Source organism: Camelus dromedarius, chromosome 14 (assembly GCF_036321535.1).
Source record: "Camelus dromedarius isolate mCamDro1 chromosome 14, mCamDro1.pat, whole genome shotgun sequence".
In the NCBI taxonomy this organism is placed as follows: Eukaryota; Metazoa; Chordata; class Mammalia; order Artiodactyla; family Camelidae; genus Camelus; species Camelus dromedarius.
The window spans coordinates 26,868,948-26,976,800 of record NC_087449.1 but is presented as its reverse complement, the minus strand read 5'-3'; the positions used below and the strand labels follow the sequence as shown (position 1 = coordinate 26,976,800).

At 42.0% G+C, this 107,853-nt stretch overlaps 1 protein-coding gene across 1 annotated transcript; it reads right to left on the bottom strand.

The window, feature by feature from the left end:
* Window positions 1–34,638: 34,638 nt before the first annotated feature.
* Window positions 34,639–98,335, bottom strand: C14H1orf87 (chromosome 14 C1orf87 homolog). Its single transcript, XM_064493527.1, has 11 exons — window positions 98,208–98,335; window positions 87,074–87,295; window positions 78,002–78,137; window positions 77,181–77,444; window positions 74,658–74,773; window positions 71,314–71,479; window positions 64,366–64,463; window positions 51,586–51,659; window positions 44,294–44,364; window positions 41,158–41,365; window positions 34,639–35,030 (listed from the first exon to the last, which is right to left on the bottom strand). Exons 1-11 carry the CDS (start codon window positions 98,312–98,314, stop codon window positions 34,870–34,872), a joined length of 1,623 nt encoding a protein of 540 aa, XP_064349597.1. The 5' UTR covers window positions 98,315–98,335; the 3' UTR covers window positions 34,639–34,869.
* Window positions 98,336–107,853: the final 9,518 nt, after the last annotated feature.

Genomic DNA, 107,853 nt, shown 5'->3' with positions numbered 1-107,853 from the left:
GGACAGTGAAACCCACTAGCAAACTGGTAGGTACTCCTTGCTTCCAAGTATTCTTTTTTTACAAACTGAAATATAGTTGATTTACAATGTTGTGTTAGTTTCGGGTGTACAGCATAGAGATTACATTATATACATATATATTCTTTTTCAGATTCTTTTCCATGATAGGTTATTACAAGATATTGAATATAGTTCTCTGTGCTATACAGTAGGTCCTTGTTTTCAAATATTCTTAATTGCATTTTATCTGAACAGTTTTAAACAGCAGAAAAGAACCAGTTCAGTCATCTTTATTTCCCACCCTGACTATTGAAGCATCCTCTTAAATGGCTTCCTTGCCTGCCTCCATTCTTCTTCTCCTCCAGTCATTCTCCAAACAGTTGGTAGAGCAAAATGCCCAAAAAATCGTTTGTTGCCCAAGATCACTCAACTGCTAAGTGTCAGAGCCAATCAGATTGACTGATCAATTTGACTCCCGTGTTCATGTCCTTTACCACCACACTACCCTGCCTTACGACTTCTTTATTTATTTATCGCATGCTTTTCCTGACTACATGTTCATAAGCCCCGCTTCCATGTAGCTTTCAAGATCCAGAAAAAGTGTCACCTTTCCTAATTTTCTAAGCTTGAAATAAACAGTCCTTTAACTTAAACTTCTATAGCATTTCTCTTAAGGTCCTTCACATTAAAAAAATAAAGCAAAACACAAAACGGTGTCTATTTCAGAAGCTTCTCTTAATAACTTAGTTAGCATGCGTTTTTATCTTTCATATAAGCCAGAACCCATAACTGGGCTTACGTCTTTATTTCTCTCTCTACCTCTTGGATCATATGACATAAGGTCTAGCATATAGTAGTTGGTTAACAAATACTGAACAAATGAACACATGAATGAGCTCCACCCTACTTCTTAGGAACCATCTGATCTCTCAGTGCACCAGGAAACGTATGGCCATTAAAAGTAAGCTCTAAGAGCCTCAGCCCTACTTTTGTCAGCCACTCAGGACCCTCTTGGCTTCCCTCCCGACTTTGCTCTCCTCGTTCTGTGTCCCGTTAACTTCTGGTCCTTGGCTTGGGCTCAGCTTTTAAGTGCTGGTTTTGACAGTCTTGGCTTTGACCCTGTTGACCTCTGAGAACTGCTTTGGATTGAATCACGTCCCTTGCATCCCATCCTTGTCATCCCAACCATGGCTCTAACTACTCTGTTATAATCTCCATAGGAACAGGAACAGGGTTTTGCTCCCCATGGACTGACTGCTCAATAGAAAGTTCAAAAACTATTGTATAGATGGAATGAACTGGTGCCCTTTGCTGGGCCCACCCCAGTCCCTAAGGAGACTGTGGTTCGGATGGAATGAATGGCTGACGTGCATGATGAAGTGCTGTGAGGCTGCTTTTGCATTAGGGAGGCGCGTGAGGGCAGCTGTATCAGAAGGGCTTCCCATGAGCTGATAATCTCTGGTGAGGGATGCTTAACACAGCCACGACGAGCCTGGTGTGAGAGGGGCCAACTGGTTGCCAATTTTCTATGCATATGGTGATCTTTTTTGTTAAACTTCCCTGGAGCGCCTCTGCTTATTTAACTTTCCTTAATAACCAGCAGATGGCTTCTGTCTGGGCCATCATCAGCTGGTGCTTAGCAATGGCAGCTTCAAGAGGAGGCATGGGACTTGTTAGGGGTGGGGGAGTCCAGATGCCAACATGCAGAATGCCAGGGGACATTACCAGGCGTTGTCTAATTGGTATTGGAGATGGGGAGGGCCGCTGAGAGGGGTATTAGAAAGAATCCTTCCTGGGAGGGGGGAGCCTGCTGCCCAGAGAGCCAGGCAGAACCAGGGAAGACAATGGCGATGGAAATCGGGAACATCTCCAGAAGAGAGACTAGCTCCTTTCTGAGTGCTCATCATAGCTGCCTGTATTACACATGTAGGCGTGCAATCAACGGACAGGGAATATGAACTGGGACCCACCATTTAGTCACATACTCATTCATCCAACAAATACGTGCTGAGGTCCTAAGTGTGCGCTCAGTCCCATCCAGTGCACCCGGACACTAGAGATAAAGCAGTGGACAAGACATGGTCCCCCTTATAGCTGTCATTGGTTTGCATGACAATGAGTAAGTGCATCCATGCAGGACAATAAGCAAACAAACGGTCCACTTTGCTTTAAAGGAAGAGGCTCACGCAGATAGTACAATGGTGTGGAAAGGAAATTCAACAACTGGAAGAGACTCAAACGTTGTATAGTCAGAGGAGTGAGAGAAATAAGCACGCTCATAGAATTGGAGAAAACCTAACAAAGTCCAGGAAAAGCTCTCCACTGGTTGGTCCTAGCTGATCTTCCTGGATGTGACAGTAGAAATGAGTAGGTCATATGTGACCAAGTCAAACCGCTTACAGTCGTGGGTGGCTGTCTTTCATGTCAATCCAGGTACCTTCTCCACTTGGATGCTCTCTGAGCCCCCAGGCCTGTCTGCAGGAGGTTTTTTGTCTGGTGGTGGGTGTGGGAAGCATTCTGTCATGCATTCAGCAACTGTTGACTGAGCACCTTATCTCAGTTGTGCTGGACACTGTTCTAGGCCCTGGGGCTGCACTGATGAATTATATAGATATAATGAAAACAGGCTGCCTTTGTTCTAGAGGGAAAAAAAGTAACAAATAAATATATGATGCTATTTCTGGCAGTGATAATTGCTGTCAAAGAAAATGAAGTTGAGTCAATGGATACAGTGTGTGGAGGGGGTACTTAAGCAAGGATGGCCTCATTGAAAAGGTGATGTTTGAATGGAGACCTACATGGACTGAAGCAGTAGGCCATGTGCCATTTGCAGGGAAAGCATTCCAAAGGTGGAGGGGGGAAGCATGCAGAGTGTTTCTGATGTGGTAAAAATTTGGTAAGTTTGAAAGCTAGCAAGGAGACTAGTTTGGCCAGGGCAGAATCCAAGGGAGAGAGTGGTTGGAGCTGAGCTTGGAGCAAAAGTCAAGGTCATACCATGTAGAGATTTGCAGGCCAGAGGAAGGGGCATAGATTTTGTTCTAGGAGTGTCAGGAAGATGTTGGAGGGTTTCACGTAAGAAGTATTGCAGTGTCAGTAGTTCTGTTCACAAATATTCTGGCCGTCTTCCTATGGTCACATGGCAGGAGTACACTTTCCAGACCACTTTTAAGTTAGACATGGCCAATAAGACGTGAGCAGAATGATATATGCCACTTTTGAGTAAAAGCTGTAAGGGAGGATCAGGGCCTGATTTAGCACATCCCCTTTCCCCTATCTTGGTATCTGTGGAAGTGTGTGTCACACTGGCTCCTCCATCAGCCTGAATCCCTGAGTGCCTATGGTAACCGAGCTGACCCACACAGTACATGTGCAGTGGATGAGAAATAAAATCTGCGTAAAGATGGAAATTTGGGGAATGTTTGTTACTGCAGCACAACAAAGCCTTTTCTGACGAATATAATTTAATTCATATGTTTCAAAATCACTTTGATTCAGTTAACAGAGTGGATTACACCTGCCTATCTATGCCCCTAAAACTCCACTAAAATGAGAGCAGAGTCATTAAAAAGAAAGAACATGAATGGCAGAGAAGACAAAAGTAAACAACAGATAACAAAACAAAGAAAGAATGAAGAGCAAACAAATGAATAAAACATGTTGAAAGTGGAAAATAATGAATCTAAGTAATGTAAGGATGTAATATTCAACTACATACCCCTCAGTCTTGGGTGGAAAATGCCCACACATCCTAAATTCTCATTCGTGGTTTTGTTTTTTGCAGTGGTCTGGACTATTGCAATTCTTGAAATTTTAATTGCATTATAAGATTAAACCAATGAGTAAATATGTCGATGTTCTTGGGGGGGGGGGGGGGGGACCAAGAGTCTCACTGTGAAAGAAGAGGCAGACAAATGTGGAGCGGAGGAAAGGCACGAAAGAATTCTGCATATGGATTAGAATGAGAGGTAGCAATTTGGCCTCACAGTTTCTAATATGTGTACACACACACACACACAAGTATATTATCTGTATAATGTATAAATATATGTGTTTTATATTTCTAGTGTGTATAATATAGTACGTACATCTAGCACATATAATACGTATAATGTGTGTATGGAGGGGCATGATGGGGAGGAGGAAGAGCTCTTGCTTCCAGTAGAAGGTTAAGTGTCAACTGGCAGATGTAAGGGGGTTCCAGGGCTGGGAATCCTTATATTGCAACATTGTCATCATAAAGGATGGTTCAGGCAAGAATAAGCAACAGTGCTAAATATAAGGGGGTATTTTCATGAAGAGCAGGATATTTTTGTGATCTTAAAGCATCTCCCCACCAATTGCTTCTTACTTGCAAGGAAAAAAATAGCAAGAATATAGTGGAGATATTGGACAACACTTCAACCAGGTCATAAAGGTGGATATCACCGATGAGGGACAGATGGATGGCCTAAGCCTCTGATCTGTCAGCCAGACAAACACACAACATCACCCATGTTGTATTCAGGGCTGGGGCACATAAACTTCATCTGCACATGAGGAAAGCTCAGATAAACTCAAAATGATGAATGTTCTGTTAAAAAAGTAAAGGGGGATGCTGGTTGTATCCTTCAAAATGTCCATGCTTTAAAAGAAAAAGAAAGTCTAGAGAAGTGTTCTAGTTTGAAGGAAACTAAAGAGATGTCACGTGGAAAAAAAAATGCTATGGAGGACATCACGTGGGTCTATTTGTCTGAAGCAATTGAGGGTAGAGTTGCATCCATTATGACCCTATATAAGTTTACTCTCACATGGCTTAGAAAAAATTTATATACAGAGAGAGGTTTATATGCATATAGACATACATAGGGCTGTCTTGTTTTATTGGACTTCAATTTACTGTGCTTCATAGATACTGCTTTTTTTTTTTTTTTTACAAACTGAAGGTTTGTGGCAATGCTGCATTGTCAGATAATGGTTAGCATTTTTTTAGCAATAAAGGATTTTTAAATTAAGGTATGTACATTTTTCAGACATAATGCTATGACATGCTTAATAGACTACAGCACAGTGTAAACATAACTTTTATATGCCTGCGGAAACCAAAAAAACTCGTGTGACTCGCTTTATGGCGATGTTCAGTTTATTGCAGTGGTCTGGAACTGAACCCACAATGTCTCCAAGTTATACCTGAATATCAACGCATATACACACACACACATAAGGCCTGGGAGAGAGAGGGGAGGATGGAGGGAGAGAGCGAAGAGAAGACAAAGAGTTCCTATGATATAATAAAATGAGAAATGGGGCAAATGTTAACAGTAGAAAAAATAAGTCGAATATATGGCTGTTTTATGTATGTACTGTCCTTATTCTTACAACTTTTCTGTAGGTTTGAAATTACTTCCAAATAAAAAGCAAAAAGGAAAAGAAAAAAAAATTCCTGCAAAGCCATTGTGTGGATCAGAAGAGGACGTGGTCATGTGAAATTTTATATTAAACGTCCCACATGAATTTGAACTTGTCATGTGCTCCTGAATGCAGTAATATAGGCATGTTTTCACCTATGAATTTACACATATGAGTATCACACTTTAGAAAGAGCAGGGGACTGTTTTATTGAATGTTCAGACTTCGGCTATGTTTTTGCTTTTTATCCAAACTAATTTTAATAGGTAAAATAATTTGCAAGGAACAGCATGCCTTTCCTTTGCATTGGTGTGACGCACTGCGCAGGTTTTCAAAATGTTAATTAATTCCAACTTCACTTTACCTGCTGTTTTCAGGGCTGGCAGCTTGTAGGCATCATCTGAATGACAGCTGTTCCTAATCTCTTCCTCTTGAACAGGAATAAAATAAAGATAATAATTTTAAAAGGGATGTAGCAGTTCAAAATGTGACTACAAATTCTCCAATCTCCCTCCATTGAGTGGTGCAGTCTCTCTGTCCCCCACTCTTGGATCTGGTAACTGGTGGAACCATGGAAGAAGCTGGAGAAGTCACCTGGTGACTTCTGAAGCCAGGTCTTGAGAGGCGATGCAGCTTCTGTGTGGCTCTCAGAATATTTGTCCTTTGGCCTTGAGCCCCTAGGTGAGAAGTCCCATCACATCCAGGCCACCAGAGTCACCTTGTGGAGAGACCAGAGGGAGAGGCCCTCAGACCACATGTGGAGAGATGCCCGGCCGGCCCACAGCCCCTCTGGACCCCCCGTCGTTCCTGCTCAAGTGCTGTTTGACTCAAACTGTGGGAGTGACCCTAAGCCAGAAGCCTCCAGCCTGGGTGCTTCCAGAATTCTTGGCCCATAGAAAAGAAATGATTGTTTTTGTTCTACTCCACTAAGGGAAAGAAGATGGAGGTGTTAGCAGAGAGATGCGACCTGAACACCTAGGCGATGATGGCAAAAAGCAAATTCAATTCGCACTGCAGAATCTAGGAAAGATCTAGAAACTGAAGGGCCAGGTACCAAGGAAGGTGGAGGTAACACACAAGGCTAGAAAGCGTATTGTATTCTTTCTATGTTTGTATTGTCATAAAGTCCTTCTTTTCTCCCTTGCAGCCAGACATTTTCCCCTTCCTTAACCTGGCAAGATGCAAGGTGTTTACTCTGTGGAGAAATTGAGCCAGAAATGCTCCAAACTTGGCAACACCAGGCATAGCAGACCATGGAGAGGCTCAACGCTGAAACCTGCAGGATTTAGTAAAGTCTGTGGAGAAATCCTGAGTCCCTTCTCCCCTTGCACACAGATCTTGCAATCAATTTTCAAATGCATCCTTCTTAATTCTGATGAACAAATAAGGAAAACCCCATTGTGAGAGAGATTAGAACACACACACACACACACACACACACACTTTCCCAGATTCTAGGACATTAGTCTCCAGGATAAAAAGTCTTACTGAGTAAGATCCAACCACATGATCGCATCATGTTATCTTAAAATTTCAGAGCACCAGGTAAAGAGATGAGCCTAAAGTGTTTCGCAAGATGGGAATTAGGTAGTATTCAAAGAATCAAACAGAATAATGGCATTGGTCTTCCAGAAACCAGAAAACAACAGAGGAATACCACGAACCTTGCCTTGGCACACTTCTCAGCAGGATTTAGAGTGACAGTAGGGGCCACAGATCTCTGCGCTCTGTGATGAGACAATGAGATCCCCCTACTCTGAATGTTTCTCTCTTTACTACTAAAAAGTGCTTAAAATAACAGTTCTACGAAGGAGGCTAAAATTGGAATTGATTACTCAGTCTTTCCCAGCAGACCATCAGGACCACTTCCACCCTATCCATCTACGTGAGCCCATGTCACCAGAGCCAGCAATCTCGGATATGCCCTCACCACCTGGACCTGTCTCCCTGCACTTTTCTGTATTTCCACTTTGACAAACCCTCCGCTTCTACTCAATGCCCCAACCTTCCACTGTGTTCTCTGGAACCCGCCCTTTATTATTAACAAAACCCTTCATATCCTTAACCGCTTATAGGAGTATTCCCTTCACTGTCTTGCTCTAACTGAAACCAGGCTCTTCCCTGGAACACTGCCCTCCTGTAGTCATTTGGCTGCATCCTGTTAGCTGTTTATTCCTTTCATGCCCAATGTGTCACTGGAACTAAGGCTGGATGATGGTCCTGTGGTTCCTCCCTGCGCCTTGCTCTCTCCTGTCTAGAACCTCACAGCTCTCCTGACTCACCAGACCCCTCTGCACCCCACAGGGTGGCAGCTGCCCACAGTTAGGCTGGCTGTGGCTCATGGTCCTTGAAGGGCTTGCCGTCAGCTGCCTCTATTGGCTCCTACAACTCCTCTTTTCATCATTCTTGGTGATTTCTGTATCTATAAAGATGATCCATTCTCTAACACTGTGGTCACCCAATTCCTTAATTACTTCATTTTCAGTGATTTTCTGTTCACTTTAACCATGCTTGTTCATGCTGATGCCCTAGACTGCACTGTTTCCTGGGCATGTACAGCCTCCCCCAAGTCTCAGTCTCCTATATCCCATTCTCCTATCTCTCCAGTTCCCTGGCTTTTTTCTTCAAACCTCACCATATGTTGCCTCTACCCTATGTGCCTCTCCAGTCCATTCACCTACCCCACATGCTCACTTCCTTGGTACCCAGCTTGGACTCCACGCCCTGTCATTATAAGGAATGTCTTTCTTTCCTTCTGTTTAACTGGCCCTGCTCCAAAGATGATTGCTTCTGTGTGTGCACAGATCTCTTCTACCTTCTTAAGGACTTCCCTCCTCCAACTAGACCCCTTCTCCTTTGCATCATTAACTTCTCTCTAGATATTAGACGATTTCCTTTAAACATTATTAAACATAGAAAAGAATGTCTCAACTCTATCCCTCTCCAACCACTATTCTTTTGCTACACTCCTCATGTAACAAAACTCCTTAAAAGAATGTTTAATGTTTTTCTGGCTCCAACTTCTCCATTAGAATGTAAGAGTCTCAAAGTCAGAAGTATCTTAATTGGGGTTTTCCCAAAGGCAAATTCTGAGGTAAGGATTTGAATACAGATTACTTGGAAAGTATAGAGAATAATGGCAAGGAAGTGAAAAACACCAATAAGGGATGCGTTATTAAGCCAGCTTTCTTCACGAGTGCCTGGACCTAATTTTCATGGAGAAACTCTGGAAAATGGTATTGAAAAAAAAAAATCTCCAGGATTACTCTACTGAAGAGAAGAATTCTTCTAAGAAGAAACAACTAAACAAACAGACAGAGAGGCAATTATGAATCCTGGAAGGACAAAAAGTTGAGTAAGAAATGTAACCAGAGTAAATGACGAGGCTCAGCAGTGAGTAACATTTACATGGTCATGCTGTTGTAACTGAATATTGATACCATTGGTGTTGCCCAGTTGTCAACAGACAACACAACACATCGAGAAAATGGTAGAGGTGGGGGTGAATTTGGGTAGCTCTGAGTTCAGTGTCTGCACGAACACCATACTGACATTGTGTTGCACAAGTTTAGAACTGAATTTGGCTTCACTCTAGTGTGTTTGAACAGACCAATTACCCCAACAATCTCTGAGAAGAGCCGATTCCAGCTTTTTGCAACTATTCAGCTTTTCAATACTTTGTTTTTCCCAGTGAACTCAAAAAGTGGCTACAACAGGTGAGAACTGATGAGACGCTATTTGTTTTTTAAATGTTTCAATAATTTTTAAAATTGCTGTTTTATCCAGGACATTTTGGTTTTTAAGCAACTCTGTTGAGATGTAATTAACCTACCTATATGTGTGTGATCTCATATTAGGATATCCAATTCCCCATTTAAAGCATAAAATTCAATGATTTTTGTTATTACATTACCACATTTTTAAAGTCATGGTAAAATGTATATACATAAAACTTGCTATTTTAACTATTTTTAAGAATACAATTCAGTGGCATTAATTACTTTCACAGTGTTGTGCCACCATCACCACAATCTAGACCTGCAATTTTTCATCACCTCAAACAGAAACTCTGTTGGCCTGATTTGGCTTACACTTTAAAAGAGTAACTCTTCATGCTATGAGATAAAAAGATATTGCAAGGGGGCACGACTGAAGAATGGAACCTGTTAAAGATTCTATTGTGATAATCTAGGTGAGAGATGGTGGGAGTTTTGGCCAGAATAATGTTTGAAAGGTCACAAGAATAGGTCAGATTGAGGATATATGTTGAGATGAGAAATTATATGATTTGCTGATATCATAACAGGAATATGGAGTATATGAAACATAGAGGCATCAAGAATGATTCCAAGGTTTTGGCCTGATCACCTGAGCTGTCATCCTCTGAAAGAGGGCAGAGCAGGTTTGGAGTTGTGTTGGTGGTGGGGAATGAGAAGCTTATTTTTGGAGCAATTAGACTTGAGATAGGTAGCGATTTAGATGCCTGTAATCCAGAGGAGAGAGCCAGGCTGGAAATGGAAATTAGAAATATTGGATGTAGGTGGTACATAAAGCCATAGATTAGATGGAATCAACTAGAGAAGGTGCGTAGACGGAAAAGAGCAGAGTTCAGAGGGCTGAGACCCGGGCGACTCCAACTCCACGCCACTAACACAGGAAGAGGTTTATCACGCTTTCAGGAAAAGCCAGTATAAGAGTAACTGTGAGAGGTCACCCACTGAGAGGGTGGTCCAATTTCAGTCTGCTTGGCCACAGGGGCTCGTAAATACCCTTTTCCTGTGCCTGTGCCTGCTGTGTGATTGTCCTGGGATCAGCGCCTCAGGGGAATGATGCTGGTGAGCTTGGGTCGTAGTGAGACGGGAAGGGGGCAGGGCACAGCCATCCAAGGAATGATACAGCAATTAGCATCAAAATGGTAAAAGATTCAACCCCCATTAGGCCTTGAGGCTCAAGAGGTGGGAGATTTGACTTCTAGTAGAACTTGGGCTTCATTATACACATAATATATTAACATGGTGAATAACTTGCCCACAGGCGCCATGGCAGCCCCCAGGCTAGCCACAAAAGGTCAGAGTGGGAAATGGCCAACTTCCTGGGAATCCCAGCCCCTTCCCCAGGCTAGTTAGCCTGGTCCTTCCACTTAGTAGCATTTGAAGCCACTGAGCCCATAAAAACTGGCAACAGGGCACCTCACAGCAGCTACCCCCTCTCTCTCCCTCTTTGGAGATGGTCCACACTCTGTCTATGGAATGTGTACCTACTTTTACTCTAATCTGAGCACCCAACCCCCCACACCTCATGGCCTTTCTCTTGCCTTTCGATGTATCTCTCTAAATAGATCTATCCTTACTCAACTGTGGCTCACTCTTGAATTCTTTCCTGCACGAAGCCAAGGACCCAGACTTGGCAGGGCACGTCCCAGGGGCTCAGCTGAAGCCTGGGGCATGGCCCTCCTTACCCGCCACATCCGTTTTTCCTGCATCAATAGTGCCACTCTGATGATCACAGAGATTTAAGCTTTGGCATTAGTTTGGTGTTAGATGGGTAAGTTGTAGTCATGGGTAATCTCCCATACCTTTGGAGGGTGGTAAGATTATTTGGAAGAGCTGTGGTGTTCAAAATCTGATGCAACCTTCTGACGTGTATTATGGATCCCTACTTTCCTTGTCATTAGTTGGCCCCAAAGGAGGATGGTGGCAGATAGAAGTAACGATGATTAAGCTTGCCCCTCAGCCAGGTAGTAATGTAAGCTCAGCCCAGTCTTCTTATGATGGTGCCTCAACCTTTCACAACAGTGCTCTTCCTCATCTTTACCTGCCTCCAGAGCCTTCCAGGACAGGCTTTACTTATAATCCATCATGGAGACATTTATGAAAAGCCTGGGACCTTACAGCTATTTTTTGTTTCACTTAATTGAATCATCATAGCAACCCTACGATGTAGATTAGATCTTTTTTTTATTCCTACCATCCCAGTTTACAGACGAAGAAACTGAGGCTCAGGTAGATCACGTAACTGGTAATCGGCAGAACTGAGACTCCCAAGCCCATGTTCTTCTGGCTTTATCACACTAATGACATATCAAATGCATGAAACAAAAACAACAGAACTGCTCGTGGTTGCTGGTGAGGACTAAGCAGATTTTCCTAAGGGGGCAAAAGATAATGCAGGTGGGGCTGATAAAAAACCAAAACAGCAATTGAATTTCATCAGTAGGAACATCTTTGCAAAACGGTGAGTAGCAATGAAAGCAGGTGAAGGCTTCAGTTGTGACTTCACATACGGACTAAGCTGGCTGAATTTCCTTTAGAGGAAATAGGTAAACTGTATACATTTTCATCCATATCACCAAAGCTAACACCTCTGGCTGAATTTTTTACTTTCTGGGTGACTGTTTATGCATCATGAAGTAAAAGCGTTGATGTCTCACATAGTGTTGATGGTGGGTGGTTGAAAGGGACGAGGTCTTCAGATCAAGGAAATCTAAGTTCTTCAGGCAACACTACTCCCCAAACCAATCATTTTTGCATTTACAATGTATATCCAAGCTTCCTCCTTTTTTTCCTTCCCACTGAAATGTGACCTTGGCCTCTGTCTCTGAACCAGCCAGCCTTTGAGCAGATGTCGTTTTATGGTTTAAGGTGAAAACTCCAGATACAAAAGCTTACACAAGTTTTAAGAATGAGCTGAGATAACTGCTAAAGAAAGCTCTTGCTGGAGGAACCACAAAGCCGGGAACAAATCTCCAGGCCATGTAATCACAAGGAGTTTATGCAAACCTCTTAAAGGAGGTTTATACAAATATACATCCGATTTCCTCTTTAGAAAGGGCTGTTCCTTTCCAATGAGTCAGTGTTTAACAGAGCTTGGCAAAGCATGAGCCTGTGGGCTGGAAGAAGATGGGGTTTTAAAATTCGACCTATTCTTTAAAGGAGAAAATAACCCTTAAGCTGCATTAGCATAGCCTACCACGAGCAGCCGGTGTGGGGATTCTGTTATCAAGGCGTCCTCTGGGCTAGCGTTTCCTTTCCAGACTGCAACAGCCTCTGCTTGCCTGCACCTGCCCTCTTATCTGCCTCCTGCAGACGAGACTTGCCTTTGTGTGTGCCGTCTCTGAGCACATATCTGTGAGCGAGGCTCAGGTTTCTGGGCTTTAATTTTGAATGAGATGGAAAGCACACTCAGCACAGCCCCTGCCTCCTGTGTTTAAGTCTTGGGGCAAAGTTCATTTCATCTTCCCATCTCATGAGAAGAAACAGGCTGCGGTGGGTGTAGACGTGCTGGATCGTGCTGTAACATGCTATTTTTAAGTACAGCTATGCTGACCTTTTTGGGGTAGTATAAAACTGTGTTATTAGTAGTTTTTATAAATCTGGAGTCTGAATCATCTGTGTCTTGAGACCAAGATCAAAGACTCAACTTTTTAACCTACTTGAAAAGACAAACTGTCAGGTAGTCTCCCAGCCTGGCCAAAGCTGCAGGTCTCACATTCCCAGTAAGCTCCTACCTCACAAAGCTTCTGTGGCAAGAATAATTCTTCTCTGCTCTTCTGAAGGAGTAGATGGGAACCGGAAGTGATGCTGGTAACTCTGCACTCGACGGGGTGGCGGGGGGGGGGGGGTGTCTCCACCTGTAGATGATAACATTCAAGGAAACAGAGACACATCAGAAATGGCTTATTTGAAACCAGTATTATTGCTGATAATATAGCTCTCAATAAAAACCTTGTGGTCCCATCCTTCCCCCCAAAAATGTGTGTTTAAAAAGAAAACATATTCAAGTGGTTACATATAGTTTCCTGTGCTCTGCAGTAGCTTATTGTAGAATCTGAAAAGAAAATATATAGATTTGTATGTATAGGTATATTTGAATCACTTTTGCTGTACACTTGACACTAACATTGCAAATCAACCACATGTCAATAAATTTTTTTTTAAAAAGAAAACATAGATTTGCTCACACTATTCTTATTCTCTTTTTAGTCTCTTTCTCTGTGGTTGTATCTCCTTTTTCATGAATGACAACTTCTGCTTTCTTCATGTTTATAGCAAGCAGTCTCACCAGAAGATTACCCATTTTACTAGTTTTCTTGGGGAGGCAAGTTTTGGTTTCCTTGATTCTCTGTATTGAATATTTGTTTTATTTTATTAAGATACCTACCCCACCATCTCTTTTGTGTGGTAAAAATTTAAGAATCGAATCACCGAAATACTGCTCTGTTGAACCCTGCAAGTGTTAATGTGTATTTTCGTTATTGTTGGTGTGAAGTTTTGTGAGGGTTTTTTGTTTTGCTTTGTTCTTTTACTTCTATTGTGTTTTTATAAATTATGTACAAGTGCCCTATGGGGCAGAGGTGGAAGCGTCGCTCCACTCCAGGTGCTTGGGCCCAGGCACGGCTCCATGTCCTTTTCCTCACGTCCTTATTAAAGCTGAAAGGACGCTGGGGGCGGGGGGGGGGGGGAACGGGACACGCTTGCCTCTTTCCTGATACACGGACATCCTCAGAGGACTCAGGCTCGCCTGCGGGGTAATCCCCCACCTCACAACTTGGTGTGACATTCAAGCCGGAGAGGCAGACTTACAGCAGCTGCGGGGACGGGCTGCGTGGGCATGTTTTGTTGTTGTTTCGTTTGTTTAATGGAGACAATCAGCTCTCCCCTCCTCAGGTGCTCTTCCACCCTGCTCCTGTGTTCACTTCCCGCGGATTTCTCTCCCTTTACACAAGAGGGCGCTGGAGCCCACGGTACCGCGCTCCTGGCTTGGTACTAGAATCCAGAGAAAGGCAGAACAGCCCTCGGGGTGTGTTCCAGGCGATGGCACTAGCTCTGCCGGCTGGAGGTTCAGGTACTGTGCGCGTACCCCTAGATGCAGTGACTCGTAGCGCTGGAGGAGGGGTATAAACCCCACCCCAGGCATCGCAAGGGCCCTGGGAACACCTCTGAGAGAGGCACTGGCTAGCTTGGAGAGTATCCTGCAGAAAGGGACTATGAGAATCAGGTTCAGGACCTTTTAGTCCAGAGAAAAGGACATTGAGGGGTGGGGGTGATAGGGAGCTGGCTCTGCATTTCTAAAAAGCTTTTGTTTCGGAGAGAAATTAGGCTGATTTTATGTGACACTAGCAGCAGAACTGGGACCTATGAATACCATTTACCAATAAAGAGATTTCAGTTCAACATCGGAAGAATTTTGCATGTGTGGAAGCCAGCTTGGTTTAAAGCAGCAAGAGAGTGGGCTGCGGGGGAAGCCCTGAGTTCACCTTCCGACCTGCCTGACCAGCTGTATGACAGGCCACCTAACCACCCTTAGCCTCAGGCCTCTAATCTGCAAAGTGGGGATAATGTCTACTGTAAACGGTGGTTGTGGAGAGTCAGTAGTTTGAATACAATGCTCAGTGTAGTGCCTTTGCATTTTTGTTTGTTTTTGAGAGCTCAATTTAAAAGACCATACTAGCAGAGCTTGAATGCTTATTCTGTGAAAGTCACTGTGCCACCCCCCATCCATTACTCTAAGACCCCAAGTAACCCAATGAAGTAAGTGTTACTACTTGTGTTTTGCAAAAGAGGTAACTGGGGTTCAGAGAGGGTAAAAGATTTGCCCAAGGTCTCAAGCCCACGAACTTGCAGCGCTGAAATCCTCAGAGCAGCACTCCCGCCAGGACACGGCGCTGCCTGCCTGTCAGTATGGGGTCTTCACCCAGAGGGCCCCTGGGTCTGGGAGCTGTTGGCGGGTTTATATCTGTCACACAGTGGTGCAGGGGCACATATGTTGTTCTGGCAAAGGCAAGGCGCATTTCCCAATGTCGGGCGAAGCAGCCGATGAATAATACAGGGAGAGGGATCCACAGAAGGGGCAAGAGGAGGCCAGAGCCGCATCTATTCCCCTGCCCCCAACAGGGGCAGCAGAAGGCGCAGCTGGCAGGGCCCCAGAGCGGAGCCGCCAGCCCAATCATCCCGCCGCTGGGCCCTGCACAGCTTTCCCCGTCCATTCTTTCTCGTGTTTGACACTTGTGATTATTACCAAGCCTGGTGGCGCTGACGCACAGGAGTGCAATGGTTACCATGGCATGCTTAATAGCGAGAGCAGATGTTTGGCAGGCTAACTCCACGCATCCTAAATACACAAGGCGAAAGCCGGTGGAGGGCGTAATTGATTTGCTGGCTGCGATGGGAAGCCAGCCCACGCCCGCACGGGGGCGGACCGGCGCGGCGCGGCGTCCTGCACACGCTCTCCTACCCGGCACGCGGCCCCATCGTGAGCTGACCTCTCGCAGGCGCCTCTGGCCTGACGTGTTACCAATTCCCACCTGCTCTCGCCCCTCCTGCTCAACACCTGTAGCCTCCCAAACGAGCTCTGGTCTGTGTCCTGTCGGCTCCTCACGCAAGCTGTTGCCTCTCTCCAGAATCCCATCCCATCGCATGGTGAATGCCCTCCTGTCCCTCAGCCCCCGGCTTGGACCTCACTCTCTAGCATGCCCTCCTGAAGGCTGAGTTGGCAGGGTCATCCTGTGCCTACCCTTTCATCAAACTTACTGCTGTGCAATAATTGCTTCTTTAATTGTTTCTCTTCCCGATAGAGGGCAGGATTCTTGCGTGTAGGAACCGTGATGTTTACAGGAATAATTTTGATTATAACGTCTATGAAAATTCCATGAAATAAAGCGTCCATCCTTTACTGTTAGTAACGCATTTCTTACAAAAACACCTCACCATTGGTCATGACAGGAGTGCCCACGTCCTCCTTCCAAACAGGGTCATTATCATCTGCCTCCATCTAGAAACCTGGTCTTTCCCTCGTTCATCTCTACCTTTTCAAATCCTGTCCATCAATCAAGACAGCTTTCAACTGCCATGTAATCTTCTCTGACCTACCTTTTCTCAAGCAAATGTTATCACTTCTCTGCCGGGAACCCCTCTCCTATCACACCACTTCCACTGCATACTTAACCCCAGGACATACTGTTTGCATTTCTTTTGGTACCCTTGACTTTCTGAGATGCTGCCAAGTGCAATGGAAAGTCCAGACGTTGGCCTCAGGCCCAAATTCAAGTCCCGAGTCTGCCATTTACTTATTATGTATAACTTTGGACATGTTAAATGACCTCTCAGCTGCATTTTTCCCCTTTATAGAAATGGGTATAATCACACCTACCCCACTGGGGAGCTGTGTGCATTGAATGAGACACTGAAGAGAAAACACCTAGTTCAGGGTCTGGAAACAGCAAGAGCTCATTAAATGGTGGCTGTTATTAAGTCATGGTATATGTATTTGTCTGATGCCCTCAAAACCGTGCCCCCTTGAGGTCAGGTGGCGTGATACCTCTGTGTGCTCTGTGGCCCAGTCTGAGTCATGGCTCCAGGCGACTGCAGCTGGATGAGTGGGGGAAACTTGCCCACCCCGCTGAGCTCCACGTTCCCTGTCTGCAAACCACAGTTACAAGACAATCCATAGCCTTACATGTTTGCGTTCCTCTGAAACTTGTAAATCTCAAAAACAACCTGAGTGAACTTAAAAGGGCCAGGATGAGAGCAAGTGCATGGAGCCAAGTCGCATCCAGTCTCTGCTTCACTTTGAAGATGAAAGGTTGAGGCGAGTTTGTAGTCACTTACTGCCCTGGTGACATGTGGTTTGTATTTACCTGGCCCAGGAGTTCTGAACCAGGAAGAGAAGAAGGGAGGGATGTGTGTGTGTGAGAGTGTGTGTGTGTGTGTGTGTGTGTTAGGAGGGAAACGGAGGATAGAGAGAGGGTTTTCCAGAGACACAACCACTGAGAATTTGCCTGGAGAAGCAAGAGACACTTTGGTTTTGATGTTATTTTCCAATCATCACAACTAAGAGTAAAGAAACCACCAGTTTTGTGACTGTGACCAAGATGTTAAATTAGTGTGCTCACTTCGGCAGCACATGTACTAAGACGTCAAATTAATAAAGAGTAAGGAAGCTTCTACTGAATGGTTTGAGGTCGGGCCTTGACAGGAGTGAACATTTCATCGGGCTGACCCCCCGCTGGGTGGGGGTGGCAGAACTGAGAAGTCCCTGTCACTTCAGTTACACCGTAGTGTTTACAGCCTTTTTTTTTTCTTAATGAAAATTCCATGATTTAAAAAAAACTCTGTTTCAAAAGAAATATAACTGTGGCTCGTATGTCTCAAATTATGAAATGGATTATTTATATCACCTTTCCAACAGCTGCAATTCCCACCTCTTTTGGAAAGTCACAGCAAACACGTACTCCCTCCCACCGACCCGGTGCCCCCTTGCTTCTGCGCTGACGTACTGGAATCCAGGTACCCTCCTGGCACGGTGTGGGCTGGACTTAGTTTGTTTCCACTCCCTCACTTCAGTTTGTCATGTGAGGACTGTGAAGGAAGTCTCTGGGTTATTACCTCTCTATATTTCAAAGACTTCTCTGGTTCCCAGCATTGGGGGATAGGCCCACACAGCTCTGAGACAGATGGATTCTAAATCTGGATTTGTTAGGAATTGGTAACACTGGGCATGTATTTTCCCCACTCCATGCCTCAGGCTTCTCATGTGGAGAACACCAGGGTTGGACTTCATTATTTTCTGTGTCTGTTCAGGTGATCGGATGGTTTTCCTTCGTTAGTCTGTCAATATGGTGAATTGCGTTGAGTGGTTTTTGATTGTTCAACCTTGCGTTCCCAGGATAACCCTCACTTGGTACTTCTCATGTGTTGTTGGACTGGGTTGCCAGTATTCTGTTAAGGATTCTTGAGGCTATGTTCATGAGGGAGCTTAGCCTGCAGATTTCTTTGCTTGTTACGCCTTTGGGTTTGTGTCAGGGTATCCCCCCAAATAAATGGGACAGTGTTCCCTCCTCTTGTATGTTCTAGAAGAATTTGTGTAGAATTGATATTATTTCTAACTTAAATGTCTGGTAGAAGTTTCCGGTAGACAACATTACTTTGAAGATATTGCATAATCTAGGCAGCCCCAGGATAATGGAGGGTCCTTCCTGGGGAAGGTTTGGAGAGATGTCCCACCTCAGGCCCTTTGAAGGAACAGGGGAACCCCTTTCCCCAAGCCACACATGGTGGGCTCCCCTTCCCTGGTCACTCCTGGCATTATCTTGCCAACCTGCAGGCCGGTTTCCCCCAGGTGATTCTGAGTCTCTGGGAGACAGCATGATATGGTGGGAAAACTCGGCCGCTTGGCTCTAGCGCTTACTGGCCATGTGGCCCTGTCCCCACATTCCTGAGCCTCTCAGAGCCTCGGAGCCTGAATCTATAAGTGGGCGTGGTATATTTCAGCTCACAGAACTGCTGTGAGGACCAGAAGGGACAATAAAGGTGTCTGCCGTAGTAGGTTTTCATTGGACACTAGCTCCCTTCCTGGGAAAGAGGAACACCTTGTCCCACTTTACCAAGGCCACGGGGCCCATCTGAGAATAAAGCCTCTTTGCTCACCTCTCAGTCTGAGATAGAGTCTTTCCAAATGGAGTCAGAAATGCAAAGACAGAACACAATATATATATATACTTTGCCATCTGTTCAACAAGATGAATGAGTTTACCTTGAAAACAGTCACATTACAAAATGATTGCTGGATGGGAACAATTTGTTATAATGCTCCAGTTCTGCTGCTTCGTTCCCAGTGGGCAGAATGCCCTCGTCAGTTACTGAGGCTCCAGAGTGTTGTTTCCTAATGGGAGCTGGAGAACAGGCCGCTATTCCAGTTCTAGCTAGAGCCTAGAAGGATGGTTCTTTTTGATTGGAAAAAAAAAATCATGAGTCAGCTGCTTAGGAAGATGCCTCACTGATGATATTAGTACACAGAAGCAACTTCATCAGGCTGGGAAGCGCAGTTTCAGGAGGCAAGATTGGCAGGGCAGAAGGACAGAATAGTAAAAGAGCTGTCAGAGGGGATGACAGTGCTGTTTCTGTTCTGGGCAGCAGAGGGGGCTGTTGTCTCCTAATCCTGAAAGAGATTTGGCAGGACCTAGACTATCATGGAATTAGGGAGAAACTTGGCCTCCTCCTGGTGGCTGTTGTAGAGTTCCATGACTTTTTTAGGAAAATTGCATTGGATGGCTTTTAGACTTCAGTGGGAAGAACCAGAAAGGCAAAGGGTGGTTAGTTAAAATATTAGCTAACACTCTGCTTAAAACTTGCTATGAGCCAGGCACTGTTCTAAGCACTTTATGTGTATTAACTTATTAAATTCTTACAACAACCTTATGAGGTAGGTAACAATATTACGATACCCATTTTGGAGATGAGGAAACTGAGGTAGAGAGAGGTTAAGTGACTTTTCCAAGGTCACATAGCTAATTAACGGTTAACTGCCCTCTTAACTGTTAATATCAACTAGTATTTGCACTTTTGGTGTCATTTGCCCTTAGAAACAGCTCTATGCGGTAAATGCATTTTATCAGTATTTTATTAGTGGAAAATCTGAGGCAATGAGGGAGAGATGGAGAGAAGGAAAGAGGAGGAGAGAGAGAGAGTGAGAGAGAAAGAAAGAAAATGAGAATGAATAAAGGAGAATGAACTTTGTACACTTTGGGCCTGAAGTGTTCAAAAGATACTTTCAGATACAATCATTGAACAATAACACTGAGAAGGTGTCAGAGAGCAGGAATGAGTCCCATTGACACATTGCACTCCCTTCTGCAGTCTTACATGCTCCTTATCAATGTGCCTTCCAGACCTTGTGAGGTTTACAGAAGGGGCCACATAAGACAGACTGTCACTCTCCGCTTGAGGAGAACAAGGCTCAGTCCCCAGTCTGACTCCAGGTCCAGTGCTTTATGCTACTAGTCTATTTCCCACACAGCTCCCTCCTCTGTCGGGATGAGGGGCCAAAAGATGCAGGAGCCGAGGCTCTGAGCTGCAGGTGACCTGGGCTACGCTGACCTCTCCCCTCCTGGAGCTTCTCAGCCATGGGATCTGGAAACAGGGTGCAATTTCAGCTTTCTCACTTGGTAGCCTGACCACCTTGACCTTGGTCCTTTCTAATTGATCTGGGGAAGTATGCTTTCAGGAGGCAAAACTGAAGCACAGGAGAAACAGAAATACCATTTTCCTCACTAGATGAGAGAGGGAGAAGGTACGACCTTGCTCCTCTGAGGTTTACTTTCAATAAAACGGTTAGTTGGACCATACAGTGGTGACTTTTAGGGTCAAAGGTCTCTTTCAGAGTGGATAGTCTGTGAAGCCACACATTTAGGCAAAGCCTCAACTCTGTTATTAGGTCTTCATTTGATGGCAGCAGACCTCAACCCAAAGAAATGACTCTCACGCAAGATTCTCACCCTTAGCGCTACTGACAACGTGGGTTGGATGACTTCTTGTTGTGGGTGGCTGTCCCGTGCATTGTAGGATACTTAAGCCGCATCCCTGCCTCTGCTCACTAGATGCCAACAGCACCACAAACTCCTTGAGTTGTGACAACCAAGATACAAGCCCTGATGGGAATGTCCACACTGGTAGACCAGAAGGACAGATGCTTTAGGTTGCTAATGATAACTTTTTTTTTCCACTATGTCCCAGGTCCTATTCTACTTAGTCACATATATTCTCATCTCATCTTTATAACCACTCTATAAGTTTGGTATTGTTAACCCCATTTTAAAAATAGAAGAGAAAACTGAGGCACAAAGAGATTCAATAAACTGACCGAGGTTGCACAAAGTTCATCAGCAGGGAGTTGAGACGTGGAACTTCAATGCGTACACCATCTGCCTTCATCAAGTTAGTCTGGCTAGAAAGACTCAATGTCACAGATTGATGTTGGCCCATGGACTTTTTTCTTGCAGTCTGTGATGAAGTAAATTAGCTACATTGCTGAGTATACCATTTTGTTCAGCTGGTATGTTTTTGCACCCAGGCTTTCTCAATGAAGGAAGCATTGCACAGATTTATATACTGACATAAACTTCTTGTCTTGTCACAGGCAAGCATTTTGTTACAGTCAGGCACAGAAATGTCATCTAATATTTGCACAGAACTTCACCATTGACAAATCGTACTCCCCTCTGTATTCTTAGGTGCTCCTTATCGATATGCCTTACAGACCTTGCGAGGTTTACTGAAGAGGCAACGTTACATACATGGTCACTCTCCAGTTGAGCAGAACAAGGCTCAGGCAATTAAGTACTTTGTCTTTGCTGTTAAGATACTAAGTTGGGGATCCAGTTCCCTAACTCTCAGTCCACTGTTCTTCCTAAGACAGGACTATATTCTGATCATATCAGTAAGTGGCTCTCTTCTGTCCAGCTCCATGTCACAGTCAGGACTTGAAAACATTTACCTTTCCTTCATGGGATACTCTTCAATTACAGTATGACATGGTCATTGAAATAAACCAAAATCACTATTCTTTCATCAGCACACTTTTCATTCCAAAACACAATGATCTTTGGACTCGCTGGGTTATAGAGAGAGCCTGAGTACTGGAATCAGTCCTAGCTCCCTTAATCACAGATTATATGATTTTTGGCAAATTCTTAAGCCCCTCTGATCCTCAGTTCCCTCATCTGTCAGATGGACAGAATCACACCCACCTGTTGGGTTGTTGCAATGGTCAAATTTTGTGTATACCCTGTGTGCAGTGCCTAGAAGAATGCCAAGTGTGTCAAGTGAGTGGTGGGCGCTGCATGGTGGTGACTTTTCTCTCCTTCCTCCTGTCTAGCATGGACTTTTTGATCCACTTCCAGATCTCTAAGACTGTCTCCCAACATAGTAACTAAGAACAGCGGAAACTAATCTTTAACGCTAATGCACAATCCATCTGGGAGAAAGCCATTCCTTCTTAAATCAGGACTAATCAACTGGGCCTCAAGACCCACCTCCATCCTACCCTGAGCTCGGAGGAACAGATGGAAAATGGGCTGGGCAGATGGGAAAACTCCATTTTCCAACAGGAATTATTTATTAGTGAAGTTGGAACCACTTGGATTGAATATTTTGAATTAGGAGGATGAAATATTGTAAAATTCAAACCAGGGCCATGAAATTAACTAATGCACTGTGACTACCAGCATCACTGTGGGGCAGGGAGCAGGGATAATAATGAAGCTTTTTAAAAAATGGTCCAAACACACAAATTGTTCACTTATGTGTGCATCCATGTCAGTGACTCCCTTGAAGCTGTTCAGCTGGTAGCATTACCCCTCATGCCTTTCCTAAGAAACGCTGTTCTCATTGCAGGGTCCTTTGTCCTTGTCATAAAGTTATTACAGAGCATGAACATTATGAAATGTATAGCTGCCGTTTCATGAGACCTGCGTAGTGTTAGACTCCGTATGTGGTGTTTTCCATTCCTTATATCCAGCCCTTATGATGATACTACAAAATAGGGACCTTAAGCTTACTTTATGGATGAAGAACCTGAAATTCAATGATATTAAGGGATGTACCCAAGTGACACAATAGTATGGAAGAGTTTTTCCTGCTTCTGTTCTCGTGTGTCGGAGCTTTCCCCGAAATGGCCCCTGAGCAATCGAAACATTCACCTGATCTCGTCACAGCTCTTTGCCCTCTGTGTGGAGTCTAAGCTGGGCTTCCAGGGCCTTCAGGATCTGACCCTACCTTCTCCAGCTTTGCCTGCTTCTCTCTCACTTGGAGCGTGATGCTTCAGGTGTATGTAATCACAGTTCCCAGTTCCCAGAACAGAGGGGTTCGTGTCTCAGGGGCTTTGCTCATTTTGCTTGCCCAGAAAACTCAGCATTGCCACCCAAGTAGCCCGCTCCTGTCCCTGTTTTGGCCAATTGCTTCTCCTCTGCCGGGACTCAGCTCAGTCATAAATATTCTAGGAGGCCTTCCCTGATGGCAGTGACGCCTGTCACCAGGCTGAGCTGAGTACCCCTCTGTTGTGGCTGAGTACTCCAGGCTCTCCTCTCACATAGCACTTCTTGTCTGTTGTCCTCAACAGCTCTAGTGCCTAGTGTCACTGTCACATGATGAGTCCTGCCTTCCTCACCTCTGTATGCCTGATAACCCAGCACAGCGCCAAGCACAGCGAGGTGTTTGTCGAACTGACGAGTAAAGAAATGAATGGATGGGGGGATAAGAGTGACAAATGCTTCCTGCTAAAGCATCCATGTGTCTATATCTGTGGTATTCATAATGGCTTCAGATCAACAAATAACTAAATTACCCATATAATGCCTCATCAAAATCCCAGAGAAGGCTGTGGGAAACCACAGTGTCACCTGAGTGCTGTTTCTGAGTGGGAAGGATTGAGCTGGGAGATAGGTCAATGGGAGTGGACATGCATTTTCTGACCCATTAAGGGCCAGGGAGAGAAGCTACCAATGGAATAATTCCAGGCAAGGGTCTGTATTGGAAGGAAGGAAGTCCAGGTTAGCCAGTGTTATTTGGGCATAAGCATTGCTTAGATGTCTAGAAATACTTTGGGAAACCCATTCACACTGTTTACCGAGGCCTGACCACAGTAGGTGTTCAGTAAATACTTGTTAGATGAAAAGGAGAGAACTGTACAGGGCTGGGCTCCTCTTTTCCCTCCCTGGACACAAGAGATCCGGGTAATAAGAAGCCCCAGAGGGAAGCAGCACCCAGGCGACTGACCCCTGTCAGCAGCGCAGAATGGGGCATAACACAGGCCCTGGGGCTGGAAAGGTCTGTTTCTATCATGACCCTACCGCTCCCCTGCTGAGCCTCTGAGCCTCTGAGCCTCTGCTCTTTGCTCATCAGGTGGAAATGACTCCCACCTCTGAAGGCTGCCGTGAGTATTAGGTGAGACTGCAGTTCCTGGCCCACAGCGTGTGTTCACTACTGAGAGTCTCCTCCTTCTCTTGGGCTCAGGGAATCTCGGCAGCAGGAAAACAGATCCCAAGCTGCTGCACCAGTGTGGGTGGAAACACAGTTCCTTGCACCCTGCCAGGCAGGCTCCTGGGACGGGGCAGTTCAGCTGCTGGCAGCGGGATGGTAAACCAGGATGGAGGAGGACTGGCAGGTCTGGCAGGCAACGGCCACTAAGAACTGTGCCGAGGAAGAGCAGAATTGTCGTCTCTGTCTCCAACTCCTCCTGCACCCTTAGCGAAGTCACAGAACTTCTCTGAGTCTCAGAATCCTCCACCGCAAAATGCTCACCACTCTTCTTGCGTTCTGCTCCACCCCTGACCCATCCCTGCGTTTAGTTCTGAGGACATACATGGGCCCCAGACAATGCACAGCCCATCTGGTTGACCAGATGACCTGGTCAGAAACCAATCTGTCCAGCAGGTGGGGGAATAATGAGCCCCAGATGTTCTTTCCAGAGGCAGGTGTAGGTTGGATCTCAGGCTCTGGAAGCTCCCACCTTGCCCAGGAGTTTGTTCTGGGTCTGCCTGAGAAATAGCAGGGGGCTCATTAGACCAGGCCTTCTGGACCTCAAGTCAGCTGAGAAAGATACTGATGTGATTACAAGTGTGATGCTGGTTACAAAGAGCAGAGGAGTCGAATCAAGTTTAGGGTTGGAGGTACATTTTTTCTCTTGATCTGCCATTGGGATAAGGTGGCCAAAACCTGGCAACCTCTCAGACGCTTCATAACCCAACTATTCTGTCATTCATAATGTCCTGCACTTGGGAGGAACCACTCATCTTTCCCATTTCTGATGGGTTTCCATCTATCTTGCGTTCTCCTGAGGACAGAAAACTACCAACCTTATAGAGCAGCCCCCTTCACTGTTCTGATGGCTAGCACAGCTTTTCTCTCAGGTTGAACCAAAATCCTTCTCCCTATATCTTCCCTCATTCCTCATCCCACTCTTGGAGCCCAAGGGGAACAGAATACCTTTCCCGCCTGCCTTTGAGTTCCTTCGCCCTCCCCTCCACGTGCTGACTATGAGGGCAGGTGATGCCATGGGTCATTAAGGGGTAGGAAGTATTATTACCCAAGGTCAGCCTGGGTGGAAGTGTTCTGAGGTTGCAAATGGCTTATGTGGGATGGGCTGTTTATTCAGAGGTGGGCACATATGGAGGTTAAGGATGGAGGGTGTAGGTCAGGGTCTGAGTTATGGAAAGTTTTATACAGTAAGGGACATACAATTTTGATCTTGATGGCTAAAAAGGCAGTCAGTGATTAAAAGTGGATGAAAAGGGTATTACGAAAGGAGGAGACTGCCTGTTGAGAGGCAAGAAAATACAAACATGCAAAATATCTTTAGGAAGCAGTGAGTGGTCCATGTGGCTGAAGTAAAGATGGGGAAATAGTGGCAAATGAGACAGGAGAGTTGGGCAGTGGTGAGACATAGGAATGCAGTGAAATGCTCATTTGTAGCAAGGTATTAGGCAGGCCACAGCTGGATTTATTTGGTGGATAACGGACAGCCATTTAATTAGCATGTAGTTTTGCAACTCTTTTTTATTTATTCAAAAGTATTTATTTGATAACCTCCAGAGAAATGCTCTATTCAAGGCTCTGACACTTTGTCAGTGCAGGGCTTGGAATGTTGTATATGCTTCATATGTATTTGCTGAATAAATAGGTCTGGCAGATGGCTTGTAAGATGTAAGGTGATGGCACTTCATGTAGGACAGAATTTCTTAGTATCTTGCATAGAACACTAGCTCGGAGGAATGTTAAAATACCATTTGAAAATAAAAAGTATTTTGGTCAAATAAGTTTGGATTGAATAGTAAGAGAATTTGTTTTGTTTTAATTGCACGTGCGTTAGGCATTTAGACTCACCAAGGAGGAAGAGAGATAGCCTAGGGTGCTTCCCAAACTTACTTGCATGTGGAACACCTGTCTGGAGGAGTGCCACTTCTTGGTGTTCCAGGAAACACTGTCTGATGAACACAGACCTGCAGGTATCAGAAAGTCAGTAAAGAAGCAGAAATTTTTTAATTACCAAAGTATAGTTGATTTAAATTATTGTGTTAGTCTCAGGTGTACAGCAAGTGATTCAGTTATATATATTTATATTTATATATATATTCAGATTATTTTCCATCGTAGGTTATGTTAGATATTGAATATAGTTCCCTTTGCTAAACAGTAAATTGTCATTGCTTCTCTATTTTATGTATAGTAGTTTGCATCTGTTAATCCCATACTCCTAATTTATCCCTCCCCTCCTTTCCCCTTTGGTAACCATTTGTTTGTTTCCTATGTCTGTGGGTCTGTTTCTGTTTTGTATATAGATTTGTTTGTATTTTTTTTAGATTCCACATAAAAGTGGTATTATAAAATATTTGTCTTTATCTGACTTCACTTAGTATGATGGTCTCTAGGTCCATCCCTGTTGCTGCAAATGGCAATATTTCATTCTTTTTTATGTCTGAGTAGTATTCCATTGTGTTTATATGCCACATCTTCTTGAACCAATCAATTGTTGATGGGTACTTGGACTGTTGCCATGTCTGTTCTGGGCTGTTGTAAATAGTGCTGTCATGAGCATCAGGGTGCATGTATCTTTTCAAATTAGAGTTTTCGTCTTTCCCAGATATATGCCCAGGAGTGGGATGGATGGATCATATGGCAACTCTTTTTTAATTTTTAGAGTAATCTCCATACCATTCTTCACAGTGACTGCACCAATTTATGTTCTCACCAACAGTGTAGGAGGGTTCCCTTCTCTCCCCACCCTCTCCAGCATTTATTATTTGTAGATTTTTTTAATGATGGCCATTCTGACAGGTGTGAGGTAATACGTCATTGTTATTTTGATTAAGAAGCAGAAGGACTTTAATCATTAAGAGCATGGTGGGAGCAGCTACGGCGACCTTTAGTCCTGCCCCTGCTCCCCCTCCTGGCCCCAGCCTCCACTCGCCAACCCTTCACCTGTCCTCCCAAATTGACTGGACTGCGGCCTGGAAGCGGGGGAGGGGAGGTCAGGAGAATCCATTCAGCAGGGCCTCATTCAGTCGCTTCATTCAAATGCAGAAAGCTCCCTGCTCAGGTCGGAGCCTTTGATCTGGCCTCGAGCTCCTCTCCATTGAATGGTTTTTGTTTTTTGGTTTCAGTTTCCCCACCCTTAGGCCACCCCTTCCCAACTGCACGGATGGAGCGGGGAGGGAGGGTGAGGAACTTGCCTTGTCTCAGGCAAAAGGAGTCCCCTTCTTTTCCTAACCCGGGAAACCCCGCTAAACCGTTTGAGAATCATGGAGGGGCATGGAAGCGGACCTCTGACTTGACATATTCCTCTGGGATTGGAGACTTTTTCCCCCCTGCTTTCAAGGAGGGAGAAAGGAGGGCCAGAGTGTCCCTCTTGCCGTGGTCAGTTCTTTTTTTTTTTTAATCATTCTTTTGTTTTTTCCTTCCAGTTTTATTGAGACATAGTTGACATACAGCACTATATATATATATGTATGTATGTGTGTGTGTGTGTGTATATATATATATGTATATATATATATATATATTTTTTTTTTGGTGCAGGGAAGGGAATTAGATTTTATTTCTTTGTTTTTAATGGAGGTACTGGGTATTGAACCCAGGACTTTGTGCTTTCTAGTGTGAACGAAAAATACTGCAAACTATATCAGTAAACAAAGAATGCTGAAACCATCAAGTCATCAGCTGCTGCTGCCACCCCCCAGTGAAGACAAACCTGCAGCCCAGCCTCCGCAGCCACTCATAATGGTGCCCTCTGAGGGGACTCAGAATAAGAAAGGACAGGATGCTGGCCCTAGAGAGCTAAGTGCCTGTCAAAGGAATGAATTCAATGAGCCCAAATGTTTGCTTCCTCCCATACATAGAAAAGCACTAAATTCTTTAACTTGAGATGTCAGGTTTTCTTTAGATAACAAGCAATCTTTTATTGTTCCAACTACCTAGTCTTTGTTGTAAAGCTCCTATATATCCTAGCTCCTCCCCTCCCTCTTTGGAGCAGCACCTCAGAGTGATCTGAGAGGCTGTCATCCCGGCTCGAGTCCTCCCGCCAAATAAAACATACCTCTCAACTTTTAGGCTGTGCATTTGTTTCAGTCAACACTAGGCATGCGCTCTACCCCTGTGCTATTCCCTCCCCCTTGGCCAGGTTTGAAGTCATTTTCACTCAACATAATCTATCGGGCACATTTTGGGGCAGCCTACTCTGGACCCCAACATTTTCCTCCTCTGTAACTTCCCTGAAATTTTTACATATTAAAAGCTGAACTGGTTTAAAAAAAAAAAAAAAGAAGCATGGTGGATGGGCAAAGAGATAGTGGAGAAGGCCCAGCTGCTCCTTTAAACATCTGGCCAAGAAGAGACACATATGACTTCAGTTTACATTATTCTGGTGAGAAATAGTCAGAAAGCCGTGGCTCAATGCAAGGAGTGCTGGTGAATGGAACCTCTGCTGGGCAGCTACTTTCTACCTTTAACTCCCCACAGTGGAAGAGGAAGTCAAGATTTTGATGGACAGCAAGCTGTCTCCACCATAGTGTCCAAAACAAAGTCTCTGTGACTGAGACAGAAAGTTCAGAGAATCTGGGTATGCAGCTTTACCCTGCATAGTTCCAAGGGCTACTGAGAGAACTATGTTCCACTTCCTCTCACTTGCAAGGGCATCTATATGAGCTTAGCCAAGTTCTGTCACGATAACAAACAGTCCCAAATTCTTAGTGGCTTAATTTTTGTTCATGATCCAAGACTGATTTTTGTTTATGTTTTACATCCACGATAATGTCTGTGCTATGATTTCCATTCTTCTCCATGTTGCCTTTGCTCCAGATCCCAGGCTGCTCTGAGAGAGCTTGCTAGTTTGTGGTAGAAGAAATTGAGAACGTGGAAGAACCACACGATGTCTCTTAAAGGTACTGTTAGGAGTGTGTGTTCCTTCTACCCATCTTTATTGACCAGAGTAAATGGTGAAACCTGAAAAACCATCAGATGGAAAAGAGATTCAATGTGGTTTGCATATTATCTTCCTTTTCCTGGAAAGATCATCACCCTTTACTCACCTGGAAAAATCCCACTCAACATCCCGAGGTGAGCACAAGTGTCTTCTCCTCTAGGAAGCACTCACTGATCCACTCAAGTGGAACAATTACTCCCTCTGTTTGCCTTCCTTATTCCCAGGAGAAGTCTAAGAAAGTGTTTGTCACACATACAATTACTTATTTGCTTGCAATTGTGGGTTGAATTGCATCCCCACATAAAAGACGTGTTGGAGCCCTAACCCCTAGTACCTCAGAATGTGACTTTATTAGGAACTGGGGATTTTATAGAGGCAATCAAGTTAAAATGAGGTCATTATGGTGGCCTCTAATTTAATATGACATGTCCTTACAAAATTTTGGAACAGAGAGGGACCAGCGCTACAGACACCTTGATTTTGGACTTTTAGCCTCCAGAACCGTGAGGTGGTACATTTCTGTTGTTTAAGCCTCCCAGCTGACAGTCCTAGCAAGCTAATACACCTGTTTACACATCTGTTTCCCCCAGTTTTCTCCTTCTTCCAGAGCCCCTCCCCAACCTGAGTCAGTTACCAAGGAAAGAAGCAAAGTTTTTTTCTTCCTTCTCTTCCCCCTCCCTCTTCTTCTTCCTCTCCTCCCCCTCCACACCCTCCTCTTCCTCCACATCTTCTTTGTCCACCTCCTCCACCTCCCCTTCGCCCCCTCCCCCTCCCCTTCCCCTCCCCTATGTCCCCTTCGTCCGCCTCCCCCTCCTCTCCCCCTCCCCTCCACGTCCCCTTTGTCCCCCTCCCCTCCCCCTCCACGTCCCCTTCGTCCCCCTCCTCCTCCTCCATGTCCTTCTTCTCCTTGTTCTCCTTCTCTTCCTCTTCTTCTTAGTCTCTGATGCCTAGAAGGCCAGGCACAGCGGTGGTTCAGTTGTTGTAAAGACTGAGCAAACTTTACATTCTCTTTGGCCCCAAGGGAGGACAGAAAAGGAATTAAAAGTGTAACCAATTTTAGAAGAACAAATTGGAACTGTCTGGGGAGCAAAAGATGACAAGTAGTGATCCACATCCCTGAAAGTGTTCACATATGAGGAGGCTGAAGGGAACACTGCTTAGGGCTGGTTCTACGAGAATGTGGAGAAGCAGCTTTGCTGGCTGGACTTTCCCCGGGACTTGCCTACTGATGAACGTTTTGGAATTCCAGAGACAGAAGCTCATGGAACTGTGGAAGACTGTGTGGGAGAGCAGGATGTGTGCTTTGAGCAGGGGCTTCGTACAAGGCGCCAGTTGCTCTCCACCAGACAAGTCTTTGTCAGAGCTCAGTCTGCTTGTACATTTGTCTGGAATCCATTCCCAGCAGCACCATCTGTTCATGATTGTCCCACCATCTGACCACTTACCCTCTGTCACCCCACCTCCCCTGGGCACTCTCTCTGCCACTTAGAGTCCACCCATTGCCGGACCTGGATAAACTGAGTCTGAGGAGAGACTGGACAGCACAGAGTGGGAGGAAGAGGGAGACCTTCCAACGTGCTGGCATCAGAGCCAAGACATGTCTGGGGAGATTCCACCATGCCGTCACACAGAACCTGGGGAGGGAGCTTGCGGCTGAGCCAGGGCCATATTGTGTCGCCGGCAGGCTGATGGCTCCACAAATAATATTGATGCCTTTTGTTTGGAAACTCTTTGTGGAGGCTTCCCATGTCCCAACAAGCCACACTGAATGCTGGGCCTCCCCCAAGCCACTTTGCCTCTTACACAGTCCTGTGGCCAACTGTGCCGGCGGATGAGGGGCCCTGAATGCTAATGAGGGGAACGGCTGGCATTCCAGAGGCACCGGCTCTGGGAACCCCGCCTTTGTTGCTAAGGAGTGCTGGAACCAGAGCTGAAAGGCTCTCACAAGAGAGGGAGTGAGAAGAGGGGGAGCAGAAAGGCGAGCGTTTGTTTTCAGAGCCATCCAGTTCTCCGACCAGCTCCAAGCTGTCCAATTTCTGATCCCAGTTAGAATATCAAACCCCGTTATTGTTTCTCTTAATGATTTTGGGAAATTCCTCTGAGGAGTCAGTGAGCACTTAGCAAACTCTCCGGGTGGCGTGATCTGTGCAGCAGCGCTGCTGCTTGTGCTGACGTGTCCTCCTTTATTCTCATCCCCAGAAGGCGGTGATGAGCTGGGAGGACTAGAAGAAGGCAGAATGCTGCTGGGTTTTCCAGATGTTCATATGGGGGCACCAGGTGCCCATTTGATGGTGAATCTGGGCTCCGTGCTGGGACAAGGAAGAAGACAACCTTGGCCGTAGCTTGGCGTGACCACTAGACTTGCTGGGGAGCCAGGCTACACACACTAAAGGGAATTCTGTGGGTTGTTTTCTCTAACTGTGCCCTGCAGGTTGTGTACTGGGTTCTAGTCCTGATTCAGCCCCTCACTAGCTGTTAGTCCTTAGGGGAGTACACTTACTACTCTGAGTCTCAGTGTCTCATCTGTACAATGGGCATAGTAATGCCAACCTGGTTGGGTTATGGTAAGCAGTAAGGGGAGGCAAGAGAATGAAGAGTAGAAACTTGGAGCACCTGGTCTCTGCCCTCCAGGATCACACAGTTAGTGAGCTAAATGTTTGCTTATAAGGCGTCTATACCTGGAAAGTGTGCACAATAATTTGGCCCATTGAATATGGTAAAAGGAAATACTGTGTAAGAGTAAAAGAGAAAACCAGTTTCCCCTGATGGAGCAGGTCTGTGTGCTAGGTGTAGGCCGGGCAATTTGCACACATTATCTCCTTCAATACGTGTGACTCTAGGGGGAGGTAGTGAATTGCTCAGGGTCACATGTCTTGAAAAAAATTCTGCCCATATGGTGAGATCCAGCCTCTTTCATGTCTTCAGTGCTCTTTCCATCTTTAGAGGCTGAGGTTTTTGGACAGTTGGGGCAGACACAGTTGAGACCAAGTCCCTCCAGGGCATCCTGTAGGTTAATCAGTCTACTTCATATAGACACCCATTTAGAAAATTCAAGACCACAGACACTAGACTTCCTCTACCCAGCGTTTATTAGAAATTCACGGTGATACAGCCATAGGGAATATACGAAACACCACTGGTCTGAGAAAAGAAGGGCAAAAGGTAACAGGTTTTTCATGAGCAAATCACAGGGATGGCCTAGCATAGAGGTCATAAGGAATATTCTGAAGCACAGTGACCTCACAGCATTTTGCTGTTTGTGTCCTGTGGTTTGCTTCACAGCCAGGCCTTGTTTAACCTCTGCTGTCACGTTGTCACCTAGATAACCCAAGCAGTTCTCTAGGACTTAGGTTGAATTTTCATTTTTTAAAAAAGCTTACTTAGAGCAAATCTAATGAGAATTTACTTCAGCAAGTGCAGGTCTTGCAAATACACCCCCTCTCCTGCCCCTGTCTGCACCCCCCCCCCAAAACACACGTATCCTGGGGTAAAGCAGTGGAGAATTTCAGATGGCAGATGATCCAAGAGCAGTTGTCGCTTGGCTCTAGAAGGCAGAGATAGCTCAAAATTTGTTTTTGCTGTAGCAGTAGCCTCACCTCCATATGCTGTGTCACACGGACCACTGTTCAAACTTCCCGAGGCTCAACAGCTAAGGAAGGGAATTAAGCAAGGCCTGTCTCTACTGCGTGCAAGGAACTGTCCCAGTGGCATGGTTTGCAGTGTTCATAACACTCCCCTGAAAAGTACTGCTCCCGTTTTACACCTGGAGGGACTGAAGCTCAGGGAGGTCAAACATTTGCCAAGGCTGGAGGGCTGGAGCTGGATTTTGGCTGGTTTTAAAGCTTATTCTTTCTCTGCTCTCTGCTGAAGGGTGGGTGGTCATGGTTAGGGGGTGACTGTGGGTCCAGATCTGGCCATGGCTACCCCAGTTATAGAAGCATTCACTCAGCCAGCACCGCAGGAGTATAGGGCACGCACGACCTGGGTCCCATGGTGTTGGGGGATCCTGTCACACTTTATTCTGTGTTGGTGGAGCCCCTTCCAGTTGTGCAAGTTGGTAGGTGCTGAGGCTGCTTTTCAGGAGCTTTACTAGATGCTGGGCACAAAGAACTGGGCAAGGTAACATCACCGCCCTTCAGGACCTCAAGACTGAGTCTAATTACTGCAGCTCCATGTTTAGAGCCTCTCTTCATCCCGATGCCTGCTCCAGTAGTAGGGCATTCTTGAGTATCATGTGCCCAATGCTTTTCAGAAGGTTCTGTCCCTCTGGCCAATTATCAACAGGCACAGGCCATGAGTTTTCTTCTGCTTCTCTTCTCTAAGCCTCTGTTTCCCCATCTGTGAAATGGAGCTGTACAACCTGCTGCCTTGAGTTGTCACAGTTAGATGAAACAAAAGATATCAAGTCCCCAGCACACAGTGGTTGCCCAATGCATATTAAATTGTCTGATCTCATATTCTAACTTTCCCCATTTGGCATTTTGGTAGCATGGGAAATCCATGTTGGCTTACTTCTCTGCCCTGAAAGGTAGCTAGCAAGTCGGAGGGTTCTGGAACATTCGGGAGGTTGTCAGTCTGCCTCCAAAGGCTTTTTTTTTTTTTTCTGGGCAACTCAAGGATTCTAAAAACTAGAGCAAGTCAGACTAGAAGGTCCTTTGAGATAATTTCTGTTAGTGGATTCAAATTATTTTGTTCTTAAGGTCTAATTCATAAGATTTTATGAGACATCCCACTACATAAAATGGATAAAAGCAAATGCTCAGGGACCTTTCTGTGTGCTTTTTCCTTTGACCTGATTCCTTCATCCTGTCTCCCACACAGATTTGAAAATCAGGATACAAGTCCCTCAGCATTAATGATGGTCCCGGGAGCACTTTTGTCTCTGAAGCCCTGGGCTTCTTCCTTCAATGAGCTTACACTGCCTGGGCTGTATGATGTGCATTAAGTGTGTGTATCGTGTGGGAGATGCAAGTTGCAGGGGGTGGATGTTAAGAACAGAAGAACTATGGGAACCATGAGAAAGTTCTGCTTGATTTTCCTGCCAGACAGAGCTCAAACGATGTTACCTATTTCCAGAATCCTTTGTCCCAGGCGTCCCTCCTCAAAACTTGTATCCAATACTCTGGGAAATATCCCTGGGGACAGTGTAATATCATGCAGTTTTTTACTAGGGAAGATATTGGACTTGCTTAGAAAATCTTATTTGAAATTCTGCTTCTACTGCTTAGTATTAAGATAATATATTATTAATACTTCTATTTGTCTTACAATGTGGAAATCCTAGAATAGTGACTAGAGGAAAGGGGCTGACTTACGAATCCAAAGAAGATGTATTTAGGTCTGTTATGTGTCTATTTTTAGGAGCTGACAACACCTAGCATGTTTTTTACTATATGGAATTGCAGGGTTTGCAAAAACACAGTTTGATCAGCAATATAAGGAAAAAAAAAGAATCATGGAATATTCATAATCAGCTTTATAAGAATAGAAGGGGATTTTAAGAGATTGGGTCCTTGCCACCTCAGAAGAGAAAACCTGGTTTTCTCGGATCACTTTGAGCTGCTCATGAGTGGGCATCATAGCCAGGAACCAAGTCCAAATTCAAAGTGCCTGCGATAGCTACACCGGCCCCGCTCTGACAGCGCCTCCACCACTGCACGCGAGCTGGGGAGAAACACGTGTCTGGGTAAAAAGCGAGATAAAGGGAACATCTGCTCTCACAATATGGGCTTGTTATCATAGCTCCTTTAAGTACCGAAGCGCTGGCTCCAAGAGCGTGTTTCCTCCCGCACGGAACCTCCGCAAGGCTTGGTCGATTTTCCGAGGGCTCAGGGACAGGTTGTAAATGAGATTGTAGTTGTGAATGAGGCGTCTGGCCCGTTCCTTCTCCAGAACTCCTGTCATCGGGTTGGGTGGGTGGGAGTTTTTTAAAAGAGGATGGAGGGGGGAAAAAAAAGAGGAAAATATATTATCCTGAATGACTTCTGAGCAAAAAGTAAGTGCTAATACTTTGTAATTTTAAGCTTCTTGAAAACCACTTGGCACCCTAAAAAAGAGATTTACAGTCCTGACTATGCATCATAGATGTCGGGAGAAATTAGAAATTTGAGAGTGATTTTGGGAAGAGGAAACAGAGCCCAATAAAATCCGTAGATATATTCTCCAGCAATTTCAGCTCTTCTTTGCAGCCATAAAACTTTAAAAGGCCAAGTTTTGAAAATGGTGGGCGCACCTGCCTGCTAAAAACAATTCCTAATTGCTCTGCTTTATTTTTATCTTATTGCGGTATCCAAACATGTTCCTAAACATGCAGGATTTAAACAGCTCATTTTTATGCATTTCTGGACATGTGTTTACTGTGACTCCCTCCAGCTAGCTGTGTGATCACAGGTAAATCATCTAACTTCTTGTGGCTCAGAGTCTTAACTCTGTGTAATAGAGATGGTGGTAAATGTCATCAGACAATATACTCCGGTACCCACATGTTTCATGTTCCAGTGCCAATATGTTTTCCACGCCAAGGTTAAGTGGATTTTGATAATTGAAGAGGAGTTTAAGTGTAGAACATGATGTCAGCAAAGATAAATAACTCATTCATAAGCCCCTAATTATAAGCTTATGTATGTTAAATACTGTGCCTGGAAATATAGAGGATTTCGAGAAGCCGTATGTTACCTTAGGAAGATCCTCAACCAGTTGGGGTGATAAGAGATGCAGAAAATTAACCAGAGTGCAACAACAATAACATATACAATGTCTCAGGCACCTGCCCCCAAACATTTTATCTGTATTAACTCACTGAATCCTCACAACAATGAATTTTACAGAGGGAGAAACTGAGGCATAGAGATGGTAAGTCACTTGCCCAAGGTTGTTCTGGTCCATGCATTTAACCACTAGGCTGCATTATAGAACAAGGGGGAAGAGACTGTTTCAAGTTAGGGCTCAGATTGTCTCCCATATATTTTCCTTGAATTGGTCTACGCTACACCGTATCTTTTGCAGGGGTGAAAGTCCCATCTCTTCTATGTTGCTTTTCTATCCTCCTGTCCTTGTACAGACTGTAATAATGATTGTGAAATTCTTTCTCAAAGAATCCAGAGGGAGTGGTCCCCGGGCCATTTTGTAGAGTCACGGCCAGTTTATTAGAGCTGGGCTCTAGTGGACACCTTTCGTCTCTGTTTAAGCTCTGTCTGTATTTAAATGTGTGAGGACGGCTGAGTGTGATGGTCCCCTTTGAGATACTCTCTAATGTGTTCTTAGCGGTGGACTACAGACAGCAGAGTCCTAATGTGACTTATTCCATTCAGTTCTATTTGATTGTGTCCTGATCCACCCCTTCCTTTCCCTTCCCATCCCACCTTATTCTCACCCCATCCTATCCCATGTCACCCCATCCCATCCTATCCAGTCCACTTTTTAAATTGTCTCTTCCATTCAGGTTTGTTTGTTGTCTATTTCTCCTGTTAGAATGCTTGTCCTTTCCTCCGCAGAAGTACCTTTCTTTGACTTGGCCAACTGCATCTTTGCAGTTTTCTCGACTGGGTGGCTGCTCTTGATCTGGTCTAGGTTGGATCCCTCAAGACATTTCCTCATGCTCTACCTCTGGAAATATAAGTCCTGGGCTTCGGAGTAAGTGTCTGATTGAGGAAGGTACTTTAACTTTTTGAGCCTCAGTTTCCTTGACTTCAAAATAGGGATAATGAAATTGTGTAAAAATTAGTACAATAATAAGTGCTTAGCACAGTGCCTGGAACTCTTAAGCACTCATTAATGCAGGTATTATTATAGGATGGTTATAATAGTTATATCATCAACATTATTTAAAATGCATAAGAATATATTTTAATTAGAATACGTTATTAAATATACATATAATTTAGTTTATGTTTTAATTAAAAATTAGAGGTAATGTTAAAAAATACATTCAAGAACCACCACTGGGGGGGGGGGGGTGCTTTTCTTCCGTCTTCTAAGCTTTACTATTGGTAGAGGATTCCTAGTGTCAGACAAAAGTCCCCTGACTGAGATCTGTCTGTCAAATTAGCTGTCATTAGGGGATGCCCAGGACAGCTGCATAAAATAATGCTTACCATGCATCTTAGTGCTGGAAAGCCTATCTTTGTCCCACAAGAACCAAAATGAAAGAAATAAGAAGTCCCTCTTTACTCTCCACTTCATCTCACAGTTTACGAAGAACTTTTAAATCTCACCGGACCCCTTTCCAATCGGGGAGGTATGTTTCATTATTATCAGTGCCATTTTATAGACAAGGAAAGAGGCTTGGAGAACGTTAAGTGACTGGTTTTCAGGGCTCAGCAGTTGGTGAGGTCTGGACTTGAATCTCAGTCTTCTGGTTAAAAACACACAAAGAAACAAAGCAACAAGAAAAATCTCATGCTGTTTCTGGTATGTCCTGGGAGACTGGTATAATGGGGAGTCTGACAGAACTGGATTAGAATGATGCCCTAACTTTCCAAGGGCTGATATTTTATTGATTGGAGTTTGGTTTCTCTTCTGTAAATAAGGACATTAATCCCTTTGGCATGTGGCTGATGTGAGGAGCTAGTGCTGCAGTGTAAGTCAAGTCCAGACCCACGCAGAGAAGGTCCTTGAGGACTTCCATTGCATTCTGCCTCCTTGAACTCGACACTGTTTTCTATCTAGCCTTTAGTTCACTGGGAAAATTCCTAATCTACCAGCCACTCAAACATTTATCCCAACCACCCATCTTTCTTTAAAAAACACGACCAGTTGTTCTTAGTCATTCCTTATTCTTCCTCCTCAAGGATATTTTCTTGACAACCCCCATTAAAGCATAAGCATAGAGCAGGTTCCCAGAAATGCTAATTTGGTGATGGATGCTCTGCCTTCACCCTGGATGAAGAACACCCTGGCCTACATATTTCCTTGCACATAATAAAGAATTCATCTGATTCATCAGTGCACAAAGTAGGGATCATCTGCTCAGTGTCTGGAGAGGGCCGTGGTGGTCTGCCGAATGCTGGGGCTAATAAACCAACAAGATGACCTCAGTTAATCCTCTCTGCTCATTACAGACAGTTGTAGATGTTTCCAGATCTGGCTGACACATTCTTTGGCTATTGAGGAACGAATGAATTTCATAGAAACAGAGAAAACAGGCATAAATAGTGAAAAGGCCATGAGAAAGGCATTTCACATCTGCCGGAATCTGCCCCAAAGTCAACAAAACACTGTTTTTCCCCCAGAATAGTTCAGAAGTATGAGAAAGATCCTGGTCTTTGGGGAGTCTCTTAGCAACTAAGTTTATGATCCATCATCTGTCATCACAACTCAGCATTTGTTTCTTTAGAAATGTCTTTTCTCTCCACTTGATTTTTGGTTTTTTTTTTTTTTTTTTTTTGTCTGTCATCCCCTCACCACTCTCACAGTCCTGACATGGACACTTAGACTCGTGGTTACTTCAGTAACCTTTTGATCTCCTTTGTTTTTTCCCCCAGTATGTTTCCTAAATTATCCATCTCAGTTTTCACTGTGTTCTCTGGTTGAACCCTTGGTGGATACTGGGTAGAGAACTAAGCCTCACCCTAACCCTCAGGATTCACAGTAGGATCTCAACTTCACTGTCCAATCCAGCATGACCCCCAGTGCTGTCTTGCTCACTCTCTTCCCCATCATACTCCTTCTCACCTTCAAGCCTTTGCAGAAGATGGTTTCGAACCGGAATGCCCGATCCAGCTGTCCCAAGCCTGCCTCTCCTCCAGGTTCAGCTCAGGTTCTCTCTTGCAGGGAGCCCTCTCTGAATGCCCAGCCCACGTTAGACCAGGAGCTTCTCTGCATCTCTTCTCTCCTTTCTTTGGACTCTTAACTCTATTTTGTATCTTCAATTATAACACTTTACTTTATTCTGTCTTTAAAAGTTTTGTTTTACTGGCATTGAATTGGTATTTCCAGTCTCTGTGTCTTAACTAAAAGTTCCTTGAGGCCAGAGACCGTGTCTCATCCTCCCCGGTCTCCCTCCTGGTCCAGCTGCTAGCACAGTGCTGGGCTCATAGCATATGTTTGATACATGAGCTTCTCATTCAGCTGGATGAATTTTTCATTTAAAATTTTCATCTTCCCTTCTCTTTGGTGTAGCTATTACAAGTCCTGGGGTATGGTAGGGTCTTTTTACTTCATGTGGTCTAGAATTATGTTGCATTGGAAATTCAAAGCAAAATGAAACAAAAACACTGAGAGAATGAAAAGACATTGGTGTTGTTACATGATTACTTCTAGAAAGTACTAATGTGTACACTGACTTTTATTGTGATGTAATGGACATATAACATTGCATAAGTTTAAGGTGTACAATGTGATGATTTGATATACATATATATTATGAAATGTTTACCACAATAAAGTTAATCAACAATCCTTTACCTTAAATAATTACCATCTTGCTGTTGCTGTCACTACGGTGAGAACATTAAAGCCCTACTCTCATAGCAACTTTTAAGTATACAATACTACATTGTTAACAAAAGTCATCATGCTGTACGTTAAATCTCTGGAACTTATTATTCACCTTATAACTGAAAGTTTGCACCCTTTGAGCAGCATCTCCCCATTTACCCTGACAGCCACCACTTCTGTGTGTTCCAGGTTTTTAGACTCCACATATAACACTAACTCTTCATGGACCACAGTCTACAATTAAGTTCAACAATTTCAGTGTATGTGTTCTTGTATCTGCTCCCTCTTTTCAATTCCACAGTTTCTTGACCTAGTTCTGCATTTCATTCTCTCTCACTTGAACACAAAACAGTATCCTTTACCCTTTTCCTGCTTTCAATTTCTCCTTCATCCTGCACACAGCCATCAAGGATCTTTCTGAAATACAACTTCATCATACCACTCTTCGGCTTAGAAGCTCAAAGTGCTGCTCACTGTCTTTGAACTAAATCCACCTTCCTTGGTCTGTCATTGAAGGTCTTCCTAGATCTGGTCCCATCTTGTATTTTCACCTTTATCATTTAATCTTCTTCTTAATAGCCGTTATATTCTATCCAAACCAAATTCCTTGTATTGAGCTTCACACATAATGCTTTGCTTGGCTAACCTGCACCTTTGCCAGAAAGGGCCCTCTATTTTATTCCCTTGTACACAAACTGTACTTTATCTTTAATGATCAGCTTCACACTAACATAACCTTCCCTGATCACCTCGCTAGGAAGGAAGCCTCCTCTCTCTGAATGCTCACATAGCACACTTTCATGGCATTTATCACCTTCTATTTTGGATTTAGTTATTTCTTTACATTCATTCATTTATTTGTTCCCTCAAAAAAAAAAAAAAGATTGAGTAGAGTTGTGCAAGGTGCTCAGGATAAAAAAGGAATATAGTCTACTGGTAGATAATAGTAAGTCCCAAATAGAAACATACAGTGTATCGCATATGATGATGAGAGTTCAGGTGAAGGTTGGCCTGGATCTGACTGGGGAAATCGTGGGAGTCTCAGAGGAGCAGGGCTAGAGTTCCAACATAACAGATGTTAGGCACTGATTAGCCAGATGGACAAGGTGAGGAGTTGGCACAGGTAGGGTAGGTAGAGGAGAGGCAGACAGCTCAGGTGGAAGGCGTAGGGTTAGAAAAGGCACAGCCACAGAAGAAAGCAAGGCATGTTTGAGGAACTTATGATATGACAGCCTAGGATATGCTGAGAGAATTACAACGGGAAGAGAAGAGGCTGGTCGGGTGGCCAGGGGCCAGCTTCTGCCTTGCTGAAGAGTTTAGAGTTCAGCCTGTTAGCAGGCATGCTGAAGGTTTCAATCAGGAGAATTACAAGATTGAACTGTGGGTCAGAGTCAGAGAAACTGCAAGCACCCTGGTGGGGGATTCACGTCTGATTCATCTTTGTGTTTTGTGATTGTGCTCAGCACATGCCAGGCACACGATTTATTTACAAACTGTATTTGTTAAGAAGTGACAAAAAGGGAGGTGTCTGCTTTCAGCCTGCAACACAGATAGAAAGGCATGTGGGCTGTACAAGGCACACCTCACCTGTATTACTTAGATCGCAGAGGTAGAGGGCATTTTCTAGCTTCCTGAACCTGTCGATCCACGTCTCATGTTCTTCAGGCCCATTTTTCATCACTGGACTCACAGAAGGCTGTGAGACTGGCCTCAACTTCAAAGGGCTCAGGGGATATGTGGGGGCTGAAGTTTTAGCAGGAGGGTTTTCTGGCTGCAAATCCTCTTCTGGAGTTTTCTATGAAAACAACACAAACATCTTGCTGGCAACACATTCTTCCTCAATCTCTTGGCCGATGATGAGGACACACAACTAGCAAGGTTTATTGCACGTCTAGTGAGTTTCAAGTCCTTAGTGCCACAGGACCATATTGGCCAAGACTTGCTGGATATAGACTACTATGTTGAGTGTCTTCTTTATTCTTTAAGAGAAGAATGAAATTGTGGCTTTTATTCAGTTTGCATTTCTGATTACACACACACAAACACACACACACACACACAAAAGCGCTGGTAACTGGCTAAGACTTTCCATGATGTCCTCCTATGTTTTATACTAGTGGGATCCACAGGCAATGCTGACAACGTTTTGATGGGAGAATCTCTGGATCATGAGTGTGAGATTCTTGACAAAAAAGTGATTGAAATAATAATGATATTATCTTGGGCTTGTGGGCTGATAGTAACGAATCATAAAACACCTTTAGTTCTGTCTGTTCTGTTCATTTAACAAAGGAAGCTGGAGCCCAGAGTGGGGAAGGGACTTACTAAGGTCATACAGTTAACGACAGGCACAAAACTAGAATGAGGGTGTAGAGTTATGCTTAGCTCATGCTGTTGTCCTAACCCCATGTCCAGTAAAAAATACAGAGATGTTTTAGAATAGACAAATGAGTCTCAGTAGAGCCACGTCAAACATCTGTCACCTACCATGTAGAGGGAGTGAGCATCTCCTCTTTGATCTGATATATACATATGCTTCTCTATCCTTGTGATCAATTCAGTTGGTAGAGTTGGCTATGTTAATTGCAGTCCAAATAATCTTAACTTCTTTGTCGTAGAAGCAGCCCTCTAGCTTTGTATACCGTCTGTGCTTCTCCCAACTTCCAAATACCTGAATTTTTCCAGTTTTTTACCTTGTCTCAAACTTCTCACATATAAACTGTGGAAATCTCATTGCTCTAAAGAAAAGTAATTTCAGTAAAGAGGCCATGTTTTGCATTTGTTAACAAACATGGATTCAGCTGCTGCTGGGGAATGTGAAGAATTGCCTTGTTTGAAATAATATAATGCTGTATGGAGTTGTACTCATACGATGACCAGCAGCCAGTGCATTTTAAGAGGATATACAAGAATTCTGCTTTGATAAAAATCAATTTTGGAAAAAGCTGGAAGTTTTTATAAAGTAGATAGAGTAGTGATTCTTATACTTTTTAGAGCTTTGGACCACTTTAGAAATCCAATGAAAACTTTAGATAATCTACCCAGATAAATGCACATTTACATACAGTTTGGTGGATGATTTTTTAGGGAATTCAAAAGGGGCTCCTTGGATCTGACCAATTGACTTTAACTATTTACATGTTTCTTCAGATAATTCAACACTCTGACTACTAAAGACAGGGAATGGGGGGATATGTATGGGCCTGAATTAGTCTCAACCTAGTAAGTGAGGAAGTAAGAAGTAACTAGCTGGCTAACTAACTAACTAATCCATGCTATACTGTTTTGGTCCCACTGTGTCAGAATGAAGTCCAAATTCCTTGTTGCCCATAAGATCATTCAAGTTCTTGTTCTTGCTTCTTTTTTTTCAATGTATACATCCTTTTCTCTAGCCACAAAACCAGAAAAAAAAAAAATGAAGCTGTTTTATGCCTATGCCTATTACATGCTGTTTCCTCTGTTGTAAAAGCCCTTCTTGCCACCTATGCCTTAAATGAGTTGGGCTCCTATTCATCCTTCAAGACCCCACTTGTATTTCACTTCTTGCAGGAAGCCTTCTCTGACAGCCCCAGGCTGGGTGAGGGGCAATTCTTTGCAGCCCCTTTAGCCATCACAGTGCTTATCATGGGATATTATAATTGTCTGTTAGAGTATCTCTCCCCTCCCCCAGACATCTGGAGACTGGGCCTGAGAGATAGTCATTTATGTATCTTTAAGGTCTGGTTAGTGACTGTCACATGGCTGGTTCTCAAAATATGTTTACTTTGAATAAGTGAATGAATGAGTGAATGATTTTCTCTGAGACAATAGGAAAGTGGCTTTACCAAACCTCTGCTTCAATCCCCCTTTCTAAAAAGTAGGACAACAAATGCTGCTTAAATAGGAATCTGAGAAGAATCAATAATTTCAGAGATACAGCAAAATCTTCAGACAAGAGGCAAAATAAAAGAGCAAAGTATATATTTTTTATAATCTTATTCACAACAGACTTTAACACTCAAGGAGAAAAGCATTTGCTGTTGTCTCTTGCATGGCAAGAGGCTTGCCAAAATGGATACTATTTTCTAAAATATTTCAAAGTGTGAAGTGCACGAAGAGGCCTCCCGTCATTTTAAGATGAATTATGTTCTAATCCGGGCATTTGAAAAACAACAACAACAGAAAAACTCAGGCTGTTTTTCAATTCTGTCTGCATCTTCTCCTGGCTAAGCGCTGGGAATATTAAAATGGATTTTTAACTGCTTGCCAGATTTTCTTTTTTTTTTTTTTTTTAAATCAAAGAGTCCATTACATTTTAAAATGTGATGTCTGAGGAAAAGGTCACCCTCAGTTTCTGGAAGCTGGACTTAGGATGTTATAAGAGGTCTCATAACCACCCTTCATTTTTGATGGCAGTTGGTGGACTGGTCACCAGCTTTTGGAAGGACACCCACCCACCCACATGCTACAGGTTCAACTTCTGGGAGCCGATGGCAAGCCCATCACCGAGTGGTGATGAGAGGTTTCTGCATGCAAACCAGCGAGGACAGGTACCAACCACGCTCTCGGACTCTTCTGCCTCCCTTCACTGCTGGAAAAGAAGCTTAAAGTCAAAGACAGTCTGACATCAAGGTGTTGGGAGGAAATAAAAAACCCAGAAGGGCAGACCCCACCCAACACTGGAGACTAGATGGCGAGGGAGTGGTGAGGCCCTTCCCCGAGCTCTGTATAGCTAGCCGCATACCGTATGTGCAGTTTTGCATTGAGAAATCTCAGGAACTTCAGGATCCACTGGAGTGGCAGAGGTTTCCTTTCCTTTTTTTCCTGGACAAGAAAAAAAGAGATGGTTTTAGTTTGGCCTTTTCATTTTAACATCCACATATACACCCAGGTGAAGAAAATCTTGAGACCCTGCCATGTGGTTGGCACTGTATTATGGGGATGGGGATACACTGGTGGACAAGAAAGATCTAGTTTCTGCCCTGATGAAGCTCACAAAGGGGAGGTAAATGCTAAATAAGCACTCAATATTGTTATTTAATTACAAACTGCCATAAAAACAATAAAGGAAAATGTGAAAGTATTTCAAGTTCTTTTGGGTTAGGGGTATGAGTGGTGGAGGATCAGAGATGACTTCTTGGAGGAGGTGACACTTAAAGTGGGGACCTGAAGGATGAATAGGAGTTTCCAGGCAAAGGTGATGGTGGGTGTGTGAATGGAGCAGCGAGTGCCAGATAAGCAGAGACATCAGCCTGGAGAACTGCCCTGAATCAGGAGGGTCTTGACAGTTTGGGGCGAGGGAAGGAGCCTCTTCCTGTGGCCCAGCCTTAGAGAAGCAGGCACTTCTGCCGCCCTTTCCACTAAGGTTTGAAGGATCAGGTAAAACCTTTGTCTTCCCCCTTCTTGGTTCCTTTCAGTGGTCAGAGGTCCTGTATGGGAAGAGGTTTGAGCAGCATCCCTAACCCAGGGGATCCTATGCCCAGGTACTACTTGCTCAGGCTGCTGCCTTCATGAATAGAAGAAATTTCCTTAGGATGCAGGAAAAAGACATGAAGCCCGTCAGCTGATATCCTCCATGGCTTATTATGGGTATCATTCATTGATCGCTCAGCACCTGCCATCAGACTTGGCGATTTATCCATTTATTGTGCAAATCCATGTGATTACACAGCACAGATTTCTGGGAGCTTCAGCCTCAGTATTGGTGCACAATTCAAATATGCCATTAACAAATACATATAGTTTCTGAGTTGGCTGTCACTATTTTCAATAAAATGGTTCAATCAATGAATTTTAAACAAAAGGTAGAGGGCAATAGTGTGACGTAGTTATAGAATCTCTGAAGCCAGATGCCTTGGGTTTGAGTCCTGGCTCCTCTCTTGATTAGCTGCATAACCTAGGGCAAGGTACTTGTCCCTTTTGTGTCTCAGTTTCCACTTCTGTAAAATGGGGAGAAAGCCACCTCTAGGTTATTATGAGGATTAAATGGACCAGAAAATGTAAAGCAAATATCTGGAGCACAGCAAGTACTCAATACATGTTAACTAATAGTGTTATCTATGTAAGGATGTTTATATAAATTCACATATTAGATTAAAAAGCCTTTATTAGAGCTTTAACACTGCACCTGCAACTCATTATGAATCTTTCCCCTCAGTTTTATGATGGAGAAGGCAATGTGATATTATAATTTTCTCTGAAGCCTCAGCACCCATCATTAGAATAAGTACTCAATGCATGTTTGTTGACTGTATGAATGAATGACCACGTGCCCTAATTCGGAGGGTGGAAAACAAAGTCACTGTTCTGTTCCGTTTCTGCAACTCCTTTTCCGGCCCTGTGAGAGGAGGGGTTTCTCTCTGCATCTCTTTATCCTCCCATACCTAATACAGATGCTATAAAAGAAAACTTAATGGCTACTCAGTGAGGACCATGATGGTAGCCAGTTAAAGCAGCCCCTTCGAGGCAGATCTGATTTAATCTGTTAAAAATTTGTCATGGGAACCCATCGTCACTGAGTGGCACTGCTCATGCTTATTTCACTTAGTATGTGAAAGGAAAGCTGTTTACTACAGGTGGAAAAAAAGGTTCAAATTCTGAATCACAGAGCTTGAGAGTTAAAGGGACTCCAGAAGCAGTGCGTGGCAGGGGTATATAGCACAAGGGCTGGAAGATGAACTTTGATGTCAGATCGATACTATAATCCAGATGCTTCCCTTTACCAGCTGCAAGCTTTCAGATCCTAATTTTGGCAGATATGAAAAGGGAATGATAATCGCATTTTGCAATACTATTATGAAGATTTTAACAAATTACCAACATAAAATGCTTAGCATAGGGGAGATGCCCAATACAAGGTACTATTATTTGTTATTGTGTTGTTGTCATGTGATCTTAAGCAAGTCTAGTTTCCCCAGAAAAGAGGACCTTACATTAGTTATGATGTGCCAGGTTATTTTTACATGCACAATCCTTTTTACTATAAGATCTAGAACCTAGAGTTTGTCCCGGTTCCGTTTCTCTACCATCTGCACAGTAAAAGTTTCATTAGGAGAAAATGCATCCCAGTCTCCCTGTTCTTCTAAGCTTCCCTTTCTCCCTCCTAATGCCTGTAAGCATATTAACAAAAGGTAACGGTTTGCACATGTTAAAACTGAGAAACCCGAAGCAGATCTGATTTTTTTTTTCTTTCTAACACAGCAGGAAGGTTAAATAATAACCATCTTTCTAGCCTGCCAGTTGAAGATTTGTACTGGAGGAAATATGCCAAGCTAGCTTCTAGAGATTTCCAGGTGTTGGAAGGGCCAGGTTTTATAGGGCTCTCAGTGGATTTGGAGAGTTACACACAGCCAGCCCTACCATCTCACCCCAACACCCACTAATGACTTGAAATCAGTGGTCTTCAGCACTGGCTGCTAAAAATTACCAATGCCAAGGTGTCACACCAGACCAATTAAATCAGAATCTCTAGGGGTGAGAAACCAGTTTGCAACTTCTAAACAATTCCCAGGTAATCAACTCTAAAGTGAAGATAATAAAAGATTTAACTAAAGAATCTGGCCTCATTGGATCTACCGGATGAAGCTTTTGAGAGAAGGAAACAAATATATGTCAAATATCTATATATGCTAGACATTTCCCACAAGTTTCCTTACTTAATCTGAAGAATCACCCTGTGAGGTAGAAACAATCTCCACTTGACAGGTGAGGAGACTGAGGCAATGAAAATTTCAGCTACCTGCCTGAGACAAGAGGTAGGGTTAAGGCTGGGATTCTAACCTGTGCGCTCATTCAACAAACATGTGTTAAGTGCTTACTATGACACAACAACGAACAAGGCAGAGTCTTCTCCTGGAGTGCACGTTGCAGTGGTGAGGGCAGATAGGCACGCAAAATAATATCAAGTAGTGACAAGCGCCAGAAACACAACTGAAGCCAATCATGGGCAGAGGAGGGAATGGCGGTTGCTATCTTAGAGAATTCGCCAAAGGCTTCTCTGAAGTGACATTTAAATAGATGGATGCATGTTACTATATGTGAAGTGGATTAGCAGCAAGGACCTACTGGATAGCACAGGGGACTATGTTCGATTTCTTGTAATGAGCCATGATGGAAAAGAAATTGAAAAAAATATGTATGTATGTATGTATGTGTATGTATAATGGAATTGCTTTGCTGTACACCTGAAACTAGCATTATAAATCGACTACACTTCAATACAAAAATAAAATAATAAAATAAAATAAAATAAAATAAAGTAAAATAAAATAACATAACATAACATAACATAACATAAAATAGAGCCCCGAGTGGAGAAACAAGGGAGAAAGCCTTGTGAATGTCTGGGGAAAGAGCAATCCAGGAAAAAGCTATCACAAGGGTGAAGACCTCAAGGGAGGGAGGAGTGCTGAGTGCATTCAAGCAATAGCTGAGGGAAGAGCCTAGCTGACACGGATGAAGAGGGAAGGGAAGTGGGTTAAGTATTTACAGAACTAAAGGGTCTTACAGGCTATGCGTGTGACCCTCCATTACCCCCTTCTAGTGATAGCAACTATGTTTTGCTTTGTGGGGACCACCCCTCCCCTATCCCAGTGCTGTGGTTTGGTAGAGATGACCCCCATTTCCAGCTCCAACCTTGGTTTCCAATTAATTGAAGACTATTATGATATCCTAAATGCAGTCTTGGTTCAAAGATGGACATGAAACTCAACCTGAGTTTCTGAGAAGAGAGGCGGTATCTGTGACAGGTTTGGTTTGTTTTTTGTTTTGTTTTGTTTTGTTTTGTTTTGTTTTGTTTTCCGGCTAGTAAAGTTCTCTCCTTCTTGGCAAGACCTCCCAAAAGAGAGTGCTGTGAAGATGGGATGAACTTAGCTGGCAGAGCTATTTTGCTCTTCCAGGAGGAGAGCCCAGAGCAGTTGGGACACCAACATTTAGAGGCTGAAAATGATGCCAACATCAGGCAACCAGTGAGCCAGAGAGAGAGCAGGTTCTTGATCTGACACTCGAATGGCGAGGTCAAACCACATCTATAGCTCTTGATGCTTCCAGACTCTTCAGTTACATAAACCAAATATTTTTGTTGTCTGAACCAACTGAGTTGTCTTTTCTGTCACTTCAATATAGGTAGTTCTAACTAGAAATTACTACGGATTTTTTTTCCCCCTAATAAAAGGGAGATTAAATTCTGAGCCCTTTTTCTGTTATCTTCAGTGATAGGTTTTTCAGGAAACATTTGAGGGGATCAGTGAACCTCTGAGGCTACCATCATCGCTCCTTATTTCCCCCATCAGCAGCACCCTATCCGTGGCTTCCTGCTTCTTCCTCTCCCTCACTCATAGGCTCCCTTGAGAAGAGATTCAAAGTTGGAGCCACACTTCATTTTTGTAAAATATTAAGACCTTAGAACACACCATGTTGGGAGGGGGCTAAGGTCTTTTTTATTTGTCTTCATATGAGTTTATAGCATTTCTTGGATCTGTGGCTTGAGATAATACATCACTTTTGGAAAATTTTCAGTCATAATTTCTTCAAATATTGCTTCAGCTCTAGTCTCTTCCTCCCATCCTTCTGTGACTTCACTACATGTATGTTGGATATTGTCACCATTTCCTGTATGTCTCTTACATACTCTTTTTTTGCATATTCCATTGTCTTTTCTTATTCATGCTTCAACCTGGATATTTCCTACTGAACAATATTCCAGTTCACTGATCCTCTCTTCAGCTGTGCCCAATCTCCTGTTGAACCCCTCTACTGAGTTTTTTTTAATTTAGTTTTTGTATTTTTTTAGTTCTAGCTATCCCATTTGGTTCCTTTTATAGATTCAAATTATTTGTTCAAAATTCTCCATCTTATCTATTTTCTTAAATGTATTAATTACAGTTATTTGAAAATCCATGCCCTATTTTGTGTCATTCCTGATCATTTCTAATTGAATGCTGGACATTTTGTATGAATAATTATAGAGATTTTATAAGATGTTAACTTCTTCCACAGAGTGATTTTTCCTCCCTTCTGTCTAGTTGTGCGATTTGAATTCCAAATAATAGTTTTCAAAGAAATATTATTTCATACTTTATATAGTCTTCTAGTTGATTTTGCCAAGTCCATTCTATCCTTAGTCTAAATCAAAGATATTAAGTATTTATGTGACATTTAAAACAAGTTCACAGGATTTTTGTGATTCTAAATGTGATAATGTTCATAATATGAGACTATATATATATAAATGAATAATTTTAATCGGGTTATCATAGAATCTTTGAGGGAAAAAGGGCCCCAGGAATGAGAAAATTCATAATTCTGCACACCCAAAGTGACTAGCTGTCTTTAGTGTCTTATAATGCCCCCTTTTCCCTTTTATGATGCTTATCTGTGGGGCTAGAGAACAAGCAAATAAATGGCCCACGCAGTGCCCAAGAGCATTTAATAATCATAGTTCATCTTGATAGTAAAGTACAAATGGGAAAAGATCAAGACATTTTCTCAGTAAGCAACAGTCTATTACAACAATGCAACAATAGCACCCCACACTCCTGTTGCTCTGCAGAGCAGTAATATTGCCTGAAGTTTTTTTTGTTTGTTTGTTTTCCAGACTCACAATCACTCTATGAGATCTTTGATTCTACTAATAGTACACCTTCTGCCCTAATGATGGTATTTTCTTCCTACAATTACTAATCTCTGGGTTACCCCATGGTCATGGGTTGAATTGTGTCCCCTAACACAGGTATCACTGAAACCTGTTAGTGTGACCTTGCTTGGAAACAAGGTCTTTTTACATGCAATCAAGGTAAGATGGTGTCATTCTGGATTAGGGTGGGCCTGAAATTGAATGAACAGTAGTGTCTTTGTATAAAAAAGGAGAGGGGAATTTAGAGGCAGAGACATAAAGAGACAGAGAGGGAAGAAGGCCACACGTGAAGACAAAAGAGATTGGAATTATGCAACCATAAGCCAAGGAAGGCCTGGGGCCACCAGAAACTGGAAGAGGCAAGAAAGGATTCCCTCCTAGAGTCTTGAGAGGGAGCATGGCCCTCCCGACACTTTGATTTCAGACTTCTAGTTCCAGAAACATGAGAGAAGAAATGTCTGTTATTTTAAGCCACCTGGTTTATAGCACTTTGTTAGGCCAATGTCCTAGGGAAGTGGATACACTCACCGTCCTCTTTTGCTCTTTCAGTCTTCCAGTATTGATATAACCAATCCCTCAATCCCCTGCTATGAATTTCTTCTGTTTGAAATACCTAGTGAGGTTTCTGCTTTTCCACTGGAATGCAAACTGATATACTAACCCCCCTCAGACTCTCAGTACTTTGCATTCTGATCCAAAGAGTAATTGTTAAATGGTTGATGGATGGAGTAAATAGAGAAATTGCAACAACAGATTAATATGAATGCATATTTTTTCACCTGTCATAATTAGCACTTCCTAATTGCTAAATATTTTGCCCAATTCATCTTTATCATTTTACTTAATAATATGTCTTGGAAATCTTCCTGTACCAGGCCAGCATGTTATTTTACAACTGCACCGTTGATCAATTGAATATGATGTAATTTAATTAAATAGTCCTTGAAGGATCTTTTCATTGTTTACACTTTTAAAAACATGTACAGAAAATTGCATGTATATATATATGTGTATGTATGTGTGTGTGTGTATATATATAAAAATCTTGGAGAGTTTTTTGATGAGATATCAGTAGGATAACTACCTAGCTGTGGGATTCTTAGGTCTAATGGACTGTGCAACTGAAATTCTGATGCATGGTATCAGCTTCCTGTACAAGTGTGTTATATCTATCTTAAAGGGCTATCACTGAAGAATGCTTTATGATATAATACAACTTAGAGAATTATGCCTTTTTTGATCCAGCTGACCTAAAAGAATAGCCATTAAGGCAATCCTCACTTTTATTTTTTCTTCTTTGGAGAGCCATTTACATTTCTGGGAGCAATGAGATGAAACCCAACAAGGAAACCATCGGGGCTAAGCCATAGAGACAACGATAGCTCTCTCAGGAACAACATAACCAAACTCACCTATAGGCAAATCAGATGATAAATCAGAGGAAGCTCTGCTCAACAACTCAACGAAATTCCGCCATCTGTGCAAGAAAAGGAAACATAATATTGATGATCAATGTCGGAAACTCTGGAAGAATGTGTAACAAAGCTTAAAGTTTGTATGGACAGTGGTGTTAAAGGTATCTTTGATGCCTGTATCATTCAGGACACAATGAAGGAAACAGAAACTACATTAGGTGTCTCTACTAGAAATGGCTTTAATATAGGAAATCAGGTGCCCACAAAATTAAGGCAGGAGTAGTAGAATGGAGGTCAGTGTTTGCTGCTAGACTAAGGGCTAGGCCTCAGCAGATAGTCTGGCATCCAGGGAACCACAGGAAACTCTGGCTGACGTCTAAGTTGCCCCCGACCTTGAGTTTGGCAACTAGGCAGTGCAAAGTGCATTCTGGCCACTGGAAAAACTGATGCCTGCCAGGGTCTGAAGTTGCTACTGCTGTAGGAAAATAATAAATACTTAAAATATCACTGCCCTTCTCCCCATTCTTCCTGTCATTCAAATCTCCTGCAATTGCCTCTCAATGATGGAAATTAAATCAATTCCAAAATACTTCCCATACTTGGGAAGGCCGAAAAGAGCATTTCCAAAACTCCTTGGGAAGTATTGCAACACAGGAAAGAACAGAAGGGGATAGAAATAGGTGCTGAGTGCAAACAGACAATATTTAGTGAACTCCCCAAGCAGAAATTTCATTGAGCAACATGTGGGCATGTGACAATCGGGAGCTATTTAAAACTTACAAGTAGTTTAAAAACACTTTGGTAGTGAAAATCACTTATATTTGCTTGCTCAGCATCCACTCTCCACTTATATATAGATACGTTTCTCTGGGGAATGGGCTACAGTCAATGTCCCATGTCCTCTCCTCGCCAATGTTGTGACCCACCTTGTCTAAGAAATCTCAGTCTATCTATCACTTTCCCCATCCATCCCTTCCTCCCTTCTTCCCTCTCTCCCGCTCTCTCTCTCTCTCTCTGTTTCTCTCATTAATTTTTGGTTCTGGTGCTTCCTCAAGTTTCATTTTCCCCTAACTTTGTGTGTAACTCCATATCCTTTCAAAATATTTCTTTTTGCTTAAGTTAGCCAAAGGCAGTTTCTATTGTTAGCAACCAATTTGCAACTGATAAGAATTTTTATCACCTCTTTGCCCATTAGGAGTCAAGAAAATATAAAGATCCAGTTGTGAGTCTACATCCTGGGTTTTCTACTAGAATTTTAATGTCATGTGATTTTATTCTCTTTAAATGAAAACAATTCATTAGATATGTTAACTAGTTTGTTTTGCTTATAACTCATAAATCTTTTCCTATATGTCAAATCAGAAAAATTCTTTGGCCAGCATAGAAAATGTGACCTCCAGAGCTTCATGTTACTTTGGGGACAAGAATAGATAAGGCACAGGCATGCAGAGTCACAAGCTGATGGCTATATCAGCTGCTGAAGGGCTAGGCAGGGAAAAGAAAGTTGAAGTAGCACTCTTAAGAAATATTAATAAGCATACAAAGATCTGATAGTTGCACAGATCTGGAAATGAACTGCAGTAGAAGCATCTCCTGTCTTTTGCGTTTCCTGCAACTCCCTCCTCTTAGGAGGGTCAGGTTCACGGCTACAGCATCTTCTGATCCATTGAACAACAATGACAACAACCACCCAGAAGCAAGAGCATGGATCCACTGATACTTCCACATCGCATAACATTTATTTTTTCAGAGCTGTTAGAAGTTATCAAATGTGCAATAAGGGATCTGGACAAAATGGCGTCAGAAAGTCTCCTCCCACTTCTTGAATGTTTGCTGATAGGCAGGGAAAGAAATTGCAGGAAATTTTTCTAAGTATTGAACTTGGGTATTTCCTGATGACCGATGACATCCTTAAGATCCTTCTAATATCATGTTTTCTTCCTTACATATTTTTTACATTACTCTAGGAACTTTTAGAAACATTGACAACTTAAATGTGAGAATGGGTTATTGTTGCCATACAGACACTATAATTCTAATCACAGAAGCAGGTGCCAAACTCCCCATGTTGAGTGAGGGAGGTCAAGACTGGAGAACGAGGTCTGTGAGCCTAGATTCTGGCAGGTTCTGAGTTCAAATTCTAACTTCAACCAAATTGGTTAAATTAAAATGGCCTTTAGCAAGTGTTCTGGGTCCTTTGCGTGCATTCTCTCATATAAATGAGAAAAACAAGTCATCCTGTGAGACAAGTAATGACTCGCCCAAGGCCACACGGATCAATGGGGCAGCCAGGATTTAACCCCTGACTGTCTGATCCAAGTCCTGCGCCGCTGTACTCCATGGCCTCACACATGGATGCAGTGTAACTTGGTTTCAGCTACATTTTCCCCTCTTTGGAATTCCCTGAACTTGGCTCCAGTGTCTTCTGATATTTATTATTGCAGAAGTTTGAGGTCAGTCTGATTTGGGTTCATTTATCATTGTTTTCTTTCCCTTTGTTTGCTTAGATTTAGTTTTATTTTGTTTTGACCTGCATCCTTAAATGATTTTCTTCGTCTCTGTAACACAGCAGTTTTGTCAGGCTAGACATAAGTACATGTTCTTCTTAATTTATCTTAGACCACAGTGAAGCCTTTCAGTCTGTACACAGAGGTTTTTGTTTTTTTGTTTTTTTATTTTTTCTTTTTTCCCACGTCTGCAAAGTTTGTTTAGTTGTGGCTTTTGGTTTTGCTTCTTGTCCAGTTCTTCTGTTTCTCATTCCACCGTGCCAAGGCCGCTTACGCTCAGTCTCCGTTCTTATTCTTCTATCTCTACTATCCTTTCTTCTTTTCTTCTCTGTCCTTTTTCTCTAGATTTTGTGAAAACTGCTCGAGTTTGACATTCTGCACTAGATTTTCTCTAGTTTTAATTTTGCTATTTATTGATTTCTGATTACCTTTTTGGGGGGTAGTAAACAATTGTTTATTAAAACATAGCCACAGTCATTTGTCACACACAGTTTTTGGCTTCTTTCTGGGTATAATGTCATAGTTGAGTAGTTGCAACAGACTACAGACTCACAAAGCCTAAAATATTTATTATCTGACACTTCATAGAAAATGACCTAAACATTTAAAATAAATGTCTTAATACCATTAAGTATCTAGCAATATTCAGATTTCCTTGATTGTCTCATAATTTTAAAATTGAGATACAATTGACATATAAAATCTTAGTTTCAGCTGTACAACATGATTCTATACGTCCCTGTATTGCAAAACGATCACAATTAAGTCTAGTTAACATTTATCACCAAACATAGTTGCAATCCTGTTTACTTCTTTCTGCTGTGAAAATTTCAGTTTCCCTGAAACTATCCATACTTCACCAAGTTCCTTTTAATTTCTTCTGTTCATTTTAATAATTTCCTTTTAATAGCTTTTTAATCTCATTATGCTTATTACTTTCCAACTCATTCCAATAGAGACATGGCTCCTTACATTCTATAGAGAACACCAATGTCTTTCTAAATGTTTTCCAGCTTCTACAGTAAATCGTTTTTAAAAGTTTGTTGTTATTTGGAGTCTGCAAGATCGTGATTACTGCTCCATGTTGCACAGTATTTTTTAAAATTAGGCCTCCTACGTTGGGGTTTTCTCTTTATTCAGTATCAGATGAGGAACTGTTTACGTTCAGCACAACCCAACAGAACTGCATAGATTCCCCTTGGCCCTACTCCCTGCTCATTCAGTGCCTCAGTCAAGGGGTGAGTGACAACTTCCACCAATGCCTGGTGCTTCTCAGCCCCCTCAGTTAGGACCACCTCAAGGTGAGACCTTTTCACCACACCTGCTGGGTATCAGACACTACATTGGTGTAGTGTGCCACAATGAGTACACTCGCTGGCCTGAAACAAACAGACTGACAGATGTTTCTCCAGCAAAGATGGGTTTACTCAGGATCAGCAGAGAATGGCAGTTTGTGGTCTGCAACCATGGTGAGCCATATGCTAGTCCCTGTACAGCAAGGGAAAGAGGACATTTTTAATAGGGAGGAAAAGGGAATCGGGACGGCTAGAGTAAACAAAGGGTCTATGGGACACTTGCCAGGGAACAGGAGGAGTCTTTCTTCTTCCTGTTGGGTTTTGCTGTCATCACAGGGCATAGGAGCTCCCTCTTCTGGTCTCCTAACTCTACTTAATTGAGATTTCTGTTTATTAATTTTTTACATTCTCCTCAGCATATGCAAATACCAGGGACCTCCTCTTTCTGCTCGAAACCAAGTGACTTTACATTTCCAGGAATTACATTACACCAGAATCAAACACTGCAGCCAGGTTTAGCCATTCCTGCCTTCTTCACCCCAACTTTCTGCTCTGTTATTCCTGGGATCTGTGCTCTCTGCATTGGTATAGAAAAGCAGTGTGTGGGCAAATGTGTGGGTGTGTAATCTTGGGTAAAGGAAGGAGAGAAAGGAACAGTACTCAGTACTCAAGAAAGTAGCACCTTGTGTCCTGCTCTGGTTGGATAAGACTTGGGCCTCCAAGTCAAGCAGAAGGCTGTGGTGAAGGGACAAAATATCTTCCGTTTTCTGCACTTCTTCTAAGTAGGCAGGGCAAAGCCTGGAGAGCTGACTCATTCATGTTCCAGATTCTGTTTATAATTAGTGGAGATTCTTTCTAGATTCTGACACTGGAGTGCCAATAGGTTTTTGCCTCTGGTGTGTTTTTCTGCCTCTTCATTTGTTCATTGGAATTTTAATAAAGGGTTTTTAAGCAGGTGAAATCTTATACAAAAAGGTCATATCTATTAATACAAAACAAAATAAAAGTTCAAACACATCCAAAACACAGCATGGGGGCTATTTCATGGAAATAGTCTTGTAATCTTGATGAAGTAAGTTACAAGGTGACAGGTTCCACTATGAGCTTCATACAGGCTTAAAGGAAAGGTGTGCTGGTGTTTACTTCTTAAGCTCATCACCATTCTCTACCTTGCGAAATGTGTGCTCTGGTCATAACAAACAGTTTGCAGCTCTCCAAACTTGCTCTGCTTTTGCTTGCTTATAAAAAATATTTTTTTATTGAAGTATCATTGGTTTATAATGTTGTGTTAGTACCTGGTGTACAGCATAGTGATTCACTTATACATACCTACATATTTTTTCACTATAAGTTATTGAGTATAGTTCTCTGTGCTACACAGTAGGGTCTGGTTGTTTATCCATTTTATCTATAGTAGTTTTTAATCTACTAATCCCAAACCCCCAGTATATCCTCCCCCCTTTCTCCTTAGGTAACCACACATTTATTTTCTGTGTCTGTAATACTCTTTCTGTTTTGTAAATAAGTTCCTTTGTAGCATTTTTTTTTTTATTCCATGTATATCATATGATACTTGTCTTTGAGTTTCTTCACCTAGTGTGATATCTCTAGGCCCATCCATCGCTTGCTTTTTCGTCCTGGCACCCACTGCTCCTTCTGTCTCTGAAATGCTCTTGCCGTCTCTCATCTGGTTGGCTCCTACAAGTCCCACCAAGCTCTGCCGAGACACGGCACTGAAGACTGCTGAAGAGCCAGCTCTGTTAAGACTGCTAGAATCATAGGTTAAGTCCCATGACTTGAAACGTTTAACCATTAGAGCCATTCCCTTGGGGATCCTGTTACCTACCGTTCCAGCTGAGGGGCACAGAAGCTGCTGGGAAAGGGAGGCAGGTGGGCAGCAGCCACAGAGGAGGCTGTTCGCCTTCAGGGTCTGTCCAGTGTGCTCGGGCTGCTATAACAACTCACCGCAGACTGGGTGGCTTAACCAACGGAAGCGTATTGTCTCACGATGACGGAGGCTGGAAGTCCAAGATCAAGACATCAGTAGGTCTAGCTTCTTCTGAGGCTTTTCCTTGGCGTGCAGATGGCCCCCTTCTCACTGTGTCCCCACACCACGGTCTTTTCACTGTGTGAGCCCACCCTTGCTGACTCTGTGTCCAGATTTCCTCCTCTTATAAGGATACCAGTCAGACTGGATTAGGGCTCACTCTGATAGACTCGTCTTAACTTAACCATCCCTTTAAAGATCTTATCTTCAAATATATGGTCTGAGGGCCTAGGGTGAGGGCTTCAACTTACAAATGGGAGGGGGATAAATTCAGCCCACACTAGGAACAAAGATTTAAAGAACCCCAACTGGGAACAATTTACTTTAGGTCTCTGAACTTCAGTTTACTCATCTGTGAAGTGGATATAAAACATGTTAATTCATGGGACTGTTTGGATTATGAAATGAGATGAGCCATGTAGCCCCATGCCTGGACATATTAGGTGCACATGCATCAATCCTTATGCCCTCGAGTCGGGAGCTCATTTTTCACAGCATTTAACTCAGCTGTTGGGATGTTCATCCAACTGCATCTTCCTTTGCTTTCACCTTCTTAATCATGTAGCCTAAACTGTCCTCTTCTTGCCTTCCAGTTTACTGTGAGAAGCAAGCCCTTCCCTGATACACAGGCAATAACCTCTCTAATCCAGATGAAAGGATTCTTTTTCCATTTGACAGATGGAAAATTACAATTCAGAGAAATCAGTTACTTGCCCCCCTTCTCAATGCAACCGCATTTCAGTGCCGGAATTTCCATCTAGGCCCATGTGATTCTAGTTCTCCTGCTGCTCCTCTGCACGGATCGGGGCTTGAAGGGGTAGTGGAGGTGTTAAACTTGTGAGGGGAGGCTGCCTGCAAGCCCCGGACATCTTTGGATCATACTTGCCCCGGAACATTTGTGTTTGTGTCCTGCACCTCTCCTGGATCCTAGGGCAGGAGGTTACTGAGCTCCTTAAACCCAGAACTGTGCTCAGCACCAAGCCCGAGGGTGGACAGTTTCCCTGAAGCCCCTGTGCCTAGTCACTATTCTAGAATTCTTTAAGTTTCACTGGACTTGTAGAAGAGCTGGTACAGTGTATTGAAAGACAGCACCTCGAAGCTACAGAGCCTGCACTTGGCCTAACCTTACTGATGGATTCATTTATCAGTGACATGCTGGTTTTAGCCTCTGTGAGTCTCAACTTCCTCATCTGAAGAATAATAGTACCTATCTCACGGGATATGTGCAAGGTTTAAAAGACTTAATATTTATAAAGCACTTAGAACATTGCCTAGAATATAGCTAGCACTATATAACTATTGGCTAATAATAATAATAATAATAACTTTATTAGCAATATATTATTATTATTATTGTTGTTGTTATTATTATTATTATTATTATTATTATTATTATTATTATTATTATTATTCTCACCCCATATGAATTACGGGATCTGGAAGCAAAGATTGGAATTAATGAACTCTTCAAAGCTACATCTGGCTTCCAAGACCCAACCAAGGGGCAGATCCACACCACGTCCCTAATGGCTCACTGCCTAACAATTTACCTATTCCCATTAAAAAGTGATTGCTGAATCAGACACCTCATGTTTCCCTTATCTCCTAAAATCCTCTGGTTGTTCCTGGATTATCAAACCAGTCCTTTTCAACCTAATTGCACTCTCAACAGTGGGCCAGATGTGTACGGTAAGTTCTACTCATGGCTGTGTCAATTACACCACTCTATTTATGAAGCTTCCATTGCAGCTTCATTCTTTATCCCCTCCCCCAACACAATTTGGCTTGTGCGCCTATGTTTTAAACTGGGTTTGAAGCATTTAATTTTGCCAATACAATTTTAGAGTATTAGTTTGCCTCCTGTTCTCTCTCTGCCCTCCTTAATTACCATTTATTGCTAAGTCACACAGAAACATTAAATGCTAATTCTGACTTACGTGTTTCTGGCCAAGAACTGGGATAATAATTTCCATCCAACACAACCCGAACTCATTTTACATAAGGGTGATTCAGAGTAGAGATTTGAAATTGTAATCAAGTCTTTCTCAAAATCGCCTTACCCTGGCAGTCATTCACTAATGTCTCTGCTAATTGGTAGGCAAATGGCAAAAAACAAAATCTCCATGTTAAAACACACACACACACACACACACAAACACACACACACACACAGACACAAAACAACGTTGCAGCAGCGTTCTCAAAATTGCTCCTCTCATCTGCTCTTGCAACGTGACAGTTTAAGAAAAGAACACAACTCATTTTATTTGGTTAGATGGGGCTAATCCCACAAACCATAATCCCTCCTGATGTTTTATTGATTCTAAAGGACATTTAATCAGGAAGCAGCTCAACACTAGAATCCTGCTAATTAAGCAGCCACATTCCAAATGGGTTCCCAATTGAACAGCAGATTAATGGACAGTATGTACTAAAATAATGATTCGTGCATTCAGCTTCTAAAATGTGTGTCTAAATTGCATCTTTAATCTCTTAAGGATATAGATTTGCATACAAAGACCTTAACGGAATGGATTTAATTCAACAGAAGAAGCTTTAGCCAATGACTGTTTAAGGATGAAACAGGTTTATCACTTACAAATGCAATTCTTCATTGGTCTCATGGTTTTGATGTCCTTGAACATTCAAAGGTCAAAGACAGGTGAATACAAAAATCAGAGTATTTCTCTGAGATATGCATAAGATAGTGTGAAACTGAGAATACTGATGTAACTATAGGTTCCTTAAATTCATATGCTCCCCAATCCCTCTTCTTATTCTCATGTCTCTGATTCCCAGAATCTTGGTTCTGGACCCCAACTTCTAATTAAGTATACTCTGTACCAGGTATAATGTGAACTTTGATACTTGCATCTTCTGCCTTTATACTGGTACCTTTAGGGGACTCTCTGTTTTAGCATATTGATTTTCTATTTGACTCTTGGCCCACTTTTTGCTTTTGCTGTCTAACCACCCGCCCTCACGCTCACCCAAAGACCCCCAAGATTTTAGAGAAGGGAAACTCCCATGTCCAAAGCTGGTCCAGTGGAAATTCACAAGCCAGGCTCAACCTCCTATCATCACTTATTTGTCACTTGATATTCCCAACCTTTATCCTTCTTTGTGTTCCTGTATTGTTCTTATCACCGTGTGATATGGCACATATTCTAGCTTGTTTATTATTTCTCTTCCCCAGTAGAATACAAGCTTCATGAAGAAAGGGGCTTTGTTTTATTCATATCTGTATTCCCAATGACTAAAATAGTTACTGGTATATAGTAGGCACTCAGCAAATATTTGTTGAATGAATGAATAAGTAGATTAATCTAGTATTTACTGTGCACCTACCATGTGCCAAGCACTGGCTCACAAAACATTGGAATATAATGTGTCATGACACTTGCAGCATGGAGATCACTATCTAGACATTAAATAAACAAATCACACGAATAAATACATAATTACAAATAGTGATAATTGATAGGGAAGAACATTACTGAATGCTAAGAGAGAATACAGCACAAGGAACGTGATTTTGATGAGATGGTTAGGGAGAGCCTTCTTCAATGTGACCATGAGCCAAGGATTAGGCAGAATCATGTATCTGCGTCCCTAAGAATATTTTGAGGCTTTATTCTTCCCCTAGTTCAGTTCAATTCCATAGATATTTATCGAATACCTAGTATGTGCCAGGCGCTGGTCTGGACACTTGAGATATATCAATAAAGAAAACAAAGATTCTGCCTGCTCTATAGTTAATCAGAGATAGACAGATAACAACTATAAACATCATACACCAGCAAATTACTTAATATATCAAAAGTTTATAAATGTATAGAAGGAAGAAAAAGGAAAGCAGGTTAAGGGGGAGAACATGTGAGGGGATTACAACTTTAAGTAGAGTGTTCGGTGTAAGCCTCATAGACAAGGTGGCATTTGAGCAAAAACTTAAAGATGGCAAAGGAGTTAGCATGAAGACGTTTGGGGAAGGACCATTCTGGGTTGGGGAATCATTTAGAAGGTAGGCGCTAAAGTGGATGTGTGCCTGGTGTGCTTTAGGACGTCAGGGAACACAGTGTGGCTAGAACAGGAGTTGTAGATGGAGCCAGAAAAGTGATGGAGGCAGATCATGTAGGACCCTTTAGAAGGACTTTGATTTTTTTTTTTCCTTTAAGTGAAATAAGATGCTTTTGCAGTGTTATGAGCAGAACAACAGCATTAACTTTTTTAGGCTTTGATAGATCACTGTAGCTGCTATACTGAGGATAAACTAGGGACAAGGAAGAAGCAGAATTCAGTTAGGAGGCTATTATAGTAATCCAGGAGAAAGACCATGGTAGCCTGGATGGGTGTAGTTAAGTAACAAAAAAGGTGGTGGGAAGGGACCAGATTCTGGACATATTCTCAAGACAGAGTTGATTTACTAATGGATTACTGTTGGATTGGATATGAAATGCAAGAAAAAGAAAAAAGACAAAAGATTACTGGTATGTTGTGTTTTGATTTTAAATAAATTTAATTAAAAATATTGTCTAATTTCCCCTGTGATTTCTTCTTTGACCATTGGTTATTTATAGGTGTATTGTTTAGTTTCATGATGTTTGGAGAATCCACGGTTTTATTTATTTTTTTTTTAATTTTTGATTTCTAATTCAATTATTTTATGGTCAAAAAGCATATTTTGTATGATTCAATCCTTTAAAATTAACTGAGACTTGTTTTAGGCTCAGAATAGAGTTTATCCTTTAAATATTTCATGTACGCTTACAAGGAATCTGTGTTCTGCTGTTGTGTGGAGTATGGTTGCCACTTACATTAAGTTAGTTGATAATATAGTCTGTCTTCTATATTCTTACTCATTTTCTGTCTACTGGTTTTATCAAATACTGACAGAAATATGTTGAATTCTCCAACTATAACTGTGAATTCATTTCTCCTTCTGGTTTTACGTTTTTACATCTAAGTAACTTGGAGCTATATTATTAAGGACATGAACATGTATGTTTGTGTGTCTTCTTGATGAATTGAATTTTTGGCAATGCCCCTTGATTTAAAATCTACTTTGTCTGACTTTAATGTAACCACTCCAGCTTTCTTTTCATTAGAGTTAGTATGGTCTATCTTTTCCACTGTTTTATTTTTAGTGTGTCTATCTTTATATTTTAAAGGGGTTCATTTCAGACAACATTTAGTTGGATCTTGCTTTTAAATGAAATCTGAAAACTCTGTGAAATATGTCCCAGGTAATTTGATAGGGATTGCATTAAATCTGTAGATTGCCTTGGGCAGTGTGACCATTTCAACAATACTGATTCTTCCAATCCAAGAGCATGGGATAAGTTTCCATTTTTTAAAGTCTTCTTTAATTTCCTTCAACAATGGTTTATAGTTTTCTGTGTATAATTCTTTCACCTCCTTGGTTAGATTTATTTCTAGGTATTTATTACTTTGGGTGCTATATTAAAGGGGATTGTTTCTTTACTTTCTTTTTCTGTTGATTCATTGTTAGCGTAAAGAAATGCAACTGATTTTTGAACATTAATCTTGTAACCTGCTACCTTGCTGAATTCTTCGATCAGCTATAGTAGTTTTTGTGTGGACCTTTTAGGGTTTTCTATATATAGTAACATGTCATTGGCATATAGTGACACTTTTGCCTCTTCTTTTCCAATTTGGATCCCTTTTATTTCTCTCTCTTGCGTGATTGCTGTGGCTAGGACTTCCAAGACTATGTTGAATAGGAGTGGTGATAGTGGGCATCCTTGTCTTGTCCCAGATTTGAGTGGGAAGCTTTTGAGTTTTTCACTGTTGAGTACTATGCTGGCTGTAGGTTTGTCATATACAGCTTTTATTATGTTGAGATATGTTCCCTCTGTACCCACTTTGGTGAGAGTTTTTATCATAAATGGGTGTTGAATTTTATCAAATGCTTTTTTTGCGTCTATTGAGATGATCATGTGGTTTTTGTCCTTTCCCTTGCTGATGTGATGTATTACATTGATTGATTTGCATATGTTGAACCACCCTTGTGTCCCTGGGATGATCCCCACTTGGTCATGATGTCTAATCTTTTTTATGTGTTGTTGGATTCCATTTGCTAATATTTTGGTGAGGATTTGGCATCTATGAAAATTGCTGCCTTTTAATTGGTACATTTGAATCATTAATACCTACTGTAATTATTGATATGGTTGGGTTTAAATTTATCATCTTTTTTATATTTACTTTCAATTTGTTCTATTTCTTGTTTTCTTTTCCCTCTTTTTCATCTATTCTTAGTATTTACATGTGATTATGTTCCCTCATAATTGTCTCTATTAGTATTTCAATACTGACACAGTCTTTGTTCAAACAAAATTATACTCCTTAGCTAATAGTATAAGAACCTTTTTACAGTACACTTTCAGTCTTCACAGAAAGACTCAAAGGCAACTCTGTGGAAATCTCCAGAAGGAATCCTCTGGGGATCTCTCCTCTCTGCTACTTTGCACTGGGCATCCCAGCCTTCTTGGCTTTCCTGCACTTCATGCTCTATCCCTTTAGCTTGGGGAGAATGCCAGTTTCAGTTTGGATTCCCTCTTCTTACCTCACTTCCTTCTTCTGGGAATCACTCTTCTGTGCTGCCTGATGTCCAAAGTCTGAAAAGTATTGCTTCATCTATTTCGTCCTATTTGTTAGTTGTTTAAGGTGGAATGGCAAATCTGTTTCTTGATAGTCTATTATGGCTGGAAGTGGAAATCTACTGCTTTTGTTTTTCTATGGTCAGGAAGACCTTTGTTCTTAATATAAGCAGACATTTCTTAATTTTTTCTTTAGCTGATAAAAATGATGGCTTCAGACATAAAATTTCTATCCTAAAGACAGATCTCTGTGTTTGATATTCTAATAAAAAACTGTGTGAATAAAAAAATCAACTTACTTTATTTCACCGTGGTGGCCCAAATCTTCATGGTTAAGCAATGTTTCCAGAAGACTCAAAGTCAGATGTAACCCATGTTTCCCACATATAGCCTTGACCTGCAGATAAGGCAATATTTGAAATTTCAATATAACAAAATGAAGGTTTGAATTTCCCTCCCATAATTAGAACTTTTATGAATTTGACTAAGAGTTAATAACCAAGAGTGCATTATACCCTTAGGATAGCATTCAGGACAAGAATGTCCACCTGAGTGCTTGTCAACAGCAAATGTTTATTTGGTTGACACAGAGGTATAGTTCATTACTCAGAAGCGACTGCATTTTGAAATGCTGATCTTTCATTTTTGTCAACCATGAAATGAGTGGTCAAAGCCTAGAAATTATACACATTTATTACACAGGTAAATTGCAAAGTATTTTTGTGCATCTACTTTGATTTACCAGAGAAGCTTGTTCCATTAGTAAGGTTACTATTATGGTGTGCATTTTGTATATGAGGAAACCAAGACTTAGAGAGATTAGCATTAAACATTTAGCATAATGTTTAAACATACAGACTTAGTTATACAAACAAATGGTTTATTTTGAGCAGCAGATAGGCTGCCTATGATCTACGTGACCTCAGGAAGTGACTGAACATTTTTATGCCCAGTTACTTCATCTACTAAATAAGACCAGTGTTTTCTACTTCCCAGGAGAAAATAAGCAGTTAGGGTAATGTCTGGATATTAGTAGGCATTTAATTAACATTTGTTGAAATAAAAGAAGGAAAGGAGTGGAGGAAGGAAGGAAGAAAGAGGCAAAGAAAGAAAAGAAACATCTAATTTAGTGTGTGGACTAATTGTAGCTACTGTTGTTATTTTGAGAAGAAGTTCAGTATAGTGACTGCATTAAGCATGTTTTTTTATTCTGATGCTTTGACATCATGGGGCCTTGGAGACCCTGGAGAGACAGCCCCTCCCAGGGCTAGCCAATTCCTAGAGAGAGCGAAGGACTGGCTTGAAAGTGTGCCTTATATCTGCAAACTAACTACCTCCTTTATTGAGGCGCTCACACTTGGGCCACTATTTCCGTGTCCTAATTTCTCTAGGGCCAAGTACTACGCAACTAGGGATGTCTCCTATGCTCCAGAGCCCACTGAAATTATTCGAACTAGCCAATGCTAAGCCTGCTTACCCTGCCTTACCCATTGCACAGTGAAGGCTCTCGCTCACATTTCCTCCTCATCCCTTCTGCAGCCTGACCAACCTTGGTTCTTCCCCGTGTGGACTGTGCGGTGTGCCCGGCCCCTCCTCTTGGGAACTGCAACAAACTCTCTTTCAATGACGTTCACCTCCTAATCTATTGGTCTGATCATACTTGAATAATAATAGTACCCAGATTTTAATACCATAACAAAAAGCTAATCTTCATTTGTCTTTAAACCAATCTGGGTTTGAAAGTTGCACGTGTTAGTTACTAGGTGTAGAGGAGTATGTCAAGGAAGGAAAAGGATCGATTTAAAACACGAAAGAATGATTAATAATTTGCCAGAAGAATAAGGAGTTAAGGAGAATTCCAGACAGAAGAAAAGCATATGTAAATAATGGGTGAAAAACAGCACAGTGCTTTAAAGAAACTGCATGCAATTTGACATAATTCATTCTATTATAGTTTTATACCCCTTTCTAGGCTGGGCAGTAAATATCTGTTCATTAGAACTTCTCCATTTATTTATTTATTTTATTGAGGTATAGTTGATTTACAGTGTTTTGTTAATTTCTGGGGTACAGCATAGTGATTCATATATATTTTTTTTCATATTCTTTTTCATTATAGGCTATTACAAGGTATTGAATATAGTTCCCTGTTCTATACAGTAAGACCTTGCTATTTACGTATTTTATATATATAGTAGTTAGTATCTGCAAATTCCAGACTCCCAATTTATCCCTCCCTACCCCCTTCCCCCCCAGGAACCATAAGTTTATTTTCTATATCTGGGAGTCTGTCTCTGTTTTGTAAATAAGTTTATTTGTGTACTTTCTTTTTAGATTGCACATAGAAGTGATATCATGTGGTATTTTTCTTTTCCTTTCTGCTTACTTCACTTAGGATGCACACGCCCACCATTTCTAGAGCTTTTCTAAAAGACAGTGGTTTTCTTGGGGCTGGAATTGTGTTTCCTTTATTTTCCTATTACCATTGCCTAGTACAGTATTGAAAATAATTATTGAATAAGCAAATACATGGATGAATAAGGAATAAATGAATGAGTTGAAGACACTGAAGAGTGGAATGCATATGGGCAGAGGTTAGCAAAAAATAAATCTGGAGAGGTAGAAATTAGTCACATGCCATTTTACTCCATAAATAAGAATCGGCTTATCCTCATGATTGGAGTATATTAAAGTATTTTTTAAACAATAATATTAACAGGTTATTCTAAAAACAGTTTACTTACTTCTGGCAACACTGAGTTTTGCTCCAGGCTAAATGAATAGCAGACCATAAATAGTACATCAGGGTTCCTAGAGGCGGATTGATTGATAGCTACTGAGAACCGACGGCTGACAGTTGTAGAACAGCAATAGAAAACATCTACCAAAAATTCCTGGCAATTTACTGTTAGTGTTAGTTAACAGTTATTTTAAAAATCCTTTAAAGCATGAATATTCATTACATGACCCTTGTTCAATAAGAAAATGTTTGATGATGTGTAGTTTCTTCTGTTTAATCAGGACACTTTGAAAATCAAATGTAAATAAAATATCTACTTTATTTAGAAAATGACATGTGAAATAAATACTCAGTTCCTCAAAAGGCTCAAAAGAAAGAGTGAAGCACAGATGCTCTCTCAGCTCCCTGCCTTCCCATTCATGCCTCCATTTGCATTTTACCCCATCGCTCTACTTAAACTGTGCTTACCAAGTCACTGGTGAACTTCCCAGTTTCAAATTCAATGAATACTTTTTGGTCCTGATTATAGATGACCTCTTTGCAGCATGTGATCCTGCCGTCCTTCTCTAAAGCTCTTCTCTTGGCTTTCTTGACCACTTCCATGTTTCTTTTGATTATTTTTAGTCTCCTTTCTTGGCCTGTCTTTATCCACTTACTCCTTCACGATAAGTGCCCTCCGCAATCCTCTCTTCTCACTTTCCGTTATGGCCTTAAGTAATCCTAATTACTCCATATTGAAGACTCATTAAATCATTATTTTGGCTTTAACCTCTCAACACACATCAACATGTTCAAAACTGAACTCATCATCCTTTCCTTTACCTCTCCAAACTGCTCCTTTTCTGTTTCCTATTTCAGAGAATGGTACCACAATCCACTAAGTTGCCAAAACTAGAACCTTGCCAGTCAGTTTTGATTCTTCCTAATTCAGGGCCTACATCCAATTAAGTCTCCAAGACCTACTTTACTACCTCCATAATATCTCCAACCTTCCTGTTACTGCCCTGGTTTAAACCCTCCTAATTTCTTGTTTGAATTACTGGAACAGCCTTTTAAAGGTTCCCTTGGCCTCTAATTCTATCAGAGTGCTCTGTTCAAATTTCAAGTTTGATCATGTCCACTTGCTTGATACTCTTCGATGATTCCACTGGGGCTTCAGGATAAAGTTCATGCTCCTTAGAAAGACCCTTCATAACCTGATTCCTACTGTCCATTCTAATATCAGCTTGAGCAGCAGCCCCCGCCATCCCCAGCCACCAGGCGCTTACTTTATTCTGCCAATTGAATGATTTACAGTTCCCTGAATTAGCCATGTTCTCTCTCATTTCAGTGACATTTCACATTGTGCCTTTTACCTAGAACACCTTTCCTGTCCCTCCTCTGCCCTTCCCCCAACTCTCTGCCAAATTCACATGCGCTCTGAGATGCAGTGCTTGTATCATCTCCTCTGGAGAGTTTCTGGGCGAGGTTAGGCTGGTGTTCCTTCTCTGTGTTCAAAGTTACTGCCATCACTGCATTTGTCATACGGAATTGTAACCTGTTTAAAATATTACCTTTTCCCTGAGCTCCTGGAGAACTCTGGAATGAAGATCATAATAGCGTGTTGTCCTCAGTACCTTATCACACTACCCAGAACCCACTGAGTGATTAATATGTTGAATGCAAGAATAAACAGCCACACTGATCAGAAAGATGACTCGGCTTTGGAAGAAGGGAATGATTCGAAATTAGTAAAAATCGTTGTACAGTTTTAGGACAGAGTGTACTGATATAGCAACAAGCAGACACAAAAAGGGAGCCTGGCAAGCTGCAGAAGGATGTCTTACATTTCTGGTCACTTTGTAAACTAGTGTCATAGTGACAGTCTTGCCACGGGAACAAACTTCCCCTTCACAAACACCAGTTCCCTCAGTAATGGGACTCCCTCTTAAAGGTAATGAAGACGTTGCATGAAAATGAAGCAAAGAGTAGTCAGATGTAGAACTACCGGAGGAGTTCGGGCTAGCTCCTCCTGGCAGGAAGGGCGGGAGTAGTCTGGGAGGGCTTTGTGATGCAGAGAGGAAAGAGGAAAGAGTCCAAGAGTTGAGACTGTGGATTAGGTATGAAAGTGCTAAACTGAGCCTACGTGCTTGGAAACTCCTTAGGTTCTATGGACTATTTCATCTACGCCTGACTTGAATAATGGTCAAGGAAGTGAATAAATATATGTATGTGGATCCAGGATGAGGATGAGTGAGCCCATAGAATGAGGATGACAGACACTAGATACGTTTTTATACTGTTCTTTGAGAATGATGATAATGCCGTTGATTTGCGTGACAAGACCCATAGACCACCCTTCAAAATTGTGTTTATTTATCCGAGAAGCTACAGATGCCCAGTGAACCCTCTGGAACGTTGGCCATGAGGATGCGCTTTCTTCCCTCTCTGGGCGCAGGGCTCACAGATTTCAGGAGAAACTTGAGGAGGTCTGGGATTCTATCCCTTGCACCTCAAAGGGGTTTAGAAGTGCTGGTCCAAAGGAGAAACCCTTCCAGCTCGGATAGCCTTTCCCAGTCCACGCTGAAGCCCTGCGTCCAGGAACAAGGATGTTGCGGTGAAACTGCTCCTGCCTTCTGTGTCCAATGTCCTTTGGGCCTCAATTCGTCTCACGTTCTGGGGAGACAGAATTCTATTTGACATGCCTCCCAGAACTGTAATATACTTTGAGTGAGTTCCAGATGTCTTAAGAGATGCCAGATGGCTCACAAGAGGCAGACCAGCTTCGAGGAAAATGTGCCCCATTTCCTTGGCTATGAACCACAAATTTAAGCTTTCAGGGCCAGCTGTGAGAGGAAGACATTCAGGGCCTGCTCTGATAGCCAGTGCTCAGCTGGGCCATCACTTAACCCTGGGAAAGATTCTCCTCTCTTAGGCTATTCTGCAGTGATAATTTCACCAAACCCTGATTTCTTTTTTTATAAGGAAGGGAAACATATTTACTCAGTGCCTCATATACCAGACAGTGCGCTAAGTGCCTTCACACACTTATCTTGCTTAATCCTCCCAATAGACACAGGAGGTAGATATTTGGAACCCAGTTTTTCCAGAAGGAAAATCTGACACTCAACGAGTTTAAGCAAATTTATTTTGATGTTCAGGTCATTTATGTTCCGTTCTATGAGTGTCATCTGAGAACATTCAAGCTTCACTGATGCTGTTAGGTATTTCCGATCTAACAAAAAATTGTTTCTTCGTAGTCAATTTCCACTGATCCTCTCAGTAACATAATAAAGGACATTTATGATGTGTGCAGTTGCTTGTAGGGGTCTCTCTCTCTTCCAGTGAAACATGCCTTCATGTTTAATATTCACATAGGTAATACACACGCACACACACGTACACACTACCACATGCTTTGCCTTCGCTTTGGTTAGTTCACTGTATAAATGAACGCCCAGGGAGAGCTACTTCTGCCCTAGAATAAGAATCCTCTTCCAGCATATCGTGTCCTTGCTTCCTTAGTAAAGATTCCTTGTTCTTCTGAACTCTGTGCCTCTCTCAGTTCTTAACCCTGTTCACCTAGACAAAAGACATTTTCCAATCTTTCCTACAGAACTTTTTTTTTTGCCTGTGAATTCCAATCCCTTCTACTCCTCTGGAATTCTAACTCCTGTATCCTGAACTCAGTCGAAACTTCAGATATGTTCTGCCTGTTGGAGTTCCAACTCCGTCTCTCAGTTTCCAGTATTCTCCTGTATTTTGAATCCCAGCTCTGCATCTTGCTAGCTGTGGTCCTTGAGTGATTCAATTGTCTTCTCTGAGACTCTTTTTTTTTTTTTTCATTTATTAAGTGGATACTATAACATCTACCTTGACATTGTACTTATTTGTAAATGTTAAATGAGTTAATGTAAGTAGAGCATTTAACGCAGTGTTTGGCATTTAGGAAGTACTCAGTAAAGCCTGGTTGTGAATGGAATTGCAGTAATAGTGATCATTATTATTTTACCTGCATCCAAAGTAACCTCATGCCTGGGGTTGGTTTGGCCCAAGACACACGTGTGTCAATACGGTTAATATGGTTTTGGATTCTCTTTCATGAAGAGTAATCTATACTCTTAATTATTGCTCCAAAACAGCATGCTAATCTCTGTTGGCAATTAATCACATCAGCCCCTACAATTTGATCCCTAAGGAACAGGGCACCACACACTGACCTCACTGGAAGCTGTTAGAGGGTGTGGGAAATGAACCTTTGTCCATTGTTAAATATGATTTGCATGTTATCATACCGTCTATTGTTAATATAAGACATAGACCAGTGTAAGTAATTCTGGGACCAATGCTGCACATTTCACAATTCCTTTTCTCTTCCGTTTTTCTTCTCTTGAGCAAAAAACACAAACAATTGTGTAACATAATCTACAGGCAGAACGCAGATCATAACCCAGCTGACTAACTGTAGACCCAGTGCCCCGAGGTAGCCTTCTAGAGATGAACGAATCTGAAACCTCATTTTGGTTACCTTGGGTGGGGGCAGGCAGCCGGAGAAGGAGCGATCTTCTTTTCGAAAACTCAGGTTGAGGTTCTCTGTGTTGAGTTTGTCATTGGTTGTCTTTAGCGCCATCTTCAAGATCTCCAACAGGCTCTTGTTCACTCCTGAGTGACAGCTGGAGTCTTGGGGGGCAGGACTACTTGGAGAGGCAGGAGAAAGGCTGTGAGAAGATGATCCACTCAAAGCTGCTGTGTGTTCATTTCATATCACATCTCTCACCCCTGATATACACTGTGGAACCAGAGAACCAACCCAGTAAGACCTTCTAAATCTGGGTCCCTCGTCATGGGACTGCATGGGGAAATGACATAGAGTTACTGAAATCTGTTCCACTCCAGTGAGCATCACTGTCTCTTCTTCCAGAGGTACCAACCAGTTTGACCAGAACATACACCAACATCTGTAATCCTCTAATTCTTTTTTCCAGGTGAGAATTGGCCACAGCAGTTTACTCTGCCAGCTTGATTTTGCTTAATTCCAGATAGTTATTGACAGCAAATCAAATTTCCAAACTCCATGGCCACAAGCAAAGCAAGGCAAAACTGACCCTGCCAGATCCCTGTAACCAGGGAACCTATATAGAAGGAAATCTTGAACCAGGTGAACTTCCTGCATTGTCCTCGACTCTGCTCTTTGTATCTGAAAAACCCAGAAAAGGTTTGGGAGTAATAATTCACTTACTGCCTGGCATGTGAACATATGTAACTATTAAGATAGTGTATCTGACTATTGTTACTTTAAATAATTGGTGAAAAACAGCAGAGTGGTAAAGTGCTATAGTCATTTACTCCATGAGATGTTTACTCATCTGTCATTCAGATGTATGTGTCCTTCCAAATCCAAGCTGAACTATCTTCTACACGGTGAAGCTTCCCTAATTTCCACTGTCTCAAGTGCCACTTCCCTAGAAGGACATTCTATGACATCTCCCAACGTCCACTCATGTAAAGCAGTTTCCTTTCAGTGGTGTGCCAGCAAATCTTGAAAGACCAGCTCTCCAAGATAAACCCCTAATCTGTAACATTACTAATTTTCACAGTGTAAATGCTCCCAGCATGGCTGATTTCAAGTTGCCAATCTGGTGTCACTGAAGGAGGAGCTGGGAACTGATGGTCACAACTGGCCCTCCTGGTGCTCCGGAACCCCACTGCTCGACAGATTCATAGTTCTTTACCTTAATGAGTGCCCCTCCGGTTGCAATTGCTTCCTTATGTCCTTAGCTGTTGTCTCCTGTCTGATTTAGTAGACTGCGCTGTTTTTGCTCCTTATTATTTCCTGTGAGCCGTGTACAGAGTGGCGTTGCCAATCTGATGTATCTGTCCCAGATTTGAATCAGAAGTTTTCCTTCCTCCTTCCTTTTCTTGTTAACAGCGGTTCCCGTGGGTAGCAATGAATTCATAAGGCTTTGGCCCTCGGGTCAGTACACCGAGTCCTGAACGGCTCAGTGTTATATGGAACCCATTTACTGCAGCTGGTAGGGTTTCTTAGAAAAACCTGCTGCAGGAGTTTATTTCATCGGGTCCAGCTTAGGAGATGAGGGTGGTTGCCATTTCTGCTGCCCCTGGTGATGCTGGAGGCTTTTTCAACATCACAGAGCTGCCCCATTAAAGGCTCTACTTGATAGGACATGCGAGGGCATTTCTCTGAGCAGTAAGTACATTAATTAACAAAGAACCTGGATTCATCACAGGCCATCAGTTCTGCACTTTCACAAACACACTGTCTGGTTTGTATAGAGCAGCAATTTCTCTGATGAATTAAAAATGATTTCTTTATGCACCTTTTTTATATGTAGATATCCAGATGTCCCTGTAGGTGAAGTGATGCAGGCTCTTTGGATACTTGGAGGTGCCAATTACATTCCACAAATATTTACTGAGCATCTCACGTGCCAGGAACTATGCGAACTACACTGGGCACTGAGTTGGCCAGGAAAGACACTATTCCTAACCTCAAAGGTCAAATAAGTAATTACAAGCACAATGTCTGTAATGAAGCGCAAGGGCTATGGGGGCATACAGCAGAGAGATAACCTAGTCTAGGGCTCAGAAAGGCTTCCTATCTAGGATTTGAGACCCATACCTGCCAATAAGTGGCCATGGGTTCTAGTGCACAGTCTGCTACCTCTCAGAGCCCAAATCTCACTATCTGTACCATATGAAGTGTGGTTGCTGATTATTAAGTGTTGCTAGGGCTTGATGGCTCTCAGTAGACATCTACTATCAGTAGTGACATTTGACTGGCATTTCTACACGGCAGCATCACTTTCTTTGGACTATGAGCCCTTGAGGGAGAGACTGGCCTTGCCAATCTCTGTATTCACTGTGCCCAGCAAAGTGGGCCTGGCAAGCAGCTGGCACTCAATGAATACATGTGGAATGAAGTATTGCAATTATGAAAGGTCACACTGTAGGAAGGAAGGAAGTCTCCCACTTGGCCCCAGGGACATTTTTATAGGAAATCCTGCCTTCTTCCTAGAGGGAAGTGATAAACTTCAATGCCATGGTTCTCAAGCACTGTGTCACATTGTTTGGAACTGGAAAGAGTGTCCTCTGGTAGGATAGTTTGAAAATAGTAACGAACATTTATATAGCACTTACTGTCCATCAGGCAATATTTCAGTTCCTCTTACAAATCTGTGAAGCAGAGGGAAATCTCTGATTGTTCCCATTTTACAGTTGGAGAACGGAAGCACAGAGAGGGTAAGTGACCAGCCCGAGGTTACAGAGTCACTAACCAGCAGAAACAGGAATTGAGCCCAAGCTTCTGTCAATGGAGATTATGCTCCTAACCACTGTGCTTTGTCTTTTTCTTGGAGACACAGAGATTTTCATGCTTTACTGTGCCTCACCTCTAATGCTGTTCCTTACATCCTCTTTTTATGTTGAGTCAGTTTCTTTCCTTTGAGATTATGTGGAGGAATTATTGATTTCTGCACCTCAAACCTTTCTCTGCTAGTGCCTGTAACCTAGGAGTTCCCTGACCAAACATATTTCTGGAATCCCACTTTATAGACTGGAGCCCTGCCCTGGCACACAATCATTTCTTATTTCATAATCAGGTTTTTCATTTTCACGTGGCAACCTCATAAAAAAGACACGTGCGTGATGTTAAGAAGCATGTGATTGTTGCAACGGACATTCTATGCTGGCCTGAATACAAAAGAGACAGAAAAAACTATCAGCAGAAGCCACGTGTTGCTGAAGAACAAAGTGACTCTGCATTGGGTGAACTTTTCGAGTGCGGGACCTCCAGGATTCCTCCCAGCTCTGGAGGTTTAGGAACACTATGCCTGCAGAAAGGGAGAGAAGTACCTTCGATGGCTGCCACCCTGAGAGCCTTTCATGCTGCTGTCCTCAACAGTTTTGCTTTGCTGTGGGTCACCTAAAGCTGTGACTGTTAAAAACTGGAGTAGCTTTTCATAATTCACCTGAAAATGAAATACAAAACAGAACATCCTCATTTAATTTACATGTAAAGGAAAAACGCCTGCTGAGATAAAATGTACTTGGAAAAGTCTTAGGGATTGGCTGATATAGACTACTATGCACAGAATAGAGAAACAACAAGGTCCTACTGTATAGCCCAGAGAACTATATTTGATGGCTTGTAGTAACCTGTAATGAAAAAGAATAGGAAACAGAATATATAAATATATAGAATATATACACACACACACACAAATATATAGACCTGAATCACTATGTTGTATACCAGAAACTAATATTGTAAATCAAAAAAAAAAAATTAAATTTCCATTTCAAAGAAAAGTTTTAAAACAGATTTTAAAATATAGTAAAATAAATATTAGTGCTTTAAACCAACTATTCCTTTTATTTTCCCCTCTGGACAAGTGGTAAAATTATACTTCCTGGCTGTCTTGTCGTTGGGTAGGGCAATAAGCTGTGAACAGAAGTGATGTGCTACTTCTGGGCTGAGGATTAAACTGACAACATGACACCCTCCAGATCTGTCTTTTTACCTTCTGCCATCATGTCCAAAAATATTCCAGAGTGGACACGTCATCAGCCTGAGTTTGGAGCTAAGATGAGGATAGTACAGAGAAGAGCCTGTGTTGGACTCATTACGAAAAATGGGCTTTTGCTGTTTCAGGGCACTGAGACTTTGGGGCTATTTGTTTCAACAGCATTACCTACCTCTAGCTTCTCTCTCACACATATGTCTTATATATTCATTATATATACTATCTGCTTATATTTAGATATATTCAACAGATATAGTCAGGTTATTTGAGGGCACAGCCTTATTTACCTAAGCAAAAAACTCAAGACCTTCTTTTTTTTAACATAGGACTTGTGGATGAAAAATGTTGCCTGCCATGTCAGTACACAAAGGATGCTGCAGCCATCAAGCCATCAGCCATGACTGAGGCCCCTGATGGTGAGCCTAAGGGGACTCAGGATGGAGACAGAACAGGACATGGCCCTAGATAGCTAGGTGCATATCAAAGGAATGATGTTAATGAAACCAGTCCTTTGTACCTTCCCATACACAGAAAAGTGCTAAATTCATTAACTTGAAATGTCTGGTTTTCTTTAATTAACAGTAACCTTTTGATGGTCTGGCTACCTGATTTTGTTCCTATATATCCTGTTTCCTCTGTTACTTCTTTGGAACAGTCCCTCAGAGCTATCTGAGAGGCTTTCTCCTGGGCTTGAAGTCCTCAGAAAGTCTGATGAAGAAAACATAATTCTCAGCTTTTAGGGTGTGCATTTTTTTCAGCCAACAGACTAAAGGAATGTCTTCCATTTCCATTGCTGAGCTGGATGACATCCCAGGGACTCTGGTGGGCAGACCACTCCGGGGCAGTGGAGGGGGTAGCAGTGAGGGAGGGGAGGTAGATAAGGTCCTGATAGAAACTAGGTCTCAGGCTAGAGAAATGGCTTGAACTGAAGAGTTGGAGAGGTTATACTAATAGGTTAACATTGTATTGCTAAATATTTTTCATTAATAAACAATTAATTCTATTTTTGCCAGTTAGGGATGGGCAGGAGATAGAACTAACATTTATTTAAGTACCCCCTAAATGCTAAGCATGAGACCAGGCAATTTGCATTTATTACATCACTAAATCCTCAGATTACCCCTATGAGGTTGGCTTTGGCCTGATTTTCCATCAACAGAGGAAATGACTTGCCCAGTGCTACCACTTCTTCCTATTTTAGCTTCTCTCCTATTTTCCACTAGCTCCCAGAATTTGGTTACACTTGGACTACGTTTTGTATTTACCCATAGTGTGAGCTTGGGAAGGGCACTGCTCAGAGAAAGGACCCTGGCCTTGTGTTTGGGGAATCTTTATCTCTATCCTGGATCTGCCATTAATTCTCTGGGTGCCCTGAACAAGTTCCTTAACCCCTCTGGGTTTCAGTTTCCTAATCAGTGAAATGATGGTGGTGAATTATGCTTCAAAAATACCTCCCTCCTCTATCCCTCCAGGAACTGTCATGATACGTCTTAGTCAAGTTCTCCTTTCTAACTTCAGAGCCTACAGACTGATCAGCTTGTAAACTGACTCAGGTGGGCCCATTATCTTGAACCTGGAACCATCCCAATGGCGTTATGAGCAGACAGTGAAAGCTGGGACAAGAAAGCCCTTTAAAGAGGAATTAAAGGGGGTTGAGAACCCTAAATCTATTTTCTATTGTGGTCTTCTCTGTAGAGATTTTCACGCATGGATATAAGTAAGCTTGGTATCTTAGGGGTCAATAGTAAAGGTTATTTTCCTAAAGACAGTTACCTTTTAATTCTGTTACTCTAGTGGGTGCAAGTCAAGTAGACTAAGGGAACACACACATAAAATAGCAAGACAGTCATACCACTTCAGGAGCGTCCCTCCTAGAAAATCTCTGGCAAAGGATCTTGACTGTTGGTAACTGCAGAGGGACTTCAAGCTTCAAGAAGAGGCGGCTCAGCTGAGATTGGAGAAGAAATCCTGAAGAGATAGGATCCAGGGTCTTCAGCTCTTTCTGAAGCTTGTCTAATAAGCCAGAACTCAGAGGGTGTGACTTGAGTTCTCTTCTGACCAGGGCAAGAAGAAAAGTGTCTTCTCTTGTTGTTCCACTTGGCCTGTGGCCAATATCCTAAAACAACAACAACAGCAAATCAACATGGCTCTAAAACAAAATGACTAAAGGCCAATGTAAGGAAGCAGATGCCTAGCTGGGCTGGTGTCAGAGCATCCACTTTCAGGCCTCACCCAGAGGAGGAAAGAATACTTACACGTGAAGGTTAAGTATTCAGTCTGGGTATATTCATTAGTTGATGATGCCTCAGGACCTTTTCCTTCACGAAATAAAAGGAGCAAATCATTTCAGAGTACATGCTCTGTTAGAAGATTCCTTAAGGTGTCATCTGTCTTTTACAGAGTAATTTTTTGATTATATGAGAATTTAGAACAACAAATCTTAGAGACCTCTTGGATCTGGGAGGAGGAAGGGGAAAGGAAGATGAGATGTTCAGTGGAGTCATTTGCCTGTGAACTCCCCAGGAAAGCTTCCTGGAAAGCTGATTGGCATATGGAGTCTTGTGTCCACCAGTCCCTGCTCAGAGACCATCTTATTGTCTGTTCTGCATCAAAATATACAGTCCACAAATACTACCCCTTCATCTACAATAGAAAAGATCTCAGTATACACACCTCAGGTTGGCCAAAGCTGCTCTTTGTCATCTGTTTTACAGACCAGTCTCTAAGGTTTCTCCTGGGCAGGCCATGGATATAGGACAGGGACTGGTCTCCAGTTGGTACAGAGCTGCAGTAGACATTTGCCTGGTTGGGGATTTTAAAGAAACAAAAACAAATAGTGGTAAGGATCAGAAGGAATGAGGAAAGAGAAAGAAGAAAGAGGAGAGAATATGAGTGAGCCAACCAAATCTTAAAACAAATTCTTAGTTCCAAATGACTTCAGCCCATGTAGTCATTGAGTTATTGAATCCCCGGAGAAGAAAGCTTGCCTCAACATTAATTTCAGCATTATGAAATTAATACAAATTTGACAAATAAATTGACAATTAGATAATTTTTCATTTGTAAAAGAAAGAAAGTGTCTGTGGCAAAGAAAAAATAAGTAGAACATAAGGTGTTTATAGGCAAATGTAGAGTTCTTGTTAGAGATAAGAGTGGACTGTTTTAACTAGCAGATTCAGGAAGGGCAGCAAAGGAAATTGTGAGTTTTGTCAAGAATGGACTAGAAGAGATTAAAAAGCCCAGAATATTATATGTTAAGGGTAATGTTATAAAGGTTGCAACAGAATAAATGATGGAACAAGGGTCAATGATAAAATCCCACTCCCTCATGCCATGGTGTATAATGTATTAATAGTGTTCCTTATTTTTTTGTATTTTATGATGGTTTGATATCTTGAGGGCCTCGTTGGCTGGAGGAGACTGCGCTCCAAGGGCTAATTTCTAGAGATAGTAAGCAGCTTGCCTGCTAATACACCTTTCATGTGTGAACCAACCAATCCTGAGTCCCTGTCTCCAACCATCTCCTTTATCTAACCTCACACACCAAGCCAGTATTTCCCCCAAATCCACCGAGGTCCAGAAACCAGACTGGGGACAGCCCCTCTGCCTAAAGCCCACTGGAACTGTTCTAACTGGCCAGTTGTAATCTCTCACCGGCCCTGCATTGCCTTTCCCATGGAAACTCCAACAAAGACTGTTGGCTGTGCTTTCCCCTCCCCGGCCTCCTGCCTGAACTTGGTGCTACCCCTTGGGGCCCCGCATGGGGTGGCATGCCCCCCTTTTCCTGGGAAATAAAAGTAATAAGTTCTTTCAAAGAGAGTTGTCTCTTTGTTGGTCTCCTTGCCATACCTGATTAAAATAAAACCCTGGGTGCAAATTGAATCACATGGCTGTTTTTAATATCAGGTAGCTGAAAGGAGACATTATCAGAAGGATTCACTGAAAACTGAGTATCTGTACTCAGTTGATAGTTATACTGAATAACCTATCAGTATGGATAGCAACCTACAGATGCTTTATAGTCATGACACATTTTAAAGAAATATCGAGAGGGTCTCCAGAGTGGGCAGAGGGAGAAGGAGTGGCAGAGAGTTCCCGAATAGGCATAAAAATAACACAACATTTACTGAACACACACTTTGTACAAGGCACCATAGGAATGCTTTGTTTTTGTCACTTAATTTAATCCTTACAACAACCCTGTAAGGCAGGTAGTATTAGCATTTGTATTTGGAAGGCTGAGCCTTACAGAAGTTAAGTCACTATTCCTTCATTTAAGAAGTGTTTATGGCTTGCCTAGGCTGGGCCAGGCACTGCGACAGACCACCCCCCCCCCCCCCCAGTGAACAAAGCAGATGAGGCCCCTGCTCTCACAGAGACTGCAGACGGGCAGAGGCAGAGAAAGCTCCTGTGACCGCACACTATGGGGTGGTAAGGGCCACGATCAGAAGGGTCCCTGGGTCCCCCCAACCTGGCCTTGGTGGTCTAGGTCTAGGCTTGAAGGATGAGCTAGATTTGGATTTGGATAGGCTTAGGAGTGGAGAAGAGAAGGGAAGAAAGAAAAGTACAGGAAAAGGAAACCAGATGTAGAAAACCTCAAAGGTACACACACGTGCATAAGAGAGAGCAATGGATGCTCTCAGAGCATCATTTAAGTTTTAGGAAAGACAAAAGGCAAGGCTGGAGAGGAAGGCAGGATAAAGGAAGTGAATAGCAGTAAGTCTGTTAGTATCTGTGCTTTATTCCGAGGGCAATGGGGAGTCATGGAAATGTTGTTAGTACATCTAGGACTAGGTTAGACTTGCCCAAAATTTAGATGCTAGTAAATTATGCAGATAATATTTGGACCCTGCTTTTCACCTTTATGCTAGGATGAGAGAGATTCCACATTCAGTCCACAGAGTAGTTTCATGCCAAGGTATTTAGTTAAGTATTTCAGACATAGTGTTCTCAGAACAATGTTTCTTTATAAATTACTTATAATATAAAATATTTATACTTTCAGGCACATATAAATATTTTCTTCCTCTGAGAATTGATACACTTCTATATTACAGTGGTCTAAAGAAGCATTTATCAACGCTTATCATTCCTGTAGATTCAAGGTGTTCTTTAGTCTCCTTTATTCCCATTTACACACCAAAATTTATTGAGTGCCTTTATCTTTGGCACTAGAGGCGCAGGTGAACAAGGCAGGTATGATTGCTGACCCCACCTCATAGATCTTTTGGCCTAGACATCACAGAATAATTTTATGGCCTCATCTATGGACAAGGGAAAGTATAATATACTCCCAGGAATGCTGTGAAGAATGAGTGTTACAATGTATTCTAAGTATTTTGTAAATTCTACAACTATATTATGTATTTATTTGTTATTTTTGTGTATCTCCTTCCAAAAGAGTTTGAACTCTATGTGGGCCAGGACTGTCTTTATGTCCTGTGACTCCCAGCGTTAAGAATAGCAATGAGTTTGAAGAAGAAACAGAGACTGTCGGAATGGTGATGATGTCTTATTTAGGCTAAGGGCACGCCAGGCCTCAGACTCCTCCCTTTGCTGATATAAATCATCCTTACCTGTTGTTTTTCAAAAGCAGAGAGTGTCCCCAAAGTGGGAGAGAAGATAAAATGGGAAATTTTGATCAAGAATCGCTATGTTTCTGTCTGCAGGTGTTGCCAGAGTCTCTGCAAAAATCTTTGATACTATGTTTCTCCCATTTGCTTTACTCTGAATCCCTAAATACTGCTTCGGAATGGATGACACAGTAGCCTGAAATGACTATGGCAATGCCATTTTTGTGATACTGACCTAAAAGAATCAGTAGAAATGAAGCACAGAAATTTAACACAGATTTGGTAACTCTTCTTGCTATGTTAGAACTTGCAATGTCGGAAGCGTAAATAAGTCTTTTAAAAAGATGGCTTATAAGTAAAACTGTTTTCAAGTGGCTATATTGTAGAGGACATGAATACTCTGCACCAAGACAAGTGAGCACAGCAAACTGTCCTAGTATGATGGAATGGAGAGCTGCGACTTGGGAGAAAATGTACAGAGGCAGTATCGAATGCAGAATTTCCTGCATTTTTTAAGGCTGAATAATGTTCCATTGACTGCATACGTCACATTTTGCTTATCCTTTCATCTGTTCATGTACATTTGGATTTATTCTCCATTTCAGCTATTGTGAATAATGATGCTACGAACATGGGTGTACAAATATTTCCTTGAGACCATCCTTTCAACTCTTTAGAGTGCTACCAGATGTGGAATAGCTGGATCTGATGGTAATTCTACTTCTAATTTTTGAGGAACTGCCAGACAGTGGCTGTACGGCTTTACAGTCCCACCCGCAGGGCACAAGGGTTCTAATTTCTCTACATCCTCGCTAATATTTGCTGTTTCCTTTCTTTTTTGTTTACGTAGACGCTATCCTAATGGGTGTAAAGTGGCATCTCACTGCCGTTTTGAGTTGCTTTTCCCTAATAGTTAGTGACGTTCAGTATCTTTTCATGTGCTTACTGGCCATCTGTATATCTTCTTTGAAAGAATGTCTATCCAAGTCCTTTGCCCATTTTTGAATCAGGTTGTTCTTACTGTTGTTGTTGTTGCACTTTAGGAGATCTCTATATATTATGGGCATTAATTCTTTTTATATTGTGGATATTAACCAGATACATGATTTTCACATATCTTCTCGCATTCTGTGGGTTGCATTTGTTTCTTGATAGTGTCTTTGGTGCACAACATTTGAAAATTTTCATGAAATCCAGTTTGTCAATTTTTTATTTTAGTGCCTGTCTCTTTGGGGTCAGAGCCAAGAAACTGCCAGATCCAATGTGAAGAATTTGCCCTATTTTTTCTTTTAAAAGTTCTATAGTTTTAGATCTTATATTTAAATCATAGGTTCATTTTGAGTCAATTTTGGTACATGGTGTTAGATAAGGGTCCAACTGCATACTTTTGTATGTGGATATAGAGCTCTCCCAGTATCATTTGCTGAAAAAACCCTCTTTTCCCCATTGAATCGTCTTGGCATCCTTGTCAAAAAATCAGCATATGTGTGAAGGCTTGTTTTTGGACTCCCTGTTCTATTTCATTTGTTTATTTATCTGTCTTTGTACCAGTACCATATTGTTTTGATTATTGCATCTTTGTAGTTAGCTTAAAAGTCAGAAAGTGTAAGCCCCCAGCTTTATTCTTTTTCAGGATTTCTTTGGATAGTCAAGTTCCATTGAGACTCCATATGAATTTTAGAATGAGTTTTTATATTTCTACAAAAAAAAAAAGTCTTTGGGATTTTGGTAGAAACTGATGATGTTAACTTTTTCTGTACAAGAACACAACATGCCTTTCCATTGTTCAAATATGCTCTTATGTTTTTCAGGAGTGTTTTATATTTGTTCCTCATAAATGTTTGGACATTATTTCTTTGAAGTTTACACCTAGGCATTTGATTTATTTATTCAGTTAGTTAATTTAGTTAAGCATCTGTTAATACTGTAATTGATGTTTTCCACTTTAGCTTCTAACTACTTTTTGTTTATATATATGAAAGGCATTGACTTGTGTATATTGATGTTAGAAGTCTGTTTTGCCAAATTCTCTTATTGCTTTAATAGTTTCTTCACTAGCAGTTCTGAGATTTTACATGTATAAACTTATCACCTGAAAAGTGTTTTTCTTCTTCCTTTCTAATTATTATGCCTATAATTGCTTTCTCTTATTTAAATACATTGGCTAATACCTCCAACCAATATTAAAAACCACTAGTGCTAATAGGTAACTTCGACTTCTCCCAGACTGTAATGTTAAAGCTCCATTAAATAAGAGGCTTTGTGTTAATATACAGAAAGAAGCATTTTGGAGACAAAAATGAATAAGACAAATTCTTATTCTCAGGGGATTCACAGACTCGCAGAAGGTGATAGACAAGGAAAGAACCTGTTTTAATAGTAGAACAATGTCTGCCATAGGGTGTGCACAGACTGATGTAGAAGTACCTTAGAAAAAGCACTTAGCCCAGTCTTGGTGATCAGACAATGATGCTTCTTGGTAGAGCTGATATCTACGTTGAGACCCTGGTGTAATTAGGAGTTAAATAGAGATGGAGGGGAGAGAAGTTCACATAAAAGGAATAGCATGAGCAAAGGATAGGAGATAAAAGGAAGCAGAACTCTATCTGGGAAACAGAAGTTCAGTTTAGTGAAAGGTGGGGATGGGAGGGAAGTAGAGACTGGGTGGAGATTAGCTGGTATGGTAAGTCAAAGAGTTTGAATTTTATATTAGGGCAAGGGAGATTAAACAATGGTTTTAAGTGTTTTAAATAGAGGTTACACTTGATCAGTGGTTTTGACATTCTTCCTAAAAGAGATAGTATATATATATCTCCCTAATATCCCTGCCCCTTTGGTGTTGTGCTTTGCCATGTGGCTTGTTTTGGCCAATGGGATATTAGTGGATATGACATAAGCAAATACTTAAAACATACTTGTGGTTAAATAATGTGGTTGAGTTTGTCCTCTTGAAATGCTTCCATTACCATGAAAAGAACTTGCCTGGAAGAGCCCACTGTATTCAGAACAATAAGAAAAACACAGAACAGACCTGAACCAAATCCACAGTCTGGAGCCAAGCCTCAAAAGTCCTACTGGAATAAGTAAAAGCTGTCTGAGCTCACATAAGCAACGTGAATAGAAATGATTATCACTATAAACCACTGAGTATTGGGGTTATCTGTCACACGGCATTGTTATTACCTCAGCTGACCAGTAAAGAGAGGGAATCATAGAAAAGTAAATCCTGTTTTAAGATCATTAGAATCTTCCCACTAATGTGTAATGGTGGTCTGACTAGGATGATGGCAGAGGAAACAGAAGAAAGAAGACACTTGAGAGACATAAAAAAGGTGTAATTTTAAGGGTTCAGTGATTAGTTAGATATCAGAGTTACAGGGAGAGAGGAGGAAAGCCTGTTGAGGTTTCTTGCTTGTGCAACTAGGAGAGCCATGGGACTATTCTGTGACACACAGACCACAGGAAGAACAGCAGGATCAAAGGTCTGGCTTGGAACTTATTGAATGTGAGCTTCCAATGCACAGTCAAGCGGAAATGTCCTTGACATCTGTCTGTTCATCTATGAAGTGGGATAACATCCCATGTGTCTACCTATCTCCCAGGGCTGTCGTGGAGAACAAACAAGATAAAACCTGCAAAAGGGCTTTGAAAAGAACATAGTACTGACCTACTGTGATCATTATTAAAATTAAAGGACTAACACTTTCATTTTCATGCTGCCAGATGTAAAAGCACATTTTAAGTTTATTTTTGAAACGATGCTACTGAGTTTGTTGCTAGTCACACATTCTTTTTTATTGTCTGAGAGAAGGCAGAGCCGATGCTTCTGAGAAACAGTATAAACAACATATATGTATTTTAAAAGACATGTCAGAAGAGAATTTAGAGACAAAAGGTCCTAGAGTGAGAAGAGCCAGGCTCTACCTGTGAGATCTTGAACCATCATTTAAGCTCTCTGGACCTCTCATTCTTCATTTGTGAAATGAAATGTTGTGTTTGTTGATTTCTAAGATGTCTTACTGTTCCTGCATATATGGAACTATGAGTTCTTTTAACATTTTTCAGCTTTACTTAACTCCTGCTAATGATGCTCTTCAAATTTATCTGTAATTTAAAACAGAGTTTCACACTTGCCTGTCCTCACCCACATTAGCTCAAATCTTTATCAGCAAGTTTTCTTTTGGAGCAAATTCAGCTGGTCCAGATTGCCTGTTACGTCCCAGGCAGGAAAGCTTATTTTCATCTATGTGTGAGGGATAAGGATCTAGAAGGAGTTCTGATTGGTTTATTTCTCTCGCTGTGGCAGGATTCCATTTACCACTTAGTCAAGGTGGTAATGAGGGTCTCGGTACCAGGCAACTGTGGCTGCCATCTGGCCGGCCAGCACCATACACTCAGCAGACAGAACCAATTAGTCAGGCCCCACACCTCCCACGAGGTTTTGCTGTGTTTGGCGGCTGGGTGTTAGCCCTGCTGAGCCTCCCACAAGACACCTCCTTGAATTCAGGGAGGGGAGGGGCAAAACATCTCCCTCCGGCACTGAAGAGCTAGCAAAGAACCCAGATCATGGAGGTCCAAGAACAGCTTACCCAATGAACAGCCTGCCCGTTATAATGGCTAGCGCAGAAACTGTACCCCAAGTGGGCAGCTTGATGTGCTGGGGGAGTGTCAAGAAACACATTTCCATTTAACAATTTAGAGAAAATCTAGAAATGACATAAATGCCATCAATTAGGGATTAGTTAAATGAGCCATGTTAGGTCCATATAAAAGAATGAATACAGTTTGGGGGATTGAGGATCTAGACCCTGAGGCTCTGCCACTGCTCAGCCACTTGACCGCTGTTTCTCAGTTCTTTCATGTATGATCTGAAAGTAATAAGAGTTCCTACCTCGTTGGGTGTTTGGGAGTAGTAAGTTAGTTCATATATGTAAAGAGCTTAGAATAGTTCCTGTTATAGAGTAAATGCTGTCTAAGTGTTGGTTCTGAGTATGACTCTCACAGAGGCCTTGAAGACGATGTTTAGAGTGAATTTTTTCAAGCAGGGGGGATAATTCTTGATATGACGTGAATAGACCAGGGTAACAAAGGGCATACACATAATGATTCCCATGCTACATCTATGCATGGAAGAAGAAAGAGAAATATACCACTGTTTTCTTTGAGTTTTATTTTCTTCTTATTTATATTCTCCTTCCGCTTTCCAAACTTTCTACATGAGTATATGATATTTATAATTTGAAGGATCAATACAAATTTTAGGAAGAAAAGAGAGAGAAGACCCCAGTGTTAGAGACCTTCCAGAACATGGTCTGAGGTCCACTGGTGGGCTGTTAACCACTCCAAATCATACTCTGCCGAGTTCTTATGAGAAAAAGATAACAAACCCATAGAATTTTATTTTCTCATGACTGAAAACTAGCAAGCATCTGTGATTTAGTAAGGGCTATTAAAATCATAAACTAAAAATAGTTATATTAGAGTTTACTGCAGGCTGTAATTCAGTACTCTGCTAAAATATCTGGCTGTCACCTCATGCTTGGCAGTGCTGTAGAATTCCTACTCTATGTGTCTGTTTAATTGCAATTTTAACAATTTTTGGAAATGGTACTTTGTTATCAATGAATCATTAGTTTGTCTTGATTTGAATCCAGTTTTCAATTGCTGTTACTCTTGCTTTTTAATTACAAATTACTGATCATTTTGATTCATCATTATCAAGTTAGTTTATTGGTGGATTGTTTGGTTGATTCTTAACAGAGTGCAGTGATATATATTTCTATCAAGATAGTTTAGGGCTGATATTTTTTTGCCATCTAAACATTATTTCATTGGATTTTGAAAATAAATGATCTCTTCCTGTAATGTTGAAGTAGACAGAGCCTCCCCCTCCAACACACCCCAAACCTGCAAGTATGGTGGCACATCACTGTATAACTACCACTGAGTTAGTCACAGATATAGATTGACTGATTCAGTTGGTGGTCAGCAACGATGCAATATACAAAATGACCTCAAAATTCACTTTCAGATTGAAAAAAAAAAGATTCTAATTCTATCTGATGCAAAATGTATTAATTACCATTGGTACAAACCTGTGTTGGTGTGAGTCTGTTTCCAACCTAACTGAATTTTCCTAGCAAGTTACCAAGAAAAGCTCAGATGTTCGTCACTCACTTTGCCATCCAGAAATCTGTGACCGAGTACTCCTGTTAGGAGTTTCTGGTTGTGCTCTGAGTGCTTGCTCTCTTCCACATCGTGTGCATCAGGATTGATTTGATGATTGGTGGAATTAGTAGGAGCTGGGGGGTCTTGGCTCATCTGCCTTGCATTACCAGTCACGGATTTCTGGAGCATTGTTTGAGTTTCTGCCTTCAAGTTCTTATTCTCCTTGCTGTGAAGAAATAGTTTTACACTTGGTTATTCACAGCACAAGCAGACTCTGCATGCACTCGACCGACATTAGAAAAGGAAGGTGTTCATCTGGTGGTGCGAAGAGTGGTGACCCAGCATGGCGGAATGAAGACGTAAAGGCTGGTTGTTTGTCTAAGGGTCGTTTATCATAGAGACCATGTCATTCTCTTCTCAGGTTTACCTTCCTCAGATGCATAAAGATCATCTATCTTCCTGCTCCAAAACTCTTACTGTAAGAAACGGCAATGTCAATGGGGAACCCTAAAGGTTATCGTTTATCTTTCTACCTTACAAGTCAGTCAGGTATTCCCAGTGTTTACCATTAGAAAAGGAAGAAGGCCAAGGTGGTTTGCTCTGTGTTTCTTCTCAACTGCCTCACTGTGAAGCTTCTTTTTCTCTCAGTTCGTCCTCCATTTAAGTTTAATATTAAATGGGAAGTGCAGGATTTAAAGCCAAAAATGGTCATGGGGCAGACAGTTAACTCTTCCGGAGGAAGGCAAGGGGGACAAATCACCTGCTTGAATCACCCTCAAAATCCTATTGTAGGCAGTTTCTCAGGATGGAATTGCCTGAGAAATGTGGAATGTAAGTGCCTGTCTGTAAAAACAGCCAGAGTAGATGTAAAATCAAAAATAACCTGTTAAATCTGTTCAAAGTAAAAGCTGTTTTTGAAAAACTAACAACAACAACATACACACATAGCGCTTTAAAATTAACATGGAAAAGACTCCCCAGCTGAGAAGTGGGCATGTGTCTGCTGTTAGCACAAATAATTCCGCAGCACACTTTGGTGGTCGTACTGTTAACAAACCCACAGTTCTTGCTTCTAGGCTTCTGTGCTATCTACCTGCAATACTGAAAACAGAAATTTGCCATTTCAAAAGAAGGAAACAAAATGCCATCAATACTGTTTTGGAAGCAAGACACAGCTAGCTTCCTTACATGTACTTCTAACCTCAGCTGCTGCTCCCCAGGACGCTGTGAAGTGTTCGGTGTCATCTGGGAACTGCGGCAATTAGGGAGGATGACTGCATCGCTGGATGATGAATAAATGAGGAGAAAACTGTCCAGTTGTTCCCTCTCTCACACTGGGCTCTTCCTGCAAACCGGCCTTTTAGTGCCACCCTCTACTAGAGCTCAGAGTCCCAGGATTAGAAAGAAACATTGCAAGGGCGTCCAGTAGCACCCTCTGCCCAAAGCAACGTACAGATCCTGCGCTGGCCCTGCCTCCCGTGCAGTTCCACCTCACCAGATCGCACATTTGATTTGGATTACACCCCCGCCGAGAACATCAAGTCTCAAATGGAGGACCCAGGGGGCTCCGTGAAAAGGTCACCAGATGCCATCTTAAAGGTCTGCCAGCCTTGGCAGCGAGTCAGTGCTGCCAGTTTCCAACTGCGTGGCATCTCACAGGCCCCCAGCCCTCTGGAGGAGACAGCCCGGAGTGTGCCAGCATAGGGAAGGGGGATCTGATTTCAGTAGATGAAAGCATGCTCTTAGTTGGAAGTAATAACAGACAATCAACACAACCAGGCTTTTCTCTTTTAGAAAGACAGCAGCAAAATTAAAATAAGTAGATAAATAAAATGGGACTGGGAGGGGAGCACAGCTGAAAATCTCACCCAACTCCACGGGGAAGCTAACGTTGTGATGAAGTGTGGGGATTTCTACTTCTTCCTTTTTTTTTTTTTTTTTTAATGCCACGGAGCCATCTGTATATTATTGATATTTAATCTTCAGAAAGATTTTTAAAATACCTTAACTCCCAAACCTGTGTCTGAATCATTTCTTCCTCATTGTAATCATGCTAGCTAACAGGTCCTAAAGGCTTATTTCTATGGGGCAGCTACTGCGTATAAATTCACACAAATTCTCTTATGTTATCCTAAGAATCCTGAAAAGCAGGTATTATGATCACCATTGTACAGATGAGAAGATGAAAGGTCGGAGAGGTTAAGTAAGTTGCTCTTTGAGGAACTGATCACAAGGAGAGATCTGGGGCTCCGACGCAGGCCCATGTGGCGCCGAAGCGGGTGCTCCTCCCCTGACATTCCTCCTCGATCCCACACCCATAGTAAAAGGACTACCAGTAAACAACAGGATTTTGATTCCCTTTTAAATGTTAATAAAAAACAACATATATAAAAGCGCCTAGTCCATCTTCCAACCTAGGCCTGAAGACCGTCTCAGAACAGCCAAGTGGCCATCCTTCAGCTTTGCTTCCTTTGTGCCTTCCCAGGGGCGAGGGATCTATTACATCCCCAAAGTTATTTCCAAAGTCTCCCATGTCTTTCTTCATAGCATTGAACCACATTCTGACATCGGTGAAAATAACCAAAGTGTATTTTTCATGGCATTTCCACTATGCTGCTTTATAGAATAAAAATAGGTTCTCAAATGAGGGCCATTTTGGCTGCAAAATTAGCAACCAGTTCAATCAGCAATTGTTCTTTGGTATGATTTACCATTCTTTTCTTCACCCCTTTTCTTTTTTAATTGAAGTATAGTTAACTTCTACAAGGTTATATTAGTGTCAGGTGTACAGCATAGTAATTCACTATTTTTATAGATTTTACTCCATAGAAAGTTATGATAAAATGTTGGCTATATTCCCTGTGCCGTTCATTACATCCTTGTAACTTACCTATTTTATACGTGGTAGTTTGTACCTCCTGAGCCCCTTCACCCATTTGGCTCTCCCCCAACCCCTCTCCCCTCTGGTGACCACCAGTCTGTTCACTGTATCAGTGAGTCTGTTTCTATTTTGTTATATTTGTTCATTTGTTTTATTCTTTGGATTTCATGTATAAGTGAAGACAAACAGTATTTGTCTTTTCCTCTCTGACTTATTTCACTAAGCATAATACCCTGCAGGTCCATTCTTTCCATCCATGTTGTCATCTATGGCAAAATTGCTTTCTTTTATATGGCTAAGTAATATTCCATTGTGTATGTACATATCACATCTTCTTCATCCATTCATTTTTCAGTGGACACTTTAGTTGCTTCCATATCTTGGCTATTATCAACAATACTGCTGTGAACATTGAGATGCACATATCTTTTCAAATTTGTGTTTTCATTTTCCTCAAATAAATTAAATTGCAGGAAATGATATCCCAACAATCTCTTCTGCAACCTTCTTTTTCTACTTAATGCAGTTCTACAGCATCGGACACATTTGCATCATGGATATTTCCTTCTATCTCACTTGATTTTTAGCTATGCATTACTACCTTCTTAGTCAAGGCTGCAGTGAACATCTATCTAGTCCACTCACTGTCTTCAGACTGTGTCGTCTTCAAAGGTGTCATAGTTAAGTGTGGGAAGTAGACATTTAAACAGAAAATTATAATATAACCTGATAACTGAAAAAAAAAAGAGTATGTAAGAAAGAGATATAGAATCATAGAGGACTTTCAAGCCAAATCTGCTTAAGAGGGATGGAAATGACTCCATGAAGGAATTGACATATAAAATAGCAGTTGAAAGAGAAAATAAGAGATGGGAAAATATTCCAGATGGAGTGAAGGGCTTGTTCTTGGAGCAAAAGACAGTGTTTAAACGTCAGATCACCTGAGATGGGTCATAATAGCACCGGGTGCTGGATAATAAGACAGAAACTTGAATCCCTCTGAATTTATTAAATCAGAATTTCTGAAAGCAGCAGAAGGAAATGTACACTCTTAGCAAACATCTCAGCTGATTCCTATGTACACTAAAGTCTGAGAAACAACGGCATAGAGAATGAAAAAGGAAGGTCTTTTCCATAATTGTGCAAAATTTACACATAATTTCAGGCAGTGGTTAAGGACATGGACTATATGTTCAGCAGACCTGCTTTTGAATCCTAGCCCAAAACATAAGTTGTGTGAATTCTGCTAAGTTACTTCACATCTCTGATTTTCAATTTCTCATCTGTGAGATTAGAAAAATAATACTTATCAAGATAAAGATGTGTGAAATATTTAGCACTGAGCCTGGTTCTCAGTCAGCCTGTGGCAGATGCTAATTTTATTTTAGTCCTAAGTAAAGTGCTCCTTTATCAGCACCTTCCTCATCACCCAGGTACAGAAGGAATGCTCTTTCCCTTGGATCCCCAAACTTAATTGATAGTTAAAACTAAAATTGGAAAAAGATCAACGTTTCATGGATCACAGGAACTGAGGAAAATCTATTTAAATAGCTAAAAAGAGAAAGTTAATATAATCCAGCCAGCCACCTTCTTATTTACTAATGCAAGTTCTAGAAATCACTCACTTAGAAAAAAAGCAGATTAATTAGAATTTAAAATCCGTTTTGATAAAGCACAATTCTTTGGAATCACTTTCCTTAACTTTCTAGAAAAAAATCCAAAACATTGTTGCATCACAATGTCCTCAGGCGAATTATACCCAGGAGCTGTGTAAACTGTGCTGTTTTTAAATCTTTGAGCCAACAGTTTCAGCTACAGGCTTGAAATTAATGTCCTGTGCACATGCATCCTCCCCTGTTTTGCAAGGTGATTGTGCAGCTGCCTGGCCTCTTCACCAGTTATGTCAGAGCTTTAAGGAGCAGTTCTGAGTCAGGTCTTCTCCCCATACCCAGAGAGGACGCAGCACAAACAGTTGTCCTCTCTCTGGGACCCCTTCTTGATGTATCCACACTGTCTATGGGAACAAGAAGCAATAATCACTGCTCTGTGATTTTGTTTAATTAGATTGAACTAAATCAGGGGTATGTGAAGAGATCATGGATTTACAAAGTGTACTAGAGAAAAGGAGGGGAGGAATGAATGGGCAGAGAAAAGGATTTTTAGGGCAATACAAGTACTCTGTATGATACCATAGTGGTGGATACACGTCATTATACATTTGTCAAAACCCACAGAATGTACACCACCAAGAGTGAACTTCAAGGCGAACTATGGACTTTGGGTGATAATGACTTGTTATGGTAGGTTCCTCAGCTGTAACAAACGCATCACTCTGGTGGGGGTGTTGATAATGGGGAACTATGCGTGTGTGGGGGCAGGAGGCGTATGGGAAATCTCTGGACCTTCCTTTCAGTTTTGTCATGAAGCTAACATCACCCTAAAATACAAAATCCTAAAAGAAAAGTGTTCTCTATAAACATAAATCAGTGCTTTCTCAAAATTGTAAGTGGCTAAACTAAATGTGGCCAGGTATTATCTTTTCATAGAAAATTTCCATGTATGTACAGAGGAACTTTTGCTCTTAAACCAAACTAGGATTATATAGTTTTGTGATCTTCAAAAAATTTTTTCCAGTAGACAATATAATGTAGAAAACTTACACATCAATGTTTATGTCTCTACAAAAACATTTAAAGAGTCTAGATAGTATTTCATTGTATGGATGTACAAGAGTTTATTTAAATGGCCCTATATTGTTTGGGAACATTTACTGTGCCCAAAGTTTTACTAATTTAAATGTTGCTTCTCTGCTGGACGATTTCCTTTGCTCCTACTTTCTTGCCTCCTTCCCCACTCTGAGAAACTGACCTATGTGGACTGATCAGCTGGGCAGCAGCTACGACCTCGATTCTGGCTGGTTCTGGCCAGAGGGTAGCCCTGGCAGGAGACAGTTCTCCTTGCAAGAGTGCCTCAAGTGACTTGTGTCTCTTGCCCAAAGGTGGGCAAAGACAGTATTTTTCTCGAGGTGGCCTGAGTACAGAATGCTCCCTCCTCAATACCGTTCCCCTCCTCCCATCGCTGCAGACCCAGGGCTGTGGTAACAACCTTGCAGCTGCTAGTTTCTACTGTATCTCACAGTTCTCTTACTCTTGTAACCAGACCCACCTTGGCTCATTCTAATCTGAGTTATGTAATCTGTTTCCTACTGGACCCAGACTTGTATTTTCTTGTGTAAAATTTTTGGAGCCAAACCACTACATCCATCCCATTTCCACAGAATTGATCCATAGACGGAGACTTCATGCCACAGTACTTGCACTTTTAAGGCTCTTGATAAGTATACTTTGAAACCAATAGTATACGAGTACTCTTTTTACCTTGGTCAACCCATTTGTCAACCCTTTATATTTCCATTATAAAAACATTTCCAAGTTGATTGGTAAAAAAATAATATATCATTGTTATTTAAAATTCCTTTGATTACCACCCACCCCACTCCCCCAACCATACACATATAAAGTGTTCATTTTTATATCCCCTTTGGTGAGTGGCCTGTCTTGATTTTTAGCCAATATTTGACACTCGGCTGCTCGTCTTTTTCTTACTGATTTGTAAGAGCTCTTTACACATTAAGAGGATGAATTTTTTTTTCCTGTCAGATATGTTGTAAACAGTGTTCTATTTTTGCCTTTTACTATGTATTATATTTTTTGCAATGTAGAATTTTAAGTGGCAAAGTAACAATCTCATAGTCTCAATATTTAAGATCAATGGGCACCTATTTTTTATAAGATTGTTTTGACATTCACTCATATAATGCCACATACTCTTATCGAAAGTTTGATGCCTATGTCTTGTGCTGGAGGCATACATCCAAGACAGTATCACATGAGTCTTCATACTCCTCACAGTGGCTAGAATAATAATAATAATTGAAAACCTGTTGTGGGAGATTAACCAAAAAAACACATCAGAAAGGGCATAAGAGAAGTATGATTTTAGCATATTACTTCATTTCTCCAAACTTGTGAAAATAAAGATAATAGTTTGTGCTGATACTATCCTGTTTTAAGGAGAGATTAAATTCATGGATAGTAATGTAATATGTAAATTATGTAGCAAGAAATGCAATAAACAAAGATAAGGCATTATGACTAGTTATTTATAAGAAAAAGAGTAAGTATTTGAATTTTTAAATCACAGAGTTTATCCAGGTTTTATATAAGGACTATAATTGATTATTGCTGCCATTTCCTGCCTGGATTACTATAATTATTCCCTAAATGGTTCTTCTCTGTTTACTCATGTCTCTTCTGGCTTATCCTCCAAACAGCAGCCAGAACCATGCTTTAGAAAGCGTAAATTCAATTGTGTCCTCCACTGCTCTCAATTTTCCAACGTTTTCTCATTCTGCATAGAATAAATCCAGAGTTCCTACCGCGGACCATGTGGTGGTGATCTGAGCCCTGGTCTCCCTGAGCTCACTTCCTACCTCCCTCCCCTTGTTCACTCTGCTCAGCCAACATTGGCTCCGTTTGCTCCTTCTTAAACACGCCAAGACGGTTTCTATTGGCTGTTCCCTCTTCTATTTGCATAGTTTACTCTCTGTGTAGGACTGCAGAAGCATGAGGATGGTGACGAACACCTGTGGTGTCACTTGGTACAGACTGAATCTCGTGGGCAGAAAATCAGCAGCTACACAGCTGCCCTGATCTCTAGGTGCTATGCTCCTGGGGATGGACGCTGTTGTGCTTTTTACGAGGTGATCTTGTACAAAATATATCTGCTTGGGCTCCTGGTGCTCAACTTAGGTGCTATTTGTAGCAGTTGCTGAGAAAGTCCCATATCTGGAGAACTTGGGCTCTGTGGGAAGTTGCAGCCTCTTCTTCTGGAGCAGGAGAAGGAAGAAGAAACTAGTAGTTTTATGGAAAGTTGGAAACTGGTGAGCCATGCCCACTGGGATAAAGTTGGGCTAGTCACGGCCAGCTTGCTGCTAAGTAACCATGGATAATTCTCATTGGATAATTCTGACTCCCCTTCACTCAGGTAAACGTCACGTGCTTAGAGACACCTTCTGGGAACACTCTTTGTGACGTGATACTTTCTCTCATTGCACTATCCTTACTTGAACAGTCAGTGTCTGTCTGTTGTACATCTCCCATCACTAGAACTTTACGTACACTGCTGTATCCCTGGGGCTTGGCACTCAAGACTCAATTCATGTTTGTAGAAAACATGTTGATTTCCCATATGCATTCATTTATAAATTTGTTAACATTAACACTTTAAAAAAGTTCAAGAACCTCAAAAATAATGTATTAATATGGACGTCTTTGAGGAATTTAAAAAAATGATAGAATATGGGCTCCAGGAGAGTCATGTGGAAAAAAACACCAGAGCTTTATATTTATTGGCTATAAATACCAATGCACATTATTACAGATATTGCTGCCCTTTCCCATAGAAATGTGCCATCAGCTTCCCCTGTGCTTAACAATGCAATACCAAGAGCAATGGAACTATGGAATAAAATGCACTGGATCATTGATTTTTGGCATTGGAAGGAGCTGTAGAGGCCAACTTTATTCACTGGAAGCATCTCTACTCGCAAGAGTTTCTTGAAATGGACCCAATTCCTCTTTTATTGAACAACTCAATTTCCAGAGTCTATAAATGTTCCCCTAGGCCACGTTTCACACCCTGGATCTTCCCCAATGCCACCCCTTTAGTGCCCACACCTTTAGTGGGCCAGGGTTCCTCCTAAGAGACGTGGCATCCGGGATGAAGGAGAGTACTCCCGGGCCTCCCCAGTTCCTCTGTCTGGACACCTTTGGCTCATGCTGAGCTCAAACACAAGTATAAATAGGGAAACAGTCCATCTCATCCTCTACTCTGCTCTTTACTACCATCACACACTTCTGTCATCACTCGTCAAACATGTGTGAGCTTTCCCCACACCAAGCAACTCTCTGATACCAGCTGGGTGTCCTACATTGCAATTCAGTGCTGACACTGTCTACCTGGAGTTAGCACAGAGACCCCCCGCCCCGGCTGAGTGCTCAGTCACACAAGACTGCCCCCCACCGCCTTCAGATGTCACTCACAAGTCCAGGTTGTTACTTGTGTTTCTGGCTGACCTGCTGCAAATCAGGGCTCCCACAATTCCCTCCTCAGGTTTGATTCATTTGCTAGAGTGCCTCACAGAACTCAGGAAAACCATTTACTTACTGGTATATTATAGAAGGATCTAACTCAGGGACAGCTGGATGGAAGACATGCAGAGGGCAAATTATGTGGGAAGGGGTGTGGAGCTTCCATGTCTTCCCCAGACACACCACCCTCCCCACATATAGATGCTCTCTGAACCCCATACTTTTGGGATTTTTAGGGAGGCTTCATCTATGGTTATGATCAGTCATTAACTCAATCTCCAGCTTCTCTTCCCTCTGGGAGGATGGAGTGAGGGTTGGGGCTGAAAGTTCCAAACTCTTAAACATGGCTTAGTCTTTCAGATGACCAGCCTCCACCCTGAAGGTACCCAGGAGTCCACCGAGGGTATCCTCATCAGAACAAGAGACACCCCATCACTCAGGGAATTCCAAGGGTTTTAGGAGCTCTGTGTCAGGAACCAGGGTCAAAGACCAAATAGTAAAACAGATGATACTCCTAGTACTCTTGTATCTCTTAGGAAATTGTGAGTGTAGGCGCTCCATGCCAGGAACCGGGGCCAGAGACCTGTGTGTATTCTATTATTTCACAACAAGTAAAACCCAAACACTTATGCTGTGTACTATTTACATGTACCCTTATCTAAGGACAGACATCGCATGCATTTCTGCTGATTTCATCTTGTTGGTTTTAGCTCATTTTCCTGCCAAGACTTCCCAGCATTCTCCTGCCTACCTGTTTACTGAAGTGATTTGTCTGTCTTCCTTCAGTTAAAGACTTAAAAAATGTTGACTAAGAACAGGGTCACACACAAATCCTCTCAACCTCTCCACTTCCAATGTGTGACGTTTCCATCCATTGTACAGCCACGACCAGGTTTGTAGGTCGCCTACCTTAACATCATCCAGTCCAGAATTCTCTGCCTTATTTCAAAGCTTGGTGAGAAAAGCATGCCTGATGACTCACTGAACTGAACAAATATTGTTTCTTTATGATTCCTCTCATTTGCACCACAGTAACCTCATCAATAAAGAGAATGGGACCAGTTTTAGCATGATCTGTTTTCCGTCAACTTGTATCTTAGTGACCATCACCTTTATGTTGTGTTCTCACATCTAATATATTTAAGTCTTTGGCCTGCAATTTTGCCAGGGATTGTCCACAAGCCTCAGGTTCTGTGACTTTATTACCAACGTTTAGCTCCTTGTAGAAAATGAGAGTATTTGTCTCCTGTCATCTGGTGTATCTTTTGGTCCTTCAGCTGTCAGATTACTCGCCAGGGTTCCACAGCAACGTGACCATGCTATTTTAGCAACATGGGCCTTTAGACATGGATTTAAAGCAACTAAGCATTGTCTTTCTAGATCTTAACTTTTCTTGGCAACTATTTTACGCTCATTCATTTATTAGGCTTTCAATATGTACAAGACTTTGCACTCAGTGCTGAGGGTACAGTAGTACACATAGTATTCACAGTTAAATGGGGGAGACAGAAATGCATCAGACACTATGGAGGACAGTATGGAGGTTCCTTAAAAAATTAAAAATAGACTTACCATATGATCCAGCAATCCCCCTCCTAGGCATATATCTGAAGAAATCTATAATTAGAAAATTATGCTCTGAGAAACCCCTGCTTGGAGGAGTATGGACTAGGAAGAAAAGTAAGTGAAACTCTTACAATTTATGATTCATTATTAATCTCACTCCTTTAATTCATAACAAATTGACTAACAACCATCCTCCCCTCCTCCCCACCAAAATTACTACAAGTGGTAGATTACAAACCTTGTCAGGAGAAGCAGCAATATGCCATTAATATTTGTAAATGTCTCCATGCTTATATTTCCTACCTCTTTGGAAACTCAGCCCAAGTAATTAGGGAGTATGGGGAATTACAAAGATGAAAAATTCAGGACAACAATGCACAGAGATGTTATCAACACTATTTTACTTCCCCTGTTGCATCTTAATGATTTAATTTTCCATGGACGGCATTTTTTAAATGTAAATTTCTAGATTAAAAAAAAAACTCCATAACTTCATTATCAGCCAAGCAAAACAGATATTTTTCAAACAGTAAACTTACATCTTTGGCTTCTCCGCGAGATAGTGAAAGTGTTTACTTCCAATGATTTTCACCACCATCTCAGGCATCGCACCTGATCCACAGGGACTCTTCCGAACTGAAGACATAATGCTCAAAATTTCTTCAAAACCTTGGAGGCAAAAATTAAGTAAAACGCTTTCCTCTTGATTTTCCACTAGGCCACTGTAGCATCCTTGTCAGTACCAGCAAGAATAATAATAGTGAGGCCGAGTGCTTTACCTGTATTATTAGCTCACTTGATATCTCTAACAAAAGCATGAGTAAGATACTCTTAATTACTATTAACGTTCTTGTTTTACAGTAGAGGGAACAGACCTAATGAGCTGAGTAATGTACCCAATATCACACAAGGGTAATTAGCAGAATTGAGAACCCCACCTAAGAGGTCTGCAGAACTGGTCCACTGAGCCATCCCGCAGCTCTGCCTTCCTATACTGCAAGTCACCAGACAGGATTCTTGTGAGGTCAGAGAGGAAACCAGGGCTTTAGAGGGACATGTGAAGAACTCATATTCCGCTCTGATGCTCAGTTTCCCTATTTATGATGCCAGAATAATTCCGGTTCTGCTCTCGGGATTTAGGAGTAATCCAACGAGATTGTACACCTGAGGGCGCGCCATGCATAGGAAAGAGAGAGGTTTCTTGTTCTCACTGGCCTGTTTCTGCAACAATCCAGTGAATGTAAAATTGAGGTCCTGTGCTAGATATTCACTGGGTGTGTAAACAGGTCTGATGCCAAGGGAAACTTAGACGTTGTTCTGGAAACCTGGCCCCAGGCTAACCATTCCCTTCCAGAGCCTCTCAGAGACTGAAAGGCCTTTTGAAATCATTCTAGTTCAGAATCTCCCTTTACAGATTGGGAAACCAAGGCCCAGAGAGGGTGCTATTTGACCAAGGTCACACAGCGGGTGAGAACAGACTGTTTCCAGTACTCAGGTCTGATAACTGGGCCAGGGTTCTTCCCAAGACCCCCAGCTTCACTTAGCTTGTGGTCAGCAATAGGACTTGCTCTGCGAGGGTAGCCCCACCCCTACAACTTCTTTGAAGCCATCTGGAAACTTCAAGGAGCAGAATTTGTGATTGTGAGGTCCCCTCTACTCAGCAGCTGCGTGGGAGTCCCGGAGCCCCTTTCCTGGAGAGAGCAGAGGGGCGATCTTACCCCGCTGGCGGCCGCTGCGGCGGTGCGCGCTCAGCGCTTCTCCCCAGGAACCCGACCCGAGAAGGCCCGTGGGGACCGGGTAGGGCTGGAGACTGGCGCCCGGGAATCGGGCCAATCACAGGGCTCGGCTCGTGGGCGGAGGCTGCCACCCCCGCCCCGCCCTGGGTCGCTAAGGACGCAGAGGGCTGTTGCTGGGCGGGGACCCGGGCTCCAACTACCTGCGGAAGGCAGGGGCCTCCTCCGCGGGTGCCCGGGGTGTGGCTGCTGACAGGAGAATAGTTTGGGTGTTGTTTTTCAAATCTGTGCTTTGGAACTTCCTCAAAGACCTGTGAACGTCTTTCTGGAAGCCCGCCTCTCTCACCTGTGTGGTCACGCTTGTCCAGCTCTTTCCCTTTATGAGATGTGCACGCAGCTGAGAATCTCACACTCGTCCCTTCAAACCCAAGATCCTCCACTGTGTGGCTTTGAACAAATCCCCTTTCCCGCCTGAGGTTCAGTGTCCTCCTCCGGTAAAATGGGGGGAAAGTACTAACAGGGTACTAAAGGTAAGCGGGTGATGCAATTAAAAAGAGTATTTAAAAAAATAATTTGGACTAGTATCCATTTGTCAGATCCCTCATTTGGGCCCGTTAATAATTACCAAAATAATTTTATTTCTATTTTATCTATTTAAACATTTTTAAAAAATTTTAATATAGTTGATTTACAATGAAACAAGGCTTAAGGTGTTGAGAAATTAGCCAAGACTCCACAAAGTCAATTGACAGAGCCAAGGTTTGAATATAAACGTACATCCCCAAAATTTCCAGGCGTTTTTATATTATGCTAACAGATTTCAGCAAATATGGGTAGAGACCCTTTAACTCCAAAATGGTGTTATTGCCATCATCCGCGGCAAGCCCAGCACCCCAACCCCCGCCTCCTGCCTTCTTGCGGTATCGTGTGTTGTGGTTTACTGTGTCACTTACTGGTATACGCTGCCAGAGACGGATGGTACACTGAGCTCCCCTCCAGTGTTCAGTCTGTAGTGGGCAAGACTCATAGGCATGTTCTATAACAGACAAAGTGCCTGGGGAGTCGAGGAGAGGGAGCAGCTCCCTTCTTACTCCTCCAGTCCAGCCTTCACATTGTCACCATGTGTCCTCCCAAGGTGCAACTCCGATGAGCCTTCTCCTAGTTCAATGTCTCTAAGGGCTCCCATTAGCCGTGGAGGTTGTCCACGTTTCAAAGTCTTCTGTGTCCTGCCTCAAGCTAGACCTAGCCTGCTCTCCCACTTCTCCTCCCAGACTTGCTGTACTCCATCCAACCTGGTCTACTCGCTGGCCTGAATCTGCCTCTCATTTTTCTGCCTCTGTGCCTTTGTCCATTCTGTTTCCTCTGTCTGCAACACCCTGCTGTTTCCTCATTGTGTCAGCCTGCGCTCCATTCTTTAAGTTCCATCTCAAATGGCCAGAAGTCTGCACCTGGGAATCAGATACCTTGGGTTCAAATCCTAGCTCTGCCAGTACAGTGTGATCTTGGGCAAGTCATGTAACATCTTTATGCCTTAGTTTCAACATCAAGAAGATGAGGGTGGCTTTTTGTAAAGATTAATTAATTTATATAATAAGGCATTTAGAACAATACCTGACACATAAGAGCAATATAATGTTTGTGCTCATCATTGTCCTAAGTATCTGTCAAGAAGGCAGACTGTATCCCAGAAGCTGAAAATGATTTCTCCGTTTTCTGTATAATCTGTGGTTTCTCTCTTGTAAAATGAGTCTTTCTTTGCCTGAGAATTTGACTATTTGTTTGCATCTGTTGTCACACCTTCCTGGATTATGCCTGTGGTTGGCTGAATAATCCGCTCCCTCCTCCCCAGAGGTTCACATCCTAATCCTTGGAACCTGTTAATGTACCCTTCTGTGGCAAAATGGACTTTGCAGATGTGATTAAGTCAAGGATCTTGTGATAAGGCAGTTATCCTGGATTATCCAAGTGGGTCCAAATATAATCACAAATATCCTTTAAAAGAGGGAGGCAGCGGGAGATTTGACTACCAAAGAGGAAGTAGGGATATGACCATGGAAGCAAGAGTTTAGAGTAATCTGAAGGAGTCGAGAGCCAAAGAATTCAGGTGGCCTCCAGAAGCTAGTAAAGGCAAGGAAACAGATTCACCAGGGCCTCCAGAAGGTATCACACCTTGCTGATCCCTTGACTTTAGCCCAGTGAAATTGATTTTGGGCATCTGGCCTCTAATTTGTGTTGTTATAAAGCATCAAGTTTGTGATAATTTATTATAACAGCCATAAGAAATTTAATGCAATACCATTGAAGGATCTACTTCTGTATAGAACTGATCACATTTACGGCTTAAGTAGGCCAAACAGTTCTTATCAATGACTAGCACACAGATATCAGAGAAAAAGAAGTCTTCTGTCTGCTCAGTTTAGTAACCTGTGAGGATAAGGTGTTGAGACTTTTGGCAGAGATCTATATCAACACATAATAACCTTTTTTCAGTAGAAGAAAAGAAAGCCAGATCAGACTGAAAACAGAGCTAGTGTGTGAAAGAGGGCAAGAGCAAAGAGCCTGGATCCAGCTATGTCTGAAGCTAGTGCTAGAATTCCCAAAAAAGAATGATAAATTTTCCTTTTACTTAGAATATTTTGAGATGATTTTGATAATCTTTACCCAAAGAGTCGTGGCTAATACAGAGACTCTTAAACTTCAGGTTGCTAATGTTTATATGCAGGCTGCCATTAATAGACTGAATGGCATTTTCAATTTTACTATAAATTCTGTGACAAAGCTTGAAGGAGTAAACTGATCCTTAATCAAATAGGCTATTTCACTAAAGACTATCCTTTAGCCTTATCTTGACTTCCAGGTTTTATGAATGCCAGCTTGACACATGACATTGGAGAGAGGCTTTCCATAACGCAACTCTTCTGTTGGTTTGGAGGTATTTAGATGAAATCTGATACATTTTTTTCAGACCCCAAGGAACCTTTGATTTTCTATTTCCTAGCCAAGTGACCCTGAACAAGCAGTTTAACACTTTCATCTCTAAGGTGGAGACCTTCAATAATTACCCTGAAGATCGCTATCAGGATTCGAGATAACATTCTTAGAGCCCTGACATGTAATAGGCTTCCAATAAATTGTCTTCCTGTTTATAACAATAGCAGCTAACATTTAGTGAATGTTTATTACATGCCAGACACTGTGCTAAGAGCTTTTCATTCAATATCCCATTTCATCTTCCAAAGAATTTTATTTAAAAAAAACTATTAGTATCCCCATTTTAGAGATGAGGAAACTGAGATTTAGAGAAGATAAAAATCTTGCTCAAGGGAACCTAGCTAGGCAGGGTCAGCTGCAATGAAAATCTAGGTGTGTCTGACTCTAGAAGTAGCCTTTATAACCACTACTCCACAGCTCCTCTGTGGATGTTAGCCAAGATTGTTGTTATTATTATTACTATTAGTACTAATGTTTTTATTGGCATTGCTTTAAGGCTCTAGGTCCCTTAGAGAAGCAGATTATATGACAGAATTTGTAAGAAAGAACGGCCTTTTCTTATTTGGGATTCTCATACTTCACACTCTGCTTTATAAAATGACATAACCAGGAAACATCTCTCCAGTGGTTTATATTAAACAAGACAAAACAAAAGGCTACACAATAAATGTCTCCATAAGATTAAATACTGTGGTTAAAACTGCCTTCCTTGAATTCAACAGCTTTAGATTACGAGTCACCAGAGAAACATCTCCATCCAATAGAGTCAGCTCTCTCTTCCCCTCTACCCCACAAAAGATGAATAGCTGTAATAAAGGGGACCAAAGAAAGCCCCTCCTAAAACTTCATGATTTTACATTTACCATCAAGCAGATTAAGAAGAGGGGAAAAAAATTCTCTCCAATGTTTCTGTTTTGCCCATATAAGTCAACATAGAATGAGTTTATAAATAGGAAGCAATAAAGCACTGCTCTTTTGAACAGTCTAATAATCCACATATAAAAATAAGGCATTTTTGCGTTGAAGTCCTGTCAAAAAAGAGAAGGGATAAATACTGATGTAAACTGAACTGTATTACAGAAAATATGGGGCATTATACTTTTTTTTTTCCACCAATGAAACATACAGAACCCAAGCCAATGATTTTTATGACTAACGGGGGACTTCAGGTAAAAAGATGAGCAAGGGCAGGCTGATTTTAGAACAGAATGCAAATATGGCCACCTTTCTTTCCTCTTTAAAATGCTCTCAGAGCTCTGGATAAACAAGGACATGTAGCATATTGACTAGATGGGTTGACTTTAGGTCTTATATTAAAGTCCATCACACGTACAACCTAGTGGGTGGGTTAGAAACAGAAATGTATTGTTTCACAGTTCTGGAGGCTAGAGGTCCCAGAAGGTGGCAGCAGAGCTGGTGGTTTCTGGGGATGTTGAGGCAGGGTCTCTCCCATGCCTGTGTCCTCGCTGCTGGTCGTTTACTGACAACGTTTGGCATTCCTCGGCTTGTAGCTTCTGCCTTCATGTTCACATGGCATTGTCCCGGTGTGCACACCTGTGCCCACTCTACTCCAGGAGAACCTCTTCTTGACAAATTGCCTCTGCAGTCACCCAATTTCCATACTGGGGGGTCAGGATTTCAACATGTGAATTTGGGGGGGATACATCTTGCCATTGACTGAATGCTCCTGCTCCACTCTGCCCCTGCCACAACCATCTGTTGAATCCCTAATCCCTAACGTGAATATTTGAGGTGGGGCCTTTAGGAGGTAATTACATTTAGATGAAGTCATGGGATGGGTGCCCTTATAAAGCAAGAAGGGACCAGAGTGCTTCCGCTCCACCCTGTGAGGCTACAGCAAGAAAGTGCACCTCTGCAAACCAGGAAGGGGGCTCTTCTCAGGAACTGAATTGGCTGGCACCTTGCTTTTGGACTTCCTAGACTTTAGAACTTTGAGAAACAAACGGTTGTTGTTTAAATCACTCAATCATGCATGGCATTTTTGTTATAGTAAATTGAACTAAGATGTTCCATCCATAACAAGCCCCAACTGCATGGACCCAAAATCTGGCCCTTCACTTAATATGGTGTTCTTTCAGGCACGCTACTTTGCCTCTCTCTGTAGCCTCATGGCTACTACCAAGGCCTACGGTCATGCAGGGGTAAAAGGAATTAGCAAAGGTTTTGAACAGTGTTTGGTATATGGTAGGAGTTTGTTGTCACTAGCCTTCCTCCTTAAGACAATGCGCACGTCCTTTATCACGGCCCCCTCGGCTTGGCTCTTGCGCACTCCTCCAGTCGCGTCTCCCCCTCTTTCTCCCTCAACCTAATTAACTGAAGCTGCACCCAGTTGCCTGCAGTTCCTTAAACACCTTCCATGGAGTTTTAGCCCTCACGCCCTTGCAGAAGTTGTTGTTTTTTGTTCCCTTGAAATGTTTTCCTCACGGCCTCGTTTCTAACTTTTCAGGTAAGATCAAAGCTTACCAATTCCATGAAGCTATCCATTCTCCCTGTCCCTAGGCAGGTAGGTCTGCTGTCTTGATGAAACCCTGGGTTAAATCCATTCCACCTGCCTCCACTCATCAAGGTCATTTTAAGACTTGCCTGACTTCCAGGCAGCAGCCTGCAAACAACAAGATGTTTGCCTGAGTTGTTTTCTAGGAACTTGGAGCCAGCTGTGCCCACTTTGAGCTGAGCCAGTGGAGACTTGGTAGGACCACCGGCCCTTCAACTGGGCATGCGGGGAGGACTGTTCAGCGACCTTATGACCCTGCAGGGGCGGTAGCTTAGTTATGCCTGCGCAGAACGACCACTACTGTACCTGTTCCCAGTCACCTTTCCCCACGCGCCCACCTCCCCACGCCTCAGCCACCCTGCTGCTTTATTCGTTATCCCATAAATACCCTGAGCCCCTTTCCTCTGGAGGGTGGATTCGAGGTTTGTTTTTCCATCTTCTCGCTTGGCTGCCTCGTGGACTTCGCAGTCGTAGCATTTTGGCTTCTTGTTTGTCCGGCAAAAAATGAGCCGGGTCAGTAACATTCACATCTACCACTCTCAGTTGTAATTACTGGTTTATTATCTTTCTCCCCTGTTCAATTGCTCCTGTTGGTGGTAAATTCTATGTCTTGTTTGTTGTATGGTCAGCTCTGAACACAGTGATGGCACATAGTATGTGATCATAAGTATATTTTAAGTACATGAAAGAAAAGCATATGTTGGATCATTTGCAATAGTATAATAATAATAATAATAATAATAATGATAAACACAATTTAACAAAGGGTAGCATCTTCTATTTAAGATTTACTCCTTGCCAGTCACTACGTGAGGTTTTTTATGTGTGGTATCTCATTTAGTTTCAATAATGATCTTATAAGGGATATGTTATTTATTTCTTTTTCTACTGGTGAGGAATCTGGTCTCACAGTTCTAGATTAGACAGGACTCTTGGTAGTGAATAGCAGAAAATTCATTTAAAGCCAACTCTAGCAAAAGGGGCATTTCTCATGAAATCCAGGTGCAGAAATGAACTCAGGCCTCTGGAATAGTCAGGGACATGAAGGAGAATTTTTTTCCCCTAACTTTTGTCTACACATCTTTCTGTGCATCAGCCTTGTTTGTTCTTTTCTCTGCTATAAATTGGTGTTTTCTGATACCAGACCATGGCAGGAAAGTCATGCATCACAATTCATGAGTTTATATCATTTCCATTCAAGAGACCCCAAATCTAGAATGCCTTAGTTCCATTTACTAGGGAAAAAAAATATGGTTGGCCTAGTTTGGGTTAGGCCAGTTCATTGCAACCAATGAATTGTTGCACTGGGGGAAAGAAGATAAAAGCAGAATCGTAAACAAAATTGTTGGAGAAGCCCTTAGCTGCAGAGAAGGGATAGTATCCAGGAAGTTACAAGGTACAGGAACCTGGTAGAAGTTAATCTGACAGGAGGTTGAATAACTCGCCCAAGGTCTTGCAGCAAATAAGTGGTAGAGCAATCATTCAGATTCACTGTAAAGCACTGCTTCCTTGGAGGACACATTTTAACCTCTATATCCTGGAAAAATGTGGTCTTAGTGAGAGGTCCTAGAGAATGACTGCAGAGTAGAAGTTCTAAGTCACAGAAAGATCCTTTTGGTCACCCCTGCCCTGGACTGTTAGGAGTCTTACTCTTCTTTAACATCTACAAATCACACAATCTCAAGGTTGAAAGGAATCTCACAAGTTATCTGATGTCTAACCATCTCTCCACCCAGCCAGATGAAGCATGGGTATTCTTTGTAACATTCTTGCCCAGTGATTCTGAAGGCCCCATGGAGGTTACATGATAGAATTAAGAACATTGACTCTGAGGCCAGAAGGCTGGGCTCAGTATCAACTCCACCACTAACGTACGGGTGCATGTCCTTGGGCAATGGGCTTAGCATTTGTGCCTTGATCTCCTAATCTGTAAAAGGAGGATAACACATAACAACTACATCGTTTATTTTCCCCCCAGCAATATTTATTGTGCACTTATCACGTGCAGGCCTTCTTACAAGTGTTTTCTATTTACCAGCACATTTATCATCATCATAATTCTATGAGGTTGGAAATATTATTTTCAGTTGAGGAAACTGAGGCAGAGGGATGTTAAATACCTCATCCTAGGTCATACAATTACTTAGTGGCAAGGCTGGGATTCAAACACACGCAGTCTGGCTTCAGAGCTTACACACTACCCACCATGTTATACCACCTCTTTGCTGCTCTTGGGAAGAGCAAGTGATAAAATATACATAAGGCACGTAGCACGGGCCCTGACACACCCTACATTCTTAGTAAATGTCGCTGCTGCTGCTGCTGCTGCTGCTGACTTTCCTCTCAGTTCCAGTCTCCTCACTACCAGCCACAAAGCCCAGGTGCCATCAACTCCTCAATTGCTGAATGTTCGTGGGCAGAGAGGGAAGCCCATTTCATGGCCTAGAAGAGGGGCCTTGCGTAGATGCAGGACTTTTCAAGACCCAATATCCCTACCCTGATTAGCATAAGGCTCCCTCTTTTGGGTGGGAAGTAAGAAAGTAGTTGAGAGAGGAACCGCTTCTTGATAAGTTCATTTTATAATAAAACTGGTATTTATTATATATTAGTATCACTGATACCTCTATCTATGAAATATTTATTAGATACAATTTGAAGGCACCAGGTTGAATTGTTCAGGATATTAGGATAAATCAGATTTGAATGCCTCTCGCACGATTACCAATACAAGAGGTAAAATATGCTCATAAATAATCATAAGACAGGAATGGGAAGATTAATATTGTTCAAATGTCTATACTACACAAACAATCTACAGATTCAGTGCATTCCCTATCAGAATCCCAAGGGCATTTTTCACAGATATTTATCTGAAATTTATATGGCACCACAAAACTCTTAATAGCCAAAGCAATCTTAAAAAAGAAGAACAAAGCCGAAAGCCTC

Bases quoted from the DNA above. Each gene is read 5' to 3' on its own strand.
- C14H1orf87 (XM_064493527.1), bottom strand. From the start codon at position 98,314: ATGTCTTCAGTTCGGAAGAGTCCCTGTGGATCAGGTGCGATGCCTGAG. The intron at 71,480-74,657 runs GTACTTCTCTCC...CTCTCCAAGTAG, and splicing joins CAGGGTGGCAGCCATCGAAG to TCCTGCCCCCCAAGACTCCA. The intron at 35,031-41,157 runs GTGAGGTGTGCC...ACCCGATGACAG, and splicing joins CTGCGATCTAAGTAATACAG to GAGTTCTGGAGAAGGAACGG.